At 40.8% G+C, this 144,179-nt stretch overlaps 2 protein-coding genes across 2 annotated transcripts; both read left to right on the top strand.

Annotated features, from left to right (window-relative positions):
• The first annotated feature begins 13,934 nt into the window (after nt 1-13,934).
• On the top strand, nt 13,935-39,482 carry OSTM1 (osteoclastogenesis associated transmembrane protein 1). Its single transcript, XM_061623530.1, has 6 exons — nt 13,935-14,541; nt 20,243-20,357; nt 24,020-24,117; nt 30,720-30,881; nt 32,187-32,352; nt 33,609-39,482. Exons 1-6 carry the CDS (start codon nt 14,158-14,160, stop codon nt 33,662-33,664), a joined length of 981 nt encoding a protein of 326 aa, XP_061479514.1. The 5' UTR covers nt 13,935-14,157; the 3' UTR covers nt 33,665-39,482.
• A 48,636-nt stretch (nt 39,483-88,118) lies between these two features.
• Nucleotides 88,119-137,504, top strand: SEC63 (SEC63 homolog, protein translocation regulator). Its single transcript, XM_061623528.1, has 21 exons — nt 88,119-88,514; nt 100,067-100,166; nt 101,342-101,456; nt 107,035-107,147; nt 110,510-110,571; nt 111,874-111,932; nt 113,445-113,495; nt 113,731-113,839; nt 114,410-114,504; nt 114,587-114,719; nt 116,159-116,251; nt 116,965-117,119; nt 119,326-119,473; nt 121,666-121,748; nt 124,785-124,844; nt 125,380-125,550; nt 126,121-126,276; nt 127,234-127,335; nt 129,552-129,650; nt 135,554-135,658; nt 137,093-137,504. The coding sequence occupies exons 1-21, from the start codon at nt 88,391-88,393 to the stop codon at nt 137,237-137,239; spliced, it is 2,280 nt and encodes a 759-aa protein (XP_061479512.1). The 5' UTR covers nt 88,119-88,390; the 3' UTR covers nt 137,240-137,504.
• The last annotated feature ends 6,675 nt before the right edge of the window (nt 137,505-144,179 follow it).

The following is a 144,179-nucleotide window of genomic DNA, read 5'->3' as shown; positions in this document are numbered from 1 at the left end:
CCACAGATACAGTCTCTATGTTGAAATCATTTCCATCTTGTTTTTGTTCATCTACTTCCCTAATTTGAGTAATACCTGAGAAGTCTGCAGAAAGACCTTACCCGTTTTGAAAAACAAAAACAAAACAGAACTGGGGGATTGGTATCCTTCCGCTTCTTTAGTTCTATTTGTTTAATCTCTTTACATTTCTGGCTTCCTGATTTGTATATAAAACCAGATATGACAGCATAGTATGTGTATACTTAACAGTTTTCTACATATATTTTGGGCCTTTAGATCCTGCTAGCAGCTCTGGCTGCCACCATCCCTGGGATCAATATCTTTACTTATTATGGTGATTTATTTCTCCCACCAGCTATCCCTCCCTCTCATGTATATACAAGAACTTCTGTGACTGGTAGTTCTTGAGAGAGGATGTTACATAGGGAAGCACAAATCTTTTCTCTCTCAGACTAGAAGTTCTAGTTTAATGCACAAGCATAATTTCTCTGTTGCTTGTTCTAACACTGCTTCCAATTGGCTCCAACAAATCTCACAAGATCTAGGCAACAAGTAAATAGATACAGGGAAATAAGTTTCCATAAATATTCTCAAGCATGATCTACAACTTAGGTTCTATTTTTGTCCTTAATGTCCTTAATGGGGTTGCAGCTTGGGCAGGGTCTCACCTGGATTTCTGGGTCCCAGGACAGTGTACTCTGCACACAACTGTTCAATAGCTTTTTTTGGCTGGACATGGTCTGTATTGATAGCTCTAGTCAGGCCTATAGCCAGGGAGGGGCAAATGGGGACACCACCCCTCCCCTAGAGCTGTGATTTGCTCCCCCCAGGGTTTTTTGGGGGGGAAATTGACTTCTTTTTAATTTGTGAAATGACAGACCATCACATTTAAAGAAAGTTTGTTTTAAGAACAGGAGCAATTTAAAAACAGGACCATCTGAAAAATTCAGTGAATAAGGCAGGGTGAGTGCACAACAAAAGCCTCATCTGGAAGAACCCCTAAAAGTCTGCTCACTCAAGACTTTCCCTGACTGAGGGTGGATTTTTCATGAACACAATCATTCTATAATTACTTAAGTGATCCTGAAAAAATAGCCTGTATTGTAACATGACCCTCAAATAGTTAAATATTAGAACTTTGTATTATGGGCTACAGTTAGACTCCACTCCTTAGACATTCCTTTGCTCTGCTTTTCATTTTCATTTTCAGCTGTGCTATCTACCCAGCCAGCAATAAAGAAGCATGTTTGTTTGTTTGAAGAGCAGGAATGTGTGCTTATTGCTAAGGGTGCAATAAAGAGATAACTTAAAGTTGGATTCCAGCATTGAGCAGGGAGTTGGCCCCTTCCAACTCTACCATTCGATGATTCTAGGATCTGAAAAAATGGCTACCCTTTACTCTTTTAAAGCAGTCACTATAACTCACAATCATAGTGGCTATTTCTTTTTTTTTTCTTGATTACTTGATGGCAAAGGATGAAAACAGCCCTAGAGGAATAGAAATATTTCCATGTACACTACAGTTAGTTAGTGTTATGTCTCCATCAGATGAGTCCTCAGAGGAGGAGTGGAGTGCCACAGCAGACCCCAGAGAGGGAACAAGCAGAATCTCCAAAGACACAGCTCCAGACCTCCTGCCACTGGAAAATGTTCAGGACACAGCTAGAGCCCCTCTGTCCCACTCAAAGAGTGAGCAGGAGGCTCCTCTGCTCCCTGCAAAGCAAAGACCCCAGCAAGTAACAGAGCACTGCAGGCATTCTGACTGTTTAAGGCTGCAAGCTCCTGGGAGCTGGATACAAAAGACAAAAAAAAATACAGAGAAGTACAAAAAAGTGCTAATAATATTGTGCAATGGAGGGAAAACAAAACACAGCACATATGTCAAGCATTCCATATCACAAGAGAAGCCACTGGAAAATATTGCTGGAGGTCATTGTCACTACCATAAACAATAAATTGCCACCATATATCGTAAAGCGAGAGCTCTTTGCTTGAACTAGTTTCTTATGATAAGTAACCTTTCCAAAATAGCAAGGTTACAAGCATTTTTATACCATATTGCCTGTGTGAGATCATTCAGGGTTCAACTGAATCAAATCAGATTGCCCAGCTGACTCTTTCAGTCAGCACACATAGAGATTCTAACAATGCCAGCGGTTCTCCTGATTGTCCAGTCAGGTTTGCAATTCCCTCTGGCTACAAAGCAGAACCATTATACAGTCAGAATACCTAGTGCCCAGCTCCAGAGCCTCATTAGCCGATTTTTCAGTTTCATCAACCCGAGAGGAAAGGGTAGTCGATTTATCTTCCAAGGCTTTAAAACTGTCATCTCAGCATTTAATTAAAGCCTCGTGTAGGTTAGAAATCTTCGAGGATACAGTTAGCAACAGATCCTCGTGTTGTGAACTGGGTTCTGCTTTAGGCACCTTGGAAGCCTTGGTCACCATTTTGTCTCCTTGGGCCTCCTGAGTACCATTATCTGAAAGGTTGGATAATGGTTTTAAAAAATTGGTCAAGTCGCTGTCTTTGCTTCCCAAAGTACTGGGAAGCACATTGCATTCCTCCTGAAATGGGACAACACAGAATCAAGGATCTTTTTTAGCATAAAGGGGTTGTTCAAGACTGGGAAGACAGCAGAGCAATGGACTCACCCTTCTATCTCATTGGTCGTGTGCAAGTGCCCCCACAGTGCTTGATTTTGTTTCATTTTCTGTATGGATTGTTCTTATGTATACCACTTAGAAATGCAAATGATTAAGTGGTATATTAAATCTCTTAAATAAGTACAGTGAAAGCTCATTATAATGTGGGGATCGGGGGACAAAGGATGAACCCGTGTTACAGGGCTTCCGTGTTATAATGAAAACTGCATTGAAAGGTGCTTAGAATGATTTTTTGAAATAAAATGGATGAGAGGATTGGGGCACAAGTAGAAGCAACCAAAAAAAGTAATAAAAACAGTAACCAGGAGCAGAAAGAGAAAACCAGGAACAGATATAGGACAGTGGAAGAAAAAAAGAGGGGGGAAATGCTTGCAAAAGGCAAACTGCCTTTTTTGTTACATTTTTCATTAGATTGTAAACTTTTAGGAAGCGTCTTTTTTAAAAAATGTAGAGCTCCTTGTTACAGCATAACTGCAACAAGAGAATAATAATGTGTGTAGAAAGTATTGCACTGAAGGCAGATTTCACACAACATTGCACTTCTCAATGGAAAAGAGTTAATTGCTGCTTTCCTATAGTACCTTAGAAATGAAAGTAATGGGTATGGACAGGAGCAATAAAAGGTACCATGTAGTCTAATGCACATGACATCAATAAAGCAATTGTTAACATAATGGGCTATGTTCGTATGACCAATGTCTTGTTTGCTAAGCAACAAGTGATTATTGTAAGTTGTATATCTGAGGGGGGGAGATCCTTTTCTGTTGTATTGTGATTGTTCACATAACTACTGAAAGATACTGGATGAGCCAGTATGACTGTTTTTCAAAAAGAGTTCAGAAGTGTATATGGTTTTTGAGCATATATTATTTTAAAGTGTGCATCTTAAACTTACATCAATCAAAGAGTAGTATTCCTTACTATAATTTTTGCTTTCAAGAGTCACTCTCATATGCTTCTTTTCCTTTTTTCAATTCTATTTTGTTCTTTTTGGAAGGATCATCCTGTTCTCTTGTCACAAAAGATATCCAGTATAACAGCTTTTCTTTCATTTTACAACGAATGGCACAATTATGGTTTAATTAGAAGCATATGAGTAAAGCAACTGGGAGCTTGTCAGAATCCTTAGAAATGACATACCACTAAATTGCTCAGACGTCAAATCTTTTTCCTTTAAAACCGTGTAAACTTGTTATGAGAGGAATCTTTTCAAAATAGTATGATTGCTTATTAAAACTGAACTCTTTCCTTGTTATGCTTTCACTACCAACAAAAAATACCCTTTTTGAGAAAAAGAAGCCAACAGGTGCGTTAAAACAGCATTTTTATTGTGTTTAGTTCACAAAGAACATTATATGTAAATATTTCAAGGCAAGAAGCAGCTTCTACAGTTGCCTTTTCCGTTAGAACTTGCAACCCCCCCAACCCCACACCAGCTAATATCTCCTTCCCCAATTTATAATGTGAGTCAAATATTGCTATTCTATAACATTTGAATCCTGTTCGAAAAACTCATATCAAAATCCACTATGTTTTTGGCAAGTCAGACCCATCATGTTCATTCTGGAACAGATGTTTTCATTGTTGCCAAACTTAAACTTACATCAAAAGGTATTCTTGTAACATCTGCATATTTTTTATATTTTAACACAGTCATATTATAACATACACATTTGGGAAGAAACTTTAAGTCAAGTGTCTTTGCACATTCTCACAAATCCAATGATATCAGCTGACCTAAGAGAGAAATACACATGTATACGAATGGTGGCATGTTTACACAACGTTGTTGTGGCCAGTGAATAAAGAATAAAGCTTTAGTCCAGCTAAAGTTAGTTATGCCTAAGACTCCATATGGGAGCAAACATCACTGAAGTAAGCAGGACTCTTTTTTTCGTTATAAACTTTATATTCTACTTTACTATGCAAGTGCAACCTGGCTGCTTCTGAGTCAGCCCTGTAGAGGGGAATGGGAATGGGAGGGGAATGGGAACATTGCCCCCTAGAACTATGCTTCTCCCCCTCCAGGGTTTTTTTTGGGAGGGATTGTCTCCTTTTTAATTTATGACATGACAGACAATGGCAACCTCCATTTAAAGAATGATAGCTTGTGTTAAGGAGCCATTTAAGAATAGAACCCTCTGAAAAATTCAGTGAATAAGGCAGGACAAGTGCATAAGAAAAAACCTCATTTGGAAGAGCTGCCAAAAGTCTGCTCTTTCCCTGACTGAGGGTGGATTTTTCATGATCACAATCACACTATAATTACTTAAGTGATCCTGACACAAACAGCCAGTATAGTAACATAACCCCTGAAGAGTTAATTATTAGAACTTTGTAGTATGGGCTAGAGTTAGACTCCAACCCTTGGACTTTCCTTTGCTTTTCAATTTCACTTGTGTTCGCTACCCAGCCAGCAACAAAGAAGCATGTTTGGTTGCCTGCAGCAAGAAATAAGAGTTTGTTTATTCTGCAGTTATTATAATGAATAGAGCAGGATTGGGTGCTTATTAATAAAGAGTTAAATTAAAATATAACTTAAAGTGATAAAAAATGGCTGCCCTAAGTTACTCTTTACTCTTTTAAAGCACTCATTATATTCACAATCATAATGGCTATTTTTTCAGAAAGACCTCAATGGATGACCAACAAAACTCTTTAAAAGAGAGAAGGAAAGCAAAAGCAAAAGGAGATAGAAATACGGTCAGAACCCTAAATGCAACAATACAGCGACTAGTACATAGGGACAAAGAGAACTATTACAATAGTTATTGTATAGAAATAGAAGAGGACAACAAGAAGGGAAGAACAAGAGCCCTATTCCAAAAGATTAAAGAAATGAAAGGGAAATATAAACCAAGAGTAGGGATGTTGAATAATCAACAGGGAACACTCTGACTGACCGAGGTGAAATAAAAGGAAGATGGAAGCAATACACTGAAGAACTCTATAAAAGAGATGCCAGGATGACAGACTCATTCATGGAGGAACCGTATGATGAAGAACCAGAAATTCTAGAATGTGAGATGAGAGCTGCTCTTAAAGTACTTGGAAGAAACAAAGCATCAGGAACAGATGGCATACCAATAGAGACATGGGTGTATTCTGTCACCCTATTTATTTAATCTATACACAGATCATACAGAAAGCGGGATTGGACCAAGATGAAGGAGGTGTGAAAATTGGAGGAAGAAATATTAATAATTTAAGATATGCAGACAATACCATACTACTAGCAGAAACCAGTAATGATTTAAAACGAATGCTGATGAAAGTTAGAGGAAAGCACAAAACCAGGACTACAGCTGAACGTCAAAAAGACTAAAGTAATGACAACAGAAGATTTATGTAACTTTAAAGTTGACAATGAAGACATTGAACTTGTCAAGGATCATCAGTATCAAGGATTATCAAGGATTATCAATACCAAACGTTTTCTGAAATAAAGATTTCTCCATTTTGTTCAGATTTAATGAATGGCATGCTTAAGAGATCACACTCATATGATCTTGTAATGTTTGAGAAGGCACTGCGGATGAGATTATCTCAGATCCTTTGTGTGCCTAGAAAGCTCTCTCCTGCTCACCCACAACAAAAATCCTTACATATTCTAGAAAATAATTCTTATAGTGAAAGTGTCTGACAGCCCAATCCTATCTACGTTTTTTCAGAAGTAAGTTTCGCTGAGTTCCACAGATTTGCTGCTGGATATGTTCTTATTTGTTTATTTTAAAACTATGACTGTGTACACACCATACATTTAAAGCACATTTTTCTCACAAAGAATTCTAGCAAATATAGCTTGTTAACTCTAGTTTCCAGGATTCTTTGAGTAGGAAATGTGCTTTAAATGTATGGTGGGTATGCAGCCTTATATGCTCCCACTGCATTGCCACACTCTGTTGCATGTCAGAACATGCTGCATTTTGTACTGATGGCAAAACTCTCCACAAAGGCTAAAACAAGTTTCAAAAGGACGATACCATACTACTAGCAGAAACCAGTAATGATTTGAAATGAATGCTGATGAAAGTTAAAGAGGAAAGCATAAAAGCAGGACTACAGCTGAACGTCAAAAAGACTAAAGTAACGACAACAGAGGATTTATGTAACTTTAAAGTTGACAATGAGGACATTGAACTTGTCAAGGATTATCAATACCTCAGCACAGTCATTAACCAAAACGGAGACAATAGTCAAGAAATCAGAAGAAGTCTAGGACTGGGGAAGGCAGCTGTTAGAGAACTAGAAAAGGTCCTCAAATGCAAAGATGTATAACTGAACACTAAAGACAGGATCATTCAGACCGTGGTATTCCTGATCTTTGTGTATGGATGTGAAAGTTGGACAGTGAAAAAAGCGGATAAGAGAAAAATCAACTCATTTGAAATGTGGTGTTGGAGGAGAGGTTTGCGCATACTGTGGACTGCGAAAAAGACAAATAATTGAGTGTTAGAACAAATTAAACCAGAGCTATCACTAGAAGTTAAAATGATGAAACTGAGGTTATCATACTTTGGACACATAATGAGAATTCACTAGAAAAGACAATAATGCTAGGAAAAAGAGAAGGGAGTAGAAAAAGAGGAAGGCCAAACAAGAGATGGATTGATTCCATAAAGGAAGCCACAGACCTGAACTTACAAGACCTGAACAGGGTGGTTCACAACAGTTGCTCTTGGAGGTCGCTGACTCATAGGGTCGCCATAAGTTGTAGTCGACTTGAAGGCACATAACAACAACAACAACAACTTGATGGCAAAAAATGAAAACAGCCCGAGAGGAATAAAAACACCGCTGTACACACTAGAGTTAGCTAGTTGGCTGGCTGTCCACCTAAGCTGTAACTTAGGCCTAATGTATGGTTTTCCCAATGTGTGCAGCTCAGCATGAGGCCTTTTCAGGGTTTTGGGGCAGAAAAATCAACTCAGCAACCAGTACAAAAAAATTCCACTTGGCTTCCATAATTAGTTTCCAGTCACTTAGTTAATCCTTTATATAGCAGCCAGTTAAAAAGGTTTCCCTTGATTGTCCAACAGGAAGGAAAATCTAAAGGTCAGGAGCAAGACTAGAAGGAGGGACCTTCAAGAAGGAGTTAACATCTTTTGGTATCCTCTTGTTCATGGTATCCTCAACATCCTATTTCTTATGAAACACAAAATATGCCAGTCATTCAATTTCTGTTGTTCATACTAAATTGTCTGTTAACTTGATCTTTACACATTCGATTATGTAAGTTAACACACTCTCTGGATGGAAGGGTGAGGGGAAAGTTCATTGCCTTTCCCTTTCCCTGGCCCTCATGTCCTCTCCACTGCGGGATGGGACTGGCTGGCGCTATGCATCTTCCCCCCCCAGATGACCACCTAGAAATGTGGCTGCCCCACCTAACAAGGAAGGCTGGCTACAGGGCTGTGCTGAGTAAACAACACACACAGAGCATGGCTTAGTGCAGATGTGTGAGTGTGCAGGCTCCTAGAGAGATCATGACCACTTTGCTCCTCCTCTTGTCCTGCTGCTGTAAGCTAAATGATGGTTTCACTTAGTATGCATCCAAACCTGAGCTTGTGGTTTGTTTTGCTCCAGACAGACTAGGGGTTGTAACCAAAGTTTGTTCTTGGTTCACAGTTCATGCTTTGTCTGGAGGCCACAAACCATAAGCCTGGGTTTGAACAAACCATGGCTTAGTTTACAAGTGGCAGGACAAGAGGAGCAGCAAAGTGGCTGCAATGTCTTCTCTGGAAGCCCACATGCTCATGCATTTGCACTAAACTATGGTTTAGCTTAGTTTTACATGCAAACTGATCCTTCACATTGGACTAGAAATTCCATTTTAATTAATGGATCAGATGGTTGTGCAACTCCAATCCTAGTTTTTCAATGAGACTTAGGTCACAATCCCATGCACACTTATGTGGCAGTAAATTGGGACTCATTTGTGAGTCAATATGCAAAGGATTGTGCTGTTAGACATAACTAACTTTAGCTGGATGAGGGCCTAAAGTTCCATGTACTTATCACAGTTTTAAGACTCAAAAATTAGGATATGTGTGATCTTGCATATTGTTAGAAGTGTAACAAGAGCAACTCCCATTTGGTCCTATTTGCGTGGGGAGAGAGAGAGACAGTCCTCATAGCTAGCTAGACTGCCACTGACCTGTGCTCATCTTTTATGTCTGTCTTCCTTCCATGTAAACTGATATGTTTCAGTTTACACCTGTGACTCACCTTCTTGTTTCTCTCTTCTCTGCTGACCACCTGAGGAGAAGGAACCATTGTACCCTCCAACTTAGTTAGTTAAATAAAAGTAGCACTTTTCCCATTCAATACGTATTTCTATTAATAAAGTAGTCTTTTCTTATTTTGAAACCATGTCTAAGTCTGAGTGATTTAAAGCAAGGTAAAAGCTCACTTTCTCTCAGGTAAAATCACACCCATGCAGCACAGAGCACTGAGTAAGCTACAATAGCTAAACTCTACTAATTTACTAAAACACTAATTGGTCTATCAGCCTTTGGAGAACCCAATCCATATGATATTAACAGTTTATGCAGCTTTAAGACTACAGTTTCCATGAAGTTTTATGTCTACAGAAAAACATCTACAAAAACACCCGGAGGCTTTAATTAAAGTGAGCAACTGACAATACAAAATGAATTAAGTGTGAAACTGCAGATGGATTTTGCATGGAAATCTGCTTCTTGGCAATGGAGATAATGGATTTGAAATTCTTCCTGCAGATTTACAGGTTTTCATTAGATTATCTGTTAACATTTTGAATCAAATGTAGATTCATTGTGAAGGAGAATCAAGTGTAGGTGACTTTATATCATATTGTTTCACATCAAGGTAAGGCTGGCAAAAGAGTAAAGTAACATTAAGCACTGCAATATTCCACTGTTGTTGTTATGTGCCTTCAAGTCGATTACGACTTATGGCAACCCTATGAGTCAGCAACCTCCAAGAGCAACTGTTGTGAACCACCCTGTTCAGGTCTTGTAAGTTCAGGTCTGTGGCTTCTTTTATGGAATCAATCCATCTCTTGTTTGGCCTTCCTCTTTTTCTACTCCCTTCTCTTTTTCCTAGCATTATTGTCTTTTCTAGTGAATTCTCATTATGTGTCCAAAGTATGATAACCTCAGTTTCATCATTTTAACTTCTAGTGATAGCTCTGGTTTAATTTGTTCTAACACCCAATTATTTGTCTTTTTCGCAGTCCACAGTATGCGCAAACCTCTCCTCCAACACCACATTTCAAATGAGTTGATTTTTCTCTTATCCGCTTTTTTCACTGTCCAACTTTCACATCCGTACACAGAGATCAGGAATACCATGGTCTGAATGATCCTGTCTTTAGTGTTCAGTGATACATCTTTGCATTTGAGGACCTTTTCTAGTTCTCTCACAGCTGCCCTCCCCAGTCCTAGACTTCTTCTGATTTCTTGACTATTGTCTCCATTTTGGTTAATGACTGTGCTGAGGTATTGATAATCCTTGACAAGTTCAATGTCCTCATTGTCAACTTTAAAGTTACATAAATCCTCTGTTGTCGTTACTTTAGTCTTTTTGACGTTCAGCTGTAGTCCTGCTTTTATGCTTTCCTCTTTAACTTTCATCAGCATTCATTTCAAATCGTTACTGGTTTCTGCTAGTAGTATGGTATCGTCCTTTTGAAACTTGTTTTAGCCTTTGTGGAGAGTTTTGCCATCAGTACAAAATGCAGCATGTTCTGACATGCAACAGAGTGTGGCAATGCAGTGGGAGCATATAAGGCTGCATACCCACCATACATTTAAAGCACATTTCCTACTCAAAGAATCCTGGAAACTAGAGTTAACAAACTATATTTGCTAGAATTCTTTGTGAGAAAAATGTGCTTTAAATGTATGGTGTGTACACAGTCATAGTTTTAAAATAAACAAATAAGAACATATCCAGCAGCAAATCTGTGGAACTCAGCGAAACTTACTTCTGAAAAAACGTAGATAGGATTGGGCTGTCAGACACTTTCACTATAAGAATTATTTTCTAGAATATGTAAGGATTTTTGTTGTGGGTGAGCAGGAGAGAGCTTTCTAAGCACACAAAGGATCTGAGATAATCTCATCTGCAGTGCCTTCTCAAACATTACAAGATCATATGAGTGTGATCTCTTAAGCATGCCATTCATTAAATCTGAACAAAATGGAGACATCTTTATTTCAGAAAACGTTTGGTGTTTTTGAATGTGCAACTGTGGGATTTGTTTTACCGCCACCTCCTTGATTTTATTGTTGAGCATTGCTGCTTTACTGATAGCACTGAACATCAGAAGAGCCCTGCTGTATCAGACCAAAGATCTATCTACTCCACATTCAGTTCTCAAAGTGGCCAGTCAAATGGAAGCCCACAAGCTGAACATTAGCTCAGTAGCATTCTCCTGCTCTTAATTCCCAGTAACAGATAATTCAGAGGTGTACTATCTCGATCCTGGAGGTAATATAGCCATCCTTGCCAGTAGCCACTGGTAAGCAATTAAATCATGGAGGCTTAACTGTTATTGATTTTGATGGTTACTTTATGTTATGTTCCCTCTTGAGGACTTATAAAGCAGGATAAAAATAAACAAGCAGCAGCACTAACAACCATTCTTTCTAATACTGAACTCTCAGATTGCAGCTAAACAGTTTCACTCAAAATAAGACCTGGAGACTCCCCAGGCATGCAGAACTACATTAATTTGCAAATTAAAGCAAACCACTCTCTCCAGAGAAAGAAGAACATCTCAGTGGCTTTCAGGAGGAACAAAGTTCAAAGTTGGAAAAAAAGCGGGGGGGAGTAGGAAAATGTAGGATAAATGGGTCTGCTTCAGCACCTAACTATCATTAGTATCCTGGGGGAAGACATTAGGAAGTGTATGTATGTCTTTGTGTGTGTGTGTTCATGCAAAGAGGTTAAAAACTCTCCCCTTCCCACATTATACAGGGAGTTTCAGGACACAGGCAAAGGGAAAAAAGACAAATCCTTTCCCTTTTCCACACTCCAGAAAACTTCCACCCCCACCCACCTGCCTTATAGCAATTAAAGTGATCAGTTTCAGAATTGACAATAGGCTTGAGTACTACATCACAGAGGTTACCAACTTTTTTGGACCAGTGGGCACATTTCAAATTTTGAGAGACTGCTGAGGGTGCCAGTCACCAAATGGCTGTTATGGGGGCATGTTACAACACAAATGCCCATCATGGGGGGCATGGCATAACACAAAATTGGAAGGAATAGTGTCATTGCTGCTACTTCCCCACCCCCCACAAGCCTCATGTTTACCATGGGAAATTAGCTATGTCCTGCTGGTCTCAGTCGTGGAGATTCAGCTGTTAAAGGTACAAGAACCTTGTTTTTCCCAAGTCTGATCTTCAACCAAAGCTTGGCTGCCATCCTGTACTCACTTACCTGGGAGTAAGCTCTTATTAAACACAAAGAGACTTACTTTTGAAGTAGACATATTTTATACCATTGTACTGTAAGTTAACTATACAGTGAATTCTTAACGAGTGCCCAGACATCAGCTCTTGTACAACAGGAAACATGTTTACACGTCTTTGCAAAGTTTTTACATTTTACATTTCCCATTTGGGGAGAGAATTATTTAACAAGCTACGTTACTTGCCGCCATCTTCAACCGGAAGTCAAATTATTTAACATTGACCCACATTTGATGTACAGTAGCAATTGCTGAAAATAACTTCTAGGGACTACATGATCTCAGACAAACTCACCACAGGAAAGATGCTTCCTTATCCTTGTTGCTAGGATAAAAGGAAAGCCAAGGTATGGAGATTCTACTAGAACATAAGACAGAAGTAGGAAAAGTGCACTAAAAGGGAGGGAAAACAGCAGCCCTTTAAGACCACAGGGATTCCCGTTACCTGGTCCAAACAACTCACTTATCAATCAGAGCTTTGACTTCACTTATTGGCTAAAAACACTGACAGGCAGGAGCAGCCACACTGGCTCATTATACAGAAATTACTTAGAAGATTACCAGCACAATTTGCTTCATAATTTTCTTTCTAGGAGACCTAGAGATTTTTTTAAAAAAATAAAACCTCAGAGTCTGGGGTCCTGCCTTGGGGGTGCCAACAAAGGACTCTGCAGGTTAGCAACTTCTAATTCAAAACTTTACACAATAGCCATCTAAAGCCATGAGCACACTAGTCACCTACAGCAAAGCGTTTCCATTGGCTACACCTAGAGGGGGAACAGGCTGATCTGCCAATCAGTTGCAAAATCTCTTTGAAATGAATTTTAAAAAATACACTCAACTGATCCCACCAAGTTTTACAGTAAAGAGGGATGGGGTTTGTCTAGCGTTGCGTGCCCTTTTTCAGAAAAGAGAGGTGGAGACATATTGGAACCAGTAGAACAGTGTATGTATACCCTAAGACAATACACAGATAAAATAGCAGCAGTTACAGTTATAAATCAGCAGCCTTATTCAGTTAAAAGCAGATTGAAATGGCCTTTTTTTAGGACCAGTTTAAAAACAGCCAGATGGGACCTAATGGACATCCCACAGGAGGGAATTTCATAGAGATAAAAAAAAGCTGTCTCTTCTGCCTGCCACTCTTATAGATTTTAAATGTGAACCTGTAATCGGCCTCTGTGGTCAATGCTAGAACTCTGGAAGGTTCATTTAGGTGTGGGCAGTCCTTCAAAAAACGCGGTCTTAAATAGTTTAGTCTTTAAAGTTAACCAGCAGTAGTTTTAAACTGAGCCTGGAAACACACTGGCAAGCAGCGTACTGACTACAGAACAGGAGTTATATGATCTGGCTCCCATATGCAGCCAGGCAGCTGCATTCTGTACCAGCTGAAGTTGAACTGTTTTCAAAGCAACACCATGTAGCGCAGATTACAGGAGTTAATCCAAGCAGGCTCGAAAGGAAAACATTAAGGAGGCATGGATTTCTATTGTAATTAAGCAGAAAGGAAACTCTCCAGACAAATATTTCTGTAACGGGAATGAATTCATACTATCCTATTTTTTCTTATCTCCAGATAAGTAAAGGAAGCAATTTAGGAAAGTGCATCCTACACTGCATTCATTTATGTGCGCATGTTCTTGCTCTTAGTAGGCTGTCACCTTCCTAAACCCTTGTACAGAAGTTGGATTTCTAATACAACAGACTAATGCTGATCTCCCTTTGAAAATAAACAAGCAACCAGCCCTAGAACGTCGCCTCTGAGTTTCCACGCAAATTCCGCCGAACCAGCTGCCCATTTTGGCCCCGCCCCTTCTTGCGGCCGAAGCTCCTACCCTATGGCGCGTCGAATCTCCAGCAGCCAATGAAACGCCGCTATGGGCCTTGTTCCCGAATGTTAACAACGTTTCTCCCAGGTCCTCCCCAGGTCCTCGTGACCTCGTTTCGGTTCTAGCGGCGGCCGCATTTGGAACGCCCCCGGGGGCATTCCTCTTCTTTCTGATTCTATCCAGGCGCGGCGCGGTGTCCGCGATGGTCTCGGCCATGCTCCTCCTATTACTTGGAGTCTTATTGGGCCCGTGCGCCGGGGATAACCTTTTCCTTAGCCGGCACTTCTTCCTGCAAAGCGGCTGGGAAGAGATGACTTTGGGAGGCCGGCGCCACCCTCTCTCCTTGGAGCTACTGGAGGCGGTGGTGGAGGACCTAGCCTCGCTGAGGTCGGGGCTCCTGGGCGTTGGCGTGGACTTGCAGTTGGAGCTGGACTGCAGGGAACTCTTGACTGCCTTCGCCGAGGGCAGCATGAGGCTGACCGGTTGCTTAGTGCGGAGCGCCCGGCCTGTGAGGATCTGCCAGAACTGCTACCTCCAGTTCCGGGACGTCTCGGAGGAGCTGGAGAATATCACCAGGGTCGTAGGGGTGCGTGTGCGTCTTAGTCTGAATGCTTTCCGCTAGTGCTGGCTGGGGAAAAGGGGGCTGGGGCAAGTAGGCACGGTCGCCAAACCAAAGCTTCACAGTGGCTCCTGGTTTATCTTTACGTTTCTGATAAATCAGCTAAAAATCGTTTGTGGCATCTTAAAGGCTAACTCATTTAATGTGGAATAAGCTTTTGCGGGCTAGAATACACTTCCATCCCATGCACTGGACGAAGAAGACTCTTCTAGTCTATGACAGTTTATGTCAGGATAAATGTGTTAGCCTTTTAAGGTTTCAGACGACTGCTGCTTTTGGGTTTTCCTCTGGAAATTGTATTTTTGATGAGTTAGAACAAGGGACTCCTGTTGCCTTCTATGAAGCTGCCAGTGTCTTGCATTAAGACACAGGGCAGACTGGCAATCTACAGTTCCCAGTTCTCAGAAACTGTAATAATGAGGAAGTACCTACAGCACTGCACAATCCTAAACATGTCTATCTGGAGTAAGTCTTACTGAACTGAATTGAGCTTACTCCTAGGTGAGGGGTTAGGATTGTAGCCTTAGCAACAATCTCCTCCCTGATTCATGTGGGATAAAACTAGAGGCCTGCTTTGTACAGCTGGCAGGAAAGGACAGTGGGAACTGTGAGGTGAGGGCCACAGCAAGCTGCATGTTCTTCTCCTGCCTTGGAAGGCTAAAATTGGTGGGAGGGTATCTGGGTTTCATCCTGTTAAGCATACCTATATTTTCACTCTCATTTCTGCTCATGCTGACAGATGGTACCATGATGGAGTTGGATGATACGCCAGTTGCAGTATAGTGGGCTAGCTGGATTTGACAACCATAGCTGAGTAAGACAGACTGTATACAAACACCAAATATAAGGCAAATGTAGGCAAATCATGGATTTGTAGCTTTCCTTTTTCACATAAAAAGCTGAGGCAGGCCAGCAAAACCTGTGGCCCAACCAAGTTGAATATAGCTCACCAATCATATATTGTGACCTGCCAGGTGCTCAGTATTCTCTGTTTCGGCAGTCCTATGAAGGCACCAAAAACAAGTGAGTGAGTGGATCTTTGGTGGGCCATCATAGATGGCTGTTGAGCTGCATCCAGTGTGATGGGACTCAAGTTATGCAGGATCTGAAATTTTAAAAAGAGTCAAGAAAAATCTACTGATCTGGAAACTTGTCTGCATCTGGAAAATGTTTGTAATTTTGTTATATATGAGTAGACCAGTCACTGCTTTGGATCAGCAAGAACTTGAAAGAAAACAGGAAGCATCTTGTTGTAGCTGGAAAATAAGTATAGGTCTGAGTAATTCTGTCTCACTGAAATTCAGCCAGTCACATGTGCTTCACTTGGGATAGTAGCACATGGAAAATGTTGATTTGGGATTGAGTACTCTTGTGTATGCACAATCTGCATCTTCTGCTGTCAGGTGTATGCCCAAAAGGGCTTGAGGTAACTCTTGGTGATTCAAATTTAAAATGGGATATTGCTCTTGATATGTGGATGAGGCAAGAAAAGATCACAGTTGATTATAAGACCTTATTTACTTTTTTATTATTGCAAGATATGTGTATGTGGTTTAATCCTAGGAGGGCTGTACCACTGCAGAATGTTTATTTTTGTTTTATTTACTAAATTTATACTTCATCCTTCAGCTACAAGCATTCCCATAGCAGCTTATAAGTTTCATCATAAGGTGTATAATGTATATACTTTGGCTTTAAGTTTGGATGGTTTTTAAAGAGGATTAGACAAATTGCGGCTATCAATGACTACTAGCCATGATGGTTATGTTTTCTATCCACTGTTGGAGGCAGTATGCCTCCAAATGACAGTTGCTGGGAATTGCAAATGGGGAGAGTGCTGTTGCACTCAGGCCCTGATTTCAGGCTTCCCATAGGCATCTGGTTAGTTTCTCTGAGAATAGGATTCTGAACTAGACAGGCCACCTGCAGGACTCTTATGTTCTTACAGGAAGTCTAAAGCTTGCAAGGAAAAATAAAAATGAGCAGTAGCAAAGGATCTCCTGATAGAACTGGTACAAAACATATTTAAGTACTTAACGATAACTAAAATGCCTGGAAAAATAGTTTTCACTTGGCATCTATTTGACTGCACCATAGGCATGAGGTGAGTTTCCTTGGGGAAGGGCATTGAAGCCCTCACTGAGAAGGTTCTTTCTCTGGTTGCTAGCTGCTGCACCTCGGGAGATGAGGGCACCCAGAGGAGAGCCTCAGATGATGATGTCAGTTGCCAGGCAGACTGGTACAGGAGAAAGCTGTCCAACTAATGCAGATGGTAGTAGGGGCTTCACACCTTTGAATATTGTTCAAATTGAGAACCCTGTGCTTGTGAAAATACAGCATTCTAGGTACAGCCTCCTGTTTGAAAAATACCTTTACATCTTTTCTACTCTGATCCATTTGGGGCATGGGGAGAGATAGGAGGGAGTGCAACCCTGCTTGTTCTTCTTGACCTCTGTAGCTTTTGATACCATTGACCATGGTATCCATCTGGAGTGGCTCTGGGAGGTGGGGGTTGGGGAGGCTGTACATCAGTGGTTCTGCTCATATCTCCTGGGACATTTCCAGAAAGTAGTCATGGGAGGCTTCTGTTCAACATAATGGGAGCTTTCCTGTAGTTCCCCTCAAGGTTCCATCTTGTCACTCATTTAACATCTGTATGAAGCTGCTGGGAGAGGTTATCAGGGGGCCTTGGAGTGGAGTGTCACCAGTATGCAGAGAACACTCAGTTCTACCTCAGTGTGCTATCTGAATCAGGAGAAGCAGCTGAGGTGTTAGACAGATGTCTGGAGGCAGTGATGGGTTGGATGTGGGCCAGCAAACTGAAGCAGAATTGTGAAAAGACAGAAGTGTTGGGTCCCAAGTTCTCAAGTCCAGGAGATGGGAAGATGACCTGTTCAGGATGGGGTTGCACTCCCTTGGAAGGAGCAGGTGGCGTCAGGTGGCGTCGGTGGCTAGGAGTGCCTGTTTCCAGCTCCGGTTGGTTCGCCAGCTATGGTCCCTTTTGGACAGAGATGATTTGGCAACAGTACTCCATGCTCTGGTAACTTCCAGATTGGATTATTGCAGTGCACTCTAGGTAGGGCTGCCCTTGAAGATGACTTGGAAACTTCCACTGGTCCAAAATGCAGCAGCCAGATTACTGGCTGGGGTCCCTTTCAGAACTCATATAACCCCTGTTCTAAAACAGTTGCATTGATTGCCAGTTCATTTCCGGGCCCAATTCAGGGTGCTCACGTTAGTGTTTAAAGGCCTAAACAACGTAGGCCCCAAATATCTCAGAGACTTCTTCCCTACAGACTCTCTTGGCTGTTAAGATCAGCAGAGGAGGCCTTCTTGGTGTTTCCACCACCCTCAGACGTTTGGGGGATGGTGGCCCAGGAGAGGGCTTTTTCTGTGGCAGCCCCTAAGTTGTGGAATTCCCTCCCTACAGAGGTGCCTCTGGCACCTTCGCTATATAGTTTTCGGTGAATGCTGAAGACACACATCTTTACCCTGGCCTTCGCTTCCTGAGATGTTTGCTTTTAGAACCCACCCTATTCTTGTGACTGAAATGTAATTTTTTAATACTGTATTTTAGATTTTGTGACCTGCCCTAGGACCTATTAGTGAAGGGCAGACAATTAATTACAGCAACAACAACAATTTGAACCTGGGCAGTTTGTTTACTATATATTATTTACAAGATTTGGCCCTAAATGTGACTTACAAAGTAATTTTATATAAAGCATAATAAATAACATATAATGTAAAGATGTGGATACAAATGTCAAGAAAATGACAAAAGAGCAGCATCATTAAGAAATAAAATCAGTAAAAACATCTTAAATACCATGAAAAAAAAGCCCATGGGAATCTGACAGATTTTGCCGGGTGCCTGAAAAGTAGCAGTGAAGATGTAGACAAATGTATCTGGAGAGCAAATTCTGGAGTTGGGTGCCACCACAAAAGGAGCCGTCTGTAGTAATCACCTGCCAAACTTCTGAAAGCCAGAGTATATTCAGATTATCTTGGAAAGCCCTCTTCCATTGACAGGGATATCTTGTGTGTCTCTGACCCTTTTTTTTTTTAAAGATTCATGCTGCGATCCTACTTCTAATTACCTGGAAGTAAGTCCCAGTGAACTCAGAGGGACCTGCTTCTGAGTAGTCACGCATGGCATTGCACTGTCAGTATTGCTAGTAGTTAGGAGAGTGTTTCTTCTGCATCCAACATATAAATGACTTAAATTGTCCACTGTAGTCCTAGTGCTAATATTCACATATTCTTGTGTGTAAACATTTCTTCCTCTTAGGATTGTGCACTCAGTTTTCTTAAGTTTCTCCTGTTGGAGTGCTGAATTTGCATAACATCTCTCTTATACCCACCCATAATTGTTAAATAATGCTGACCTTCAAAGGGTGGGGTGGGAGGAATGCAAAAGAGCATTGTGAAGTGGATAGGGTTGTTTAAATAAGATAAAAAAGACCTCATGGAAAAAGGAGAAAATGAAATTGTAAGTAGAAATAGTAAATAACTGGATTTGTATAAAATAAATTTTAAAATGAAAGAGCTAGGAAGAGGGACTGTATGTGACATCTGGATTAGTTATGTGGAACTTAGTACTTTAACAAAGTGTGAGCTATTGTGCCAAGAAAAATCTAGGAAGCAGAGACGCATACATGCGCGTGCGCACACACACGAAGAGAGAAAGAGAACTGATGTGAACAGCCCTTAAGCTGAGGTCCGTATACCTTTTAAACTAACTTCAGGTAGATGTAATGAACCAAAATTAACAAGATTAAATCATTCTAAACCTAGCTCTCCAATTTTGCTGGTTTATAAATTGGGCTGTAAGCCAAGTTCAGTAGCTTAAGCTCCCATTTTTCTGCTTGTGCAGTGTTCATAAGGCTTTCTTGGAGGGCCTGCCATTCAGTGGCGGAGCACATGCATTGAATTAAGAAGGTCCAAGCTTCAGTCCCCAGTGAAAAGACAATCTCAAGTAGCATGTTTGGGAAAGAACTTTGTCTGAGATATCAGAGAGGCAGTGCCAGCATAGATACAATGCAGGGCTAGATGGATCAACGGTCTGGGTTGTTATAAGGCAGATTAATAAGTTCACTTTAAAATACAGTTACTCAAAAGCAACGTTCTAGCTCAGCCTTCCTCAACCTGGTACTCTACAGATGCGTGAGACTACAAATCCCATGAGCCCCAGGCCAACAGTCAAGCTTCCCCTCTTTTGCTTCTTCTTTTCCTGTAGTTAAAGGATTATGTGGAGTTCTTCTCTTTGTCTGCAACATGTAGTTTGTCTTACTTGTTTTGAGTCATCTCAAGCAACGTCCTCCACAGATGTTGACTCTCCGCTTATAAGGTACCATGGTCTGAATGACATGGATTGATCTCTGGGGGACTGTTGTGTAAAGTAACACTTTTGGCAGGTGTTTTGATTCGAAGATTCTCAGAATTCTTCCAAGTTTTATGATGCTGTATTTATTTTGGAATTTTTTTTTGTTTTGTTTTGTGGTGTTCCTGCAGTTCTGACAGCCTGTAAAGAAGTGGCCATATTTGTCATGCTGGGTGAAATAAATTTAAGCCTGATCTGTCACTGAGTTCTATGTACTGATGCTGCTGAAAGACTCGTTTTTACGCGAATGTATAACAATGTCTCTTCTCCCCATCTTCCTTTCAGAACACAACTGAGAGCAACCACTGTGCCAAAAGTCTCTTGATATCTGATAGACTACAGATAGTTGTGGTCCTATATAAGTTTTTTATTGACACATGGCAGAAAGCAAACTGTGCAAGTATGTACTCTGTTTGACTACTTTCTTGCTGAATAGTTTCATTATGCATATTAACCTAATTGCTTATTTTCAAGCTACTCGTGGTAGGAATAACCCAAATCCTTAATGTGATTCTTCACTGGTATTATTTTGTCTATGGGAGCTGATAGGCTCTATGAACAAATAAGATATTTTAATCTGTGCCCTTACCTTTTACAAATATTTCCTTACTCTGTGCTTGTGCTGATTCAGACCTTTAAAGACAGAATGTGGGGTCATGATAACTACTCCCATATGAGCCTGCCCAGCAGCTAGGATCATCACCGGAGGCCCTCCTCTAGATGCTCTTGCTTCAGAGGTCAGGCAGATGGTGGTCCCTGAAGAGAGGGCCTTCTCTTTGGTTGCACCCCAACCATTGAAGTTTCTCCCATGGAAGATCTGCCTGGTACCTTTACTTCTTTGGGTTCCAGATGTAGCCTGTCCAGTTTATTCAGTCATTTGGGTGGATATTTTAACTTACTAGTTTTAACTTTTTCTCTTTGTCTCTTACTGTTTTTTAATTACTTCCTTGGTGAGTTTTTCTCCCCCACCTGCCTTTTTTGTGTGCTGATCCTGTTAATTGTGCCTAATTTTTTAAAATATCTGCTTCTTAACTACTTTTATCTAACTTTGTGGGAGAAAGGTGATATATGAACTTTTTGAGTTAAATAACATAACCTCAGCTTTATTTTGCCATCTCTCTCATTGCTGCCCTGGGAAACAGGTCAAACCTGGTCTGATTTATTGTAATTTATGGTATTCAGTTCAGTTCTTTCAATGGCAAAAGAATTGTGTGCAATCAATATGTCTGGGTTTTGTTTTGTTGATTACTTCCTCAGTTAACAAAGAGTACTGGGGAATGTGGCTTGGGCAAAAAAAGCTGGGTAGGGAGAAAGGGATAGGATGTGCCTTAAAAGTTTAAAAGCAGCCTTGATAGTCTCTGTGAATAGACAGGCTTAATATGTGCCAACATCCAGTGGCAACTTACTTCCTTGTGGTACAGCTTCCCCTAACTTGGCACCCTCTACATGTTTTGGACTACCAACTCTCAACACAGCTGATGGGAGTTGTAGTCCAAAACATCTGGAGGGCACTAGGTTGGGGAATGCTGTTCTGTTCATATGTATGAAACTGATGGGCAACATTATGGCCTGTGGAAGCCTAATTATCTTAGGAATCTCAATTTTGGGGAGGAGGGCTGCAAAGTATTTGAAAGCTTTTGCTTGTCATGACATCCAAACCAGGACAAAACATGGATAATATTAACTATACACTGTACGTCTATAATTTGTTAGAACCAGTGAATTGGATTTTCTTGAAATTTTTGAATTGGAAATTTTCCTATGCAAATTAGCATTGGAAAATTTTCTGGTGCCCAAAAAAGTGATCTAATTCAGCATGTGCAGTTTATTGTATTCAGTGAACATTGAAAAAAAATTGGATAAAACATTGGGGAAAAAACATTTGATTTTTAAAAAATTATTATCATTAAAAATTGGAACTGCCAAGTTTGCCTGATACTGCATTTGTAACTGGTATCCATTCGTTGTTATGATAAACTTATGAAATGGATTTTTTTCTATGGAAAAATGAAGCACTGTAAAACTTGACGCTCCACATCACTGGTTTGAACATTGTGACAAGTGGAAGCTAACCCCAAATGGATTTGAACACTTCTGATTTCTTCCTCACAGCCACGTTGGAGTAAGAATGTGTATGTGCAAGCCTAGGGCTTGTTGTGGCTTTTCCTCTGTAACACTAAACTATTGCTTAGCGTTACATGCAAATACAGCCATTTTGTGGCGGTTTGTATTTGCAGAAATTATATGTGAAAGTTGTTTGCTAAACATGAAAGATAAGAATAATGCTAAAAATAAAGATACTTCTTGGAGATACCTTGGCTGAAGGGATAATTAGAGGAAGTTGCCTTAAAGAAAAAAGCTTGTACAGAACAGGCAAGTTTACGCCTTTCATTTTCATATTTTGAATTAATTCTATATTTATATTTCATATTCATATTTTGAATTCTATATTTATATGTACATTTTTATTTTTAATTTGTGTAATCCTCCTAGGAACCTGCACTCTGGGTGAAAAGCAGATAATAAAATCATTATTATCATTATTATCATTATTATTATTAAATGGGTGATATCGAACTATGTCATACTCAGAGTAGATCCATTGAAGTCAATGGACTTCAGTAGATTTAGGTAATTTAGGCTGCAATCCAGTGCACACTTACCTGGGAGTAAGTCCCATTGAACCCAATAGAACTTACTTCTGAGTAGACATGTATTGGATTGCAGCCCAAACGTCAGTGGGCCTGCTGTGAGTATGACTAATAATAATAATAATAATAAAATTTAATTTTTGTGTCGCCTATCTGGCCGAAGCCACTCTAGGCGACGTACAAACTAAAATTCAGTAAAATACAATACAATACAGATAAAATACAATGAAGTCATTATTATTATACTAGTGCTGGATATCATGCAAAACGTGCAGTGCGACTTTCTTAATTTTATTCTTTTTTGACCTACATTTTAAATCAATGTTTCTTCATAGTATGAGTGAAGCAGTCCTTTTGTTGCCTACAAACCCATAATTAACTCAAAAGCCTTTTGATTTATGAACTCTGTTTCTTATTTCATATGATTCACAGCCAGGTAATGCAGATGCTAACCATATCATCTCAAATGATACCAACGGCTGATCCACACTGGGTATTTACTGTGGATTAGCCACACTTTGTTCACTTACTTTTTAAGGGCATCTGCATGATGTCATGACCAGAACACCCCTCTCATGGTTTTCCTTGCTCCGTTTCCTCTGCCTTCCCCTCACTCATCTTGAGCTCACAAAACCTGAATTTAACTCAGTGGAATAGCATGCAATTTCCCCATGTACAGTAGGGCCCCACTCATACGGCGGGTTATGTTCCAGACCTCTGCCTAAAAGTGAAACCTACCAAAAAGCGGAACTCCATTAATAAAATGGCACCCAACGCCCGAAAAATGCCGTAAAAGCTGAACAAGCACCGTATGAGTGGGGCCTTACTCTAATTGAAAACCGCCATATTAGTGGAATGCTGAAAAGCGGGCCGCTGAAAAGCGGGGCCCTACTGTATAGGTGACCTGAGACTGTGCTATTGCAGCTTTTAGTGGGCTGCATAGATTGTTCTAATATTTCTTTCTCTCTGGTCTGTCTGTCTTCTCCAGGAGTCTATTGCTTTAACCATTTTATTTTGCAATAGCATTGCTGTTATATCAGTTCCTCTCCATCCACTTGGGGAGAGTATTTAACCGAGACACCCCGATATAATGGCCCCACTGCAAATTACCCCCTTCCCAACATTGTGGGCTGGGAAAAGGGGGCTACCCACTTGACTACAGTGTCAGAAGTCTAGAAGCAGATACACTTCACTTGCAGCTTAAAGTAGAACAGCAACGATTGGATGTTGCTAAATCATCCACATCCTTGGAGTATCAGTGAATTCAAGCATGAGCATCAAAATAAAAAAGTTTGCAGATGAAAAGAAAAGCAGAATGGGCATGATCTTCGATATGAATAACCTCTAGCCTGAAACAGCCTTTTAGAAGTAGATACTGGGAGTATATTGACATTTGTCTTTTCTTTCAAAGATTGTTTAAAGAACAAGAGTGAAGGCTTATCGAATAGTACAGAGATGTTCCTGGCCTTATTCAATGAATCATTGGCATGCTTTGAACACAACCTTCAGGTACTTACACTGTTTATGTAAGGATACAGTTGAGCCCTCTAATTGTGTAGTAAAAATGTTTTTGGTTTGTTTTTTTCAAAGCAAGATGCGGCGAATATAATTCGCAAACTCTTATGCAGTTTAGGCAGGTAGAACAATTATCTATAAAACGCAGGTGTTCACAACTGAGAGAACAAAATGCATTCTAATTAATGTTCACCTCCATTTCATATGCAATTATGGTGCTGTTTTGGTCTCACAATAGTTGGTAATTATATAGGAAGAGTCGTGTAATCTCTGCATATAGTAAATCACTTTCTTTCCTTATTCTGGGCCTTGTCACCTTAACTATATGGGTGTTCTGGTATTTTGTTATAGTATGAGTTTAGCCATAGATGAATACATTTAGCTGAATACATTTTTAAAAATTGGGTTTCAACATGTCTGCATATGAGTTATAAAATCTTTCTAAACTAGTATCCCTTTTTATGTTGGGAAGTTGCAACTGTCTTCTAGAAAATGATATTCTTAAAGTCCAGCACAATTGTGCATCCACGTTTTATATTGGTTATATTGGTTATATTGGTTTTACACCCTAAAGTTAATTTAAGATGGCACAAAATAAATAAATAGTTTGACAGCAGTGGAGTTGTTTACTTTCCAGAAGGATGACAATAAAATTAAGGCCGCAAGAATAAATAGTTTCACTGGATTTCAGTAGGGGTTCTTCCACAATAGGGGTGATATCTAATGTTAGTCATACTTAGAGTAGTCTCATTGAAATGGGTGGACTTGATTTCAATGGGTCTTTCTTGAGTATGGCTAACACCCTAGGCATTTAATGTGGAATTGCCATGTTTCATTCAGTCACTTCTTGCAGGGCATCCACACGATTCCATCATCCAATCATTATCCTACATTTTCCCTGTACTTCCATTTTTTTTGCAGACTGCAGACAGTTTAATTTTTTCAGAAGAGTAGGATAGTACAGTCTCCACATATGTGGCCTTGCTTTTTTAAAAGGCCTTGGTTTTGACAATAACTGTGATATATCAAGAAAGTGAGCCTATCGCAGATTAATTAAAATCTTTGTGATAGGTGTCATTTTATAAAAAAAACAACCCCATTTATTTTTTAAAATCAATCTTTTAATTATCACAAACACTTTTCTGGCTTTTGTAAATGAAAAGAGATAACAGTGCTGCAATACCATAATGCTATAGTAGTAGTGTAATAATACTGTTCAGAGTATAGCATCATAATTAACTAACATTATGCTAGTATGGTGTTACAGCTCTGTCTCATTTTTTAAAAAGACATCAAAGTGTTTTAACAATGATTAAAACATTGATTCATACGTGGGGTCATAAAATGGCACTCACAAAAGGATTATGTTGAATGTGTGCTGAGATTCAAATAGCTCCACCCACAGCAGCTATGTTTTGTCTACACCAGTGCACGTGATGTAGCAGGATGTACACATAAAAAGGCACAATATTCCCCATCCTCTGAAAGTCAATTGCAACTATGCTTGTCACTTTCAGCAGAAGAGCAATTATTGTTAGTGCTAGGAACCACCCATCTGGAAGCAGCCAGCGTCTGTTATGAAATCCCACCTTTGCTGAGGGTTTGCAAGGCTGTCATAGCTCAATTTCAGCTAGCCACTTGGAAGAATATTAACATACTTTGGTTTGGCTTGTTTTTATTTGAGAATGAAAGAGACAGCCGTGATAAACTGGAGAGGGGGTGACGAATGAGGTGACAAAATGTTGCTTTCTGTGGTCACTGGGGTAGGGTAAGATATGAAACTTAAGGTTAACAGGTTGATTCCAAAGAAGTTTAGGAGTCCAAGAGTTTGAGCATAACTAATGGCATAGGGTTTTTTTTCCTTTGAGAAGCTGACTTTCATGTCATGTAAAAAAGTGTTTTGGAAAGGCTCCTCCATTTTAAAAATGTTTTCCTATTTACTTTGGGGTGGGGAAAGATGTTGGACAGTTGCTTTCCCAAAGCCTCCTTAGATTTGCAGAGCTAACTTCATGGTACTTTGGTTCCTTTGTTCAATATGGTTTGAACAATTTAGACATGAAATGCGGCTGTCCTAATAGTGAAAATGATAGCGAAGCTCCAACTGACTTCAGTGGAGGTGGATTGCCTGCTACATGTAATTAAAATTACAAGTGTATGTCACTATTTCAGTTGATAGCTACATCTTAAAGCTAAACTCTTATTTGAAAATAAGTCCCATTTGCTTTCTTTAGAAAATACTGTCAGGAAAGTGTGCTTGGTGCCTCATGCCCTTGTAATACTGAATGTTGGTTGCCTGTTCAAGATTGTGTGCGTTTAAATAATCCTAGAAGCTACTCTGTGGAAATGGAATGGAATTTCCAGTAATGGAAAATGTAGATAATTTTCAGTGCATATATGTCTCTCTTTTCTCTCTCCTTTTTTATTGATGATCAAAATATCAAATGTTAAAATGTGCTGTTGTGATGGCTTCAACGATACCAAAACAGACCATCTATTGTTGATGTACAGTCATTAGCGTAACTGTTTTGCATTTATGTTGGAATAGTCAGTAGTTATATGAGTGTTGAGTGAATAATGAGTGTTGTCAGCAGGAGGTAAATGAAAAGAATAGCAGAAGTTGGACAAAAACGGATGAACTGACAGCTTGAAAATATACAAATGAAGTTCACCCGAAGCCCTGCAAATAAGCTTCTATTTAGTGCATTTTGAAGTACAACACATATCCTTCACTTGACTTGTCTGCCTAGCTTCGTCTTCACTTATATGCTTCCCTGATTTATGCTGACTCATTCTTTTCTCCTTGGACAGCACCATATGACAAGTGACGTTCTTGTACTTGTATAAAGTCTATAGCGTATACATTTTCTCCTTCATCTCCCTGTTTAAGAACGTGGGGCATCTGGGGAAAGGATTGGGTGTTTCGGTATGGAACCAGGCATCTGGCTGGTGCATTTTAAAAAGCAATAATTCCAATTCTTGCTGCTTACCAGATGGGCCAACAAAGTTACGTTTTGATATTTTCCCTTGAAGTATCATATTTGTAAAGGAATAGCAATATCTTTTTGTGTGTGTGTTGATATATATGTATACACATCCACCCATACATAAACTGTACATATAAACAGCAACATTTTAGTAGTTTTGTACCCCTTTCTCAATACCCTTCCATTTTTTTATTCTAAAAGTGTATGTAGTATCTGATTAGGAAACTGGTTAAGAAATCGGAAGTAGAAAGTAGAAATAAATGGGCACTTCTCCCAGTGGAGGGATGTAGAAAGAGGAATTCTCCGAGGATTGGTGTTGGGACCTCTGCTTTCTAACTTGTTCATAAATTATCTACAATTTGCAGTGAGTAGTGAGATGGCCAAGTTTGCTGCTGATACTAAATTGCTCAAGGTCATTAAAACAAAAAGCAATCGCAAAGAGCTCCAAAAGGACCTCTTGAAACTGAGTGAATAGGCAGTGAAATGGCAAGTGCAATGTAAACAAATGTAAAATGATGCATACTGAGGCAATTTTTTTTTAATTTCACACACATGCTCATGGGGTCTGAACTGGCAACGGCTGATCTAGAAAGAGACCTTGGGGTTGTAGTGGATAGCTCAGTGAAGATATCGACCCAGAGTGCAGCAGCTATGAAAAAGCAAATCCCGTGCTAGGGATCATTAGGAAAGGAATTAAAAATAAAACTGCCAATATCATAATGTCATTATACATATCTATGGTAAGAGTGCATTTGGACTGCTGTGTACAGTTCTGGTCATCTCAATTTTGTAGGGTTGGAAGGGGTTCAGAAAAGGGCAACCAAATGATCAAGGGAATGGAGCAATTGCCCTGTGAGGAAATATTGCAGCATTTGGTTTTTTTTAGTTTAGGGATAAGGTGAAATGACCAAAGTCTATGAAATTATGCATGGCATGGAGAAAATGGATAGAGAAGTTTTTCTCCCTCATAACACTGGAACTCGTGGACATCCAATGAAGCTGAATGCTGGAAGATTCAGGACAGATAAAAGAAAGTACTTCTTCACCCAGAGCATAGTTACACAGCAGATTATAAAACAGTCAGTCTGTAAGCATCTTGAAAACAATGCAATGATTACTAGAAGCCAACATGGATTTGTCAAGAACAAATCCTGCCAGACTAATCTTATCTTATTTTTTGATCGGGTAACCTCCCTGGTAGACATTGGGAATGTTGTGGACATAATATACCTTGATTTCAGGAAAGCTTTTGAGCAAGCTAGCTAAATGTGGGCTGGACTATAGAATTGTTGGCTATAGAATTGTAAAAGAGTGCTTATCAATGGTTCCTTTTCAAACTGTGGGAGGGACAGCTAATACCCTGGAACACAAACAAAATTCAAAGTTATCTTGATAGGCTGTAGTATTGGGCTGAAAACAACAGAATGAAGATTAACAGGGATGAGTGCAAAGTTCTACACCTGGGAAAAAGAAACTAAATGCACAGTTATGGTGGATATTTGGCTCGGCTATACTACATGTGAACAGCTGGTATAGCACAGTGGGGAGGAGAGCCTGGGTAGGAGTCCAGAGTCTGTGAGTTCAAATCCCTGCTCATGTCTCCTGGGTGTCAAGGGCCAGCTAAAGATCACCCCCACAGTGAGTGGTTCAGGGGTTACGTGCCCTGCCACCTGTGCAGCCGTGGGCAAGCTGCATAGTCCCAAGGAGCCCAGTTGCCCCCCAACAGGCAGTTGCCGACAAGGAATGGGCTGGCTTGTGCAGCTGTGGCAAGCTGAGCAGGTCCTCGCCAGCTGGGGAGGACTAGCCTGAGAGGGAGGCAATGGTAAACCTCCTCTGAATACCACTTACCATGAAAAACCTATTCATAGGGTCGCCATAACTCAGGATCGACTTGAAGGCAGTCCATTTCCATTTTCCATACTACATGTGAGAATGATTGTGGAATTGTTGTTGATCACAAGCTGAATATGGGCCAGCAGTGTGATGTGGCTGCAAAAAAGGCAAATGTTATTTTAGGCTGCATTAACAGAAGTATAGTTTCCAAATCGCGTGAAGTATTAGTTTCTTCTATTTGGCACTGGTGATGCCTCCTGTTTGGTACTGCATCCAGTTCTGGACACTGTATTTTCAGAATGATGCAGACAAACTGGAACAGGTTCAGAGGAGGGCAACAAGGACAATCAGGACTGGAAACAAAGCTCTGTGAGGAGAGACTGAAAGAATTGGGCATGTTTAGCCTTGAGAAGAGGAGACTGAGCGGAGATATGATAGCACTCTTCAAGTACATGAAAGGTTGCCACACAGAGGAGGGGCAGGATTTCTTCTTGATCATCCCAGAGTGCAGGACATGGAACAATGGGTTCAAGTTACAGGGAGCAGGATTTCGGCTAAATGTCAGGAAAAACTTCGTAACTGTTAGAGCAGTATGACAATGGAAGCAATTACCTAGGGACGTGGTGGGCTCTCCGATACTGGAGGCATTCAAGAGGCAGCTGGACAGCCACCTGTTGGGTATGCAGTAAGTTGGATTCTTGTATTGAGCATGGAGTTGGCCTTGATGGCCTTGTAGACCCCTTCCAACTCTACAGTTCTATAATTCTATGGAATTTTCTCCCACAAGAAGCCGTGATGGCTACCAACTTGGATGGTTTTAAAAGAGGATTAGACATATGCATGGCGAATAAGGCTATCAGTGCCTGCTAGCCATGATGGTTATGTTCTACCTCCACTGTTGGAGGCAGCATGGCTCTGAATACCAGTGCTGGAAACCACATGAGGGAAGAATGCTCTTGTGATCCGCTTGTGTGCTGGCCAAGGGCATCTGGTTAGTAACTGTGAGAACAGGAGGTTGGAGTAGATGGGTCATCAGCCTGATCCAGCAGGTTCTTCTCATGTTCTTACATCTGTCACAATTTTTAAAAAATAGGTATATAGGAAGCTGCTTCATTACCAAGTCAGGCTATTGATTCATCTAGCCAGTATCATCTACAATAACCGGCAACAACTCTCCAGGGGTTTTGTCAGGGTTCCTTCAGCCCTACCTGGACTGAGCTACACCTCCTTCCCCAGTACACACATGGACACATTCACTATTTGGATGAGATCCAGGCTGAATAATAAGAGCTCAGCTGGGATAGTCTGTTTTAGTTTTTGAAATCTAGAGTTTTAATTATGGTGTTTAGTTTTTAATAGCTTTAACTGTTTTTATATTGTGTTTTGTATTTTTTGGCTTGTCAGCCACTCTGACAACTTACATAGTTACCTCATAACATTTCAGTTAAATACATGAATAATACTGGTCGGATTTTCCTTTCAAAGAACTTAGGCTTTGATGAGGCCTGGTTGGTTTTGCAGGATCACTGAATTAGAGAGTTGAACAAACCCATCTGGGCAGCTGAAGCTTTATTTTACTTGACCCTTCTGATTCTGTGAATAGATATGGCTGTGGAAGAGTGGTTTCGGTGTATTTTGATTTGGAATCAACCTGGGAAACTTGAGTCTGAAAACTTGAGTCAATTTATTTATTTTTCTTGATTTGTGTGATGCTTCAGAATCTGCTGTAATCCATATCTGTCTTTGTTTAAAAAACTAATTTTCTGGTTTTATCTATAGAAGCAGGAGGACAATCTGATACCAGGTAACTTCACAGAAGTGTGCAAGAATTGCAGTACAACGTATAAAAAGCTAAATGCCATGTACAACATGATGCAGCAGGGTGAGCTGAATGATGAATCTGGAGAACAGTCCCATTTGTGTATTGATGTGGAAGATGCAGTAAGGTTTTTTCCTTTCCTTTCTCTCACTCCATACGCCCTACTCCCTCACGTTATCTGCCATCCTATCTGTAGTGTTTTAATATATTACATTTTAAATGTCATTGCCTTTCAAACTCAAGGTGCTTATTACAGTAATAGGAGGGCATTCCTAACCTCCAGTCTGCGCTGCTGGAAGGGGTTAGGATGAGGCAGAGAGGACCCTTGGCCAGCAGGAAGACTCTGCTGCTGTGGAGGGCCACACTGTGTCTGCCAGAGGCATGGCAGAGCATATGCTGTCACCAGTGGTGGTCCTGTCAGCAGACTCCCAAATGGAATGTTAATGGGTGGGGCGGAACAGGGCTGGCGATAGGTCCATTTGATTAAAAGCTTCATTTTAATCCTCCTCAATGGGATAATAGAGTCACAATTTGTTACATATCAGATCAGCACCAGCTTATTGTGGTGCAAAGCTGGCTTGACTAGATTTCTGTTAGCAGAAAGGATGGGAAGTATTTTAAAAACATGTATTCTTATTGCTAATCCATCTGTGCCACTTCAGGCTTGGTAACAACCATCATGAAATTGAGGCTGGTGTTTCTAAATGCTAAGGGTCCATTACCATGGCTGTATTTTTATTGCTCCATAAATTGACCTTAGTTTTGTATTCTGTTTGCCACCAACCTCTCTTCCTCTCCATGGCACTGTTGGATATGCTGTAATATCCTAGATTTCCTCTTGGCAAGGGTGTCCTTTTTGGTTGTTGTTGCTTTAGCCCATCCTTCCCCAATCTGGCACCCTTCAGAGGTTTTGGAGTACAACTTCCATTGTCCCTCACCGTTGCTACATGGGGCTGGTGGACCAAGTTGGGGAAGCTGCTGTGGCCACCCTTGTCACAATGATGACTGAATAGTTATGGATCACATTGCTAAGTGGGGGCTTGGGAGACCTTGGAATAGGAAATTTGTGAGCTTTCGAATGGCACTTCCTTGATGTGGATCAGATGGGTGTTTTTTTCAAAGCCTTGCAGAGCAAAGGCTTATGTCTGTAACACCTATTAGAACTTCTTATCCCAACCAATAGGTGCTTCCCCCCCCATATAAAGACCTCTCCCTTTAGTTATGGTTGGAATATGTGGCTAACCTCCAAGGGAAAGAAATTCCAGTGTCAGAGCCACTAAGAATACATCTGTACAGCCATTTAAGATGGCACATGGCTGTTATACTTAAATGGGAGGAGCTCTGGAACCTGTTGGTGTCTACACAAATACTGATGATTCTTCATGATGAATAAGACATTTTTTCCCTATGAATTTTCTTTTTGTTAGATGAATATTACACGAAGGCTTTGGAGCATGACTTTCAACTGTTCTGTTCCCTGCAGTGATACAGTGCCAGTGATTGCAGTTTCATCATTCATTCTCTTTTTACCAGTTGTTTTTTACCTGAGTACCTTACTCCACTCAAAGCAGAAAAAACGTATCCTGATCCTCCGTAAGTAAAACAGTCAAACCTTTACTGTTGGCTCTACTTTTTGTTCTTAAAAAAAGCACACAGTGGTGGGTAGTGGCCAGAGTTGCACTTTGGTAAGAAGGCTAGCGACCACAGATGCGAATAGCTGGACCTGAAGTGGCAATGTGTCCAGTATCCCTGTCACTCTGGCATCCTGATAGGCTCTCAGGAAACTCAGAAGACCTCCTCCAAGATGTCAGGGAAGGAGTGTGGGTGGAAGTGGAGGTGCACTGAGCCAGGAAAGCTGCTTAGAATCTGGCTGCCCTGCTTTCTCAAAAGAATGCTAGTGTGGGCAGTGTGGGGTTGCATCAAGCCCCTCCAAGCCAGGGACTCCAGTGGCTTGCCAGGTGGTAGTAACCAATGGCTGATAATAAGGTGAGCCTCTCCTGCTTTTCTAAGGCCACGGATGGTGAGGTTAAGGAACTTAATGCCTGCAGGTGAAGGTCGGGTCAGGGACTCTGCCGTCTGAGGACACGGTAGATGGTTGCTGTTGAGCAATCAGCACAGCAGTATGTTGACTACACACTAATAAAATTACGTTTAGCTTTTCAGTGAGCCATTTCCAAACATTGTTTTTGGACACAGTGAACCAATATTAATAAGTGTCCTGAGACTAGAATCTGGTGTAGTCAGGTTAACTTGTTTCCCAAAATAAGACCCAGTCAACTGATCAGCATGTGGAAGGTATGCTTTGAAAACCCATTGCACAAATATACTGCAGCATTGTAGGGTTTAACTCAAGGTTGCCCATGGACCTCGGAATCAAAGGTTTCCTGACTGCTCTTAAGTAACAGGTTGTATGCCTCAAGACTTGCAAGGCCCTCTGTGATACTAGTGTCTAGTAGCAATACTAGAGCAGCTGAGGCTGTCACATCACAGTCGCTTGAGCCAGAGAAGCCATGGCTTCTGGGGCTTAGATAAACTCAGATGCATCAAAGGGCTTTCTTTGTAATTAGCGGCTATTTTGAGGGCTGGTTAGGAAGCCAGAAATGTCCCCCATGCTACCCCCCCATCTTGATTATTTATCTCTATAGCATTGTTTGAAGTGGTGCAGTCCAAGAACAGCTATCGTGATTCTGCTGCAAGTGTAGGAGAATTGCATGTAAGAGTTCATAAGGAGCCTTTAGTCAGAAGGCTCTTGCATGCAGGGATTGTTTTGTTGTGTATTCTGGCTTGGATCTCGTGTGACTGCCCTGTGTTGACATGTGGGATTTTTAACTCTCTCCTTCTTTTTCTAGCTAAGCGGATTCAGTCAAACACCAGTTTTGTGAGCATCCAAGAAAAATGTAACTGAGCCTGCAGAATCCAAACCATAATACAATATTTATATACTGATTCCTCTGACAGTGATTAACTCTGGTTTAGCCTTGTACTGTGTGGTAACAAAGAAAATGGCCTGTAATTCTCAGGTCCATTCAGTGAAAACCCCTTGGAACATCGTTGTGACACTGTATGATCTTCACACAGGAAATTGATATATTTCTCTCTCCTTCTATACTTATGCTTTTGATTCATTTGCTTTCTGACTGGTAACTTTTGAACATGAATTTGTAACACATTCCTGTTCTTCGTTCTCACATGTAGATTGATAAGAATCTAATTTTACTTTCTATGTATGATGAGTTTACAAGTTTGCAACCTCCATTAAGATTTAGTAACATTATGTGTGTCTGTAAATTGAGTGTTGATTCTTTTTAAAGATGCTGTCAGAAAATGAAAGTAGAACTACTGCCTTAATGAATGATGATAGCCTGCAACTTTAGGTTATATATCTTGGGTCTTTACCCTCTAACCAAATAATTTCATAAAACGTTGCTTAGCTCATTTAAGTAGTTCCTACACATTGAAATATATTGCTGGCTACAGGCAGAACTACTGATAATCTGAAGTATATAACGTAACATTGGGTTGTATTCCACTAAGTCTTACTTAGAGTAGACCCACTGAACTTAATGAACCTAAGTTAGTAATGTCTGTTAACTTCAGTGAGTCTGGTCTGAGTAGGACTAGAAATATATACTGCCCTTTTTATCTCTGAAACTGCTATGGATGGGGTCCAAGCACCTCAATGGTGTGCTTCAGCAAGCTGTATTTATATGATTTGAGGTTTTACGACAGCAGCAGCTGTGGAGATCGTGCTAACTGTGGCGTTACTGCTTAACAGGGTTCTTTCCTTACCCTCCCCCTAAGCTAGTGTTTATAAAAAAGTGGCTGTATATTTAATGGTACATGGTATAAATACATTTCTTGGTACAACGGTATTTGCTATTTTTGTATATATTGCCACGGGGAGGTTAGTTAAAAAAAAGAAAATCACTGGAGATTCTGAATTGGTTAGCCTAGAACTCATTTGGGTCTACAATATGAGTTTACATATATTTAAGGGAAGTAGTGATTTTTTACATAGATATTTTATGAAATTGGTATTTTTGTAGCAAATGAGACACAACTATTTCTATCATTTTAACAAGTTCAGGCCTGGTTATGGGACTGAATCAGCTTGGTTGCCCTGATGGATGACCTTTATCGGGAGAAGGACAGGGGGACTGCAACCCTATTCTTCTTACTTGATCTCTTAGCGGCTTTTGATACCATTGACCATGGTATCCGTCTGGGCCGACTTGGTGAGCGGGTTTTGGAGGCACTGTTTTACAATGGTTCCAATCCTATCTCCAAGGTCGCTCTCAAAGTATTGCATTGGGTGACTGTCTTTCGGCCCCCTGGCAGTTGTGCTGTGGGGTGCTGCAGGGTACCATCTTGTCCCCCATGCTGTTTAACATCTATATGAAGCCCTTGGGAGCAGTCATCAGGAGATTTGCGGTGAGGTGTCAGCAGTATGCTGATGATACCCAGCTCTATTTCTCCGTAACATCTGAATCAGGAGAGGCTGTGCAAGCCCTGGACCGGTGCCTGTACTCGGTGGTGGGCTGGATGAGTCTGAATCCTAGCAAGACAGAGGCACTGTGGGTTGGTGGTTCCCGAGTTTGGATAATTGGTCAGTTGCCTGCTTTGGATGGGGTCGTACTCCCTCTGAAAGAGCAGGTCCATAGTCTGGGGGTGCTCCTGGATCCATCTTTGTCGCTAGAGGCCCAGGTGACCTCCATGGTTAGGAGTGCCTTTTACCAGCTTTGGCTGATAAGACAGCTGTGGCTGTTTCTGGACCGGGATAGCCTGACCACTGTTGTCCATACACTGGTAACCTCTAGGCTGGATTACAGTAATGCGCTCTATGTGGGGCTGCCCTTGAGGTTGGTCCGGAAGCTGCAGCTGGTGCAAAATGCAGCAGTGAGACTGCTCACTTGGGCAGGGTATTGTCAACATGTCACCCTGCTGCTGAAAGAACTGCACTGGCTGCCCATTTGCTACCAGGCCAAGTTCAAGGTTCTAGTTTTGGTGTACAAAGCCCTATACAGCTCACGACCAGGATACCTGAAAGACCGTCTTGCCTCTTATATACCCAGTTGATCACTGCGTTCCACTGGTGAGGGCCTCCTGCGGATACCGTCTTATCAGGTGGTTCGTTCTGTACAATATAGGAAACGGACCTTTAGTGTGGCGGCACCTACCCTGTGGAATTCCCTCCCCTAAAATATTAGTCAGACGCCATCTCTGCTATCTTTTTGGCACCTTTTGAAGACTTTCCTCTTTCAACCAGCGTTTTAAGTTGAGACCTATCCCAGTCTGCATCTGTGTTAGAATTGCTTTTAATATGTCTTTTAATATCTTTAACCCTTTTTAAAAAGATGTTTTTAAAGGTTTTTTTAAATGTTTTTAACATTGTTTTGTTTTAATTGTATTTTAAGGTCTTTTTATGATGTTTTAAAGTGTTTTTAATGTTTCTGTTTGCCGCCCTGGGCTCCTGCTGGAAGGAAGGGCGGGGTATGAATAAAAAAATAAATAAATAAGTTATAAGCAACTTAGGATTTCCAGTGTTCAGGATCTAAATTTGGGGCAGAACTTAGAGGCTTAAATATAAAAAAATGAGGTGCACTAGTAGATTAATCAAACATAAAATCAGTAGGAAGCCCAACAGCTTATCCCCCTCCCCTGGGTTTCTCATGGCTTTGAAGAAATTTAGGGCACAAGTGTGGTCTTGCACTATTGTTACAGTTTTTCTTTTCAACATTTCAGAGTTTTGGTGCAATTTGAAGGTGACAACTGGTGCTGGGGGCAGGGGAGAGGGGTGTTAACCCTTTCCCTGGTTTTTTCCCCCATTGTAAATGCCACTCCTGTTCTTTTCCTTTGCCCCAGCGGGGCTAAAAGCAGTTTAGAAGGCCAATTTTCTTCATGAGGGAAAGGATTCTTAAGTCCCTCCATTTCAGAAGTCCCCTTCAGACTGTAACCTGGGGAGGGGGGCTGAATTGTGTAAAAACAAAGGATCATGAGACAACACAACAAGTAGTTCTATCCTTAGATCAAATGCTAAGTACAGTAGGAAGTAAGTGGGACTGGCCTTCTGCTGCTTGTACCTAGAGTTGATACTCTTAAGTGCTGGGGGGAACATCACTGAAATCTAGGTCATCCTGTGTGTGTGAGAGAGAGAACCGGCCGGCATAATTCATGCTTATTGTCGGGACGAGATTGAAGATACCAATACTTGCAGCCAAAAGGCCATTCCACAGTCTGCATGGAACAGAGTGGTAGACCAAGGTGGTAGAATTCTGGACTGTACCAATTCAGTTTTCAGGAGCAGAGGGCATATTTATGAATGCTTTATTGTTATTGTTATTATTATTATCTTTATTTATACCCTGCCCTTTTTCCAAACTGGAACTCGGCGGCTTCCAGATAAAAATAAGTACATACCATTAAGAACCTATAAAAATATAAAACATATAAACATATGCTTTCCCTCTTCTCCTACAAGAAACCCCTTGTATGAAGAGAGGGTTACATTAATACCCCACCCCAAAGTGATAGCTTACTACACCTAGGAAACTTTATATGGAGGATCTTAAAAGTATCTCCTCCCATCATAGTCTGATGTGGGATAGGCAGAATGCTGCAACTTCATTCTGTGTAACTTGCAGTAGAGCTCATTTTGAAGGTTACTTCTTGCATGAAATGTTTTCTATACGGTAGTAATCTGTGAGTGAGCCAACAGCATGTACACTGATTGGCGAGAAGCTGCCAAATATGTTTATGCCAACAAAACTTGTGCATTGGTTCCAGGCATGTAGCCAAACCAATGCTTGTGCTGACTTTATCCAAGATGATGTCAGTGTTTTTTCTTTCAGAGTGGTTTCTGTTAGAAAAATGTCATAAGTGATGCAACTTTGAGGCTACTTTCTACCCACTAACATATTATTGGATTTCACTTTAGCTATTATTGGACTGGAAGTTTTAGGCAGTGATGTGGAGGTTAAAATGTTGCATGGGATACTCATATTCAAATATTCACTTGGTCACTAAGTTCACTGGTACAATCTGTCTCAGCCTTACCTACCTCACAGGGTTGTTGTGAGGATAAAATGGAGGGGGAACAAACTCTGTATCCTACCTTTAGCTGATAGGAGGGAAATTGGGATCAAAATTACAAAAACTAACTTGATTCCCCTCCCATTGTGACTGGGTTGTACTTGTAGGCCTGGTTATACTTGCAGGAATGAGTCCTAGAGCTGCATGGATCTCCCGACTGCATATAGTGTGATTGAGTTTGTAATGTGTATATCCTGCCTACATGATCTTTCTAAAGTGGACAGGTATTTTGGCAAGGTGGACACAGAGATTGTAAGTGCTTCAGAGTAGCAGCAGGAAACCTGGACCACAAACATTGTTAAGTGGATTGTACTGTAAATCATTTGGAAGCACAATGTGCCTGCTAAGTGCATGAAGCTAAATTATCCTGCTATGCATATGCAGCTACTTACCTTTTGTAAGCTGCCTTGGGAGAGCTTGGTCCTGAAAGGCAGCATATAAGTACTTTAAATAAATAAATCATTCTAACCAATTATTTTTGCCTGGAAGGACAGTATTGGTAACATTCTGTTCCTAAACAGCTTGGACTGTCTCTTTCAAGTAGTCCAGGGGAAAGGAAACTGTAATGAATTACTGTTAGGAAACTCCATGGTAATTAAACAACAAACTACTGCTAATAAAATGAAAAATGTACCTGAATGGAAACATACCCAGTTGTGAAATGCCACTGTATGCATCCACGCTAAAGCATTTGATATATATGTCAGTTTTAAATCAAAATTGTGTCTCAGTACTTAACTCAGTCCAGAATTAGAATAAATCAGGTGGTTAGGTACATACTTCCTTAATCAAATAAATTGCCCTTACTGATTTTGAGTTTCTCCAATCTGCTAATGAGATCCACAAATCACTGAAGTTTACCTGCTATTAGGTTAGTTCTGTTGGATTAGCAGGACTAAGGTGCTTTAAAATAAAAGCATGCTGCCTTAAGCAGCATGTTGAATTTCAGCCAGACTAAAGGAGGATTCCACTTTGGAGAACATGTCCTTTATGTAGGTAGGATAAAAGAATAAGAGTAATATCTTTAGGTATTAAGCTCTATCATTTTATTGGATTGTTACTTGTAGGGCAAACTACCTGTTACTTTAAAAAAAAACAATTTTTGTATCTATTGCATTCAGATTTCAAAATGCTTGAATTTAGCCAGCTACTGCCCTTCAATAGCATTACTTTGGTTTGAGGTATCATATGATGAGCAGCTCAGTGCAGTCTTTCATTCACGCTGAGAGAGCCTGTCTGTAAAGCTATGGAATGTCAGCTTTGCTCTCATAAGCAGTGGCTTTTTGAGCCCATTCACTTTAAGTAGGTCTGAATGTAATTACTCTTCAGAGTGGTGGTTAAACACTTAAAAAAAAAAAAGCTTTTATGATTTTTCTTGTTAAGCCAAATGAAACTGCTCATGTGATTTCTGTTCTTGTCTTTCATTCTCTTAAGTCGAAACAACTTCTTTCTAAACTTGTAAAGTTATCTTATGGTATAATGTCTTTTCCACATGGTTTCAAATCTTACATTTTGCTTTAAAATCTTCTTAAATTGGACTTTACTCTGCCTTGCAGTTTTTTCTACCTACTCTGTGAAAACCTCAGCACATAAGCAAAAAATGTTATTTATGTAGAATTATATTTTTAAGAATATCAGGTGCAATAAAGATTATTTCTTTAAAATAGCTGTGTGTAATTGGGTTACAGGGATTGCAAACTTTTGGGGACCCATGAGCAGATTTGGAATTGATAACTGAGCCAAAGGCACTGTCACAAAATGGCTGCCATTGCAGACATGGTTAGTCACAAAAGCACCCACTTCACCAAAGGCAAGATTGATCTCTCTTCCCCCCTCCTAGGACACACAAACCCAGCCTCAGAGAAGAGAAACATAGCTCCATCCTCAACATCTCAGAAAAATGAACACAAATTGGAGAGAAATAGGCCAAAATGGTTAAACCAAAACCATAGCCTTCTCTGCAAAATGTTGCACAGCAAAGTAGATAGAAAGTAGATTTGTCTGTCTTTCTTCTCCACTGTTAAAGTCATATGATTTTTGTTTTTGTTGTTTTCTAGAGGAGACAAGAAAAATGAACAGAGATGCAATTAGCTCCTAATTTTGCTTTTTAGTTGTGTGTTTTTTAAAATGAAAAAGATTGCTTCCTTTCATCAAGCTGTTTTATCTGAGAGATATGGACAAGTAACAGAGCAAGTGTTTAACATGGTTTATAATTGCCATTCCTTCTTAGTATTAAGAGCTCTGCAACCTTGTGAACAATGGAGGATTTAAAAGAAACCGCTTACGGTAAAGGACGTTCCTTAAAAAATAAATCATGCTTTAAAAAAAAAAGTTAATGAATTGACACTACTTGTATAGGGGAACTTATTTTGTCCTTCACATTTGATGACTAATTTATAACAAAATGGCTTTGGAACAGAGTGTTAATGGTATTATGTCTGGCTCTTATGGTCTGCTTAATCAAGTGCTCTGGTCCTTCGCTCCCCCCATCCCACTTCCTAAAGGGGGGGGGAGTGCCATTTTCATTTTGTAGCAATTATGTTCTTCACGCTGAGTATTGTGGTTTTATAGAAATTTTAAGGAGATTATTACAGATAAATGTAGTGATTTTAGTTTTTTTACGTATTGGAAATGGCTGACTCTTACACCCATTCTAGATGTTTAACTATCAGTTGACATCTTTAACCTTTACTTGTTTACTAGTTTAGATTTCACATGGACCATGTATTAAATCCTGATAGTTCAGTCATCCATCATCTCAAGGTAGGCATAGATTATATTTTTTTCCAGTAATACAGAAGTGGCATAATTGCTCACACTATGTTCACTTGTTTTCTGTTCTTTTTAACAAGTTGGGCATATTTTTGTCATGTTTAAAAATCTTATGATTCCAGCCTCATAGTGAACATTTAAATAGCTATCATAATGTTATCTGAAAATTTGTGACAGCTGTTTAAATGTTCACTTAGGGCTGGTGCCTCTGACTGTCTTGCTCATAATGGCCAGGTTTGGTGTCAGCATCTGCCATTCTGAGGCAGGGCAGCTGCCAGGCCCCAGCGCAAAGCTACCAGCATTGACAACTGCTCTGGAACCTGCCATGCTGAGTGTGAAAGTGGCCTGTTTCATTTACCATAATGTTCCTAACATAGCATCACCCCAGGACATTGTGGGAAATTTGCCGCTCCTGCTGCCAAGTTGTGCAAGGACCACAGCTCAGTGGTAGAGCACATGGTTTATATATATATATGTCCCATGTTCAGCCCATAGCAGCTCCAGCAAAAAAGAATCAGATAAGATGGTGGCCCATTTTATATTTATTTACAAAAACATTTTTATACAGCTTTTCAACTTTAACCAGAGCCTTTAAAGTGGAGTACATAAATGGGGAAAAAATCACCAAGTAATAAAAATCAAAATGAAAAAGTTCACATCAGAAGGATCAGAGTTAAAAACCTTCAGCCATATATTAACCATTAAAACCCATGTGGAATAAGAATTGTTGTTGATTTATTTCATTTGCTAGTCACCTCATACCAAGCAGTCTCTAGGTGACTTACAACATTTGAAAAATACAGAAATTTAAAACAAGAATTATAGATAAAAACACTTCAATACAATCTAAAATTTTAAACTTTTCATGGCTGCTCACCTAAAGATCATCAGGGACAGGGCTAGTCTCACCTTCGTTGGGAAGAATTCAGCTACTGGGGCAGGATGTCTGTGGCTGCCACTGAAAAGCAGCTGCCTCATGTTCCCATCCACTGAACCTCTTTGGGTGTGGTGGGATACCTAACAATATCCAAGCTTGTTGTCAAAGACCTCTTCATGAATTCTTGGAGAGCCACTGCCAGTCAGAAAAGGCAATACTATTCTGAGGGACCTTGGTAACCGTCTGCTGTACTCTGTGAGCACCTACCCGTTGCCTGACTGCCTATAGAATTGTGTCCACCTGCAGCTCTTAGAGGTGTGGCCCAGCAAGAAGATACTTACCTGGAGAAGCCCAAGGCAGTGCTGAGAGGAACCCTGTTATCCATCTGCTGCACCCTCTGCCTGCCTGCCTGCCAGCCAGCTGACAAATTTTTCTCTGCCTGCCGCTCTAAAGTGTGGCCCAGCAGGAAGATATTTAGCTGGAGTTGCCTTGGGCAGTGCCAGAGGGTATTGCCTGTCTGGTGCCAATTCAGTGCCAGTGAGGGCTTATGCTTATAAATGGGTTTCTCTGGGTGGCCACTATGAAACAAGACAGCTGCCATTGTGTGCTCATTAGAATGCCTGAAAGAATTCCTCCATCACTAGATGAGTGGCTACATCACTCTCTCCAGAAAAGGACGTGGAGAAGGGTCTTCTCTGTAGTGGTGCTCCAGTGTTAGAACTTTCTCCTCTTGGAGACATGGGTGGTTGTAACAATGATGGGGCTGTACTGTGCAATAAAATGTATTTGTTTTCTAGCTTTTGGAGACAAGGTTATGTTAAGATTGATCTGAGCCTGCTTTGTGATATTTTGTGGTGTTTATAGATACTGTTGGAAGTTAATTATTTTCTGAATGTTTTTTATATTGTGATCTTGTTATGGAAGCTGCTTTGAGGTTGCCTGGTGATGAAAAGCAACACACAGATATACTAAAAAAAAATAATAATAATACTGTGACAGATGGACAAATCCTCTGACAGCTTTTCTCCTCTTGGTGAATGGATCATTTGATAGATTTTATATAACTTTGGGACTAAGTTTATTTATTTATTTATTTATTCTTTATTTAAAATATTTCTATCCCGCCCTTCTACCCTACAATAGGGCACTCAGGGCGTCTACAATAAAAACGCATACATACATAATAAAATACACAATAAAAACACAAAACATTACAGTAGATTAAAATGCTTAAAATACTATTAAAATATATAAAATGCATTATGCACATACATACATAAAATGCAATCATGCATACACATACAAACATACATGTATATATGTGCATGCATGTATAAAAAAGTGAGACTAAAAGAATTTAAGATTTAAAAATGAAGAATAAAAAGCTTAAAACAGTATCAGGCTGCCCCGTTAGTCCCAACCAAAGGCTCTCCAGAACAAAATAGTTTTGACAAGTTTCCAGAAGGCCATCAGGGAGGGAGCAAAACGGGCTTCTCGGGGCAGGGAATTCCAAAGTCTGGGAGCCACAATTGAAAAGGCGCTCTCCCGTGTGCCTGTCAATCTAACTTCTTTCATTCCAGGCACACAGGGAAGACCGGAGGTAGATGATCTTAGATGCAGGCTAGGAACATATGGACGTAAGCGGTCTCTTAAGTAAACTGGTCCAAGGCCATTTAGGGCTTTAAAGGTCAAAACCAGCACTTTGAATTGGGCTTGAAAACAAACTGGGAGCCAGTGGAGTCGATAAAGCACAGGGGTGATATGCTCCCTGCGCCGTGCTCCAGTTAGCATTCTGGCTGCTGCATATTGGACCAACTGTAGTTTCCGAATCATTTTCAAAGGCAGCCCCATGTAGAGTGCGTTACAGCCTTGATGTCACCAATGTATGTGTCACCGTGGCCAAGTCAGATGCTTCCAGGAACAGATGCAGCTGGTAGACCATTTTGAGATGGCCAAAAGCACTTCTGGCTACTGCTGCCACCTGATATTCCAGCAGCAGGGCAGGATCCAGAAGAACTCCCAGACTGTGTACCTGCTCTTTCAAGGGGAGTGCAACCCTATCCAGAACAGGTTGCAACCCTATCCCTAGGGCAGTTTTTCCCTTGTCCAGCAACACTTCCATCTTGTCTGGATTAAGTTTCAGTTTGTTTGCCCACATCCAGCCCTTTACAGCCTCCAGGCACCTGTTCAGGACAAACAGTCCCATCTTGCCATCAGATGGAAGGGAGAGATAGAGTTGAGTGTCATCAGCGTATTGATGACATTGCACTCCAAATCTCCAGATGACTTCTCCCAGTGGTTTCATATAAATGTTAAAGAGCATGGGAGACAAAATGGAACCCTGAGGTACACCATAGGCCAACTGCCAGGGGGTTGAGCGGTAGTCTCCCAGCACCACCTTCTGGGTCCTGTCCATGAGGTAGGAACGGAGCCACTGTAACACAGTGCCTCCAAGACCCATCCCAGCAAGACAGCTCAGAAGGATACCATGATCGATGGTATCAAAGGCTGCTGAGAGGTCCAGCAGCACTAAAAGGGATGCACTCCCCCTGTCCGATGCCTGGCGTAGGTCATTAAGCAGGGCAACCAGGGCAGTCTCTGTCCCATGAACAGGCCTGAAGCTTGATTGAAAAGTGTCTAGGTAATCCTATTCATCCAGGAAAACTTGGAAAACCACCCTCTCAATCACCTTGCCAAGAAAGGGGAGATTAGAGACTGGCCGGAAGTTATTAAGATCTGCAGGATCTAATGAAGGCTTTTTAAACAGAGGTCTAATCACAGCCTCCTTCAGCAATGTTGGCATAGAGCCTTCCCTTAGGGAGGTGTTAATCAGATATGTCAACCAACCAGCTACTCCCAATCTCCCAATTTAATTAGCCAGGATGGGCAAGGATCAAGCGAGCATGTAGTGGCCCTCATTTCTCCAAGAATCCTGTCCACATCCTCAGGATTTACAAGCTGAAAAGTATCCATGGAAAAATGACCAGCGTAAGCCACGGGGACATCTGGCACAACTGTAATTAACGAGGAGTCCAGGTCAATCGGAATGCGAGCAATTTTATCTGCGAAGTGCCTTGCAAACATTTCACAGTGAGCAGCTGATGGTTCAGAGTCTGCTGTCAGGCCAGATCCCAAGAGACCCTGGCCCACCCGAAAAAGCATCGCTGGAAGGCACTGGGCAGATGCAATGGTGGCAGAGAAGTAAGCTTTTTTCACTGCCATCACCGCAACATGGTAGGCTCGAAAATGAGCTCTAACCAGTGTTTGGTCAGAGATAGATTGAGTTTTTCTCCATCGTCGTTCTAGCCCTCATCCCTGCTGTTTCATCAGGCCCAAGGTTTGAGTAAACCAAGGTGTATTACGGGCCGTCCCTGGTGGGAGAGGGCGCTTTGGAGCGATAATGTCCACTGCCCGGGTCACCTCTGTATTCGAGAGGTTGACCAGGGCTTCGGCAGTAACGCCAGCCATGCTGGGAACATCCCCTAGAGCGCTCAGGAAACCATCAGGATCCATAAGTCTCCGGGGGTGGACTGCCTCTTGTATATGAGCAGATGTCGTTTTCAAGGGGAGAGATGACCACAGATTATTCCATTTAATTTCTTCTATTCGGATGTTTAAGTCATCTTCGCAAGCCTGATGAAAGTTATCAGTGTTTCCCATTTTATCATCAACTAGTATCATATATAAAAGAGGCTGATCCTTTCAATGCAATGTTTGAGAAAGTGCAGTGGTGCTCGAATGAAGTGAGGGATAGAGGAAGTGCCCCACCCCTTAATAGCTTTTTGGTAAAAGTCATGACCTGTAGAATGGTAAACCAATCTATTCGGAGACCACATTGTTTATCTCTCAAAGAGGCTTCAGTTATTGGGCGACCCCTCTCCTCTACATCTCTGATCTTGAAGAAACCTCTCTCTTTCCAGTCTCAAAACTGTTGGTATTTTTCAGGAGAGGAGAATTCTGGGTGGTCAAGAAAGGGGATTAGGAAAGTCCCTTGGAGCTAATAATTTCTCCCATCTTTTCCAAATCACCAGGGTGGCAGGAGTAAAGGGATTTGCTATTTTATGGATGGCCACCCAAGACAAATGTAGAAAGGGACTGCTTGGAGAGAGGGGTGCCCTGGAGTTAATTCGATTTGGACCCATGGAATATTTACATTTCCATTAATGATACGTATCATTTGCTTTAATTGAAATGCATCATAGTATAGTTGTAGATTAGGAATAGCTAAGCCACCTCTATGTTTCAGTCTATAATGCAGACATAATGAGCCTGGTTCGCTTTTCCCTATGGTCAAATTCATTAAGTATCTTTTGCCAAGCATTCATATTTTTAGCTTTTAAGTGGATAGGTAGGGTTTGGAACAGAAATAAAATTTTTGGAAGAATAGACATCTTAACAGCCGCTATCCTTCCTAACCAGGAGAGATTAAGGTGTTTCCAAGAATGTAGCTCATTTAATAATAAATTGCGAAGGCTGCTGAAATTTCTTTTATGTAATTGGTTGAGATCTTTTGGGATAATTACTCCCAGATAGTGAAAGCCCCCATAGCATGGAGTCCCAATCGATGATCTAAAAATTTGATCTCTCTCCCATTTAGGCATATTTAGTGGAAAGACTAGCGACTTAGAATCATTAATTCCTTTGTGGAAATCTACTAGGACTGTCCTAAGGGGTGACCGCCTTCAGTGGGTCTCTCAGCATTAAAAGCATGTTGTCGGCAAATAGATTGATTCTGTGTTCTACTCTCCTGATGCTTACTCCATTTATTTCTGGATGAGATCTGATGTTATTTGCCAGTACTTCCATAGCAAGTGCAAACAGTTGACAATGCTTTGTGCCTCTGCAGAGCTTAATACTTGAGGAGTCAAGCCCATTAATGCCTATTGTCGCTTTTGACTCTGAATAGTGCTGGTGAATAAGATGTAAAAATTTCTCCCCAAAATTCATTTTATGTAGCAGACATTTTAGGAAGCTCCATTTGATTCTATCAAATGCCTTAAAGGCATCTGGTGATATCAGGGCTGCTTTCATTTTTTTTATTGGTAGTCTCATAGACTGTGTTTAGCACCCTTCAAATGGAGTCCGCTATGTTACGTTGTGGAATGAAATTCATCTGGACTGTGGAGATATATTTCCCAATGAACACATTTAAACTGGCTACCATAACTGCAGATAGTAGATTTACATCTATATTGATTAGGGCTATTGGCCTATACGAGCCTACTTCAGTGGGGTCTTTGCCCGGTGTCCTCCCCCCCCCGATAATATGTCACTGAACAATTTAGTGAGCCATGGTGTTAGCTCATTACTGAAGGCTTTGTAGAAGTCCCCTGAGAACCCATCAGGCCCTGCAGACTTCCTAGTTTTGAGTTTTTCTTATACCTCTCACTTCATCTTCAGAAACTGGGCCTTGCAAAACTCCCTGTGCTCCTCTTACAGTCGACCTATCTTAGTAGCATTTAAGTAGTTTTTTATAGCACTAATGTCAGGTCTATCGGAGGAGTACAGGGAGGTATAGAAATTTGTGAACTTGGAGCGCATGGGCCAGCAACTTAGAGGATCTATCCCCAAACTCATAGACTTACTTTTGGTGTAAGCCATTTGAGCATAGATTTTCCCTATCTCCAGGTGTTGTAAATCTGAGTTTTCACTACCAATTTACTATAGACTTTCTTAGATTTTTTTTTAAAAAGTCATCAAGAACGTCTTATCTTTTATTAACACTTCCCTTTCGCTTTCTTGTATTTTTCTCAATCTGACCCTCTCATTAATGCAATGACCACATGCCACTGACTTCATCGCGTCCCATAGTACATGTGTTCCCCTGCCTGGAATATCATTGTCCCGGAAGTAATGCTGAATGGGCTGTGTAATGTTGGTCCAAGATACCGCTTCAGCGACTATCTCTGTCGGGAAGTACTACCTTTAAGATCTCTTGGGACAATCTGCAAAGCAAAAGTCTAGCAGAACTGGCTCATGATCAGACACTGTGATGGTATCGATGGCCAAATGTGAGATCATGGGGTATAGGTCTGTTGTTGCAAATAGGTATTCGATGCATGAAAAAGACTGAAACCTGGAAGAGAAGAATGTGTAATCACACATTTATTTATTTATTTATTTATTACATTTTTATATCGCCCCACTAGCATAGCTCTCTGGGCGGTGTACAACAAAGCAATACAAATATATACAATAAAATCCAATAATAACATACAACAAAAATACAAAAAATACCAAAAGCTAAAAACAATTACAGCTCATTTAAAAACTGAATTAAATTAGATTAAAAAGCCTCAGAAAAGAGGAAGGTTTTAACTTGGTGCCGAAAGGATAACAATGTCAGCGCCAAGCGCACCTCATCGGGGAGACTGTTCCACAGTTCGGGGGCCACCACTGAGAAGGCCCTAGTTCTTGTTACCACCCTCCAAGCTTCTCTATGAGTCGGAACTCAGAGGAGGGCCTTCGATGTAGAACGCAGTGTACGGACAGGTTCATATCGGGAGAGGCGTTCCAACAGATATTGTGGTCCTGCGCCGTATAAGGCTTTATAGGTCAAAACCAGCACTTTGAATCTGGCCCGGAAGCAAATTGGAAGCCAGTGCAGGCGAGCCAGAACAGGTGTTATATGTTCGGACCGCTTGGTCCTTGTTATCAATCTGGCCGCCGCGTTTTGCACAAGCTGTAGCTTCCGAACTGTCTTCAGAGGCAGCCCTACGTAGAGCGCATTGCAGTAGTCCAAACGCGAGGTTACCAGAGCATGTACAACTGCTGTGAGGTCCTCCTTGGTCAAATAGGGACGTAGCTGGGCTACCAACCGAAGATGGTAGAACGCATTCCGTGCCACCAAGGCTACTTGAGCCTCCAGTGACAGGGAAGGATCTAAAGAACTCCCAGACTACAAAACCCCTCCTTTAGGGGGAGTGTAACCCCATCCAGGACGGTATATATCCACCATCTGATCAGAGAAACCCCGCACCAATAGCATCTCAGTCTTGTCTGGATTGAGCCTCAGTTTGTTAGCTCTCATCCAGTCCATTATCACGGCCAGGCAACGGTTCAGCACATTGACGGCCTCACCTGAAGAAGATGAAAAGGAGAAGTAGAGCTGCGTGTCATCAGCATACTGATGGCAGCGCACTCCAAATCTCCTGATGACCACACCCAACGGCTTCATGTAGATGTTAAAAAGCATGGGAGACAGAACTGACCCCTGCGGGACTCCACATTGGAGAACCCACGGAGTCGAGCAATGTTCCCCAAGCACTACCTTCTGGAGACGACCCGCCAAGTAAGAGCGGAACCACCGCCAAGCAGTACCACCAACTCCCAACTCCGCGAGCCTCTCCAGAAGGATACCATGGTTGGTGGTATCAAAAGCCGCTGAGAGATCAAGGAGAATCAACAGAGTTACACTCCCTCTGTCCCTCTCCTGACATAGGTCATCATACAGGGCGACCAAGGCTGTCTCAGTGCCGAAACCAGGCTTGAAACCCGATTGAAATGGGTCTAGATAATCGGTTTCATCCAAGAGCACCTGGAGCTGGCCAGCAACCACTTGTTCCAAGATCTTGCCCAGGAATGGTAGGCTCCATAAATCTATCAGGCCATAATTGTTGAAAAGTGTTTTTAGTCTTGATCCTTGTTTTGTAGATTCCGCTATGGAAGTGCTCCTATTGATGGTTTCATCTAAGCATGCATTCAAATCACCTCCTAAGATGATTGCTCCTTGACTAAAATGTTGCAAATGAGACGTGTCTTTTATAAACCATTCTTGTCCTGTGTTGAGGCCATAAATTGAACTTAACGTTAGTTGAAGCGAACTGAGTGAGCCTCTGACAAACATATAGCGCCCTTGTGGGTCTGCCAGAGTGTCAGATGCCACAAAAGGGCACGTCTTGGCCAGCAGTATAGCTATGCCCCGTGCCTTATTTTCTAGCTCTTGGTATTTCTGTACTTTTTAAATTGTTTTTATATTGTTTTAAATTTTAAAATTGTGTTTTAAATTGTTTTTAAATTGTTTTTAAAATGTGTTTTAAATTGTATATTTGTTTTAATGTTTTTGATTGCTGTAAACCGCCCAGAGAGCTTTGGCTATGGGGCGGTATACAAGTGCAATAAATAAATAAATAAATAAATAAATAATACTGGTCTCCTGTCCAGGAGGTCTTTAGCAATTTGGCTTTGGGCTTGTGATGTTGATAAGTTTCTTGCAATAGCACTATGTCTGGTCGTTTTTGTTTGAGCAGTGCTTCTATTGGGGCCCGTTTCATTACATTGCCGAGGCCATTGACATTAAGCGACAAGACTCTCACGTCCAGAGATTGTTGCCTAAAAATCACAATTCCTGCATCTGGTGAGCGCTTTTATTCAGAGTAGCAAGAAATGCTGTATCTCTCCACACTGCATCAAAAACAAAGATGAACCGAAGAACCGCTAAACTCGGTTCCGAACTAAACTTGCTATGCCTAGCAAGATGATACCTGCCTTCTGAGCAGGTATCACTGGCCCGGTTGGGAACTCGACCCACATCTCTAGGCCTCTCATAGAATGATGGGGGTTGCATGTTTACTTTTATTACTTTTATTTATTATTTATTTTTAAAAGAAAAGAATTTTTCCCAATTCTGGGATGGTTGGTATCAGCAGTTATAAATTGTCACATGAAGGAGGCTTTATGCAAAGCTTGGAAGATTACTTTTAAAAAGTAATAAATTACAGTTACAGTTGCATGACCCAAAAAAGTAGCAATTACCGTTACAATTACAATTGCTTTGAAAGTAACTGATTACTTTACTTTTCCTCCAAAGTAATCACTACAATTACATTTCAGTTACTTTAAAAAAACTGCCTACAAGGTGCTGGCCTTGGCTGCTGCACATCTAAGTAGCCTAAAACAACATTAAAAATAAACAAACACATACAGAGGCAGTAGAATAATTATTTTTATTCATAAGATAGCAAATGGTGGTCTGTCCACTGGTAAGGGTGGTGGGGAGGGAGGCTGAGGCCACTACTCAGATCTTTGCACGTCAAACCAAGTGCAACCCCCCCCCCTCAGCCAGCCACCATAATCTCTTTCACTTAACGACCTCCCGGACCCTGCCCTGCCATCAACTAAGGGACACTCACTCAAGCAAACATTTTCCCGAGATGCAAAAAAGTTTAAATACTGCAAATACTCAGTAGCCAGAGAGGGTGGTGGAGGCCACTTTGTGTGCCAAAACATGTTGTCATCTTTCATCTCCACAGTTCTTTATCTCCATTCTGCTGCTGCCTCCTTCTCCTCCTTTATCCATGTTCTTGACCTCCGGATCCTTTTTCCCTCCACTCCATTCTTCACCACCACTATCTGTTTTTTAAAATAATTGTTTTCTCCATTCCACTCCGTCTCACTCTCTGCCTCCTCCCTCGTTGCCTCCTACCCACCCACAGAGCATGAGGGAAGAGCGACACTGCACAGAAGCCCAGTTTGAGGCACATGATTTTCATCCACAAATCAGAGGAGCAGAAGACTTCCCCCTGCTCCCCCCCAAGTAATGCCCAAAAGTAATTCTGGAAATGTTACAATTACTCCACAAAAGTAGTAAAATTACTCCTAGTTCTATTACAATCAAAATGTAAAGGAATTACCCACTCGTTACTCAAAAAAGCAATGAATTACAAGTAATTCGTTACTTGTAACTAGTTACTTCCAAGCTCTGGCTTTATGATATAGATGCAATAGTCTTTCTTGCCTATGCTGGAAATAAAATGAATCAGTAAGGGCCGCTGTATATAGATGGGGCTATCAGTTCTTATTTTTTCCCCTCTTCGTTTCCTTTGAACCTGCCATGTAAGCCCGTTATCTCTGTTGTCCTCGCTTCCTGCTCTTGGATTAACCATTTCGGGTATAGCTACTTTTAGCTCCGTGAGCAAGCGCTTGGCTTGGGTGTTGTCTGAGGCTGATAGAAACTTTCCTTTGTGCTGGATGATCAATTTAAAGGGGAACCCCCATCTATAAGGGATTCCTGCCTCAGAGCTGCTGTGTATGGGTGGAAAACATTATGTCTTTTTAGGGTTTCTGGGCAAATGTCCTGGAATACTTCTATGGGAGTTTCTCCATATTTAACTTCCTTTAAATTCTGTAAGGCCTTAAATACTGCTTCTTTAATGTGGTGTCTCTCGAATCGTATTATGTCTCTATGGAGTTCGTCAGGCCTTGATCTTTGTCTAGTCACATGGTGAGCCCGTTCAATATCTTCTAGTGATATAGTAATTCCCAAGTCAATTGAGTCAATCCATTTTACTAACTAGGCACATCCACCCCTTTCTCTTTTTTTGGGATCCCACGTACCTGAAAATTCTTTCTACGCTCCCCATTTTCCTGTTCTTCCTGACGGAGCTCAATATCGGCCATCACCATTTTGACAGGTTGAAGTTTAGTATGGTTGTCAAGGCCCATTTGCATTGTTTCACTTGCCGTTTTAGCAGTGTCCAAATTCTATGCAGACATAGCTTGTATTTTAGTCTCTAATGGTCACAGAGCTGCCCCCCAATCCGCCATTAAAGCCTGTCTGAGTTTGCCGATCTGCTCATCAACATTGTTACTGTCTGTCAAAAAGCTTGTCAGTTTCGCACCTTTCTGTGTTTTAGTGCTGCCTTTCGCCAAGTTGTCCCTGTCCTTGTCTGGTGAGGAAGGCAAAAATTCAGTATTTTCCCCATTCGCGCTCAGCTTTGGCATTTTTGAATGCTGCCAAAGCATGCTCTGTAGCATTCTTTATATGTAGCTTACTTTTAAATGTTCGATCGCTCAATTCTGCTGCCTTTTATCACCTTTATCGTCCCATAGCTGTTGGAGCTAATCTATCTTGCTTCCAGTCAGCTCTAGGCCAAGGCATGCCATGCCCCCAAACACATTCTTGCATTGTGCTTTGTTGGGGTGCACTAAATGTAGGACCAAGATCACCTCCCTCCACTGGACAGAGAGATCCCTACAATTAGATAGTTGAAGGTCCTCACTTTATTTTTGTTCATTTTCTCCTTGTGTGCTACAGATGCTTAAAAGCTAGATCTGTAATATTAGGGATATTTTATGGATTTCTATACATTATTGGCATGCTATCTTATTTCAGCTTAAACCCTGACATTCCTTCATCAGCTATGGAGCTCTAATCAGGCAATTCAGGATATTCATACCTTCTTCACTTCTCTTTCAGCTGGGCATTCTTTTACTGAGTGTCAAATCTGTTTACACTTTTTACTAATCTGTATATTTGGCTTCATGCCCAGAACATTGAGTTTCTTCGAAGAGATGGGGGAGCAGCTTGATCAGCAAAGTAATGCTGTGCCTCATCTGAATCTGTGATTTATGTTACCAGTATAGTGCTGCTGCTTGCCGTATTTGGGATGTCTTAAAGATCAAGCTGATCTGTGCAATAATATATATTATATCATTATCTTCATAGTCCCTCAACCCCCAGGTTTCAAATACTGTGTGAGGGTTAGATAGAGGAAACTTCAGTTTTTTATCAGATGCTTTTTTGGAGATTGCAGGTCTTTCAACGTGTGTATGGGGTTGCAGAAGAGAAGCTGATGGGGCAGGTAGCTTCCATTGTGCAAAATAATTTAGATGTTTCACTTCTCTCAATAAATCCTAAGCTATAATCAGACATGTAAAGATGACGAATGTTTCAGAAGAAAATGATTTAAATGTAACTCGGGCACATGGTGTATGTTCCATTCTTTACCACATCCTCCTCTTTCAAAAGGTCAAGAATTTTATATTGAAGTGTCATCTGGGATGAGATGCTACAGAGGACAAGGATCCTGTACCTTTAACATTCGTGCAAGGGAGTGAACCCCCCCTTAAGTGACAAGCTGCATCTGCCAAACTTCCCTGTTCTGCAGAAAGGTCCAGGAATGTTGTCCTCCATCTGTGCGGCCTCTTAAGTAACCTTTGTAATTCTTTTGACTTTGTTCTATCCCATTGATTTATCTATTTGAAATGTTGAGGGATTGTGAAATATGAAGGGCACAATTGTGCAAAGTATAGACACTGGTGATGGTAGCAGCAGGATCACAGGGAGAACCAGGGAGAGGAAACAAAGGTATGGCATCATCTGCCTGCGTGTGGGAGTCATAGTATCCCAATGGTCAAATGATGGAAGACTGGCAGGCAATCCCTTTAAAATCTATAAGTCTAAGCCCCTGACTCCCTCCAGTTTTAGTCCAGCAACACCCCCCCCACAGCCTTCTGAAAAAGTTGCTAAGGGCACCACACAAAACTTAAGGGGTAGGCAGATCCCTTTTCCTCTCTACCATTCACACACGGCTGTATCCCATTCATGGATTTTCTATTCATACAGATTTTTGATGTGTGGCAAGTTATAACGTGCCACACATCAAATATCCATATCAGGAGGTATGAGTCCCTCCAGTCCATATCCCAGGAGGTATGAGTCTTTGGTGTGGCTGCTGACCAAGGAGTCAAATGTGTGTGATGCATCTCAGCTATGCAATCCAGTCATGTTCATTCAGTGTGCTGAAGAAATTCTTAGTCACTGGCTTTGTCTGTGATGCTGTTTCCCCTTTCCATAGTCCTTGTAAACTGCAGATAATGTATCTTAGGCAGTTCTCAGGGTGAGCCCCCAAGTGTCTCTTTAAACTCAAGGGAGTTCAAAAAGCAATTTGGGAGTCAGTGAGCAAACCTCATAAGAAAATTCCCCAGATAAGGGGGATATTGTATAAAAGCCTTTGGGTAGATGATTTAAAAAAAAATCTGTTTAGGACGGTAAGTATTATTACCTAGCTGTTTTGAGTACCACGGCTTCTGAAATGTATCAGAGAGGGTATGGTGTAAAGGTAAGGTTTGGCATTTTCTTTGGAGATCCTGTAAACCTCCTCTGTACATGTTTTGACCATTGCTGAGCATGATAATGGATAGCATCCAAGCAAAGTCAGCTGGGGAGTATTGATCAGACGTTAATCCAAATGAGGCCACTGAGAAACAAAAGAGAAGTGCAGAAGGAATTTTTAGGAACAAACAGCCCAAGAAGGACTGAGCATGCTCAGTAGCCAGACGGTGTATGCTTGGAGGGAAGGAAAACTGGAGGATGATGGTGGAATGGAGTGCATTGGAAGAGGGTGCTGAGGACATGGGATGGGGTATGTGTGAGAGAGGAACAGAACGCTATATAATCCTGTAATGTTGCAAAGCTTGCCCATACCCACCATTGGCTGTGGCCCCTGATTGACTTTCAGTGGATCAATAGCCCTCCATAGGGGAAGGAAAAGGTTCCTCACTCCTGTTTCACAAGGGAGGAAAGGAAAAATGTCACCTTTCCCCTTAACCGCTCCCTCTAGCCCCTTGCTATATAGATGAATGGCTCAGGTTATAGGCTGTAAGCACTCTAATGCGATATATAGCACAACATGGGACGACTGGGGTGGGGGAGAGAAAAAGGTGTCCTTTTGTGCTCTTTCCCATCTGACCTGAATCCTGTGTATGGATGCCCGCATTATACAGCCACGTATACTATAGTCAGCATGGATTTTTCGCATTCTGCAATGTTAAATTGGAAATATGCCCATGGCATTCTGATGCTTCCCATATACTCCTGAACTCCGAAACGCTTGCTTAACAACCCTCTAAATTTTCATGGCGATACACAAAACTGAGAGAGAGTAGAGAGTTCAAAGTGTAAAAAGAGAGGGGAAAAACACCCCTTTTGGACTTTTTCTGTCAGTTCTCATAATCTGCTGAAATTCATTAAAAATCAGCCATGTTCACAGAGTACCTGTAATCCTATTACTCACCTTATTGCCCCATACTCTGACCTTCATCTTCTGTAGTTTAAAAGTTTAAAAAAGCTGCCTGGCTGATTTTTAATTAATTTAAGAAATTTAGCATTGAACTCAATGATAATGTTGGGCATGCTCAGTAAGAACCAACTGTCATTGTTCTAAAAGCCATACTCACAGCTGCTGGGCTTGCCTAATTGGGGCCACACCCACACCAGACTTTGATGTCACTTGAGACAGTCATGGCTTCCCCCCAAAAATCCTGGGAAGTATAGTTTGTGAAGGGTGCTGAGAGGAGACTCAGTATTCCTCTGACAGAGCTCCAGTGGCCAGACTGGTTTAAGTCAGCAGCTCTGATTGAAGGTCTGTGAAGGAAACAGGGCGTCTCCTAGCAACTCTCACTAAGGGGCTAGCACCAGAAGCATCATGGATTGCTGCAATTAAATTCAGTATCTTAATTTATTCCTAATAATCTTTCTGGGTGACTTTTCTACCCACTTAAGCTTCACTCCACACAATTTATTAGACCTGGCTGTTGTTCAGTATCAGGTTATGATGGACATTTGTAAAAAAATCCTAAATAGCGTTAATATGTTCCCTTCAGTATTACTACTACCACCACTACCACTACTACTAAATTTATTACCTGCCCTTCACCCAGAGGTTCCAGGGCAGGTTACCACAGTTTTAAGACACATAATTAAAAACAGTTAAATATCCTACACAACATCACAGAAAATAGGGTGAGCCCTAAAAATACACATCTGAGGTGTGGAAGGCTAGGGTAAAAGAGCTGTGTCTTCAGCATTCACCGAAAGTTTTACAGTGAAGTTGGCAGACAAACCTTGATTGAGAGGAAGTTCCATAACTTAGGGGTTGCCACAGAGAATGCCATCTCCCGGGCTACCACCCTGCTAGCTTCTGAGGGTGGTGGAACTATTCCTTCTGCTGATCTCAACACCCAAGAAGGGGACAGTCTCTGAGATATTTGGGACCTAAGTAGTTTAGTGCTTTGAACACTAACATGAGCACTTGAACCGGGCTCAGAAATGAAATAATCCCACACATCTGTTTTGTCTACCATAATGAACAATGTCTTTCCAATGAAGCAAGTGTGGTGTAATGGTTAAAGTGCTGGACTATGAACTGGGAGACCAGGACTCGAATCCCCACCCAGCCATGAAACTCACTGGGTGACCTTGGGCTAGTCGCTGCCTCTCAGCCCAATTTACAGGGTTTTTGTGAGGATAAAATAGGGTGGGTAGAACCATATACACCACCTTGACCTCCTTGGAGGAAAGATGGCATATAAATGTAAGAAAAACCTAGCATTAAGCAAAGAGCAACTTTAATGGTTCTATTATGTTCTCTTCCGTAGTTGAATTATACAGTATAGCTGTGACTATTTTCGTCAGAGGCTGAAACTTTCTGGCAGCTCTAAGTTATTCTGAATGTTAGATCCTGGATGAAGTAAACAAAGATTACTGTACATACATACAGTACCCTTGAAGCTATAATAGTAATGTTTGCCTCTAAAGTCAACTAGTACTAGCTGCAGAGTATACCCACCACTTGTATACACTGCAATAGTTTCTCAATTTCCCTTGCCCAATAGCTCCTTCACAGAAGGGGCTGAGATCCAGAGGAGGATACCACGGGAGGAAAGGAAGAGGTGAATTTTCTCCAATTCCCCTTTTCCTTTGCAGCCTTCATGCCATCTCCCACACCGCTTGGGAGGTTGACCTCTGGAGTAGCTTCAGGGGGCTGAAGGAAGAATCAGCAAAAATGGTCTCCTCTCTTTCCTCCGGTGAGGACATGCCATGAGGGATGAATTCCATTCATGAGAATTCTGGACCTAACCCATATGCATTTGGCAAATACGCCTTTCAAAATCTTATGAATGACTCTGGCATTTCTGTCTGAGTAATCACTGCCATTCCGTACACATTGGCAATTGGAAGAGACGGTGTTCACAGATGAAGGGAAATTTCTCTTTGTGAAAAGGAATTGTCTTTACAAGTAGGAAAAAAGAAACTGCAAGCAAGCTGCAATCTAGTTTTGACAGTTTTAAAATAGTTCTCTCTGTGTGTACCTATTGGTGCCTATTTCTGTGGTTTTACAAGAACAGCCCCTATTTTCACAGAAGAAAATTTTGTTCTGTTTGAGGGAAAGGAAATTTTGATGAAGGAAATCTGCCAACTCTGAAGATGCTATTCAGGTCTGAGGGTGGGACTTGTAGGTGAATCTGAGTCCTGACATCTCTCGTTTTAGAAATTAAGCTGGATGAGATTTTTGGTAACCTTGTTACCAAAGCTAGGCAGGTGGAAAAGTTGCCCAGGATTGATAATAAATGGAGATGGGACGAATGATTCTGGTCTGTGCTGAACATGAAAGAATATGTAGAAAAGTCGAATTCTGCTTTGCTTTTTGGCACCAATAGGTAATCCAATCTGACCCTGACCTCAGTTGCATTTCTGCAAAGATTAAACATGTTTCTTTGCTGAACAATTTAGCTATGCTTGTTGTAATGAACGAAAGACATTTCATTGCTATGCTTGCTAATACTGGCAGCGTGCACATTCCCTCCTTGTGTTTCTATTGCAGCATCAGTTTAACAACAGTGCATAGGTTGACCTATGCAAATAAGATTTCCTTGCCTAGCTTAATAATATCTGTGTAATTGCTTTCATATCTAAGCATGCAGAAAACTTTTGACACTGCTGTCTTTCCACTGCCAGTTTATTAAGCACAATTTTGACAAAGATTTGTGATCGTGTTTTAAGTGTTTACCTAGCAGAACAGGAATATAACTGGTTAAAGGTATTCCGACTGAAGGACCACTCTGCTATCCTTCTGTTTTCAGTATTTGGCACCCCTTAAATATCTCAATGCTTGAAAATGGGGATACATGCAATAATATAATTGCTTGTGGGAAGACTTTTGGAATGGATTTCTGGATTTTGTAAGACTATTAATGAGGCAAAAGATACTATACTTGGCTTTACTGGCATTAATGTAGAAGAAGCATTCCATCCTATAGGAGAGAAAAGGGGGGGATTCTGCATTTTAAATGGTGCTTGCCATTTGTAGTTTTTATAAATACATTGTTTTTTAAAGTGTGCTAACCAATTAATTGGGGGTAGTCTTAAAATCAATTACAGATTTTAAAATGGATTAATCATATGAATTAAAATAAATGTTAAACATTATGGTTGGACTAAAATGATGTTGCAACATCATGGTTGTTCTAGAGCAGTTTGGAGAAAACAAAATGTTGACTCAATCAAGGAGGCTGCAGGGACCCCAGTTAGTGTTGCTCCCCAGCCCCCTAAAATATGCTTCCCACCCCCCTGAAAAAAATAAAAGGCAAATGTGTTTTGCCACCCTCTCCTGCCTCAAAGCTCCTCTGATATACAGGCTGGATGTTTGATTTTCAAAAGTTTGGCCCATCGCTAGACTGAGACTTAACCTGGCCTTAGGAAGGTTATCAGAACCCCACTTAGGTAGTCTTCTTCCTGCCTGCAAACTCTGTAATATGATTACTCTAACAACGATATTTCATAATGGGCATATACACAGATGAAGCTCAAGAGAAGCATCAGGCTTGGGGGGGGGGAGAAGCAGAGCATGTACACAACAATTAGTTATTTTTCAAACTGCTATGCTTGAACACCTGCAGGGTTATTTTTAAAAGTGTTTATTCCATACAATGGAAAACATGGAAGGGATTAACTGTAAAGGGAACCTTTTGATCTCATCTACTAAATAACCATATCAATGGCTCTTTTCAGTGCCTTTTCAGTGAAACACATAAAAGTCATGGACTGTGAAGAACACGTATCACAGGACCAAATTGTCCCATTTATAATAAGCAGGTGCTACTACATTTATGTCAAGGAAGTGTAAGCTAGATCTGAATTTGCCTTCCAAATTTAAAAGAGGCTTCTAGTAACATTGTAAATATAGGCACTAACATGAAAATGGATGAACATGCTGGAAAAACTGGGAGGCCAACTACACTGCAGCCCGGCTCAGTATCTCTCCCCTTGCAAAGCTCCCCTTGGAGTGATTTGCATCAGAGAAGTGCTTAACCCTTCCTTTGTCTGTTGTTTCCCTCTTGAAACTTTCCCTTCACTTGCATGTACTACCATAGTGAGCTATGTTTTTAATGTAAACACAGATCCAGAACACTAGTTTGGGGTGGGGGGTGAGTTTTGGGGAGTAAGGGGCTGGTAGGGGAAGGGTTAATGAGCACTTCATTCCCATCCATCCATCCATCCATCCATCCATCTCTATCTCCTGCCCTTCCAGAAGAAGCTCAGAGTGGCAAGCAAAAACACTAAAAACACTCTAAAACATCTTAAAAACAGACTTTAAAATATATCAAACAAAACATATGAAAAACATCTTACAAAAGCAATTCCAACTCAGACGCAGACTGGGAGAAGGTCTCTACTTAAAAGGCTTGTTGAAAGTAGAAAGTCTTTAGTAGGCACCAAAAAGATAAGATGGCACCTGTCTAATATTTAAGGGGAGGGAATTTCCAAGGCCACAACGTTAAAGGTCTGCTTCCTGTGTTGTGTGGAACGGACCTCCTGATAAGATGGTATCTGCAGGAGGCCCTCACCTGCACAGCGTAGTGATCAACTGGGTATATAAAGGGTAAGACTATCTTCCACAGTAGTTGTTCCAATAGGCATTAATAAGCACAAATCCTATCATTTCTGTATACAATTACACAAAATCTGCTCAACAGTATTAAAGGAGTAACTTTGTTGTTTCGTTCTGGAAGTATGCAAACTGTGCAAACTTCAGAGTAACACACATTTCTGTTGTACACAATTGTCTTTGCTATGCTGTCTAAAGTTACTTGTTAACACAGCTATTTTCAGTCACATCCACTATACAGTGGCTTAATTACCAAAATTACTATCCTGCCAAAGTTAAACACTTTTAGATTCTATTTACTTCAATGGGAGAGATTTAGGCTGCAATCGTACATAGACTTACCTGGCAGTAGGCCCCACTGAATTCAATGGGGATTACTTATGAGTATGTGATTACACTCTGTAAAGCACTTATTTAACGCTTCCATTGAAATCAATGGAGATTGTGCTTAACATTGTATGCCATGCTCTGGGGGGCAGGCAGGGGGGTTGAACAGGAGACTGTTAATGGAGCCATGATGTAGTGCTGGAGTCTCTCTTAAAAGTCCTGGCAACATTGGCAGGTACATTATTGGTTAAGGAGATTGCCAGGTGATTGGTCTCAAAACATTGATCTTCCGAGTCTTCTGAATTTCTAGTTCCTAGGAAATACCTGAAAGGGAAATGCTCTTTATGGAGGCTGCTTCTTGCTGGAGTTCTGTTGTGGGGCAGAAGATTTGGCCGGTTGTCAAAATGTTTAAGCTGTGGCTCCACCTATGCTTAATCAACATATTTATAAATAAACTGTAATATTACAAAATGCCACAAGGACCACCTGCCATAAGACCACCTGCCAAAGGAAGCCAAACCCAGCTTAGCACTGCAACTCTGGGACTTCTCAGCAGTCAAAAAAGTAAGTGTGTTGAATTCATACAATACAGTACATGAACTGGAATGGATATTGTTGTGAAGATAGATGAAGCCAACGGGGGCCTGTTGGAACAAGCTGTTAAATAGTCCGTAATTCCTTCTGATCCATGTATTTTCTTACATTTGGCAGACTTTTTTTTGTCCCAAATGTAACATGGATAAGCCTACAGAAAGAAAGAGTGTAAGAGTGAAGCTGGGTGTGCAGTTTTTTAAAAAAATACATCTTGAAGACTGTATTGCTGCAGGTTGTATTTGCCAGTTAATAAAATGCTGTGGAATAATTTCCACACAAAATATGTAAACCTAGATTATATAACTACATACTGGACCTCAGGTGGTAGGTCCTGACCTAAAATTGAAGTCCAACAAAAACGTGGCAAGACCACCCAGCACCAAACAGTAGCTCCATGTTAATTTTCTTTTAATGTATGTGTTTTTAAGACACATACCTTATACAGTAAAATGTTAAAAGTGGGTGGTGAATATGAAAAAGCTGAGCACTGAACTAGCACGTGCCATTCATTGTATAATGGTTTGTATCTTGTTATGCTCTTTTCTTTTTTTAAAATCTCTCTCTAAACTAATGAATACACAGAAGGTGATTGTGGCAGCCACTGTTTTGTAGCTTGTTATCTTGAGTGATTTGTTGTATGAGAAAGGTCAGATGGAGCATGAATGCTGTCCTTTTTCCTTTTTTGTTAATTGCCCGTGGATTTCAAACTGGTTCTAGCTCTTAAAAAATATGGCTCTGCAACAAGTAGCACTTGAGGATTGTTGGGGAAGATGGTTGTCAGTATCAAAGCCATCAGCTGCACACTGAAAGGTTCTGACATGTGATCTGACTGAGATGATGATGCCATCAACACCTGACCTATCACAAGACCTTAGAGGGGGAAAAGTCAAAGGGAGCCTTATTTGATCATTTCTAGTGCACAGCTTCCTTCTAGCTGATGCTTGAAAACAGATTGACTAACATAATAGAATGATTTTGTAAACTGTCGTAATACCATAAGCCCATAGACTTTGACCCCTCACAGGTATATATAAGCTCTTTTATTCAGCTGCACATCAAGGGGACCTTTTTCTAATTATATATCCAGAGCATATGTTTTGCCCAGAAACAAAGCACCATATTCATTAGGGAAATCCTATAAGCTGGTTTCTTTTTAGGAGCCAGTTAACTAATTGTCAGTTAAGAAGTTGTATTAATATAATGCTGCAACCATTCAGTTACCTAATCTGACAGCTTTATTAAAATTATAGCAGTGCCCCCTCGATGCAGCTCATGCTAAGGATTTTGTGAGGATTTTCATTAGATACCAGTTTCTGCTCAGGGTCTTTAGAATTCAGCTGCAAAAATGCATTATTTAATATATGCTTGTAGTACATCTCGGACCCTGAGTGAGTTATTTAATCTTTTAGAGGATAGAAAAGAGAGAGAATGGTTTTTACCTCCTTAGCAAATCCATCATTTTCAGTGATTTCTTTGGAATTTGATGTGCAGTTAGTTACAGTCAATACAATCTGACAAAACCCAAGTATTATAAATGTGTTGGAATAGAGACCTCAAGACACATCTCCTTTTTGTGCATGCTTTAAAACAGCACAGTGGTGTCACACTCACTAAAGAATAACTTAATAATAGTGAACATTTTTGTAAATTTGTACACTTCTGCTTTACCTGACAGCTTTTAAAAAGCATGTGGAGATGTAGTCAGAAAAGGGCAGCCTCCATCATCATCATCATCATCTCCGCCTCCTGTTTAGCAGCATATATTGGATAGCGATCAGATGATTTCTCAAATCATATTGCTGTTGGTCCCCCCTTTTTTAAACAAACTAATTCCCCCACTTTTAAATAAACTATCAAGATGTAGGGATAGTTGAATCTGCCAATTTTGGTTTCTCTCATTTTTCCAGTTTTAAGTGACCAATTTCTGCATTAGTTTGTGATTTTTTTAAAAAGGTCAGCACAAAAATCCATGTGCATTTGATGCACATTTCTTCATATACGTACATTTTTGTGAGCAATTTCCCCTAACATATATTTGCATATTATTTTCATGAATATATGCTTTTTTGTGTTTGTGTGCAGGTTACCCTAATACACATATTTTTGTGTGTATTCTTTTGGTTGGAGAACTATATCACAGAATTCAGAGGAGGATAGATTTCTAAGGATAGCTAACCAAACAAATTTATCCCTCATCCCTTTCCAGGTATTCAAGGAATTTCCATCTAGCGAGGTGACATGCCTGAAGCACAGCAACTTTTTAACATTGAGGTGTATCACATTATGTGCTTCAATGATTTAGATGTCACTTCAGCAGCTGGTAGAACAATATTGAACTATCTCTGTGCTGGAAAGTTTCAATTAAAAATTTATTACAAGTGTTTACTATGTGGTTCTTAGTGTTTTTGGCTTCAGGTGTTTTCCTATTTATGTAAGAGACGCTGATATATCTATTATTGTTGCTTGCTCTTTTCTTCATTCCTTTCTTTCTAACATTACTTGGCACCATACAAACATTTAAAAAATAAACTTGCAGGATTACTGTCTTTCATCGTTTTGGAAGAATCAGCCACTGGTGCGAGGTCTGTATCTTACAAAGCTCTACTTCACATTCTACTTCTGTTCCTTACTACTTACTCCAGACGTTGCTGGACTCCATCAGCCCCAGCCAGCATGGCCAATGGTCAAGGATGGTGGGAGCTGTACCTGGGGTAGTGCAGTGGTTAGAGTATTGACTAGGACTTAGGAGACAAGGGTTCAGATCCCCACTCAGCCATGAAGCTCATTGAGTGACCATGGACCAATCACAATCTCTCAGCCTAACCTACCTCACAGGATTGTTGTGAGGACAAGGATTGGGAGAACCATGTATGCCACCTTGAGTTCCTTGGTGGAAAGGTGGGAAATTAATGTAATAAATGAATAATATATAGTCCAATAACATCTGGAGGGCCACAGGTTTCCCATCCTTTATTAAACTCAGTGGTAAAGTCCTTGCATTGAATATATGAAGTCCTAGGTTCAATTCCTGGCACCTCCAACTAAAAGGATCTTGGGGAGAAATCCAGGAGAGTCCTTGGCTAGAGATCACTCTGAGCTGCTGCCAGTCCAAGGCAGACATTACGAGCTAGATGACCAATTGGTTTGAATCAGTATATCTGGTTTATACCTGCTGAGCCTGGTTTTATAGTGTTTGGTTTTATACTGTAGTTTTATTATGCACAGTGGTATTTTGATTGCTGCAAGCTGTACTGAGTAACACAAATGAATTAGAATTGTATGCAAGTAAGTCATACTCGGGTTTTTCAGGGTAGACCCCCTGAAATCAAAGGACTTAAGTCAGTTTTGACTAATGCAAGCCCACTGATTTCCACTCTCCTTAGCTGAATACAGCAACCCAAATATTTGAAAGAACAAATGACCAAATAAGGCTGGTGCTTATATGTCTTTCCCTACAGTACTGGGAATGGCATTAAGTGGCGCTTTCAGATTGCTTTCCACGTTTTTCTTTCTACAGATTCAGCACATTTTGCACAAGTAAAAAAAACCCAGAACAAGAACAGAACAACATCATTATACAAGAGAGAAATTAATTTGGTGTGGTGTCCCTTACTGCAAAGGTTGTCTTTTGAAGCTACATTTCTTTAAAAAGGACCTTAATGTGTGCTGCTGCCATCTGCTGGCTAGTTGCAATTAATATTTATGAAAGTATTCATAGGCTCCAGGGCTGGTAAATTTAAGGCCTTCTCAGGCTCCTTAAGGTCCCCAACGCAGCCTATGAATTTCCTGCAGCAAACCATAGTAATGGTTTAAACCATTTTCAGGGCTAGGCTGTGAATGCATTTAGTAAATCAAATAGGCTGACAAACCAATGACTGATGCCACAAGCCTCAGTCTTTCCCTATAAATTAGCTGTGGAAATGTCATGGAGTACAGAAAGTTCAGGAGAATGGAATGAAGTACATTGGGGTGAAGCAAAGCAGAATTTGGACCTTCCATTGTGACCATATTTGCAGGAAGGAATGGTAGGCGCTTGGCCTGTGGCCACCAGTGGAGAGAAGGAAACCTGGCAACTATGTCGTTTAGGGTGGTAGAAGATGGATAGGAGGTGTTTTGGCAAGTGAGAGGACCGCGGATGCATGTAGGAACAAGGCTTAGATTGTGGGCAGTTGGAAACTGCAGGGAGATGCTTATGCCAAAGAAGGGAGGCAGCTGGCTATCAGGGCAGCAGTAATACTAATGAAAGGATTTTGTTAGAAGAGGCCCCACTGTGATCGGAGGATATTAAGTTCTAAGATCAGAAGATGCATAATTTCATATCTATGAAACACAATAGTTTCCTATCTACACTTCACTACCAATCACAGTGCATCCGTATCTAAGCGGTTGTAATAACCCATTGAGGTGTATTTGTTTGTTTTAAAGTTAATCTCTTAACTTTTGTAGCTTTCTTGTTCCCTTCTTTCTTTTGGTAGTGGTGAAAACATGGCAGATTGCTTCCAGGGCCCTTTTTGGAACAACCACAGAGATCATAAAGAAATTTGCACAATATTTAAGCCATATGGTCAGGTTTGCTGAAGCATTAGTGGGGGGGGGGAGGGATTAGTGGTTCCAAAAAATAGCCACAATGACTAGACTACAATGTGAACAAGTCTAAAATTATGCATATTGGAGCAAAACAAAAAAACTTAATTTCACATATGTGCTCATGGGATCTGAACTGGCAGTGACTGACCAGGAACCAGACTCCGGAATCATACTGGATAGCTTGATGAAGATGCCGAACCAGTGTGCAGCAGTTGTGAAAAAGACAAATTCCATGCTGGGGATCATTAGGAAAGGTGCTGAAAATAAAACTGCTGATATCATAATGCCATTATACAAATTGATGGTGTGGCTGCATTTGGAATATGTGTACAGTTCTGGTCACTTGTCTCAAAAAGGATATTGTAGAGCTGGAAAAGGTCCAGAAAAGAGCAACCAAAATGATCAAGGGGATGGAGACACTCCCCTTTGAGGAAAGGTTGCAGCATTTGAGGATTTTTAGTTTAGAGAAAAGGCAAGTAAGAAGTGTATGATTGAAGTTTATAACATTATACATGGTGTGGAAAAAGTGGATAGAGAAATGTTTCTCCCTCTGTCATAACACTAGAACATATAACACTTGCGGACATCCAATGAAGCTAAATGTTGGAATATTCAGGACAGACAAAAGAAAGTATTTCTTTGCACAGCACGCAGCTCCTATAGCTACCCACTTGGATGGCTTTAAAGGAGAATTAGATAAATTCATGGAGGATAAGACTATCAATGGAAACTAGCCATGATGGCTATGCTCTGCCTCCATAGTCAGAGGTGATATGCTTCCAAATACCAGTTGCTGGAAACTGCAGGAGGGAAGAGTTTCTTGTGGGTTTCCCATAGGCAGCTGGTTGGCTGCTGTGAGAACAGGATGCTGGACTGGATGGGCCACTGGCCTGATTGAGCAGGCTGTTCTTCTGAAATGGAATTGCAAACACAAATTTGTTCCATCTTAACTACTATATATTTGGTCTGGTCGAGCCATGAAGCTCTGGTAGCAGAGGTGGGAAAGACCTCTGCCTGAGATCCAGGAAAGCTGCTGCCAGTCAGTAGACAATACTAGGCTAGATGGACTAATGAAACAGCTTCGTATGTTCATATATGTTAAGAATAAAAATGGAAAGGGAGGAAGAGGCCATCATCTAACCCAAATCACCTGCTCAAAAGCAAGACTATCCATCACTCCTCACAGATTACTGGACAGCAAACCAGAACACAGTGTGCCCTAAGCTGAGGAAAGGTGTATCCAAAGCATGGGCAAACTTCAATCTTGCCAGATCTATTTGGGCTGATTTTTTTTTTTAACAGAAATGGAGGTCTACCAAACAGAGCCAGGTGCAAAGTGCTGGTTTAGGGTTTGACAGAACAGGATGCAAAATGGTGGCTCATGGGGTGGAATCAGTTTACCTATCTTACCTCATGAACCACACAATGGCTTTGAGATACAAATTTAAGAAATTAATATCTGATTTACTGCAGAATGTGGTCCAATTGTGTTGAGGGCTTTTTATTGTTGCTAATGTTACAGCTGGAAATCAGAAACCCTTCAGGAGATACTTTACATTGTCCTGCAGTCTACCAGCAGACCCTATCTAACTTTTGCCCATCCCATGTGTATATCACAGCAAATATGTCTGCAGAACAAATCACTCAGGATGGCTCCACCATCTTGAGTAGCCAGTGGGGGGGGGATGGTTTTGCTATCGGAACAGGAAGACCGGTTGGTGAGAATAAGTTTGCTCGCTCTTCTCCAGTATAAATTTTAATATTTTTCTGCTTTGAAAAACCAACTGCTCTTTCCCATGCAAAGTTCACTCTTCCACAGCAAGTGTTTTATTTTTAGTCCCCCCAAATTACTGGTAACAGTCATATGCCGAGAAAAATGAGGGGGAAAAAGAGGTTGTGAGACAGGAGTCACAATCCCTTCTACAACTTTATAGCTGCTGTTCCTGTAACCGGTCCTCACCCTGAAACATCCCCCCCTGAAAATCAGTTCCTAGTTTAGGGAAGCAGTATTGGAACTAAACCTAGAAGAATGAGCAGTAAGATATAGAAAAAGATATTAACTCTTGTCACATGTGGGAAATCCTACCAATCGATATAAATAATAATCTGATACATGGAGGTACTGGTAAACCCTGTGCGTTTATATCCCAACCCTGGAGTCAATGGTGGCTGATGCCCATTGGGACTGGTGGGGCAGAAAGCAGGGAGACTAACAGTAAGCGGAGCCAGGGTCAAGAAGAGGCAGAGCCAGAGCCAATGACAGGCAGTGCCACCCCAATTGGTTGTAATTATAAAACAGACTGAGGCTGGTGGGGCACAGCCTTATTTGCCCTTATGAACCAGCTTTCACTCTCTGGAGTCCCTATAAAAATGGAAACTGGTGTCTTTTGGCCATCCTGATTCAAGACTGAACTATTAGCCATATTAAATGAAAAATTACATGTGACAAAATATACTTTGGTATTTATTTATTTATTTTACTAGGGGCTTTGCTCTGCGTGCTTTGAGCGCCAACCCGGAGGGATGGGAATGGAAACAAACACACACACAGCACTTCTGAACACATGTACAGGGACTCCCAAACACACAACACCCCAAATTTCCCCCCTCAGCTCCCAAAATGTCCCCCCCCCAGGCAACTCACCAACACTGGCTCTACACTCACTTGCCTTCTCATCCTCGATGCTCGCTCACTTGCCTGCCTGCCATCCTTGCTTTGCTCACTCTCTCACCCAGGCACCCCCAGTCCCCACCCCACCCGCCTTGGTTGTTGCTTTGTTGCCGCTACCCTCAACACCCTGCACCCAGTCAGCCATTTTTGTGTCTTGCCACCCTGCTGCTCAACCCCAACATCATGCTGCATGATGTCACAACAGTGTAATGTTTTACCTTTTTATTATATAGTAAGATACTGCCTTAACTGAAATTAAAATATACAAGTGGTATTTAAAATTAGAATAGTTATTCCAAACGATTGGAATAACAAAGAGATATAAGCAATTTTTGACGGTAAATTAGGAGGGAAAAGACATTGGGTAAGTCTGAGCTGCTGGCTTGTAATCATCTTGGGAAACATCTGACCAATTGTGATACTCTAGTGGAGCGTTCTCTTCCCCAATGTAAAAGGTCAAATTTCAACATCAGTGCTGTTACGAGGCTCTGAATGCCCATTGTTTGACTTGCAGCATTACTCTCCTTTGAAGGATAATTCTCTATGCCCCCACCATGTGACATTAATGATGATGATGATGATGCTAGGCCACTTTTAAGATGTTGTCTTAAAATTTCTAATTTAAACAAACAAGGAGAATGGGGGGGGGGAGGCTTTTCAGATAATCCACTTACTACATCTTTGTTGTGCCTGTCCTCATAATTCTTGGGGCCCCAGCTGCTAGAAATAATCCCAACCCTTTTTAATTTCCAAAGATGCAACAGTGGCCTCTCCAGCTTTCTTTGTACTTATTTACAATATTGCTGCTCTGTTCTAATTTCTTTGAAACAAAGCAGTAAATCCTGCACCTCTCAAAGTGCACAACCTTATTGAAATATTAAACTCATTCTCTGTGGGGAGCTGCTCTTTTTGTGGATGAGATGGGAAAGGGTGGGGGTGGAGAGAAGAATTGGAGCCCCTGCCCTCTACTCCAAATAGCCTTATGAAGACGGAGAGAGATCTCTTGCGTGGTGGAACAATATGAAGGACAAATGCACTGTAAGTTCCTAGGGGTATCCACAAAGCTCCAGGATTGCTCAACCAGTACCAAGAGAAGCCAGTTTAATTAAAAGAAAAATGAGTTATATGCAGCAAAGTTCATGCAAGGACTTCCACTTGCACAATGGAGCTTCCCCTCCCTCTCCCCCTGTGCCCACTATGACCCCCCAGATCTGCTCCAGGGGGTGGTGGGAATCCCTAGAACAGATTTGGGGAGTGCATGGGGGGAGCAAAGGAAAGGGAAGTTCTGCCACACAAGTGGAAGTCCTTGCACAAATGGGATGACTTTGTTGGATACATCCCAGAATACCTGATCCTTCCTGTTCCACTAAAGAAGTTGCTGGTTCCAATTAAAGTGGTCAGGACAACAAACTGACAAATTCAAGACAATAGAAACTAGAGCTGTGCTCAAACGGCTTCTCAAAAATCACCCTGTTTGCGGTGTCAGAAACGGACATTTCACCAAATTTCTCAAGGAAGAAGAGAAATTCTCTAATAATTTCAAGGGAGGTGGGACTTGCCATTAGCAGTGGGAGTAAGGGAGTTTTTCCCCACCTAATTTTATTTACTTTTAGCACAGTGGAGAGGAGAGCCTGGCTGGGAGTCCAGAGTCTGTGAGTTCAGATCCCCGCTTGTGTCTCCTGGGTGTAAAGGGCCAGCTAAAGATCACCCCACAGTGAGTGGCTCAGGAGTTATGTGCCCTGCCACCTGCGCAGCCGTGGGCAGACTGCATTAGTCCCAAGGAGCCCAGTTACCCCATAGCTGGCAGTTATGGACAAGGAAGGGGCTGGCTTGTGCAGCTGTAGCAAGCTGAGCAGGCCCTAGCCAGCTGGGGAGGACTAGCCTCAGAGGGAGGTGTGATGTCCCTGTATATAGATATTACTGTAAACATGGTAAGTGCAGGTTTATTAAAATATATATGGTAAGTGGACTGAGTGAGGGGGGACTACATGGGCTAGAATGCTGGAGAATGCTGTATGATGATTGGCTGAACGTTTGAGTGGCTGAAGGTATAAATGAGAGGATGACAGTTGAGAGAGGGGAGTGGTTGTTTTGGGTTGTGAGGAGTTGTGGGTTGGATTGCATTAGGCTGGTATTGAGGCAGATTATATATGACTAGAAACATAAAGAGTAACACAATATATGAAACCATATGCTTGTTAAATATACCTTAAGTAACCTTGTTATTTCCTGGTGTTTATAAATAAATATTTTCTTGGTTTACCAAAAGCCTGATCCTTGGCTGGGGCTTTCACAGACCAGAAGGGTGGGCAGGGTATTTACCAAGGTGGAGAAACAGTATCAAATGGTGGCAGCGGTGAAGAGATAGTGTAACATCATCAAGTATTCAGAGCAACCCAGGGCTGTATGCTTTATAGACACAAAGATAAAGGGGGGTTGTGGCCTGCAAGTGCACCCAGACACAAAGTAACAATAAGCCAGAAGGAAACTCAGGCAAAGTCTCAAGGCAATATTGTGAAATAGGGAGTGGCTGGTGGTACTGGCTAGCAGTGGGATCTTGCGAGATCTGTGCTAGAGCCAGTGAGAGAACAAATAAAAACCAGGATCCTGACTGGTGGTGACCAGAGCTGGGGCACACAAGGTGGGACCTGACAGGTGGTGGCAGCAGGAGGGATCCTGACAGGAGGCAATGGTAACCCCCCTCTGAATACCGCTTACCATGAAATCCCTATTCATAGGGTCGCCATAAGTCGGGATCGACTTGAAGGCAGTCCATTTCCATTTTTATTTTTCCTTTGCTGCAAGCGGCAGCAGCAACTGGGCTAGTAGTTTGGCTAACATTTTGCATCTTTCGCAGTGCTCTACTGAGGTAGAAATGGCAGCTGCCAGAAAGAAAATGGTGGAGAATATTTCTAGGCAGGTGAGAAAAAATAGTCTGATTTTCTTTCTTATTTTCTTTTTAAAGGTTTTTTGAAAGTTTCAAGTCAGCTTTAGCTGAAACTCACACGAGGGTATCTGTATTCTCCAGAGGATTGCAGCTTTAAATATAATGAAAACTATCCAAAATGATAGGCTATCATAAAACAGAACATATGTAACATTATTAAGAGTTATTAATAAGACTTGAACCCAGTTTAAACAAGCAACAGACTCAAGTGATATTTCCTTTCCAGGACTGTACCACCTCAGGCTGCTAGGGAGCTGCATGTTTGATTACTCTTCGGAAATAAAAGTCCCTGTACACCAGGGGTGGGGAATCTCTGGTTTGCTGGCCAATTTTGGGCCACAAGGCCATTTTTCAAAAACCATACCCACCTGCCAATCAGGTGATGTCACTCTGATGGGCAGGGTTTGATTCTGCATATGTTGTGTGCTGGCACACACAGCCAAAGCAGTAGGATTTCCTCTGCTGGGAACTGGTGTTTGCAGCCAAAGCAGCAAGATTTAACCTCTGATCATTAGCTGAGTTAGGCTGCGTGCACTAATTCCCTCGCTTGGAACAGGCATGGAGGTTCAAAGAGCAGCACAAGGCTGTTTGCAAAAGGGCTTTCAAACAGTTCTGCACTGCAATTACAAGTCCCAACATTTGGGGCTTCAAAGCACAGCACCACCTGATATTATAGTGATGTCAGGTGATTGACAGGTGGGTGGCCCTGCCCACCTGTCCAATTTGGCCCACCACAGGTGGGGAGATAAAAATCTAGCCTGCCGGCCAGAACAATCATTTAAGAGGATTCATCCTAGTTTACTCCAAGATATGCTAGTTTTATATTTGCTAAAGCCTCCAATCTGGACTATTAAAATGCATCCACCACCACTACCACCCAGCAGCCTGAAGTGGTAGAGTCCTGCAAAAGCTTCCTCATATGAGTCTACTGACTGCATAGACTGGCTCTCCAATGAGAATATACAAAGATGGAGAGGAGGAAATTACCAGATCTGCCTACTTCTGGATTTTGAAATTATTGGCTCTTCTTGCAGATAAAAATTGGGTGGGATGATCCACAAATGGGAAGGCAGAGAGGGGGTGGAATCTTCTTGGACCACTTGCAGCTTGAGGCTTCGGTTTAGACATGTACTGCCTTCTGCAGCACCACCATTTAAATTCCCAAATGATAGTGTGAAAACACACATGCAGAAAACATTGTGAGTCAATTTAGAACAATTTTAAAAAGACTTTTTGTTGATCATTCATCAATGACACTCAGGATTTGCAACCCAATTTCAATTTAAGTAGAACTTCACCTATCCCAACACAGCCCCTTGATATGTAGAAGTTAGCAGGTTAAGTTTTTCATGCATGGAGCTAAACATGATCTCCTGCTAATCACTGCCAAAAAATGTCCATTTAAGGCCCACCTACAATGGCCACCTGAAAAGATGGCAACCCAAGATACACTTGGCATGGCAAAACAATTTGTAAAATTAGTTTTCACTCATATATCCTCAAACTATTTCTATGGGGCAACTGAACATCCCCTGAGGAGGAGAGGATGGATTTGGAAAAAATACAAGGAATCATACATATTGCTATGTGGATGCATATGGTAAAAAAAAAGTGAAAGGAAGGTATATAAGAAAGCCAGCCTTCTACATCAGGGATGAAAATCTTGCTCAGGGCAGATACTTAATATGCCAAAAGGTCTGAGCAATGTTTCCATTGACGATATTTCACCTAGTTACAGGTGCTTCTGAAGGGCTCACAAAGAACTAGTCTCTCTCTTCCTTTTATGTCAATAAAATGTCATCGAAACCTGTTTGTGTGGAATCTCTTGCTCTTCTCCTAAATGCATTGGAAGAGAAAATATTCTTCCCTGCACAATCTAGATGTAGTAGAGTTGGGCAGCATGCAAAAAGAACTACACTATTATTTCATTTCGTGGAACACAAATACTTAAAGTGTTCACTGCTAATTTGAGGGGTGGGATGGGGAACCTTCTTTGACCTAGCTTAACAATAACAACATAAGCTTTAGGTTTAGCATAGTTAGAGTGCCACCTGCTGATCACATGCAGTTTCTGAAAACTCTACACAACTAACAGCTTTGAAGGTTTTTGTTTAGCAGTAGTCCTGAAATCAAGCAGACTTAATCCGAAATCACACATGAATTTTCATTCATTTGAGTGATTGCTCAAAAAGCTTATCCCACTTCAGTAGACTCACATCACAACAGTACACAAGTTATGTTCTTTTCGCTTTAAATGTCTCTCTCACACACACAGAAACATACACATGCATCCCTCTAGCTATGTGGGAGAAAACATTCCTGACTCACCCACCCTGGAGATAGACTCATATAGGCACAGAGGCAGATGCAATTCCATCATGCTGTGGTTGGAGACAGTTTTAACAATGCCTAGCTCCCTTTCCTTCTCCACTGCATGCCCCACTGCCATCCCCTTCATCCGCCCCTACTGTGAAGGTGACAAGGTCAAGGGAAAGCCTTGTCAATTTTACTGACGCCAATTTCCTTCTCTCTCTTTCTGTACTTTGGAGACATTGAAAAAAGGTCAGGAAATTTTCACTGAAGCAAATTAAATAATGCAGAATGTCTTTCCATAGATAACACACATTTTCTCCCTAAGCTAGTATGCATGTCACCTGTCTTGTCCTTTTCACACTCCCTCTGGATTTTATCAGAACATGACGAACAGAACAATCTCAAGTAGGTTACATGGTGAGTGTACTGACACATCCAAAGACCCACTGGCTGGTGCTGGCCAGAGCACAACACTGGGGTGCAGTTTCTTTGTGCTTTTTAGCTCACCAGTTTTATAATCCCCTCCAGCAGATCCTAACCAGTTCTGTCCTGCCCCCAGAACCCTCCATTTTGGGCCCTATACATGCTATTGTTTGTAGAAACATTGCCTACAATGGCTTTCAGCCAGCCAACTTTGTAGCAGTGGGGGCTTCTGTGGTGGGATAGACTCCCTTACCAGCAGAGGTGGGGGGAGGGGCACCACCAAATCCTATCCCTTTCCAGCAAGCAACATCAGGGAGCTCCTCTCCCCATATTGTTAGCAACCCTCCTCGGTTCATATGTGTTTCACATATACATTTTCTAGGAGTCTTGTGAATTAGAATTGTTGGATAGCAGCAATAGTGCATCTTGGCAGATTTACCCAGTAACATACCCTCACACAGGTCAAGAAGGGGTATTGTTCATTCAACACACACACACAGAGTGAAGAAATCCTGTTTATTTGAATTACATGTTAATGGGTATTGTGTAATGTGTTCTGACATTTGTACTGTAATGTACATTGCAATATTTTTGATTTTGGAAACTTTGAGTCTGGTCTGGTGAACGTTAGTTTAACTGTTGTGTGTGGCCTGACAGCTGTGAGTTACAGTTCTCAGCATGCAAGAGGATAGAAGGTGTGCATGTTTCAATTGGTGGGTGCAGGTTAAGAATGATTGGGTGGGCTGGACTAGAGGAGCCAAAAGAAGTATATATATGGCTGGGCGCTGGTCAGCAGGAGTTAGTTATTTGGTTGGAGAGCTGGAGTTGTTGGTACTTGGTGTTTGTGGAGTCAGCCAGAAGATGGTGATAACTGGGGAAGAAGGAAGATGTGAGAGGCAGGTGAAGTGGTTTGGTAACTGAAGATTTGCTGGGGATAACTAAATGACGTGGCTTATGCTGAAGAGACAAGGAGAGAACCTGCCTCCAGTGCTAAGGGGAGAAGTGAGAAGTAACTTGGTATCTTGGTCTCTAATGACTGGTAGGCGTACGAGAGGGAAGATTTCCAGGGCCGTACAGCAAGACAAACCTGCTCTTCAATAGGCCAGCAAAGTCCTCAGTTATAGTGTTGGTGAGGCTTAACTAGGGTGGAAAAATAAAAGAGCAATTTAGCTAAAGAGTTTTAATAGGTAACTTAAAGCTGTCTTAGTATAACATTAATAGCTGAATATAAACGGTTGTTATTTATAGTGACAACAAAGGTTATAGTCATTTAACGATACAGTCGTGTTTTAAAGTAACCAGACTTTAATAAAGTAACACATTCACTCAATTAACTTGTAATAAATAAATGCAAATACCTTTGCTAAATACAATATCTGCATCTGACTGGCTTTGTATTACACCTGTACCCCACAGTTACCAGGTTACTAGTAAGTTAAGGGTTTAAAGTGAGTAAGTGAGATTGAATGGTGGCTGTGGCACAGTTTAGGAGGACCACTGGAGTGGGAGTTGGGTTTTGTTGTTATAGAGTAAGTAAGCAAACACCTCCTTTCCTCCACACACGATTAAAATATACACATTTAACACTTCACTGAGGAGTAGCTCAGCAACAATATACATATTTCTTTGGCTTGGGAGAAGTAGCTTATTAATTCTAGCCACAACTAAAAAAAGGGTCTTTCTAGGGACAAACTATTCGTTCCTGAACTTGCCATGTTACCACCAGGCATCATAAATGTGTACAAGTTTCCAAGTTCAGCAGACTGATAACTCAGACCTCCTGCCAGACCTAGTTTCAAATCCCTGCTCAGCCATGAGGCTTGCTGGGTAGCCTTGGGCCAGTAATGGTCTCTCAGTATAACCTAACTCCTGCTGGGAGGAAGGGTGGGATATAAATCAAATAATAAATAAATAAATAATAACCTACCTCACAGGGGTGTTGAGAGGATAAAATGGGGAGGGGAAGAATCATCTTTGAGCTCCTTATAGAAAAAGCAGGATATCAATCAAAATAATAATAGGAGCTTCCCACCTACAACTGGGGTGGTAGGGAGAAGAGATAGGGAATTCGTATACAAAAGCCCCAGGACAGACCTGAACAATGGAAGTTTGCCTGTAACAGGAGAGGGAAGCTCTTAATGAGTGGGGCAAAGGGAACGAGGGGGTGGGGAGGCAATAATTATGTAATTAAGGCTGCAATCCAATGCATTTTCCTGGGAGTAAGTCTCATTGAACCCAATGGAGCTTACTTCTGAGTAGACATTATTGGACTGCAGCCTAAGAAAACCAGAAAAGCCTTCTTACCTTCCTTCCAAGCTCCACAGCCCACTCTTAGGCTGCAATTGTAACTACATTTACCTGGGAGGAAGCCCTTCTGAACTCAACAGGGCTTACTTCTGAGCAATTAGAACAAACATAGTTAGGCTCTTTTCAAGCCTCTTCCTCCCCTCAACATCACCTCCGTTCTGCTGGTACAGGCCAGTAAGCTCTGCCCCTCCTCCTAGGCCTGAAACTCAGGACAGGCTGGGCAGCTCCTTAGCAACCGTCCTGGCGCTACTCTTCCCCAGCAGTGGCCCAGCTGAGCAGGACAGACTCTGCTGCTGTATTGCTGGCGGGGCTTGCCTGTGCCACTGCCCACTGATTTCCTCCTCTGCTGCTGGCCTGTGCTTATCCCAGGAGGGGCCCCTGGGGCCAGTGCCCTACCTGGCCATGTGCTAGCACCCAGCTTTGCTGCCAGTCCCCAGCAAAATTCTTATCTTCCAAAGGCCTTGCAAAAATGTTTCTTCTACCTCCTGCAATGATCCTTCCTGTTTCCTAAGCACGACCATTCTGCTAGCAATGATGTTACACAAGAGGAAGAGGCACCTTCGTGAGGTATTTTCTTCCCTATCAAAGCATTGGGCTGGGCAGAAAGAAACCCCTCTTCCCAGCCCAGTGCTGTGATGTGGAGGATTCCCCCCCCGCAAGTTGGCAGAGCAGGATGGGGAGGGGCTGCATCTTCCTGTATGTGTGTACTGTCTTGAGTATATGTCTGTTCCCATGTGTATGTGCTGAGTATGAGATGGTAATGCCCACATTTGTTTTGGCCCTTGGAGAATTAGCCAATGTGGCCCTCAGTCAGAAAAATGTGAGTCACCTCTGCCATGCATTTATTTAGTAGATTTATAAACCACTTCACAGCCAGAAGCTATTGAAGCGGTGCACAACAAGATGACACAACAGCTTGCGGATTTATAAAAAAAGGAAAAGCCCAACAGTTTAAATTCCATCTATCATCTGCTGTCATTTCTTCCCTTTCACCTTAGCATATATTACTTGAACAAGGTGGCAGTGAGACATTCTGAAGTTAGGACTGTGCTTGTGTTTGTTCATGTAAGTTCTCATGCCCTAGCTTCTGTTATGAAAACCTATACCCATGGTTCACAGAAAACCCGTTTCTAGGACTGTGTTTGGACATAACATGAAACCATGGTTTAGCATTACAAAAATGAGCCTAGCCTGTTTTGTGGCTTCTACACTCTGCTCCAATATGTCCATAATGGAGTAATTATACATTAACTGCAGTTTAGTGTGTCATCTGAACCTTAAATTGGGGTTAATCATAATTATGGTTAGTGAAAACAAGTCAGCTTCACGGTTAACCACAGTTTGGCAAGGCTTGGATGACACAGCTAGCTGTGTTTAATCAAAAATCTAACTGAAAGCTCCCAAACTCATCCTTGTGGCAGCACAGGGGGAAGAAGGGCTGCAATGCGTGAATCTGGGGGGAGGCTAGGCTCATTCTTATGCTAAACTATGGTTCAAATGACTACTCTTGTTCATGCAAGACCCCTAAAAGGAGACATAAAACTGTGCGCAATGCAGTTATGTAGCCTGGCTTGAATCTTCCTTCTCTTTTAGTTCACAGTTCCTGTTCCTACCTGTTCTAGCTCCAGATTTTGCTGTAACCAGACAGGTGTGACCTGGATTCTGTACGATCCTCACAACCTAGCCTCCCACTTTCCATCTTTTTTTTTTATGTCTCCACAACGGGAGGTTGGCAAATACAGATACTCATTTTACGTGATCCTTTGTAAATGTCTTTGTGGCTAGATAATCCTTTTGTGCTATATCTGGTGCTGAATCTCATCTGTTTATCAAAACACTTTGCTTGCTCACCTTTCATTGTTCTGTTGGCAGCTTTGCGTTCCAGTGCCTATGAGCAAATGTCACCAGCTAGGTCTCTCAAATGTCCAACAAGATGCACTTTACTTTTCAGAAGATCACTGGCCAAATTCACTGAGTTTCAATTGTTCAGAAATATTAAATCATGCTAACTGTAGAAATATCCTTGATTGGTTTGATATTTAATTTTTTGGATAATATAGACCAGGGTTGGGGAATAAGGGGGTCGTCCAGATGTTGCTCGACTACAACTCCTGTAATCCCTGACCATCAACCATACTGGCTGAGGCTGAAGGATATCATAGGAGCAATTATACATAGACACTATGACAGGAGTAAGAAGAGTCCCTGGTTCAAATCTCACATCTTCTATGAACTCAAAAACCAGCATTAAGATGAGGGTGGGGGAAAGAGACAGCTTTAATTGATGATCAAATGTACTAATGTATTATTACACTCCAATTGCCCAGCATGGCTCAATAACAATCTTCTCCCTATGCTTGCAGCACATTATAATCTTGAGGACTGTAGCTAAGTTACTATAGGTTAGTTTCCCATATCTTAGTTTGTGGACTGTTTAACTGACACACCAGAAAAAGCTGCAATGCCTATCACACTTACTAGGGAATAAGCCTACTCAACACACTAAAAATGAATACGATTGCACTGCATGATAAATAAACATCCTTTGCCCTTAAGGAAGATTGTTACTGAAATATACAGCCAATAGACTTGTACTAAAGTATTTGGAGTTCCAGTTTTGAGATCAGTTTTTGTTGCTCATTAGCGCTGCTCCTCATTTTCTCTTACTTAGGATTTGGCCACCTATTATCTGTCCTTCCACCGCTGGATCTAACTTACAAGGCTGTTATAGTAATTGCTTTAACAGTTTAACAGTGCAAACTTATACATGTCTACTCAAAGTAATTACCATTGACTTCAATGGGGCTTACTCCCAGATTAATGGACAAATTATTACAGCTAAGATTGTATCTCCATGAACATTTACCTGGGAATAAACCACACTGAACACAACAGGGCTTTCTTCTACCCAAACATGCACAGGATTGAACTGTAAAGTACTATGGGCAACATCCAGCTATGCCATACTCAGAGGAGACCCAATGAAATCAGTGGACTTAAGTCCACTGATTTCAATGGGTCTGTTTGGAGAATGTATAATTGCTATTATTATGTTCTTTACAGGGGGATTTTGTTAACATGACATGCAAAGTTTAACAAAGACTTAATATATGTTCTTAAAAAGTGGAATTATGGCTGTGAAAAAGTGGAATTATGTAGTGAAAGCGGGGAGCTCTTAAACACCTGAGCCTCTCAGGACCAGAGTCTAGATACACTCCTGGCCCCTTCTGAAGTCTTAGGTAAAAACATTTCTCTGTTACACGGTAGTTGTGGTCAAATGGCAAGGACTGAATTTAGGAACTGACCCCTTTCTCTGGAATAAACACACGTTGGTTTAAAGTAACTAAAGTTTATTAAAAAGAAAATAAGAAAAGCATAAAAAGGTTACAAAAAGCAAAAAGGTACACACAAATAATTTGTAGCAGCAAATTGAATCCTAAAACCATACACCCAAACGGGTAAGGTGTTTAGTAACAAAGGTAAAGGAAAGTTTCTTGGCACAAATCAAAGTAACAAAGCTGTTTGCCTAGTTATACTTACAAGACCATAGGATCTCTCAATGAATAGTCTTCTTCCCCTCAGGGAGTTGCAAGTCAAGATGTAAATTAAGTCCAAAGTGGTGATGTACTTAGCAGCTCCAATCTCTCAATCAGATGGTCCATCCTGGGCAAAGGATATGGATCCACTTGGGTTATTAAATTTAATTTCCTGTAATCCACACAAAAACGAATTTCATTAACATCCTTCTTGGCCACTAACACAATTGGAGATGACCAGGGACTAACAGAAGGTTCAATAACCCCCAGATCTAACATAGCTTGAATTTCTCTTTCCACCACCTTAGCATGCAGTCTAGTTACTCTGTAAGGTGGAGACTGCATAGGTGGATGGTCACCTGTTAGGATTGAGTGTTTTGCCAGATGGGTTTTACCTGGCTTACCTGAAAACAAAGACTGAAAATCTGTCAAAACCTGACGTAGCTGTGTGCGTTGTTCATAATCCAAACTGTCAGGCAAAAAAGCCTCATCAATGCCACTCTCTTGTTGACTCTCAGCAACCAAGTCCACAATTTTTTCTTCATGCTCTCTAGCATTAGTACAGGGCAGAACCAATTTTGCTCTAGACCAAAACTGTTTAAGGGTATTGACATGATAGATTGTTGGCTTTTTATTGGAATTGAGGTAGGCCAGCAAATAATTAGTATCACTTAACTGTTCCTTGACTACCATTGGGCCAGTCCAGGCCACAGACAGTTTAGACCCTGGCTGAGGTTTTAACACCGGGACCTCAGAGCCAACTGCAAATTGATGTGCTTTGGTATGAGAATCATAATAAGCCTTTTGCTGTTGCTGGGCCTCTGCTAGATTCTCATGAGCAGTCTCTAATGCAAGTTTTGCAAATACGTAGTCACTGGTACAGAAGAAAATTCCATCTTCCCCTCCCAGTCTGCCTTCAATAAGGACAAAGAACCTGCAGTGTCTCTCCCAAACACCAACTGATTTGGAGAGTATTTCAAACTGGCTTGGGGGGTATCTCTGTACGCAAACATGAGAAAAGGCAAAGCCATATCCCAATTACCAGGGTGTTTTAAAGCATGAGCTTTTAGCATTTTTCCCAGAACCGCATTCAAACGTTCACAAAGCCCGTTGGATTCATGATGGTAAGCAACAGAAGTCACATGTTCTATCCCAGAAATCTCCCATAGCTTCTTAGTCAGTTTGGCTACAAAGCCTGGGCCTTGATCTGACAAGATAGTTTTAGGGCATCCCCAACGAGAAAATATGTCTAGTAAAGCCTTTGAGATAGCAGTTGCAGTAATGCTACTTAAAGCTACTGCTTCAGCAAAACGCGTTGCATAATCTATGTAAGTCAAAATAATTTTTTTTCCACTCGAAGCCACATTCAGTGGACCAAGAACGTCCACCGCTACTTTAGCAAATGGTTCTGTTACAATCTCAGAGACTTTCATTGGCATTTTGGGGTGATCACGGGCATACCCTACTAATTGACAGGTTAGACAACTTTTACAGAAATTTTGTACCCCTTTGGCAATCTGGGGCCAATAAAAATATCGGGTTACCTGGGCCAATGTTCTCTTTATTCCTAAATGACCCCCACTGATAGTATCATGTGCCAGTTGCAAAACTTCCAGCCTATGAGCCGATGGCACCACAAGCTGTTTGACAGGCTTCCAATCCACAGAAGCACCTTGGGGCACATGTTCTCTATACAGCAATCCGTTCTTCCATAGAATCTTACTGTCACCGACTTAGATAGTTCCAGGGGAGCATTTACTGCAGCATCCCTACAAACTTGTAGGCTATCATCTCGAAGAAGGGCTTCTTTAAAAGCAGTGGAACAAGCAGAGTCCAATTTTAGCTCTTCCATGCCCTCACTGTTAGGATCAGAAACATTCATATTTCCAACTTTGGTTGGCAGAGGCTGGTCTAAGTCACAGACTTCTTGCGCCACAGCACCATCTAGTGGCAAAAGTTCGATACTGGGTTCTTGTTCCATTTTGTTAGCTGTGCTACAGGTTATGGCATTCATATTAACATCCCCATTTTTCAAATTATGTAAATAACATGCGTAAGCAATATCATTTCCAAAGAGGAAATCAAAAAATTGGTCAGAATAGTCATGAATCAACACTCTATGTTTTCCTGACCAATTTCTGTATGAAATCCAGACATCAACCACATCACAAAGTTTGTTAGTCATCCCATAAACATGTACTGACGCTTTTACCCCTTGTAAAATTAATTCAGGCGGAATTAAATGACGAGATAATCTGGAAATTTCGCTTCCTGAATCTCTGAACGTGATTAGCTTAACATAATTCACAAAAATAGTCTCTTTGAACATTTTGTTGGACCAAGCAGCTTGACCAGGCAAACATGGATAGCTAGCACTGTCTTCAGGGAGTCGTTCTTTCTCTCCCTTCCCACCATGGGGCTCTTCAGGGGATGGCTTCACCTTTCCTCCCCCCTTCTCCTTTCCCAGTCCCGGTTGAATAACACTCACCGCAGGAGCTTTTAAAACGCTGCTTTTCGAGGTGACAGGGCTGTTTTCAGCACTAGGAGCCGAAAATTCCCAGTCATTCTCTGAACTGGAAGCTGAGGAAGACCAATGAGAAATTTCTGGAGACGACTGCCCTCCCGATTCTTCGAAGTCACGGGCTCTCTGGACCACAGCTACTTTAGTTCCCTTGTTGGTTCCAGAACTCGGCTTTTTAATTAGTTGGGGACACTGATCCTTTTTGTGCCCCGGCTGCTTGCATAAAAAACATAAATTCTCCAAAACTGCTTTACTCGGTTGGTAAGCTGTTGGATGCGCTGTTGAAGCAACGGCGGCAGCAGAAGCGGAGCTCTCTCGTCTCTCCCCGACTTGACTACAGGCGGCCACGGTTTTTTCTTCCATTCATTTCCTCCTCCTGCCTGCTGGCTACCTTTGAAGTTTCCCGGCTTTTTAACATAAGCCTTAGGCAATTCATCTTTATCCTGAAAGGAGTCAAGTTCGTCAGCATGATGTCCTGCTTCCTGGATGCTCTTTAGGTTTTTTCCTCTCACAACAGCCGCAAGCTCTTTCAGCAGCATCTTGTAAAATTTCTCAAGAGTATACACTGTCCTTAACTGCTCGAAAGTATTAGCTTTCGCAGCTGCAATCCACAAATCCATTGCTTGAGCAGTACGGGCGCTTAATGCTGAGAACGTTTCTTTTGGCTTTTCCTGCAAAGTCTCAAACTTTTGGTAACACGCTCTAGTAGATAGAGCAAATTGCGCGGTTGCCAACTTTACAATGTTCTCGTAATCATCGGCTAACTCTCGAGGGAGTTTGCACATTAAACTTCTTAATTCTCCCTTTCCTTGAGTGCGTAGGATTTTCATCCAGTATTTTTTATCTAATGACTGGTCCAAACACGCTTGCTCAAAGATTAAAAAGAATTCTGAAATATCCTCTCCCGCTTGGTAAAACGGAAAGTCTGCTGGATCAGCTCCACCCAAGCACACTCTTCCAGACCTCAGTTCTTGGCTTGGTGGGGCGTACGCCTGCTGTTGTTGCACAAGAGTAGCCATAAGCGCCATTTGTTTCGAGAAGAAGTTATGCATTTCAGCCCACATATCCATGGGTGGCACACCCCCACTCTGGCTGGCTTGACTCTCCATACTTCGTCGACTCCGTATGGGTGACGACGCCAGTTCTCCCTCCGGAGTAACTGTTTGTAATGGCGGCACCTCAGTGCTGCCTCCTGCTGCTTCGAAATCGCCTTGAGGTAACAAATCTATTTGTTCCTCCTCGCTATTTTCAGCAGTAATCTGATCTAATGCCTTCTTTTGCTTGGATCTTGTAGACATCCTGACTTTACAAAAATAATAAACCTTTGTGCCAGAAACCTTTAACTAAACAATTTCCAATTTTTCCAAAATGTACCTTTTTAAGAGTATGTTTACCCAGAGATAGGTTCAGTCCCTTTTGATCCCACCCCTGCCACCATGTAGTCAAAGCGGGGAGCTCTTCCCCGTCTGCTCTCACTGTCCTAGGAGTCAATCCCCGGCCTTGGGCAATTGATCCCAGCAAATCCTGGTTTGCCAAGGTTGTGCACGTCAACACCAACCCTGCAAGGTAGTACTGCCACCACCCTTCAACTGGTTAGCTACTCTGGGGCAAAGGGAACCCCAGAGCCCACTTAAACACCTGAGCCTCTCAGGACCAGAGTCTAGATACACTCCTGGCCCTTTCTGAAGTCTTAGGTAAAAACGTTTCTCTGTTACACGGTAGTTGTGGTCAAATGGCAAGGACTGAATTTAGGAACTGACCCCTTTTTCTGGAATAAACACACATTGGTTGAAAGTAACTAAAGTTTATTAAAAAGAAAATAAGAAAAGCATAAAAAGGTTACAAAAAGCAAAAAGGTACACACAAATAATTTGTAGCAGCAAATTGAATCCTAAAACCATACACCCAAACGGGTAAGGTGTTTAGTAACAAAGGTAAAGGAAAGTTTCTTGGCACAAATCAAAATAACAAAGCTGTTTGCCTAGCTATACTTACAAGGGCATAGGATCTCTCAGTGAATAGCCTTCTTCCCCTCAGAGAGTTGCAAGTCAAGATGTAAATGGAGCCACAACAGAACATCACCATAGGCAAGGTGGTGCTCTGAAGTGGGACACAAACCCAGAGTTCTGAGCCTCCTCTTATGGAGGAAAATTCCCTCCCAGCCGGAGACAATTAACCAATTAACATTTTCATCAAAGGGATGAAAAAACGATGTTCCCACAGCACCTGGCGCCTCCTCTTGGTTTCCCATAACAAAGCAAGGAGTTTTATGGCCTTGACGGAACCAGGCCCCTTCCACTGATAAGAAGGTGCAAAATTACTGTAAGCGGGTACAGCTGTGTTATAAAAATTACCAAGTCACAGTGATGAAAGAACATCAAAGATTTAACTGCTTGCTAGCAAGCTAACAAGGAAGATGTCAAGGGGAAGAATTCCCCATAAGGCTTTGGGAGTTAGCCATTTTAACTGCAGGCCAGGGTAAGGCTGGCAAGCTGGCATGACAAGAATCACATTAATTTTAAAGGTATGTTCCTTCTACAAGAACGGACATATTTCCCCTTGCAGCTTTAACACTGTAAATGCTATTGCAGCTATATTAGGACATACACAGAAAACTATATGCTTTTCCTTACCTAATCCTATATTCTGGCTCCCTCTGCTGTCACAGAGGTCACACAACCAAGGAGGGTTGCTACATTCCATCTTAGAAGTGGTGTAAAAACCCCACAACAAACAGAAAACAGTATTGCCTCTGCTACTTTTAAGGATCAGCACTAAACTATCTTCCTTCCATGCACAATGGAGCCATACCGAAAAACATATACAAACATGAAGTTGTCATTCTTGGATTTAAGGCAGTATCATAAAAGCCATTCCAAGGTGGCTAAACCACTGTGCTTTAAACCACTGTAAACCACTTTAAACCAAGTGGCTTGTAGATTGCACAATAACATCTTTTGCTCTTACATCTCTTGTGTTCTTCACCAGATGTTGTTTCACTGCTTCATGATTCTCTTTTCCAGCCAAAAACAGAACCTCTCACCTTAGGAACTAGGGTTATATCCAAGACTGCTGTTCTGCTCATGCAACAGACTTACACTTGTGCAATATTAACTCCCTCCTCCTTTCCCTTGCAGGGGGATCCCCTGAAGATATGGAGGGCAGGGAGAGGAGAGGAAGGGTAAATCTTGTTGTGTAAGTGGCATGCAGTCACATAGCATTGGATATAACCCCTAGTATTCAGAGACAGGCCAAAGTATTGTGGTACACACCCCATTCCAATTTCTCTCTTCAGAAACCTTTCCCTAAAGTCCAAAACCAACCAGACTATGTCCCTTACACATCAACCTCCTTCTGGAGATTTTGAGTGTTTCACTGTATTCTTCTGCAGTCACAAAGAGTACATTTCCCTTCCTTTGATAGACACGCAGACTCAACGTGTCTGTCCAAATAATAACTGTGTGCCTATTTCCACTTACTACCAGCGCTGCTGCATGCTGAAATCATGTTTGAAATGGACACAACCCAGTTTGGAGGAGCTGTCTCCACACAGTACATGTACGGGATTACAGTAATTGCAATCCATACATCAGACTTTTAAATTTTTTAAAAATACTGAGGTCATCCACAACTTTTTATTGCTGTTGTGCAAGCCTTATACAAGTCAGGTAAACATCACACTTGTGCAAGACCTCAGTATTTAAAAAAACAAAACAAAACCAGCAACAAATGGCATTGAATTTTTTTTTCTCATTCGTATTTCCCCAGACCCTGCCCCATCCTTTTGAAATTTTGCAGATTACCTTCTTAGGGACACCTCTAATGATGTAAACCATGCCCATTTCCATAATAAAATCATTGCCCACAAAACCACAAGGAGGGAAGCAAATCTCTTCAACTTTTCCCACATATGTTAATTTCACGTATACAGTAATGGGATCTGAACTGGTGGTGACTGATAAGAAATGAGACCTTGGGTTCATAGTGGATAGCTCAGTGCAGATGATGACCCAGTGTGTGGCAGATTGTGAAAAAGGCAAAATTCCATGTTAGGGATAATTATGAAAGAGACTGAAAATAAAACTGCCAATATCACAGTGCCATTATACAAATCTATGGTGCATCCACACTGTCTAATATTCTGCTAAGTTCTGGTCGCCTCATCACAGAAAGGGTATTGTAGAGCTGGAAAAGGTTCAAGAAAGGGCAACCAAAATGATCAGGAGGTTGAAGCAACTTCTCTGAGGAAAGGCTACATTTGGGGCTTTTTAGTTTAGAGAAAAGTTAAGTAAAAGGGGACATGATTGAAGTGTGTAAGATTATGCATGATGTGGAGAAATTGGAGAGAGATTCTCCCTCCTTCATAATATTAGAACCCAAGTCCAACCAATGAAGCTGAATATTAGAAGATTCTAGACAGAAAAAATAAAGTAGTTCTTCACATAGTGCATTCATTCCCACAAGATGCAATGATAACCACTAACTGGATGTAAGATAAAAACAAGGTTATCAATGACAACTAGCCATGATGGATATATTCTACCTCCACTGTTGGAGGTAGTATCCCTCTGAATACGAGTTCCTGGGAATCACAACTGGGGACAGTGCTGTTGTGCCCATGTTCTGTTTTGAGGGCTCCCATGGGCATCTGCTTTGGCTACTGTGAGAACGGAATGCTAAACTTGATGGGTCTTTCTTATATTCTATTAACCTCCCCCCTCCCCCGGCATCAACTTTAAAGGTGTCTGGATTTTTTTAAAAAACCCAAACCTCTGGCCTTGTTTGTTTGCAATCTGACAGGTTTCTTACCTAGCGGTACCTCTCTCCTGTGTATTACTCTCAAACATATTGCCCATAAAACAATAGTGGCAGTTAAGTTAGTCCTTTTTAACCACCCTACCCCCAACTATAAAGGCTGCCCTTGCAGGAAAATCACTGCAGCTATCCTGAAATTTGGCAATATTTATCCTCTCAGAATGGGCTAATATTTCATCCAATTTGCAAATTAAAATAGTTATAGATGGTTCCTTTTTGAAAAACAAAACAAAATTTAAAGGTTCCCAGCATAACAATAGCCTCAGCCTAATATGCCTGCAAATTCTATCAAATCCTATCACAAAGGAGGGAATTATAGGTCTTTAAAAATTTCCCCCCATAATACTGAATGCAGAAGGCATGGAATCTTATTTTTCTGAAGTAGGGTTTGGATCCCGAGCTGAATCAGAAGTGCTTTGGACTGAATCTTGGTTTTGGAAGTGCTGAAAAGGGGTACCAACTAAATCCTGACGTCAGTGCACATCTCTAGTTTGTTCTTGCACACTTCCTGGGATTTTTCTTTTAATTGTGCTTGTACAGGTAAAAACTATATGCAGGGGAGGGACAAAAAAACCAGCCCAGATACATTCTGTCAAGGTTCACCCGCTGGTGTGGTGCTGACATTTTTACAACAGTAATGAAAATCTTTCACTGAAAAAATTGGGAATGTGTGGAAGCTAGTCTGCCAAACCTGGACACAGAAACGTTGGATTTTAAAGTAGAAGCACCCTTAGAATCGAGAAAGAAAGATTGGGCTGTTATAATCTGTCCGTTGAAGTCCCTCAAATTACACTTTCCCGGCTTTGATCTGGTTTCTGAGATGACGAGGACTAGAAATGTCACCCTCCTTTTTTAAAGTCCTTAACAGGGGCCTCTGAAATTTAACAGCGACAGAGGGACGGAAAGTTTGCAAGCTGCTAGTGGAGCCATTTCAGAGAGGGAAAGAGAATTCACATGCTCAGAGACCCTCTTCCCCTCATACCATCCGTCGACCAGTGTAAAGTCAACACGAACCATTCCGCTCGCTCAGGAGGCTTTCACTCTCCTCCCCCGCTCCGAAACCGCCGGAGGGAGAAAAGATTCTCAGCGCAGCCAATCCGAGCCAGCCCCGGCCAAGGAACCGGAAGCATGCACACGACGTCACAATGGTTGTGATGGTGCCTGCGCAGTGACACGTTTCCCTCTGCTATAGCGCTGGCGCTGCTCGAGACCGAAGTGGAGGCTGGGACTGGAGAGAGAGGGAGAGAGAGACGCAGACAGACAGACAGACAGGCTAGTGGGTGGGACAGGCGCTGCTCCCGTTCTCGCGGGATCCCCGGAGCTGCCGCTGCCGGACTGGGGCTGGCTGGCTCGAGGCAAGGAGAGAGCGCGGGCCGAGAGGGGGGCGGGGCGTGTGAGCGGCCATGGCGGGCCAGCAGTTCCAGTACGATGACAGCGGCAACACCTTCTTCTACTTCCTCACCAGCTTCGTGGCCCTCATCGTCATCCCCGCCACCTACTACCTGTGGCCACGAGACCAGCACACCGGTGAGTGCGGGCGCCGTCCGCTGTTGGCCCTCCTTCCCTCAGGCCACTGTTGTGGGCCTGGCGCAGCGTGTGGCAAGCTTGTTTCGCTCCTCGGAGCCTGGGCCTCAAGAAGCTTACTTCTCCCTCTCGCATCCCCCTCCCCCCCGTTATTAAGAACATAAGAACACCTGCTGGATCAGGCCATTGGCCCATCTAGTTCAGCATCCGGTTCTCACAGTGGCCAACCAGGTGCCTGGGGGAAGCCCGCAAGCAGGACCCGAGTGCAAGAACACTCTCCCCTCCTGAGGCTTCTGGCAACTGGTTTTCAGAAGCATGCTGCCTCTGACTAGGGTGGCAGAGCACAGCCATCATGGCTAGTAGCCATTGATAGCCCTGTCCTCCATGAATTTGTCTAATCTTCTTTTAAAGCCATCCAAGCTGGTGGCCATTACTGCATCTTGTGGGAGCAAATTCCATAGTTTAACTATGCGGAGTAAAGAAGTGCTTCCTTTTGTCTGTCATAGAGGACTTTGAATTTTCCGGGCCTTCCCCTTCCTCCTGCTCCTACCACCGCCCTCCGTTTAATTTCGTGGAGGTGAGAGCCGGTCATCCTAGTCGAGTTGTTGTAAAGACGGCCCCAGTGTATAAGGCTGTTTTCATGCGTAGTATGACACTCCCAAAAGCGCCTTTGGAGGATGATAGTGGAGCAGTGGTTTGGTTTGGTTTTTAAGGGGGGGGGGATCTGTACTTCGTAATCAGTGTATGGTTTTGTTTTGTGTTTGCTTTCATATTGCAGAACCTGCAAATGCACATAAGGTTTTGGTGTCATACATGAAAAGAACCAAAGATTATGTGTGGACTGAAGGCTAAAAGCCTACCTAAACATAAAGCAGCCAGTCCGGTTAGACTTCACTGGACACACTGATGCGAGTTCATAGCCATGTATTCAGCACTTGATTAACCTGGAAAAAATACCACCAACTGCTCTGATTAGCAGATTTCATGTGCAAAGGAAGAGTTTTTCCACCCCTTTTTCTTAAGGATAGTGAGCATGACAGAGTTAAGGGCCTAGTAATCTTTATTATAAGACTTTGCATATGCACCATGAAGCTGTCTTGGGAGCAGAAGTAGTAGCTTGTCGCCTGATTGAGATGTGACGTAATGATCCTTGTCATTTCAATGAATATTTCAGAATAAGTAGGTTGTTCATATCAAGCTCTGCTTCAGTGGAGGCTTTAGCCTAAAAATAATGTTCATCTGAAAACTTGATAGTAAACTATATTCACCCCCATTTTCCTGTACAGTATTTTTACTCCCAGGTCCCTTGAAGACTTAATGAGGGATGTTTGTTGCTTCTCAATATTTAGAACATCTGTTGTTATAGACAGGGATGCAAGCATTGTTGCAAAGTTCAGGAGCCTGTGATATTTTCTAAGAGCCTGATAGGAGGCAAATCCTGTTTCTGGCCTTTGCAACAAACCAGTCAACAGGTGCAAATATTTATCTCTGCTAGTTACAAGGCATCTGGAGTTTTGCACCCTTAGTTTCAGAGGTAGTCAGGTCAGGGAGCTTTAAAAAAATGAACTAGCTAGCAAACCAGCTTTACTACTTGGTTCTAATACTGAATAGGCAGAAATAAACAGAGTATCTTCTTGTAATGCCTTACACTTCAGCAGCATATTATTCACCCAGATGAATATTTTTGTTAAACAGCTGCAATAAGTATTTTTAATGTCAGCCTTTAAAATAGCTGTTTACAGAGGCCAGCTGGCACTTATCTTTGAGCCACCAGCACACATCTTCATGCCATTTGTGCACACATTTTAAATATTAATTGTAACGTGATACTCTAACAGAATCAGCTAGGGCTTGTTGTTATGTGCCTTCAAGTTGATTTTGACTTATGGCAACCCTATGAATGAGCGACCTCCAAAAGCATCTGTTGTAAACCACCCTGTTCAGATCTTGTAAGTTCAGGTCTGTGACTTCCTTTATGGAATCAATCCATCTCTTGTTTGGCCTCCCACCTTTTCTACTCCCTTCTGTTTTTCCCAGCATTATTGTCTTTTCTGGTGAATCATGTCTTCTCATGATGTGTCCAAAGTATGATAACCTCAGTTTCATCATTTTAGCTTCTAGTGACAGTTCTGGTTTAATTTGTTCTAACACCCAATGATTTGTCTTTTTCGCAGTCCATGGTATGCACAAAGCTCTCTTCCATATCACATTTCAAATGAGTTGATTTTTCTCTTACCCGCTTTTTTTCACTGTCCAACTTTCACATCCATACACAGAGATCGGGAATGCCATGGTCTGAATCATCCTGACTTTAGTGTCAAGTGATACATCTTTGCATTTGAGGACCTTTGTACTTGTCTCATAGCTGCCCTGGCCAGTCCTAGCCTTCTTCTTATTTCTTGATTGTTGTCTCCGTTTTGGTTAATGACTGTGCCGAGGTAGTGATAATCCTTGACAAGTTCAATGTCCTCATTGTCAACTTTAAAGTTACATAAATCTTCTGTTGTCATTACTTTAGTCGTCTTGATGTTCAGCTGTAGTCCTGCTTTTGTGCTTTCCTCTTTAACTTTCACCAGCATTTGTTTCAAATCATTACTGGTTTCTGCTAGTAGTATGATATAGTCTGCATATCTTAAATTCTTGATATTTCTCCTTCCAGTTTTCACACCTCCTTCATCTTGGTCCAATCCCGCTTTCAGTATGATATATTGTGCATATCGATTAAACAAATAGGGTGATAAAATACACCCCCATCTTACTCTTTCCGATTGGGAACTGGTTTCTCCATCAGTTTCAGTTGGGATATATAAGGCCTGAAAGTATGTTTCATTTAGGGTATGGGTTGGTAACAGGGAGCAGTAGCAGAACTGGGCAGATAATTTCCATATGACTTTATGCATTATTGCAAGAAATCCCGAAATGAAGGAATTAGCAGCCTTCCCTGTCTCATGTGTCATCCTGCCATGCAATAAACCATTGTACTCTGGTAAGAAATACTGTACACTCTAAAAAGTACACTTTCTAAGTTCTGAATTTGTCTTCCTGGATATTATGGCTGTTTTTTTCCTTCATCCATTAGTATCGTCTGAAATTGTTAATGTAATGGGGTCTTGGAACTAGATTGAAGCTGTCCAGTTTCTTAGTAAGTGGCCACTGATCTGTATATCCATACATCTTTGCCAGATTCCTATCCATCGTTTTCCTGAAAAGAACGAGATACTGCCAAGGAAGACTGAAAAAAATTGTTTCTGAGTGGCTCTTCGAATTAGAGTCTGCTTCAACTTTAACATATCCCTTTTCATTTAATTTTCGTAGTCTTACTGGTGAAAATTACCAGTAATTTTCCCGTATCTCTAGTGTTCTCCTATATCATTCCCACAACTTTGCTCTCTTAACTTGCCTTCTAGATCCTTTTCCATCCTCAAAGCTTTGTACTGAATGTCTCCTATTTGTCAGCTTTCTTTTTGAAAAAGTAGCTTTCTTTAGTGTTTGAAATAAAACCATTTGCAGGCTTGAAAAAAAAACAAACTAGTAAATCATTGTTTGAGCGGTCTCCTTGCTCCTGGTCTTCTTGAAAATGGGTGTTAGTGATTGTAATTGGGGTTCAACATGAAGTGTAGAATTGTGTGCCCAGTATGTGTGCTGACTTCCATGATGATGTCCTAATATTTATGGAAACATTTCCCATCTTTTGAACTGACAGTGAGATGCTCAAGCTATCAGTTATATAACCAATCAGATAATGAGCTAGAATCAGCAAACCAAATAGCATTGTAGGTATTCAATATCAAGATTTAAGAATTGCCAACAAGTCTTTAGGGAATAGGCTAAGCTTTTATTCTGGGGCAGGGATGATGTAAAAAGCTCTTCTGTGCTCTTGTCAACTGTAATGTTCAGACTGTGATATCCAGACTCCGAACTGTGGATCTCTAATTGTGGTTTCATATCCTGGTTTGTTAACTAACTCAATTAAAAAAATGCAGTTGCTTAGGGAATGTTGTCCCTGTTTCAAAAGTGGGTTTGAAACTTTAGTATCCTTGTATCCTTAAAGGAAGAGAAAACACTGAGACAGAGACAAGTTAATTTTATTTATATATTTAGTACGTTAATACCCCACCTTCCTTTCATCATAGGACCCAAGGCAGCATACATGTGGTTCTTAGGCAGTCTCCCATCCAGGTAGTGGATGGTGAATCAGCTGAACTGGGCTGTAGTTTGACTCCCTTTTAAAGCAGGTTTGGTGGTGAATATGGAGTCTGTCCTTGGAAACACAGAATGTTCCCCTGAACGTGCACACCAACTTTAATACTGATAGCTCAATCTTCAAGGTAAATGGTGCATTTGAAAACAAGTTAAGAAGTTGAGTTGATATTTGAATTTGAAATATTAAATTGTGCCATGTACATCTGTGTGACTTTAGTCTGATATCTTAATGGAGTAATAATTGTATTACAAACGAACTGATACATTTCCCACTGAACAGCAAACAGGCAAGCCAAACTGAAAACCTCACTAAAGCTTCATTTTATTCACCTATAAATAATGATAAAAGTTATGCTTTACAAGATAGAACTTAGTCTATAGCCTCATTCAGAAGTAACAGTGTTATTAGGATTCCTCCTTCCCCTCTAGCACAGCTGCAAGGAGTAGGTTGGAAGCTTTTGGTTGTATTTTCAATTAACCACCATTTAACATTGTGTGTGATTAAGTCTTGTAGTCTATTAAAACAAACCAACTTCAAAACCTAGTTTATGGCTCGTTTCAATAAACTATTATTAACATTAACCACAGTTTAGAGTGGCTAATGTTAATGATAATTTATTGATACGAGCCATAAACTAGGTTTTGAAGTTGGTTTGTTTTAATAAACTACAAGATTTAATCACAGTTTGTCTGGATTCTGATGTAACACTACACCGTAGTCAGTTAAAGACTAAATTGAAAGTACGGGCTGTGCACAGCTCTCCTTGTCTGCCCTGTGGCCCCAATCTGTGTGCTCCTGGGAGGGCCGGTCCACCCTGTCCTGAAGAGCAGGCCATCTGCCCCATCCTGGATCCATCCCAAAAGCTATTTGGGGGTGGGGCTAAGGGCTTTTTAAAAACTAAAAAATATGGTCAGGAGCTGACTGAGAACAAGCAGCAGGACAGTTCTATCCTGTGTGTTGCTGGTCGCTGTTCCATCACAAGCAGCTTCTCTGCATGCAGGGAAGCCACCTGTGAACAAGCAACAACTGGCACCACACAGGATAAATCCCCCCACTTATCATGCAATAAGCAAGAGAATTCCCTACTGCGGGGTGTTGCTCCTTTGTGAGGGAAGCTGCTCACAAAGGGGATTTAGTGCGCATGGCTTGAAGAGGTCTCGTGGGAAGAAGAAGAGATTGGGTGAAAAAAGCACCTACCTTCTCCCGCAAAAAGGTGCCTCCCCTATTTCTCTTTTCCTTCCCGTGCACGCCTTCCTTTTCTTTCCGCCTTATCCCTGCCTCTTGATAGCCCTGGAACAGTCTGTTACACCATACCTGACCCATAGAGATTTGAGGCTATCTCAGTCCAACTCAGTCAAGGCCGAAATGCCTCCAGAGAGGCCTGATTTGGCTCAGGCTTCGGCCCAATACAGGGCATAGCCCTAGTGAAAGTTTTGACGTCTTCCTTTTTGCCAAGGAAAAAGGGGAGGTGAGAGTGCATGAGCCTGAGGTTTTTTTCACATAACACATAACCATTCTTTAGTGTTGCATCTGAATCGAGCCTATGTCTTAAATCTTCTTGCTTTAGCTACTTAAAATCCTATACATGGAAACAACCCTTAAACAGCATTGCTACTTGTAAATTAAAATTGGCAGTTGCAAGAAAAATTATACTCTGTTATGCCAACCATGGTGTTCCCGGTTTAGGCACTCTCTGGGAACTTGTCATACCACCTGATTCTGCTACTTGTACCAAGCTGTGTTTCCACCTCAGTGCCAATGCATGCTGGTATTAGGGCTTTTTTCTTTTTGTCCCAGTGCTTGTGAAGCCTATGTATGTGTTGCCAAAACCCTGAATGCTTGATTGGTGCAGTGCTGTGTACTGTTGAGCATAGCTATAGCCAGCCTGGGTAAACTTCTGTGTATAAGAAATTGTTTGTTGCACGTTTGGGTGTTTAAAGGATCATTTAAATTGGCCAGCATGCATAATTTATGATATTTTTATACTATGTGCAAATTGGGTTTAGCAGCAAATTTTCAAGAACCGTGATGGAGAAAGTTTCAAAGAAGTTACAGGGTAAGGCTTTCTGGCATCCTCTGAGTTTAGAAAGATGTTGCAATTTGTGCTGTTGTTGGAACTTGCTTTGCAGGTGCATCTTGTGCTTCAGCTTTTGGCCACATGCTGTGCAATCATGTTATCTAGAAAGGAACACTGTTTCCTTTAGACTGTTTTGACTGTTGTACAGAGGATACACTTCTGTGCTGTACTGTTCATCTATCCTATAAGAAGAATAATGAGCAGTGATACAATGCTTTCTTCATTCTTGTTTTGTGTATGAGAGTCCTCTTTCTCTATAGATTCTTAAATATGTACATTCCAACTATGCAAAAGCCACCATTTTCTCTATATAACTACACACCTCTTTCCAATCTCCATCCAGGCAAGTAAGATGCAGAATCACGATTCAAGGACACATTCCAGCCAGGCAAAAGCCTACAGAACAGGGACATTGAGGTGTGAATCTCAGGGGTAGGGGGCAAGGTCTGGGAAGGATGTGGCCTGGGAAGAGTTCTGAGAGCCCTGGAGGGGCAGCACTTGGATCTTGGGATTGAGGTTCCCCGTTCCTGTGTTACTGGATGGGCAGCATTGGATGTTACACATGAGTCACAGCCCACACCCTCAAGAAGGTGCAAGCTGTGGTTAAAAAAGAAATGAGTACACAAATCAAAACGTTATCACATTCAAGTATTATCCAAGGCCCCACCTCTACTGGTCACACTTACCTGTGAGTAAGGCCCATTGAACACAGTGGGTCCTATTTGTGAGTAAGTATGCATAGGATTGTGTTGTAAATCACATTTTGTTCATTTGTGAGCACTCACTTAGCCAATATGGTTGTGCATTTTCTATGCTGCAATACTGAACAGTAGCACCATAATAGTGATGAAAATTGCCAAGGGAGAGTTTGCCTGCCTGTTTCTCCGAAATGTTTGCTGGTGCTTGTGATATGGCAGAACATCGTTTCAGTACTTATAAACATTGGAGCTTCAGTGTGGGCCTCAACTACTTTTTTATCACTTGCTGATAATACTGTATTTGGTTACTTGGAAGTAATTCTTACTAATGGCAGTGGGACTTGCTTCCTTGTATGCATATTTCAAAATTGCAGCCTTAAAAGTCCTGCAAATATGCCTCTTGATTTCAACAAACTCCTTGAGAAAATCGCAAGTCCTGAGATTTCTACAAGTTAATTTGAATGGTTTCAACAAATCATATGAAGAAGGCTGAGTGAAGAGAAGGCTGAGTGAAGCCGAACATTCTTGAGTATATATAAAAAGATTGCATTCAGTATTTTAATTGTTGTTATGTGCCTTCAAGTCGATTACAACTTATGGCAACCCTATGAATTGGCAACCTCCAATAGCATCTGTCATGAACCACCCTTTTAATATTTGCCTCAAATTAGACTGTGTTTGAAAGAAAAGTGTAAATTATGTCACGTTTTTGTGGATTTGCTAACTTAAGAAATCTCTCAAACATGCTTGAACAAATCCACTGAGCACGTCACAAAATTAAAATGTTCTTGATCTGTGGAATGTGATCATGGTGCTACTTTCTTCAAGAATATGTACTTGATAATTGCAGGAAGCAATTGCTACAGTTAGCAACAAATTCTAAGAATGCACACATTTGGCTAGTGAAAAATCTAGACTGATCTCAGTGGATTAGCTTTGTGTTCCTCTGAACTGCAGCCTCTGCTATACTTGAACCAAATCATTAGTTCTAATGTCAAGTGCTCTTAATACATTAAAAACTGTGCATGTGCTACTTGGTTTGTTTGTGTTACTGATGTAGCCCACAATATTATGCAGTTGCAAAAACTACAATCTTGGTTCTGCTTTGTGAGTTCCATGGAAGCTAACCTACTTCCCATGAATTGGACTTCACTTAGTTGTGTATAGGGATGCGGGAGAAATTCAATTCAGTTGGCATTTAAAGACAAATCTACCTAATCTGCACTTTCCAAAACAATATGTGAATCAAAACAGTCATCCTTTGAAACTTGTACGTCTCCGAATTTTGCAATGCAGTTCTCTGGCTAAGGTAAAGTGTGCATAAAAATGTACATATTAGTAAAAATATTTTAAAAGTCATTATATTGGGATAATTTCTTTAAAAATGTGTATATAGGCAAAATTGCATAATATGCATATTAGAAGTATGCACTAAAATGCTAATTTTTATGAGGACTTTTTTGTAAGCTGATGTAGAGAACTCTATTTTAGACTGGAAAAAAATGAGAGAAACCAGAACTGACGGATTCACCAATCCCTAGTTGTGTATCCTGTGTTTTATTTAGAATCTCAGAGCAGCTCAAGGGGTTCACAGAACATCAACAGTTCAATAAAAAAATATTGCAACATAAACATTTATGATATTTGTTGTACTCTGGTGTTCCCTAAAGCTTTGCTCCATATTTGCATGATTACAACTGTGTTTTTGAAGTTTAGTTAAGTAAAGTATTTAGGAAATTCCATGTAGAAAGTAGACTAAAACTTCAAGATTCTAATGTCAAGTGCTCTTAGTACATTAAAAGATGCATATATGCTGCTTGCTTTGTTTGCATTATTGGCAACAGTGTAGCTCACAGTATTATGCAAGAGCAAAAACAACCTGTCATGTATTTAACTAGTGACGCACAGCAGTAATGAATGAGCTGGAAAGATAAACATATTTCTTCCTTGTTTAGTTCCCCAAATGTATTCGCATCTTGAAACAGTGATAAACAATAGTATGTTATGGCTCTTTAAATGATTAAAGGGGAATATGCCATTTAAGTAGACATTCTGAACTTGTCCACTGTGAGAGTTACCAAAGACACAATGTATAAAGTGCCTTGCAAAAGTACTCAGACCCCTGACCAATGCTGTCATATTACTTAATTTTAAATGGAACATTGTAATTTTGTTCTGTATGATATTTTATTTTGAAACACTGAAACTCAAAATCAATGATTGTAAGGTGACATTGGCTTTATCCCAGGAAACGTTTGTAAGAAACAAAAAGCTGGAACCTGTTTCTTGCATAAGTATTCAACCCCTGTGATGTGGAAGCTCCCAGTGTACACAGATGAAAGAAAGTGCCCCATCGAGGACACAATTACCTTACCATTGGCCTCCACTTGCGAACCATGAAAGTTGTTGTCACATTGTCAGGATAAAAACCCCACTGTTGAAGGATCATTGGTCAGGCTGTGGATCTGAAGGAATGAAGACCAAAGAGCATTCTACAGAAGTGAGAGATAATGTAATACAAATGCATAGATCAGGAAAAGAGTACAAAATAATATCCAAGTGTTTTGATATCCCAGTGAGCACAGTTGGATTAATAACATTTCCCAACATAAAACCAATGTCACCTTACAATAATTGATTTTGAGTGTCAGTGTTTCAAAATAAAATATCATTCACAACAAAATTACAGTGTACCATTTGTAATTCAGTAATATGAGAGCATTGGTCAGTGGTCTGAGTACTTTTGAAAGGCACTGCATATAGTGGCAAAATCACTAGAGATGGTCCCCCTTAACCTGCCTTAAAAGCAAAACTAATATTTTGTTTAATTATCTTTCCTTGGCCAGAAGAAGAGTAGAAACTAGAGTACCTTAGAGTACCCTACTCCCTCACCCTTAAATGAATGTAGTGCTCATTGCAGACAAAATGCCTTTCAAACATGTATGTTAAATGTCAGGTGTATAAAAATGAAGTCTAAAGCAGACTTCACTCTATATAAGTACAATTTATAACTACTTGCTGGATCCAAAGGCTAGTGTCAATGTTCAACATAATAGGGTCAGACAGGGTTAAAAAGGATCAGGCTGTAAGATTGTGCCCTTCAATGTCATGTCAAACTAGAATAAAAGGGGATAAGTTAAGATGGAAAGAAATATTCCTTGGCTCAGTTCTTCAACCTTTATTATTAGCAAGCTGGCATTATAGCTATATATTTCCTTGGTTCTAAGGCAACATACTTGGATGTTTCACGTATATTTAGAATTACAGTGCCAGTGTTAAATTAAAAATTGTACAAACAACAATTTTGTTGCAGTGGTCTGGAAAATTTAATTGTGTTAATGATCATGCAATATTTTCATGTTGTCAAGGATATTGTCTTACACAATATCAAATACTTCTGCATTTTATTATACAAGAAATACATTCTCTTGAATTTCTTTGCACAGAAAGTTACTGTTCACAGTGCTTTCTGTAAATTCATGAAGTTTGAGCTTTAAAATCAAATTTGAACTTTGCTGGTTCATGTATTTCTATTGTGATACCTAAGACCACCCTTTCTTGCACATAATTGTAAGGTTCATACTGAAACTGTGTTATGAGCTGGAGTGTCATATCAAATTGCACATCTTGCCTTAATTGATACGTTTAATAGAACTTAAGGAGATGATAATCTATTTGGACTTTTACAGAGAGAGGTATGTAAAAGCATTGACATATTGCAGGTGTCAACTTGAGCTGTCTTTTCTGCAAACCTGTTATCAAAGCTGACAAGACTCTTGAAAGATACCATGGCCCAGTTAATATGTAATAGTAAACCATAGCTAATGGTTTACTGTGACTGCTGAGATAGCTTCTGCTTCACTCTTCTATCAGCAAGAGTCAGAGCAACAAACTACAATGTTTGAGTGTTATGTCGATTTGCTCAAACCAAAGCATGGTTGGTAAAAAAGGTAAAGGTGTCCCTCACGTATAGTGCGAGTCATTTCCGACTCTTAGGGTGACGTCTTGTGACGTTTACAAGTTAGACCGTATATATAGGGTGGGATTGCCAGTTCCTTCCCCGGCCTTTCTTTACCCCCCAGTATATGCCGGGTACTAATTTTACCAACCACGGATGGATGGATGGAAGGCTGAGTGGACCTCGACCCCTTTTACCGGAGATTCGACTTCCTCCTTCTGTTGGAATCGAACTCTGACCGTGAGCAGAGCTTCGGCCGCGTTACCGCCGCTTACCACTCTGCGCCATGGAGGATCATATGGTTGGTAAGCCCAGAGCAAATCTTTGCTTCACTTAATGGTTTGTGTGAGCATCATACTTTGTGTGAGCAAACCATGACCCCTAGTCTGAATGTAATGCTTAGCGAGGTATCTTGGTTTGTTGCTCCCATTCATGCTAAGAGAAGAGTAAAGCGGAAGCCCTCTGTGCAATAATGATAAACCATTACTTAAGTTTTATCATGCTGTGTAAATGCTGCCTGTGAAAGAACTGAAATCTTGGTCTTAGGATTAGAAAGAAAGAATCTTATTCAGTAATTGTTTTACTGCTACCATAAATTAAAATATTATTTCTCCACAGAGCAAATACGCTTAAAGAATTTAAGAAAAGTGTACGGAAGATGCCTATGGTATCGATTAAGGTTATTAAAACCCCAGCAGAATATAATTCCAACTCTAAAGTAAGTATCCTCTATTATCTAGCATTTCTGTTCTATTTATTTGTAATAAATACAATATTACTTTCAAGTTGAAAATGTAAGTTAACTTTCAGTACTATAATGCCAAATGATTGTTACACCAATAGGTTCTAGTATACTTTTGTGGGTTAACTGCGGGATCATCACTGTAAAAAAGTTAATGACGCTTATACTTAGGCCGGGGTTGAGCTCTAAATCACAGAAGGTTTCTCTTTGGAATCCAAAGTGAAAGGCTTGGGATCTGCAGCTCTGATAAGCAGTTGTGTTCATGATCTATTTTTAAATGGAGGGGGGGTGTTCTTCAGTGGGAATATGTATGGCAGACAAGCTTCACTGAAAGACAGCTTACCCACTACTATTGATCTTGCCTTTAGAAGTCCATCCATAGGGAAGTGTTGGGTGTGTATGAAGTGAAAGTTCGAATCCCCACATAGCCATGAAGCTCATTGCGTGACCTTGGGCCAATCACTGCCTCTCAGCCACATGAAACCCTGTTAATAGGGTTGCCATAAGTCGGAATCAACTTGAAGGCAGTACATTATTATTAATAGATCTAATGCTGTATGTGAACTCAGAATGTTCTATAGAACACTCCCAGAATTTTTTGTGATACATGGGATTCCATAGACACCCAAGATTTCTTGACAGACAAGTATGTGTGGAGAGGGCTTCCTTAAGATAGGAAGCTTGCATTTGCTGATTTAAATGAATTGTAAACTTTGCCATTCTAATAAGGCATGTATTGAGAAATCCACATTGGTTTCACCTTCCTTGCAAGACAGCATGTGCATATGCTTCCACTTGATCATCTCCTTCAGTGCACTACACATACACCCCTTCCCTAGTTGTGGTGTTCTTTTATAGGATGCCCACAGACGAATAGCATACCCTGTGTTGGGGGTTCCTGCACAATTCAAGGAATAGGGATTAATAATTAGAACTAGAGAGATGCTTAAAATTTTGGGAACCATTATCAGTGAGGTTGTGTGATTTAGTTTTCACTAATCCTGAGAGGGCCTAGCTGTGGAGATTGCTTTAGGATTTTGCCTATGATATTAAGTGTTTTTCCAAAATTGACATATAAATTGGTTGCTTAAATGTTTGACATTCTGAAAATAAGTTTTAAAATATTTCATTGAATCTTTCAAATTCAACAGGAAAATAGTTCTGCTTGCTGGATGGGCACTGTTTTTGTTTCTTGCTTACAAAGTTTCGAAAACAGACAGGGAATATCAAGAATACAACCCATATGAAGTCTTACTTTTAGACCCAGTAAGTAATTTCTTCACTGTTTAATGTTTTAATTCAGTTTGATATGAATTTAAAAGTACGCTCATACAGAGTGGAGTAATGGGAAGGTTAAAGTTGATCTGAAGATGCATTCGTAGTGGAGAAGTCAAGTAGATTGAAGATAACACATTGAAGCTATAGCTGTATTTCATTTACATTAAGTGCCTTTAGGTTTTGGGGAGTGACCATGTTTCATACGTTTGGAGAAGTCTTTCACAACAGTAAAGAGTAATGGTAATTGGTATTATTCCATATGAAGTGAGGCAACTCAGCCATGTTGACAAGACAAGAACCTACTAAGCAATGTTACTTTTTGTGTAAACGCATTTCGGAACTATAGACTAGCATGTGTAAGACTATGGACACTTGTGCTAAAGCCTTGTGAATTGAATCTGTAGCAAAGCTTTTAAAAAGTAACAAATCCTTATTTCTTTGCCATAATTTATATGAAGCTATGGTGTTATCTCCCTCATCTTATGACTATGATACGATTGCATATGTTGAACAACAATTTAATAATGGAAAGAAAGCCCTATGTAACTCTTTTTAATAGCAGTATAGTTTCTTCAGTCTACATGCTTTTAAAAAGATACAGTTTGATTAAGTGTAATGCAGTGTTTCAGTTACCGTTAAATGGGGTGGAGATGGCCGAACTATGGCTTCTGAAAAGCTCAGGAAAAATGTGGTGCAAGAAATCACCTCAATCTGTTTACTGTATTGGGGCCAATTCAAATGTTCTCATATTCAGGTTCAGTTAAAGCCTGTACATTTTGGTGTACCTACTCAATTGGTTCAATCTGTGAATCTTGCACTTTTACAAAGTGCCATATAATATTTGTTCAACGTCTGTTAGATAATGATCTTTCAGTGTGGCAGCACCGTTGCTTTGGAACTCCCTATCTATTAACTCTAGGGAGGTACCCTTGTTAGACTGTGTTAGAAGCTGTTAAAAACTTGTCTTATTTAAGCAATTCTATTTAGTGTTTGCTTTTAAATTTTGCTGATTTGATCTGTGTTATTGATGGCTATTTTATATTTTATGTACACATTAGATTTCCCTGCCCCCGATTAAGCTGTTCATAAATTTTTCTAAATAAAAAAAATGGGACATAACTTTCAAACTTATTTATTTTTATTTAAAACATTTTTGCACATAGATGCTTGCAAACAAGATTCACTGTGCCTTGAACATTCAAAGTGCTCTATAAATTAAATTTATCGATAAACAATAAAATGAAAAAGATGATAGTAGCAACAGATTCGTAGAGTTATATCCTTGGGTCCTTTGCAGTCTGGGTTCGGGGCCACCTTTTGGACTGAAAAAGCTTTGGTGGGCAATCTATGTTGGGTCCTAGACAAGAGGAGTGCATCCTTCTTGATTCTGCTGGGCTTGACAGCAGTTTTTCATACCACCACACAACTTTATGGAGCTTCTTGCAGAAGTTGGACTTGTGGGGGGGGCACCCTTTTATGGTTGCTCCAGTCTCGTCTGGTGGATAAGCCCCAGAAGGTGGCGCTAGAGGACAGCTGTTCACCACCATGCCTTTTGGCTTATGGAGTTCCAAAGGGTTCTGTCGTGTTCCCTGTCTTTTGTAACTTCTACTTGAAACTGCTAAGGGTGGGGGAGAGGTTATTTGGAGATACTCAATTGGGTATCATCAGAATGCAGATGATACCCAGCTCTTCTAATGCAAAGGAAGCCATGCAGGCCCTGAACTATAGCGTCTGGGTTTAATGATGGATTAGATGTGGGCTAATTACCTGGGACCTAATCCAGACAAAAGAGACGTGCTCATAGTCAGTAGGAGTTGATATGGGCTTAGAGTTTTGGTCTGTGATGGATGAGGTTGCACTCCCTTAAAATATTGATTCACACATAATACTCGTTCTGCACTTGTAAGAAATTGGTCTTTTAGGCTGCAATTGAGTACATGTCTACTCAGAAGTAAACTCTATTGGGTTCAATGGAACTTACTCTCAGATAAGTGTGTATTAGATTGCAGCACCTACTCTTTGGAACTCCCTACCTATTGACATTAGGCAGACTCCTTCACTGTATTCCTTTCAATGGCTGCTTAAAGCTTTTCTGTTTAGGCAAGCCTTTCCAGATATATAGATGTTGATCTGCTTTAATCTTTTTAGTTAGTAGCCATTTTAATTGCATTAAATAATGTTTTAATTACTGTTTTTTATGAATAATTTTAATGTTTTTTGTAAACCACTTAGAGGTCTTTACACTCAAGTGGCATATAAATTTTGTTAAATTAAAAAAATAAAAAAGTTTTGGAGAGTTTTAGACAAAGCCACACAAATCCCGGTGTGGCTCTGTCCAGACATGCTTTTGTTTGGCTATTGCTTGTTCACCAGCTATGCCTCTTCCTTAATCATGTAGATCTGGTCAGAGTTACTTGCGCCTTGGTCGCATCTAGATTGGACTGCTGCAGTGTGTTGTGCATGGAGCTGCCCTTGAAGGGTGTTTGGGAACTCCAGTTTGTACGAAATGCACCAGTTAAAGTAGTTTCTGCTGTTTGCTTTTCAGTACATATTGCACCACCTCTTTTTCATTTGTATTGTTTTCTTATTCATTTTCAAGATCAATTCAAAGTTCTGGTTATTACTGAGAGAGTCCTATAAGGCTTTAAAGCCCTAAATGTTTTCAGGCCAGGTTATGTGAAAGGCCACCTCTCCCGCATGAGCCTATTCACGCACTGCGTTCAACATCAGAGGCTTTACCTTTGGAAGTGTGTTTGGTAGGAACATGAGAATGGGCTTCCTTGTTATTGGTGCCCAGATTATGAAACTCCCTCTTGAAAGAGGTTTGGTTTGTCTCCTCTCTTTTTGAACTTTAAGAAGTTAGTAAAGACTTCTTATTCCATCATGCCTTTGATCTATGCCAATCTTGGGGTGAGGCAATGCATTTTTAAACTGTTCCTTTATGCCCTTTCTTGTTGCTGTTTGAATGTTTTAACTGACGTATTTTATTTTTCTCATTTGTATTGTATTTTTACCTAGAACCCACTTTTAAGGCTGAAATGTGGGTTAGACACTTTCTAAAATGAATCCAATTAGGGAGGAGAGAAACCATGGCTAGAAATGGATGTGTAGACTAGAATGTTGAACTTTATTTATTTAATAAATAAAATATTTCATTTATTAATTGCTTCATATGAAGCATCTTGAGTGATTTCACAATACAATAAAAACAGTTAAAACAGCTGCATATATAAAAACAATTACATATATAAACATATACTTATTCCCTGGAGCACATGTTAGCAGGCCCTCGACAATAAAAAACATCAGACTTGTATACCACCCTTCAGCAAAGCTTCCAGTGTGGTTTTAAAAAACAAGGTGAAATATGAAATCAGTGTAAATCAAAATAAAATATTCATATGCGTGTCTAAGTTGGGGAAGCCGCAAAAGATGGAACAAGCGTCGCTCTACTTGAAGATACTACAAAGGAGAGAAGTGGCAATGGAAGCCAATATCGTTCTGCAGTTGCCTCAAGATTTGTCTATAGTTCTTGGGCTTAGGAAGTTTGATATGTTTTGCGTATAATAAGATTAAGTTTGTGACATGCACTTCAAAAGGTACAGTTGTATATATGATTGATTTCTCGTTGAACAGAGTGCTTTCAGCATCTAGCTCTGCACATGAACTCTATGATGGTACATCTTTTCCTTGGATTACTGTAATGCACTCTATGTGGGGCTGCCCTTGAGGTTGGTCTAGAAGCTGCATCTGGTGCAAAATGCAGCAGCACAACTGCTCACTGGGGCAGTGTATCGCCAACATGTCGCTCCACTGCTGAAAGAATTGCACTGGCTGCCCATTAGCTACCGAGCCAAGTTCAAGGTTCTGGTTTCGATGCACAAAGCCCTATATAGCTTGGGACCAGGATACCTGAAAGACCAGTCGATCATTGAGCTCTGCAGGAGAGGGCCTCCTGCGATACCATCTTATCAGGAGGTCTGTTCTGCACAACATAGGAAATGGACCTTTAGTGTGGTGGCACCTACCTTGTGGAATTCCCTCCCCTAAATGATAGACAGACACAATCTCTGTTATCTTTTCTGCGCCTACTGAAGACCTTCCTCTTTCAACAAGTCTTTTAAGTAGAGACCTTATCCCAGTCTGCATCTTGTTACGAAGGGACCTTGAACTTCCTCATGAGCAGAGCTCACTAGAAATGCAAGTTCCCTTATTAAGCGAGAGTAGCAGGATCTTTTGCTGGAGTTGCCCGCACGTCACCCCCCAGAGCATGTATAATTTTACCCTTATCCCAATGACACATACACAGAAAGTAAAATAAAGAGTGGTTTTATTAAGAGAAGAAACAAGGAAAAATATTGCAGTTTACAATTACAGTTAACAGTGAGCAGCTTTCTAACTATTATTCATTCATTCAGCAACACTGGATAGACTAAAGCAAAGAGACTAACCCTATGAACACTTTCACATTCAGCTCACCCACACAGAAAGAAGAGGGAAAGAAAAAGGCCCAGATAGCTGCATATGCCTTTCCTGGAGAGTTGCTGCAAGACTAAGGCTGAGAGAGAGAGACTTTCGTATCTAGCCCAATGAGCAAAAGCTCCGCCCTTTGTAACCAGCGCCAGATTTGAAAGTTCTCACCCAAATCCATAGCTCTGAAATTGTCCCAAAGATGCTAGCGTGCGTTGGTAAGAAAAGCAGCTGTTGGAGCCCTCCAGAAGAGGAACTGCCCTCCCCTTCTCACTCCTCATGTCTTCTATGTTTTCCTAACTAAACTGACCCCAATGTAAATGTCTCCAGGAGGATGTGGATGTGACAAAAAAGAACAATGAAAGAATGTAGGGTCATCAGTCAAGGAATGTGTTGTTTTTCCAGAAACCAGCAATCTCCTACCTGTGAACTCTTAATGTTCAGTCTCTTCCTTTAAGATTATCATAACGGTTATGCAGACCATTTCCTAGTTTGAAAGGAGCTATCCTGTCTCCTTCAAAGGCTTAGAAATGCATAACACCTCGTAGTTTGAAAGGAGCTATTCTGTTTCCTCCTGCAGGCCTAGACTATCATCCTTTGTTTGAAAGGAGCGCCTATTCTTACTGGGTGATATTCCCCAAATTTCCATAGGAGTCAGAAAGTCTATACCTTCAGGTTTGCAATATATGTACTCAGAGGTCACAGAGGGGCTGTCTCCCAGGAATCCTTGCTGTTGCCGGCTTTCCAAACTCTGGTTCACAGATGAATCAAAGATTTAAAATCCCCAGTATTTGATTCCTCTTTACAATCTGTGTTGGAATTGCTTTTTAAGATGTTTTTAAAGTGTTAATATGTTTTATTTAATATATCTTAAAGTCTGTTTCTAAGATGTTTTAGAGTGTTTTTAGTGTTTGCTGCCCTGGGCTCCTTCTGGGAGGAGGGCAGGATGTAAATTTAATAAATAAAAAAAATAAAATCTTTCTCTTTGCTACAATTATCTGAGTGGTGCTGAGCAGATGTCTCAAGTGCAAATATTGCCAGAAACATTCTTCTTAGTAAGTTTAATAAAAATAACATGAAACTTTTACCTTAATAGGGAGCAACTGTGTCAGAAATTAAAAAGCAGTACCGTTTGCTGTCGTTGAAATACCATCCAGATAAAGGAGGTGATGAAGCTATGTTTATGAGAATTGCAAAGGCTTATGCAGCGTAAGTTTCTTGAGTCCTGTTCATGGGATGGGAAGCTGATGCAGGCTAATATCTTTTGTTGCTAACATCCTGATCTAAATCTGAGTCAGCTGACCATATGACATTATCAGTTGTTGCAGCAGCCTAATGTTGTACCGATTTTTATGTTGTTCTAGGTAACTGGTATACCTCTGCCTAAACTAATGTATGCTAATGCAGTAAGTCTTAGGTCAAGGCTGCCAAAAACAGCTTATAAAGTATAATAGTATCATCTTCTAGTACTCAGTTTTATTGTCTCATGAAATCTTGTCTGATAGGTAAAGTCTTAATTTCACCTTTTTTTCCCCTCCAGTTTTTTAAATTTATTTGTAGTAGTGTGCAAATTATTGAGTTTCAGAAGCTTATTGTCACTCCCCTGCGTAACTGGCTGTTCATGCTTTGGGTAGTTTTATTCTGTTAAACAAATAGTCAGTCGTGCTTCGTTTGTGTGCATGAGGGAATCCCCCACAGGGACAGATGGCCCCACCCACCTGTCAAAGTTGGCCTGCTGGGTGGAATGTGATGAAGATCTGACCCACTGGGCCAAAAAGGTTCCCCATTCCTGCTCTAAGCCATGGTTACGATTTACCACAGATCCAAATAAGGACATGACATAAACTGTGGTCAGTTGAAAATGAAAGGGAAAGCAAGGAGGAGGGAAGGGGAGCTGAATGCTCATTCATGTAATGCTAAACCATGGTTTTCCATTGTGTGCAAATGAGGCCAGTAAGGAGATTTGGCTTTATGTCTGTGGGGCAAAACAAGATTCTCTCACTGTAAAAAGAAAAGTTTAAAAATGTTGGGGCAGAAACACCTTCCATGTCCTGCATGACATCTTTATTGTACTGATGCTTTGCTCATCTATCCCCTCCTTTACCCTTTAACACTGTAGTATAATAATACATTTTATAAAACTCCAGATACAAGGTGCAAACATGCATGATTTTCATAAACTGTAATTCATTGCTAACAAGTTTCTCTTTGTTTTTGTTAGAACAAACATCTAGGCATCCATTTAAGGGGTTATTTTTGAGGGCCTATTTATCTTAATAGAACTTATTTGCCCTTTCTGACTATAGTCACTGTCCAACAGAGGTCACTCTTTGCTTAAGCATAGTAATTGTTGCGATTTGATAACTGTTGCAACCTGATTCTGAATTTATGCTTTGCCCTATCTTCTTGCAATGCTGTTCCAATATCACACTCAGTTCTAAGGAATTATATTACACAGCCACAAGAGTGGCTGTATACTATAGTCAGCATGGATTTTTCGCATTCCACAATGTTAAATTGAAAATACCCCCCATGCCATTCGGATGCTTCCCATAAACTCATTTCAAAACAAAACGTTACAAAACTTATACTCCTGAACTCAGAAATGCTTGCTTAACAACCCTCAAAATTTTCATGGAAATACACAAAACAGTCAGAGAGATCGAGAGTTCAAAATATAAAAAGAGAGAAAAAACCCCGCCCTCTCCTCCTCCTCCCTCCTATCCCCTCCCTCTTGCCCCTTCCCTCCCCCTTCCTTCACCTATCCCATCCCCTTCCTCCTTTCCTCTACTGTCCCCGCCCCCTCTCCTTTGGTCAGTTTTACCTATCCTAGCCATGGTTGCATGGGAGTAAATCCCACTGAACTCAGTAAGCATGCAAATGATCAGACCTGTCTTTCCCCTCTTCCTCCTCCCCTCCCCTCTTCCTCCTCCCCTCCCCTCTTCCTCCTCCCCTGCCCACTCCAGGCTTCCCTTCCCACGGTCATTTTTACCAATCCTAAGCATGATTGCACAGGAGTAAATCCCACAGAACTCAATAAACATGCAAATGATCAAACCATTCTCAGCAAACTTGCACAGGGTCCCATTTCTTACCTCCTGGATTAAAAAGCAGAGAAATGCATTAATAGGCAAAAAACCTTGCCGCTTAAGAATATACCTATAGCCCACAGATATTTCTACCAAACTTTAAAAAGCAGGGACGTTGGGCAGCTATAGTGAATGCACCAGGGGAGCAGGAGACCTGACCTCCTCTCTGAGATATTATACTGCCCTACAAATTTGTCAAATGCAAACACAATTCTTTCGTAGTCCAATCCACTTCATGTGTAGCTTGGAAGAATTTGGTAACATGTGCCTTTGAGCATATGGTGAGTGGTGGCAACACCTGTAGTCAGCCCAAATAATAGAAACAAGATAGGTGCTGTGCTGATCTTGTTTTAGCAGGGAGGAAGCAACAATATTAAAACAGTTGATATAGTTCAGATAGTCACTTTAAATATGTTTGATTTACTTTGCAATTTTAGTGAAGTTTCCTATAGTAACTCATTTTCTTTTCCTTCTGTTTCTGTGAATATGTGAACTACAACAACACTTTGCAATACCGAAAAAAAGCTCCAAAAACAATTGTGGAATAATGGCATTGACTGTTCTGCAGAATAGTTTCCAATGGACATGAGGAGTGTCTCAGTTTGCACAAGATAAAACAGTGGGAGGTGAAATATATTCTAGCAAAATTCTAGGTGTGCTCTTATGTTTTTAATTGGCCATATCCACCTTTCCTTAAGTGGAGTAATTTAAGCATAGCAGGTTGAAAACATGCATCTTAGGCAAGCCACGTTTGTTTTTCCAACAACTAGAGTCATTGCTTAAGCAGCAACATATTGTAATCAGTCTGATTTTACATCAAACCACAGTTTCGGATTCAACTGTTAATGCACCCAAAATAGAAATAGATTATAACCTCCAATTTGAAACACAAAAGGCTGTCTTCACTGTCATATGAGATTGACCAATAAAAAAGCTTTGAAATTAATAAAAATAAATTTGACACAGATTTCTAGGGTGAATAATGAGAGAAATATAATTTTCTAGGTTAGATTCTCTGTAGAAATAGTAATAACACAGAAAAGGAGCAAAGTAAGAAGAGCACCAACGAACATACAAAAACGTAATTCTCCATCTTTGGAGATGGCAGGTGTTGCCACCACTCACCATATGCTCAGAGGCACATCTTACCAAATTCTTCTAAAATACACAGGAAGTGGATGGGACTGTGAAAGACCAACCCAAATTATGTTTGCATTTTGACAAATTTGTAGGGCAGTCCAATATCTCAGAGAGGAGTTCAGGTCTCCTGCTCCCCTGGTGCATTCACTATAGCTGTCCAATTTCACTGCTTTTTAAAGTTTGATGGAAATATCTGTGGGCTATAGGTACATTCTTAAACCACAAGGTTATTTTGCCTATTAGTGAATTTTTTATAAGCAAGCCTTTGGATCAGGCTGTTTCTTCACCATTCAAGGAAGCAATGAGGGGCTTTCTGACATGTTTTCCCCCTTCTTTTGTTAGTTTAACTGATGAAGAGTCTCGAAAAAATTGGGAAGAATTTGGCAATCCTGATGGGCCACAAGGTATTCCTGTAACTTAATGTATCTTCATCTAAACTTATTTAGTACCCAACTTCTGCCTTTTCTGGTGGTGGTTGGAGTTTTATTCATTTTGTTCACTGCAGATTTATGGTTATCTCAATATATCTTTACACCCACCCTTAAGTAAATTACAGTGAGAAGAAGCGATATGCTCCAAGGTAATTTGAGCTAATTGCACTGTCATACACCCAAATCTAGTATTCTTACTATTGCACCACATTGGGCTTTATGTTATCCAAAGAACCAGCCTGGTAAACTTTTGCTATTTTGCTTTGTTGATTGTTTTTGCAAAGTAAGAACTTCAAATACAGGGTTGTCCAAAATGTTCTAGTATGTTACATGAGAATGAATAACACTGACATAAATGCAAAGTGCAGGCTGAAATTGTAACTATAATATGGAAAACCTCAAATGTGCCATTTCCTTGTGGCTCCAATGCAGTCACACATGGGATTCAATGCCTGCAAAGAGCCAGCTTCTTCCAGAGTTTTAGCTAGGAAGCTGGTACTTGTGCCCCCACCCCTTGAGACATATAGCATCTATATGATGAGCAGCTTCTTGTCAGTTCTGATTGCCATGGTAGCAGCAGCACAGGGAACTTGCTCTGCAGGCATATCTCTTTAGTTGAGCTGTTCCGCTAGCTTGAAACCAGATTGAAATGGTTTCAGATAATCGGTCTCATTCACGTAAGCTTGCATGGCAACCACCTGATTGCACCTCGACCAAGAAGGTGATATTTGCAACTAGCCAATAGTTATTACAATTTTCCATGTCTAAGGAAAGTTTCTTTAAGAGCAGTCTTTCAGCCTCTTGTTTCAAGACAGCTAGAACAGGACCAGTCTCACAGAGAAGCATTCACCACTTCCTGGACCCATTTGGGATAGTTTTACATGTAGATAATTCCCCCCCCAAATAGTCATCTGTTGTTTTTTACACAAATCAGCCCAACCTTCCTCCTCGCTGCAAGTGCCTTTTATTTCTTGGTGGATGTGAAGGAGCTGAACAGAAAGGAGCTTAATCCCTCAAGGAAGATCTCCCTGAGGTTAAAGAACCTGAGTGCCAGCTCCCTGGCCAGAACTCCTGAATATCCCCATAGTTGGTTCTGCACAAATGCAGAACTCTATATGTGACTGCACAGATGGTCATTTCAAGAACTTCAGTTCCTGTTTTTCCAGCATAAAGGAATTACTAGGCTATTAAAAACCCACAATATATACAACTTATGTAAATGCATTAATTCATCTGAGCTTACTCTCTCCCTATTTAATGTGTTGTTCTTTGCAGCTACAAGCTTTGGGATTGCATTGCCAGCTTGGATTGTGGATCAGAAGAACTCTATTTTGGTAAGGTAACATTCTGTTCTGTGTCAAATTAACTGTGCCAAGCTGAAGGCCACAGTGCAGATTGCTTATGTGAGAATACAGAGTTTCCATAGTCTTTTACAGAAAGGTGAGAATCCATGCATGCAGAGTACTTGTAAAACTTGGCCTTTCTAGAACCAGCTATGAGGAAGTTTATGAACTTGCCCATTCATCAGAGTTGTGGATCAGTTTTGTAAAGAGTTAAAATGTGTCTAGTTGCATTAACCCTGGAATGGTGTAATAAAATCTGCCTGTGATTAGTTGAAGATGAGTCCCGTAGGTTCTTTAGTGTGCTGGGGGAGGCACGATGATGTAGTTGGGAGGCTTGTTGTAAATTTACCCTTTGCCTGTCATTCTGTTTTACCAATTAGTGCTTTAAATAGCCAATTAATTTTATTTATTTTAAATAACCTAGAGAGCCATTCTGCAAAGAAAACCAAAAAAAACTCACCTGCTTAGCTTAGACTAGGGAAAGTTCTTCCCAGGTATCTAGTTCAGCCTCTGTGCAGTGGAGAGGTTACTCATTCCCTGCAGCTAGAGCTTAACTATAACTACTTTATGCAGGCTTCCTCTGCCATGAACAGACTGCAAGAACAAATATGTTGTCCCATGCTGAAGACGGTTGCCTGTTTGAAGTAATAGTTAACATGACTATTTGGCTTTATGCTTTCATTCGCATCACATCTGACAGTTTTAAATAGTGAGCTTAACAAACAGGTTTGATTTTTCAAGTTGCTGAAGTGGAATGACAAGTGTTTTGATCCGCATTTCCTGTTTTTAGATATGCTTTGAACTGCAAATGCAAGAAGGGTGTACTCTTTGTGTGGTATCCAGAAAGTAGTTCCATTAGCGCACAGGGGTCTGGCTGCACAATGGAACTTCCTCTCCTTCACCACTCCCTGTACGCACCCCCTAAATCTGTTCTGGGGGTTCCCTCAACCCTCTGGAGCAGATTTAGTGACGGAGTATTGAGGGGTGGGAGTTCTGTTGCACAAAGGGAAATCCTTGCCCTAACAGAACTGCTTAGCTGGAAACCACCTCTCCCCCAATTGATACTATTTTTTAAAAAAGAAATCAGTATAGGAATCAAATGTGCTACATTGGCAACTGGTTACAGGTTGTGATGTGATGTTAAACCGACAGTTGCAGAGTTCTTACTGTTCTAACTGCTTTGGGGTGGTAATCATTCCCTGTTATAAAGGAACAGAGTAGCTGTTCTTTATTTGAACGATATATACTGATTTCTTAATCTTTTGGATAATTGAAAATGGTTTAGCAAGAAAAACATATTGTGGCTTTCAGTACATGTCTTATAATATCCTACTTGATTGCTAGTAAGTTTGAGATTTTTGCTTCCAGTGCTTAGTGGTTGTGCCCTTCAAACATCTTAACAGATGGCTGTAATAGCAAAGACTCTGTGATCCCTCCATCTGTGCAATTATTTATGACTTCATCAAAATTTCTGATCTTTCCTCTCCCATGATATACTTCTAGGTCCTGCTTGTTTATGGATTGGCATTTATGGTGGTTCTTCCGGTGGTTGTAGTAAGTATTACTTTAAATGAAAGGGAAAGGGTGCATTTTGATGAACACTGGGATTGCAAGAGCCTGGGGCTTGCAACTATTTCCCCCACCCCACCCCCAGTAATCTGTTGGCCGTGCAAGCACATGTTTGCTTAATGCAGAGTGTCAGAACTGGAAGATATCTTAATCCTACCTTGCTTTGGCTGTAGGTGTATGACATTAATAGCTCTCAGTTTTTCTATCTTAAATGTTTTAGGGTTCCTGGTGGTATCGATCAATACGTTACAGTGGAGACCAGATTCTCATTCGCACAACCCAAATTTATACCTATTTTGTTTATAAAACAAGAAATATGGATATGAAAAGTAAGTTTGTAAGCACCAAGTAAAGCGATTAATTGTTGCATTCTAAACCTGTTTCACTGTCCTTTAGTGTTAAAAATTAACTCTCTGTGGCATGTCTTATGGATTACGGTTTTCATTAGGCATGTGGCCTATTAGCATGCTGCCCAATTCTGTATTGGTGCTACCACGTTAGAGCTCAGGTGGAGACTTGGATGACTGAATGCTCCTCCTCCTATAACCCCCTCCTATAAAAAAGCAACTTATATGAGTGAAGGCTTGGCTGAACTAGTTCTCCCTAAAATCTAGTTTTTAATGTAGAGGCATTTTTTAACAGTGATGTATGCTTCTACCTGCAGTCTGCAGTGGTACAGTTCAGATATGGCCTTGCCCACCTCAGTGAGAATAAGGCTTAGAGTGAGGACTACTGCTGCTTGCTTTTATTGTATCCCGACTTCCTTGTCTGGAAGCAGGGATGGGGACAACGGGGAGGCACTCTTAACACTTTTTGGGAGCTGGGCAGTCAGGGTAAAATAGTATTTTAAAATATTCTTGCATGCTTGCTTTGCGTTTATACTCTGGTTTTCTTTGCAGGACTTATAATGGTTTTAGCAGGAGCTTCTGAATTTGACCCTCAGTATAATAAAGATGCAACAAGTAGACCTGTAGACAACGTTCAAATACCACAGGTTTGCTGTTGTTGAACAAGTGGTTGCTATGTGTGCTGGTGCCAAAATGTCTTCTAGTAATCCATCTCCTCTCTTGTTTTAGCTCATCAGAGAAATTGGCAGCATTAATTTAAAGAAAAATGAACCTCCACTTACCTGTCCATATAGCTTGAAGGCCAGAGTGCTCTTATTGGCTCACCTTGCCAGAATGAAAGTGCCTGAGACACTTGAACAAGGTATCTTGCTTTAGAAACTACAATGGTTTAGGGGTGGAACTAGGTCTTGAAGTGGATCTCGTCAAATTCTACGTTTTAGTTCAGTCCCTTTCCTGGTTTTTATGGCGAGGTCTGTGTGTGAGATAGATAGATTTAAAAAATCATAAAGGTGTCCAAACTCCATGCCAAGAAAAGCAACATTTTGCAACTGGATAAATTTTTCAAATTAAATGCATTGACTAACTTATTTTTATTATGCTTAATTTATAGCATTACTTCTAGTCCTGGAAACCATACAGGGCATTTGAAGTCCTGTCTCTTTACCCCTGGGTACATTAAAATATCTCTGGCTTCTGAGGTTTGAGTCTGCAGCAAGCAAAATTGGCTTCCCCCCTGTTTCTGATAATAGAAGCCTCCACCGGATCTAAGTTTTCTGTGAGTGGAGGGACACAGTTGGATACAACTCCATTTGAATGCTTCAAGGTCTCCTGTGTATGGGAGTGTCATGAACCTCTTGAATCTGACTCCAGTTTGTTTGTTTGTTTGTTTTTATTTAGTTTTTGAGGATGGGGTTGAGAAGAGATAAGCATTGCAAATACATTGCCTCTTACAACCTTGACATTTTTTCAGAAAGGAAACAAGGAACACTTTCTCACTCCCACCTATGGAGTCCTGTTAGTGATTTGGTCCCTATTGTCACCACAGTATTCTTCTGAAGTGCAGCATTTTACCTTCCTGTATCTGATCACTTACTCAGGATAACATAAAGGGACGCACTCAGACTCCGTTGGCTAAAATGTCGCTCTGCTATTGATAACTCCAGCCATTAAAAATCAAAACTGTTCCTAACTGCATAATCTGGTCAGGCACGGTAGTCACAAAGGAGGACAGGGCTCCACATATTTCTAATCAAGTAAGGACTGAAGCTCAGTGGCAGAACATTTGCTTTGCATGTTGAAGGTCCCAGGTTCGAGTTCAATCATCTCTGGGCAGTGCTGGCAAAGGTTCCTGTTTAAAACCCCGGAGAGCTGCTACTAGTTAGTGTAGACAGTACTGACCTAGGTGGACCAGTAGCCAGATTTGGTATAAGGCAGCTTCCTGTTGCTTGAAAAAGGGAATTTCAGCACTTGCACCTTTGTATGCAAGCTGTACCTTCAACATTCCCTCTTTTGTATAGTCAGTCTAGACCAGGGGTGGCTAACCCGTGGCCCTCCAGATGTTTTTGAATTACAACTTCCATCAGTCCCAGCCAGCATTGGTGATGGTCAGGGGGATTGTAGCCCAACAACATCTGGAGGGCCACAGGTTAGCCACCCTTGCTGTAGAGGGAGGAGAGAAATGCACATACTGTAAAGCAATTGAAATTGCGTTCCATGTTAGTTTTAGGTAAAAAGGTTTAAGATTGTTAATGTGACAAAATATTGAATGAGTGGGATGAAGCACACGCTTGTGTCTTGCAGATCAGCAGTTTATCTTGAAAAAGTCCCCTGCTTTACTTCAAGAAATGGTTAATGTAATCTGCCAATTAATAATAATGGCGCGTAGCCGTGAAGGTAAGGAATAAGCTTTATTATATGCTAACATGCAAAATTATTCCTTTACATCTTCGTGAATTCTACAAAATATTTAGAGTTCTGTCTAGAAATATTGTTTCTGGGAGTAACAGATAATATATTAGGAAACGAGTATCTATTTCATGGTGTAAGGTTGCCATTTCATGTAATGTTTTAAAAAGTCTTTTGCTGACTTACATCAAATCAATAACTAAGTGAGGTATCCAGTGAGGTAGTACCACTAGCGAAAGGATGTGCACAATGGAACTTCACCTCCTTTTCTCCCCGTGTTCTCCCCAAACGTTCAGAGGGTTGGTGGGACCTCCCAGAACAGATTTAGTGGTGCATGGGAAGAGGAGAGGGATGGGAAGTTCTGTTGCACAGCAAGAAGTTCTTGTGCTGGCAGAACTACTTCATTGGATACCACCCTAAATATTTGAGTTTGAAAATAAATGCTCAAATAGAAAATAAATACTTAAATAGCAGTTAAATTGTGTTGTACACAAAATGTCTGAAACAGAACAGGATTTTTAAAAAGTCTTCCTATTTAAGTGAAACTAGAGAGTACATCCAAAGTATACAGTACCACTGTAGAGTGATCAGAGAGTTGATTTCTTCAGCAAAAGCTTTGCTATATTAATTCCTGAGTTACTGAAATTTCACACTAACAGTTTAGTATATTGTGTTTCTCTCCTCTTCTCCCATCCCTCCAGAAAGGGAGTTCCGTGCTCCATCATTGGGTTCTCTGGAAAACTGTATGAAGCTTTCACAAATGACTGTCCAAGGGCTTCAGCAGTTTAAGTCTCCACTCCTACAACTCCCACATATCGAAGAGGACAATCTCAGACGGGTTTCTAACCATAAAAAGGTAAGATGCTGTGGGTAATCATGTGCTATGTTCAAATTAACTTGCTCTATCTATGACTTTAAAAAGGTTTATTCTACAAGTTTTCGTTCAAAAGCATTGTATTTTATTTGTCTAAATAACCAGGGATATTTACTAAGATTTGAGTCTATTACATGGAAATGTGAGTATATGTTTTTCAGCCTGCTAAATCCAAGGCTGTCTATACCCAATCAATAAATTTTAATTTTGAGTTGAAAGTTAAATGGGTGGGAGCCAAGAAGACCGAAACCAACTCTTTACCAGCCTAAAAATGCTCTTGATGAAATTTGGAGGGCAGGTAATATTGGATCTCACATTTAGCCAAAAGTTTTTTTAGAAGTGTAGGTTAAAAAATATAATTGCAAAAATTGTAAACTGAAAGATACATTGGGCATGAATGTAAAATGAGTACAATGTTTTGAAACCAAGTGTGTTGGTTGTAGAGCATTAAATGACACAGTTTGATGTGTTAACCAGCCTCCTTTACTGCGGATATGGAAATTGCAAACATTCAAACTGGCTGCCAGACTGGCTATATTTCAGATAAAACTGAAATATATATGCATCATTTTAGAATTGGAACAATGAGGGGGTTATAACTACAGAAATAAAAAACTTGTGGCACCTTAGAAACTAACCAGTTTATTATTGCATAAAGTTTTATTGACTATTGTTCATTTCACCAGATGCATGAAGCATTATCCTGAGTTGCAGATGGGTGCATGTGTGTATGTATATACATACATAGATACATGTTGTTGTTGTTATGTGCCTCCAAGTCGACTACAACTTATGGCGCCCTATGAATCAGTGACCTCCAAGAGCATCTGTCGTGAATCACCCTGTTCAGATCTTGTAAGTTCAGGTCTGATAGATACATGAGAGAGAGGAATTTTAAATAGTGACATCAGAAGGAAAAGAAATGCAAAATAATCCAGATGGTAATTACATTATTAGCAGTGACCATTCACAAAAAAGTTGTGTTGATGATGCAGCTAATGTCATAATAAATTTGTAAGTCTTTAAAGTGCCACAGGATTTTTGTTTTTGTTGCAAGAGACTAATTTGGCTATCCTGGAAATAACTACAGAAATAGCATCTGATATTATTGTGGAACAAATCTTTACAATTGCTAGTTCTTGTATCTGCTTTTTATATCGACATGTTAAATATTTCTGTTGAAGACCTAGTAGAACCAAATAATAGGATTCCTGACCATCTAGGTTCCCACCTTTGGTTTAAGGGTCAAAGCTCAAATGTGTCATACAGGTACAAACTAAATTTAGCAGACAGAAAAACATAAACAAGCAAACAAATTCCCATCAAATAGTTTCAATGCTTGGTAAAAAATCTCTCTTACAAAAAGGTTAGAAGACAAGAGAGTATGCCATGACTACAGCTTTCGTAATCAGCTATATTTTCACCCCTCCTGGATAAGCCAGTCTGTACTAGGTGGTAGCAGCTGTAGCCATTACCACATTTTCATCACGTGGCTGCTAAACTCCAGATTACAGGAATTGCACAGACAATTACCTGCTCCTGCCACATCTGTTTGTAGCAGACATGAATGGCTGTTACTACCCCTATAACTGGCATTTCTCAGTCAGCAGAATAGATAGGGTGAAAGACATGCAAGGTTTATTGCTGGTGTGACTGGTTTGAGGTTAGCGACTGGCTTGGCTGCGAAAGAGGACCTTGAAATACAAGTGAGGTAATAGCCATTCTGCCATCTTCTTGTTTGCAAAAGCTGCTCTCCCTGTTTTGGTTCAGCTACATATAGAGGTGGTGCGCTATTGTAGCTTTATTGTTTTTGTAACAACATTTAATTTAAGGGGTCCCCCAACTCTCCAGAGCAGACTTTGGAGGTGTGTAGGGGCAAACGGGTGAAAAAAGGAAGATGAAGTTACATGGCGGGAGCAAAAGCCTGTTCTGCTTACGTGCTCACAGTTGGAATTTACCTTTAGCGGAAACAAGTGTAATGTTTTAAAACAAATATGCTAACTTCTATGAATCTTGAAAGCATTAATAGTGCTGTGCATAACACCTGATCTGGAATAGAACTCATCCATTTGATAACTGCATGTTTTCAACACTTTGGGCATACACAGCCTCATACATTAGCAGTGTTCATGTGATACTGATTTTTATTTTCGGAAAACACAGTATTTGGTTTTGGCTTTTAACGCAGTACAAAATTAAAACAATCCAAGACTTGGTGAGTTTAAAAGCATCAGATCGTCACAATTTACTGCACTTCCTTGAAGATGAAAAATATGAAGATGTTATGGCTGTCCTTGGCAGTTTTCCACACATCACCATGGATATAAAACCCCAGGGTAGGTGGTGGTCTAAGTGTCTGCTCTTTGTTATTTGGAACGCATTCATGGGGTTTTTAAGGGTGTCTTAAGGAATTACATTGTATAGCCTTCAGGAATTGCAATTTTCCTGCCTTGTCTCAGATTTAGAGTTTAAGTATATGATAATCTTCCATTATGTTGGGCCACCATTTGCTTTCTTAGGAGAACTGGTGCATGTTGCAGTCTTAAATATGAAATGCTTCAAGTGACTGGGGAAGGGGCCACAGCTTAGCAAATACATTGCATGCCAAATATTGCAGGTGTAATCCCTTGCATCAACATCCAAAAGGATTGCGGGTAGCTGATCTGGGAAAGACCTCTCCCTCAGCTGGTGCCAGAGTAGACAAAATTAGGCTTGGTGAACCAGTGGTCTGAAGTGGTATTAGCTTAATAAGAGGTTTAGCATTTCAAATCCTTCCTTGCTGTATATGTGCATAACTACCTACTCACACACCTATTGAAATAGAAACCTTGTATTATGACAGAATTCTACAGTGTCACTGCTACCACTTTCAGCTTGCATATATTTTCTTAAGTGACCTCATATTCTGAAGTTACATATTGATACTAAGAGGCTGTGTTCAGATCTCACAGTAAAACTACGGTTTAAAGTGACAGTCTTCCCCCTCTTTTCTCCTCATAAGTAGGAGTTTGGAAGCTTTCACTTGTGTTGTCACACCATCTGCACCTGACAAACTGTGGTTAATCTTAATTAGGTTTTGTTTTGGAACAAGTCAACTTCAAACCATGGTTTATGAAACTGGCTTGTTTCAGTAAATCATAGTGAAGTTCAACCACATTTTTAGAGTTCATATATAATGCTAAATAGCAGTTAATCATAACTGAAAGATTCAAATCTGCTTGTGACTGTGTCAGAGGGGAAGGAGTGAGCCCCAAACTAGTTTAGGTTCCCATCACAATAAACCATAGCTTATCGTGCTGTCTGAATGTGGCCAGAGGATTTTGCTCATGCTGCCATCTCAAGGGCAGGGCAGGGCAGGGAGAGTGTTGATTGCTTTCCTAGGACTAAGGCTGTGAAGTTCAATTGGCTAGATTAATCTATTAAAACCATTTTGATTACTATAAAGGTCAGCAGGTGATGTTGATTTCCCCCCCATTATTGTAAGTCCATATAAAAACTGCAAAGGGCATGCTCCATCTAAAGAGGTGTTCTCTCCTATTTGTGAGAGAAGTGGGAATATCTCTGACATAATTGCTGAATGTAGGCATTTATCATATAAAAAGTGCTTTTTTTCTTTAGGGCCACTGTTTTTTTCTTCAGCAAACTTAAGCAGATTTAATGAATTAATGAATTTAAGTACTGAAACTCATACATTTAATTGCCACCCTGGGCTCCTTCTGGAAGGAGAGGCAGGATATAAATCTAATAAATAAATAGGCTAGGATTTGTTTAATCAGATGACAGTTTACATAACATCTTTTGGGTTTTTAGTTAAATTAAAGCAAAGTTATTTTGAATGCCCTTATTCCTTCTATTAGTAAGTCCCCTGAGTTCAAAAAGGCATGCTTTTGGAGCAGGGACAGCTTGGAGAGTTTTTGAAGCAGAAATGGGGCACCTATGAGTTTGCCTTAATCAGTATCCCCCCAAGCTGCTTTTTATGAAACTTATTTAGAGAGCTGAGTGGAGAAATGTCCAAAACAACTTCGTTATGTACGTGCTTCTAGACTCTTCACATTAATCCAAAATAACTCAAGTGTATGTGCATCCCTCTGGATTGTAGCCTGTTTTACAGTTTGCTAGAGCTTATTCAAAAGAATATGGAAGAGTACATAGGAATGACCAGGGCTGCTGTAACGTATGCATGGCCTGTTGTTAATATTGCTAGGATTCAAAGAACATCTGCAGAAAATGCAAGGCTTTTCTGCTTTTGCACTTGGGCAGCCCCTTCTCCTCAACCTGCAAACACCCTGTACTACATCTAGAAGGTTTCTTGAGTTTCAACATTAAATGGAATGGATGGTTAAAGGTGCTGGTGAGGGCTTAAGTTACAAACATTTTCAGACTTCTCTTTTAAAAATATCCTCAAGCAGGACTGCAGTCATACACTTGACAGTTGTTTAAAGCTTGTTTGCAAGAAAGCTATGTAATTGAGCAACCGGTATAAATTGACATATCCTTTCTTTCCTCCCCCCCACCCCCACCCCCAAAGTTTTGGATGATGAAGACAGCAACAACATAACAGTTGGATCACTAGTCACAGTTTTGGTCACCCTAACAAGACAAACAATGGCAGTAAGTAGTGTAATGTATACACTTTTTTTGTTTTAGTCATTCAAAAATGTGTGAGCAAAAGAACCAGATTTTCATCCAACTGAACATTGGCTTCTTCAGAGATGCAATATCCAGAGCAAAAGTGAATTAAGTTCATTTGTTGTTTGCTTCTAGGGCTGTGTTCACCCAAGCAAAACAGAAAATCTGTACTAAGGCAACCTAGGTTCTGTGACAAGAAAAGCACATTTGCATACGTTTATATACGTTGCAGAATTCAGCTGTTTTAATGTCATCTGCTAATCATGAGAAGGAACAGAGATGCACTGAAGTTCCTCTTTGCCATGACTGAATACCTTAGAATTTCTACTTTATTTGTTGCATATTTCAGAAGGACTGAGCAAATGGGTAAATCGTAGACCATGAATGTCAGTTTCACTGTTTCATTAAGGGGTCTACGAATGCGCTCGCTTTTGGTGAGTGCTTGCTCTGCTGTGAGATTCTTTGCTCTTCTCTTGACTGAGAGAAGGTGGTGATTCTTTCTCTCATGCTGCTTGCTGATACTTTCTTTTTTTTTTTTTTTCAATAATTTTTATTCAGATTTTCATAAAACATACAAGACAAAATCATAAAACATTCAAAGACAAAAAACAAAATCAAAAATAGTTAAACAAAAAGAAAAAAAAAACAAAAATAAAAAATAAAGAGTAAAATATTGACTTCCCATTTGTCAAAGATCAAATCAGTTATAAGTCTATAATATATAACAATCCTGTCTCTTAAGTCATATTATAAAATCACTTTCCTCCAGTAGTTATCTTACTTAATCATCAAATCTCATAAACATTACTTTATTCTTTCCACAAAAAGTCAAAGAGAGGTTTCAATTCTTTAAGAAATATATCTATCAATTTTTTTTTCCAGATAAGCATATCGATTAATCCATCTCATTACTAATTATGATAATCTTATTGTCATAACCATAGTCAAAATAAACATTTCAATTAATCCATCACATCAGAATCTGTTAGGTTCAATAATTTCAGTAGCTGCTTGCTGATACTTTCTGAAATTGGTGTGAGGTCTGGGAGACTCCTCATCTTTTTCCAGCCATGGACGAAGGGTAGGTGAATCTTTTCTGACCTCGCACTGAGGACGTAGCGATGCTTGGAAAGAAGCCGCAAGGAACAAAACTGATTTCTATACTTCTCTGAAGCTGAACACAACAGGGTATTCCCCTAGTATAGCCCCTATAGTTTTGTTGGGCCCTGCACAAAGTACCTCCATATCTCAGCATGAGGTCCCAGTCAAAATATTGTCCCTCCTCTTTAGAGCTGATGGTTATAACAAATTTTTACAGGCTACCTGGTTTTATACTGCCCTCTTACAGCATTCCAAATGAATTTATTGCAATACCCAGTATAAGCTGAGGATACTGTGTATTTGTATCTTTCTCAGCAAATACAACTTTTCCTAAATAAAGGGGTGGGTGGTATGTAGAAATTGAGTTACCAATAAAAACAACCTGGATTGAATCAGGATTGCATATATCTACCACATCTGTATAGTACCATAGTTCCCAAACGTCTCCCCCCCCCACAGACCACTTGAATATTACTGAGAGTCATGGCAGACCACTTCATGCTGTTTCTGCCTGTTCAGCAACTATACTGTGCTGTGCTAGGTGCTGTATGATTTTTAATTGTATTTTTATTGCTGCTTTTATTTCTTACATGGTATTTTATTGTATTTCAATTTGCATTCTATAGAATTAAAATTGTAACAATAAAATACAATGGAGGAAATAAAAGAAGCAATAAAAATGCATATAAAATCGATATGAATGTTTCATGCCGACTTGCCATGGACCACCTGAATGAAGCTTCTGGACTACTGGTGGTCCACAGACTACAGTTTGGGAAGCTCCAAATACCTAGTAAACTGTTTAGAACTTTTTGTGTTACATATTTTTACATACTACTTACTAGTTTTAAAAAGGGCCTGCATTTTCCCCACCCATTTTCCTAAGCAAAGTGTTTCTGACTTGTAGACAGAATGAAAATGGAAATGGACTGCCTTCAAGTCGATTCTGACTTATGGGGACCCTGTGGATAGGGTTTTCATGGTAAACGGTATTCAGAGGTGGTTTACCATTGCCTCCCTCTGAGGCTGAGAGGCAGTGACTGGCCCAAGGTCACCCAGTGAGCTTCATGACTGTGTGGGGATTCGAACCCTGGTCTCCCAGGTTGTAATCCAGCACTTTAACCACTACACCACACTGGCTCTCGTAGACAGAATATTCATGGCGTGGGGGGGGGAGTGCCCTAAATGTCCTTATGCTGTTGGAACATTTTAGTTGGATACTGCCTACTGAAAGCAGTCATCTTGTTTGAAAGTCAGCAGCACTGTTTTTCCAGTTACTTAAAGAGTATTGTGTCTACAAACGGTTAAATTCTGCTCTCTTTAAGTAACTGGAAAAACAGTGCTGCTAACTTTCAGACAAGATGACTGCTTTCAGTAGGCAGTATCCAACTAAAATGTTCCAACAGCATAAGGACTTTTAGGGCACATTGGAACTCCCCCCCCCGCCCTGTACATCAGTTCAGAGGATTGGGGAAATCCCACAGAACAGATTTAGGGGGCACAAGGAGAGGGCAGGGAAGTTCCATTGTGCACCTAAAAGTCCTTGCAGTAGTGGAACTATTTAGTTGAATACCACCTAGTGTCTTTGGGTGTGCAATTAGTGTTTGAAGGTTATATTGCTCAGATGTAATATGGGAGACAGGAAAATTTCAGATCTCATTCACATAGTATTTTTCTGTGCGGTCACCTCACACATTCAGTGGCCAGTCATTAGGAAAGCAAGTGAGATACATGCATTTGTGAACAGCCCACAGTTTATTTCCTACTGGTTAACCAGTTTGATAATGAGTGTAGAATGAAAACCACACTGTTAATATCTAGTGTCTTCATACATAGAGGGGTGTGCCAGTGGCTTGCCCTAATATTCATGTTGGTGGTACAGAGAGACTAACAGACTTTGCTTGCCTCTTTATTCAGGAAGTGTTTGAAAAAGAGCAGTCGACTTGTTCAGCTGAAGAGCAGCCTGCAGAGGATGGTGTAAGTTCAGAACTAGTGATTTTGAGTGACTCTTTTGTAACTATATGAGCTTCTTTACAAAAGTGCGATTTAAAAATATATAGCAAACTAGATAAGTAAGAGGCATGCTCCTCTGCTGCCTGCATAAGTACACCACTGATCCCACCCCTCCCTAGGCCCTGCTGCCAGATTAGCATGGATGAACTCAAACCGGACCTGCACCTGCTAAATCCCACATAAGATCACAATTTTTGCTGATAGTCAAGGAGGCTCTTGTCTCATCTTGGCCTTCTTTCCTCAGTCCCATGGTTTGTCCCTCCACTACCTGGCATGTAGTGTGTGTTGGCCATTGGCACTGAGGAGGCTGGCTCTCAAACAACATGCTCTGAGAACCAAAGGTTACCTGGCTGGTGCCTTTCCCCACAGGTTTGCTACCTTGCCTCTTAAAAGGCTCTGAGGTTATCTGTTCTGACTCCTCGTAAAATGTTTGAAATGGTTGAAAGTAGCTTGATGTTGACGTGTCCACTTTTCACATTAAACCCTTGTTAACTTCCAGCAAGGTGATGCTAATAAAGTGAAGAGCAAAGGATGGCAACAAAAGAACAAAGGAACAAAGAAGGCTTCAAAATCAAAGAAGAAAAAACTTGTGAAAAAGAAACCTGCACCAGCACCTCTCCAGCAAACAAAACAGCAGAAGCAAAAGCAAGCAAATGGGGTAGCAGGGAGTGTATGTATCCGCTCAAATGGGGAGAGGGGAGCTTAGCTGTGAGACCTAATAACAAAGTTCAGGGAAAAGCACTGGCTAAAATCCTAGGAAAACGTGGAGCAGCATTTGAGTTTACCTTCTAAAATTATTATTATGGCAAAGGCAAGCCAATGACCTGCAAACTGTGGTAGGGTGTAATATATAAAATCACCTTACCCACTTTAGAAAAAATGCTTTTATTCAGGACTCACAGGCAGACCCCTGTATTGATTGACAGAAAGTTAAGAGTCTCTGGCATCCTCACATAGGAGTCATAGAATGATTTTGATAGTGAAATTTGGGACTTCCCCACTTATCTTTTTTATTACACACACATGTGCGTGTGCACGTATACATAACCTCCCCACCTGCTAAGGATCTGACCTACAGAGCCAAAAAGGTTCTCTACCACTGGGCTACAGTATCCATGAAGTAGAATTATTCAGTGCAGTGTATCTAAAAACAAATAATTTGGTTTCATCTCAAGCTATCACTGTTGGAGCTCTTGAGTACTGTCAGTAAAAAAATCACACGGTTGTCCTTTTTCTATAGGAAATTGTAAAGGAAGACGATGATGAAATTTCCGATAAAGTGAGTGAATCTGATGAAGACGACACTAACAGAGACTCCTTAAGTGACAAAGATGATGGAAGTGACAGAGACTCTGACAGAGAGCAAGATGAGAAACACAGCAAGGATGATGAAGCTGTAAGGCTCATTTCTCATTGTATGATGTCATTGCCATGGGGCTGCAGGAATGTAACACCGGAAACAGCATGATGGTCAGCTGATTATAACCATGTGCCTCAGGAAAATGTCTGTCATTAAGAGGGTCCCCTCAAGTTCTTATGTCCATAAAAGAGGGGAAGTACTGTTTCTCAGCAAAGAGCATCATAGAGAGCATAGATCAAAAGCGACTAGTCATGATTAGCACTCCAGCATCCGAGGCAGTATACCTCTGAATACCAGTTGCTGGAAATCAAGTGCAAAGAGTGCTATTGAGTTCATGTCCTTCTTGCAGGCTTCCCATAGACATCTGGTTGGTCACTATAACTATAGGTTTTTGGACTAGATGGGCCTTTGGTCCTATCCACCAGGACTGCTCTTATATTCTTACGTTGGAAATTGAAAAACCTTTTTAGGTCCATCTTGAAAATGGATGAGCTTGCTGTGTAATTCCCCATATAAAAGCTCAGCTTCTGTATTAGAAGCTAATAATTAGTACGTTAATTATTACCTTGTATAAGTTTGTGCACACTTGCTTCTAGAACTAAACTTCTGGAAGACTGGGCATCACCAACACAAGTTACTGCTTATAATATAATAGTGTAGAGAGGACTGATGGATGCAGTATAACAATTAGAATGTTGTTGACACAGAAAATCCATGTCTTGGTTGCAGAATATAAAGCTATGAAGCTGGTTATTTCTCACTGTAGTGTGGAAATATGTTAGGGGATTTATTGAAAGATGGCAGTGATAACTGGTAAGAATTGATTTCAAAAACTTCTCTTTCTGTCCTTTCATGAATGTCAGTAACATTAAGATGTTTGTATTTCCATGTTCATTCACCTACTTTTCCTACTGTGTTGTGAAATTACTTTCTAAAAGGAAACAAAAATGAGCAGAATTAACAATACTGAATACTTTTTTCTCTCTCCATCAGGAGTGGCAGGAATTACAGCAGAGTATACAGCGAAAGGAACGGGCTCTCTTGGAAACCAAATCAAAAATAACACATCCTGTTTACAGTCTCTATTTTCCTGAGGTCAGCAAATGGAGAATTAAATAACGTTGCATTGAAATAATTCTCATTTTTATAAAGTAATAAAACCACTTTAAGTATAAAACTTTATTTTGAAATTAATATTGTAAGCATTAAAAATGAAGCATTTCCTTAACATATCTTCAAAAAGTGAAGGGGACTGCAAGACTTTAAATCAGCTGCAGTGATTTGTGGGCTGTTCCCTTTATGCACAGCTGTGTCCTTATACTTGTCCCCTATTCATTCAGGAGAAGTTCTCTTAAGGTTGTATAGGAAACTGCAGTCTCTGAGTTGCTGCCAATCTTGGTGATAATGTTTTTAGATTCTGTTCTCCTTGCAGAATATTGATCTGCAGTTTGCAGAGATTGCATCTTCCTCATTATACTACTAAACAAGCTATTTCTTGACAAGTAGATCTAAGAATTGCACAGATTGCAGTGGAAATGTGCCCTCATGTTCAGCACCACATGCATACTGGTTCCCTGGCATGCTTAAGTTTGCCATCCATTTAAAAGGAGCATTGCTCACTCAACAGGTAGTGGGCCAGCTTAATCTAGACATGCACTCTATATTCCAGTGGTGATCTATTTAAAAAGCAAACCTTTACAACAGAAATTGACATCTTCCTTGTCAAGCAGTGCGAAATATAGGACCCCTCGCTTAGTTTTGTCTGACACCTGGGGCAGTTGTATGCATTTCTTCAAAACTGTCCTTATATCATTACTATTGGCTTGCTGTGAACAGTTTAGTTTTCATGGCTGTAGAACTGGCCATTGTGTTTAATATATTAATGACACAATAACTTTTATTTTTGTAAAAAATTGCCCTGCTTTCAATCCCTATTTAGAGAGTTTTTTGTACCATTAAGAGTGCAAATTAAAGACACGTTAGTTTTGGTTTGTGGAAATTAGAAACTCTTGAAGTTTAGACAAAACTGAGCAAAACAAAACTGAAACATGTAGGACCTTCTACAAAAGGGGGCAGTGTATCCTCAACCCCAAGCAGAGCCCTCATGGTCAGGATGCTAGCCAGCCAGCTGTATTCTCCTTCAGGATACTGTAAATATTATTTATTTATTATTTGATTTATATCCCCCCCCTCCTCCCAGAAGGAGCCCAGGGCAGCACAATTGTAAATTGTAATGGGCTGACGCAGGCCAGCTCAGTCTTTCCTCCCCCCTTTACTTTTGAGTTTTCCAACTGATAGTCAACATTCTAAAACACCTGAGTCCACTATTAGAGGGAGGAATGGGTACTGGGCAAGGATAGGCAGGACTGGCATGGTCATGGAGCTGACCCTACTAGGGACTTTTTACCTCTCTTTTAACTTCCATTTAATCCAGTTAATTTAGGCCTACTTCTAACAAGAAGCAGATGAGGTGATTACCAGTATGTCGAGTATATTTTTATTTTACTATTTTTATGGAGTCAGCTTACAGAATGCTTACTAGATACAAAATATCAGAAGAGATCACAAAAGGGAGTCAGACTCTAAAATGCATCAAAGAATCAAGGGCTCTATAGCTTCATATTGCATATTGTCGGCTGTCACATGATTGGACAGAAGATTCAGACACATAGAAAACAAGCATATCAAGGAGAAGGGTAGGCTTAGAACCTTCCTTTCCAGTATCTGACTTCTGTGCTTATAAAGGAACATTCCATATTGCATATTTCTACCTACAGTCTAAATGAAGTAGTACAATTGAGACCTAGACTTAGCACCTCATCTATGCTTTCCAGAAACTAAGTCTTATGAGTATGGGTCTCTTGAAGAATTTTTCTTCCTTTCCATGGAAAGGTGAAATAAAGTGAGGAAGAGAGATAAAAAACCCAGCATGTGTCAATAGAAATCTCATAGAGATATATTTAACTTTATTCAACTTGAGATTCTGTATAGAAGGATCTTGCTCATTTTTCTTGTACCTCTTCAGTAATACATCTTGATTTGGTACACAATTGAGGCTCGCCTTCCTTTTGTGCTTTTCACTGTCCAGACTAAAGGGTAATATTTTACTCCCTGGTGTATGTAAGAGGCATTGTGGTGCAGTATGAAGCCAAGCAAGCTGTTTTGTGGTCCTTTCTTGGATTGAACTAACTCAACCAAAGCATTTGCACCTCCCGCTAAATGCACAAGAATGCATAAAAGTTTTGAAATGACAAATCCAGTTTGCCTGATGATACTTGAGTAAAATACTCTCCCTATTTTTTCCTCAACAGGAAAAGCAAGAGTGGTGGTGGCTATATATAGCAGATAGGAAGGAACAAACACTAATATCTATGCCATATCATGTGTGCACACTCAAAGATCGAGAAGAGGTAAAGTATGTCATTTTCCAATATTCATAGGTGTGGCAGTGAGATGTTTGCCTTTTTTGAAATAGGGGTGTCAGCGGAAACCAACTCCAGTGAGTGTAAATATCTTCCACAGGCCAAACCAAAAGTGCCAAAGACACTTGGAAGAGAGACACTGCTTACAAGTGCCTGTACGCTAATGCTAGAAGCCTCCAAACCAAGATGGGAGAACTGGAGTGCTTGGTCTTAAAGGAGAGCATTGATATAGTGAGCATAACGGAGACCTGGTGGAATGGAGAAAACCAGTGGGATACAGTTATCCCTGGATATAAACTATATCGGAAGGACAGGGAAGGACGTATTGGCAGCGGTGTTGCTCTGTACGTGAAAGAAGGCATTGAATCCAGCAAGTTCGAAACCCCAAAAGAGGCGGACTCCTCCACAGAATCGTTGTGGGTGGTGATACCATGCCTCAGGAGGGATTTTATACTGGGAACGATCTATCGTCCCCCTGATCAAAATGCTCAGGGAGACCTTGAGATGAGATATGAAATTGAGGAAGCATCCAAACTAGGAAATGTGGTAGTAATGGGTGACTTCAACTACCCAGACATAGACTGGCCGCATATGTGTTCCAGTCACGACAAAGAAGCAAAATTTCTAGATATTCTAAATGACTATGCCCTAGACCAGTTGGTCATAAGAACATAAAAACCAACAACAAAAAATTCTATAAAAACATTCAAAGCCGGAGACCATCTAGGGAGGCGATTGGACCCTTGGATCATAAGGGAGTCAAAGGTGTACTAAAGAACGATAAGGAGATTGCAGAGAAGCTAAATGAATTTTTTGCATCTGTCTTCACAGTGGAAGATATAGGGCAGATCCCTGAACCTGAACTAACATTTGCAGAAAGGGATTCTGAGGAACTGAGACAAATAGTGGTAACGAGAGAGGAAGTTCTAGGCTTAATGGACAATATAAAAACTGACAAATCACTAGGCCCGGATGGCATCCACCCGAGAGTTCTCAAAGAACTCAAATGTGAAATTGCTGATCTGCTAACTAAAATATGTAACTTGTCCCTCAGGTCCTCCTCCGTGCCTGAGGACTGGAAAGTGGCAAATGTAACGCCAATATTCAAAAAGGGATCCAGAGGGGATCCCGGAAATTACAGGCCAGTTAGCTTAACTTCTGTCCCTGGAAAACTGGTAGAAAGTGTTATTAAAGCTAGATTAACTAAGCACATAGAAGAACAAGCTTTACTGAAGCAGAGCCAGCATGGCTTCTGCAAGGGAAAGTCCTGTCTCAGTAACCTATTAGAATTCTTTGAGAGTGTCAACAAGCATATAGATAGAGGTGATCCAGTGGACGTAGTGTACTTAGACTTTCAAAAAGCGTTTGACAAGGTACCCCACCAAAGACTTCTGAGGAAGCTTAGCAGTCATGGAATAAGAGGAGAGGTCCTCTTGTGGATAAGGAATTGGTTAAGAAGCAGAAAGCAGAGAGTAGGAATAAACGGACAGTTCTCCCAATGGAGGGCTGTAGAAAGTGGAGTCCCTCAAGGATCAGTATTGGGACCTGTACTTTTCAAGTTGTTCATTAATGACCTAGAATTAGGAGTGAGCAGTGAAGTGGCCAAGTTTGCTGACGACACTAAATTGTTCAGTGTTGTTAAAACAAAAAGGGATTGCAAAGAGCTCCAAAAAGACCTCTCCAAACTGAGTGAATGGGCGGAAAAATGGCAAATGCAATTCAATGTAAACAAGTGTAAAATTATGCATATTGGAGCAAAAAATCTGAATTTCACATATACGCTCATGGGGTCTGAACTGGCGGTGACCGACCAGGAGAGAGACCTCGGGGTTGTAGTGGACAGCACGATGAAAATGTTGACCCAGTGTGTGACAGCTGTGAAAAAGGCAAATTCCATGCTAGGGATAATTAGGAAAGGTATTGAAAATAAAACAGCCGATATCATGATGCCGTTGTATAAATCTATGGTGCGGCTGCATTTGGAATACTGTGTACAGTTCTGGTCGCCTCATCTCAAAAAGGATATAGAGTTGGAAAAGGTTCAGAAGAGGGCAACCAGAATGATCAAGGGGATGGAGCGACTCCCTTGCGAGGAAAGGTTGCAGCATTTGGGGCTTTTTAGTTTAGAGAAAAGGCGGGTCAGAGGAGACATGATAGCAGTGTATAAAATTATGCATGGCATTGAGAAAGTGGATAGAGAAAAGTTCTTCTCCCTCTCTCATAATACTAGAACTCGTGGACATTCAAAGAAGCTGAACGTTGGAAGATTCAGGACAGACAAAAGGAAGTACTACTTTACTCAGTGCATAGTTAAACTATGGAATTTGCTCCCACAAGATGCAGTAATGGCCACCAGCTTGGATGGCTTTAAAAGAAGATTAGACAAATTCATGGAGGACAGGGCTATCAATGGCTACTAGCCATGACGGCTGTGCTCTGCCACCCTAGTCAGAGGCAGCATGCTTCTGAAAAACAGTTGCCGGAGGCCTCAGGAGGGGAGAGTGTTCTTGCACTCTGGTCCTGCTTGCGGGCTTCCCCCAGGCACCTGGTTGGTCACTGTGAAAACAGGATGCTGGACTAGATGGGCCACTGGCCTGATTCAGCAGGCTTTTCTTATGTTCTTATGGAACTGACCAGAGGGACAGCAAACCTGGACTTAATCCTCAGTGGGGACCAGGACCTGGTGTGAGATGTGTTGTCGAACTGATTGGGAGCAGTGACCATAGTGCTATTAAATTAAACATACATGTAAATGGCCAATTGCCAAGAAAATCGAACACGGTCACATTTGACTTCAAAAGAGGAAACTTCACAAAAATGAGGAGATTGGTAAAAAGAAAGCTGAAAAACAGTCCAGAGGGTCACATCACTTGAAAATGCTTGGAAGTTGTTTAAAAACACTATATTAGAAGCTCAACTGGAGTGCATACTGCAAATCAGAAAAGGTACCGCCAGGGCCAAGAAGATGCCAGCATGGTTAACGAGCAAAGTCAAGGAAGCTCTTAGAGGCAAAAAGTCTTCCTTCAGAAAATGGAAGTCTTGTCTGAATGAAGAAAATAAAAAGGAACACAAACTCTGGCAAAAGAAATGCAAGAACACAATAAGGGATGCTAAAAAAGAATTTGAGGAGCACGTTGCTAAGAACATAAAAACCAACAACAAAAAATTCTATAAATACATTCAAAGCAGGGGACCATCTAGGGAGGCGATTGGACCCTTGGATGATAAGGGAGTCAAAGGTGTACTAAAGAACGATAAGGAGATTGCAGAGAAGCTAAATGAATTTTTTGCATCTGTCTTCACAGTGGAAGATATAGGACAGATCCCTGAACCTGAACTAACATTTGCAGAAAGGGATTCTGAGGAACTGAGACAAATAGTGGTAACGAGAGAGGAAGTTCTAGGCTTAATGGACAATATAAAAACTGACAAATCACTAGGCCCGGATGGCATCCACCCGAGAGTTCTCAAAGAACTCAAATGTGAAATTGCTGATCTGCTAACTAAAATATGTAACTTGTCCCTCAGGTCCTCCTCCGTGCCTGAGGACTGGAAAGTGGCAAATGTAACGCCAGTATTCAAAAAGGGATCCAGAGGGGATCCCGGAAATTACAGGCCAGTTAGCTTAACTTCTGTTGCTGGAAAACTGGTAGAAAGTGTTATTAAAGCTAGATTAACTAAGCACATAGAAGAACAAGCTTTACTGAAGCAGAGCCAGCATGGCTTCTGCAAGGGAAAGTCCTGTCTCAGTAACCGATTAGAATTCTTTGAGAGTGTCAACAAGCATATAGATAGAGGTGATCCAGTGGACGTAGTGTACTTAGACTTTCAAAAAGCGTTTGACAAGGTACCCCACCAAAGACTTCTGAGGAAGCTTAGCAGTCATGGAATAAGAGGAGAGGTCCTCTTCTGGATAAAGAATTGGTTAAGAAGCAGAAAGCAGAGAGTAGGAATAAACGGACAGTTCTCCCAATGGAGGGCTGTAGAAAGTGGAGTCCCTCAAGGATCGGTATTGGGACCTGTACTTTTCAAGTTGTTCATTAATGACCTAGAATTAGGAGTGAGCAGTGAAGTGGCCAAGTTTGCTGACAATACTAAATTGTTCAGGGTTGTTAAAACAAAAAGGGATTGCAAAGAGCTCCAAAAAGACCTCTCCAAACTGAGTGAATGGGCGGAAAAATGGCAAATGCAATTCAGTATAAACAAGTGTAAAATTATGCATATTGGAGCAAAAAATCTGAATTTCACATATACGCTCATGGGGTCTGAACTGGCGGTGGCCGACCAGGAGAGAGACCTCGGGGTTGTAGTGGACAGCACGATGAAAATGTTGACCCAGTGTGCGACAGCTGCAAAAAAGGCATATTCCATGCTAGGGATAATTAGGAAAGGTATTGAAAATAAAACAGCCGATATCATGATGCCGTTGTATAAATCTATGGTGCGGCCGCATTTGGAATACTGTGTACAGTTCTGGTCGCCTCATCTCAAAAAGGATATTATAGAGTTGGAAAAGGTTCAGAAGAGGGCAACCAGAATGATCAAGGGGATGGAGCGACTCCCTTACGAGGAAAGGTTGCAGCATTTGGGGCTTTTTAGTTTAGAGAAAAGGCGGGTCAGAGGAGACATGATAGAAGTGTATAAAATTATGCATGGCATTGAGAAAGTGGATAGAGAAAAGCTTTTCTCCCTCTCTCATAATACTAGAACTCGTGGACATTCAAAGAAGCTGAATGTTGGAAGATTCAGGACAGACAAAAGGAAGTACTTCTTTACTCAGCGCATAGTTGAACTATGGAATTTGCTCCCACAAGATGCAGTAATGGCCACCAGCTTGGATGGCTTTAAAAGATTAGACAAATTCATGGAGGACAGGGCTATCTATGGCTACTAGCCATGAAGGCTGTGCTGTGCCACCCTAGTCAGAGGCAGCATGCTTCTGAAAACCAGTTGCCGGAAGCCTCAGGAGGGGAGAGTGTTCTTGCACTCAGGTCCTGCTTGCGGGCTTCCCCCAGGCACCTGGGTGGCCACTGTGAGAACGGGATGCTGGACTAGATGGGCCACTGGCCTGATCCAGCAGGCTCTGATGTTCTTATGTTCATTTCTTCCAGAGGAAAGGAGCTACACCTCTTATAGGATTATACAAATCATTAATAAAAAAGAACTAATGTCTGCTGTTCCCTTGAAATATTCAGGTTGTTGAGGAAGCATGCGGAATCCATGCTTCTTATTTAGAAGAGCTTGTTCATTTCCTTGTACAAAAAGACATATTTTAGGATTAGGGTGGTAAAACCAGTATATATAAAATACACAGTGAAGTGCCACAATATTATCTTTCTACAACCACATCTCTCTCTTTGGTACTCCCTCATCCTTATAATCCATCCCTCTATCCCAGGGTTGCCAACCTTTTTGGACCAGCAGGCACATTTTGACTTTTGAGAGAGTGCTGTAGGTGCCAGTCACTTGTACTGTAAGTTAACTAAATAGTGAATTCTTAATGAGCACCTGGGCATCAGCTCCTACATATCATATCAAGAGACATGCCTTAAGCTTCTTTGCAAAGTTTTCACATTTTACATTTGCTATTTGGAGAGAGGATTTTTTAACATTCACTTATTGTGCAGTAGTATTTGCAGAAAATAACTTCTAGGGAGTACCTGATTTTACTTCATAACTTTCTTTCTAGGAGGGCTAGAGACTTAAAAAAAATCCGCCCTCAAAATTTTTTCTTTGATCACATTACTCAGTGACTATGGAGTATTACACACTAGAACTGAAATGGCTGGTAATTTCTAAGCTTTCTATGTTCATTTTACCCAAACTGTTTCATAGTTCTGCTTATAAATGTCTGTTTATAACTTGCTGTTGTGGATGAATTGTGTTTCTAGGTAGAACTAAAGTTTCCTGCACCAGGCAAACCTGGGAACTACCAATATATGGTTTATTTAAGATCAGATTCCTACATGGGCTTGGACCAGGTTAAACCATTGAAGGTAGGCTTTCTAACACTTGTGGGTTTGGGTGGGGATGGGGGTCCTGCAAATTCAATGCAGATATTGAAGATGACTTTAGCTATGTAGAATTACATTTACGTATAGTGTTGTACTACTCCAAAGCAATTGTTTCATTAATGTTGGGTTTTTCCTTTAATCAAATAATAACTTACATTTTGATCAACATTCTTCTTAAGCACAAGGACTTGGATCCAAATAATGTAATTTCATTTACTTTAAAAATGTGTAATTTGCTTTAGCCAACATTCAAGAAGGGTTTTCCATCCGCATATGTTCATATCAGTGCAATTACACACAAATAAAAAACAGCCATTTACAATCCAAAACTAAGATAAAAATGCATTTGAGGCACCAAAAACAGATTTAAAAGATTTGTGTTACACATTTTTTCTGATGAAACTCATTCCAAAGCGTTGAGGCCACCCATTCTGTATCTGCCCACCACTGATATCACTTCCATTAGAAGAAGGAGCTTGGAGTAGGGCCTTCTCACCAGTGGGTGAGGGTGGGGGAAGCGTTTGTATCGGCAGGTGCAGTCTTGTAAGAGATGAAGTTCCCAGTCTGAGTAGAGCTGTGCTCTTTATGGTAACTTCTTCCATGGAAGAAGAGCTTTTTCCAAAGATGTTTGTTCTACATATAAAAGTTCTACCTGATCAGAAGGGTTAGCTCTTACCTCGCATTACTCAGTTTCTTGTGGTAGCTCAAATCTGTGTGTATATCTTCAAGAGTAGTTATTTCTCTTCCTCTTTGGCTGGGACTCAAAGGATCACAATCATTAAGATATTGGTAGGAAATGCATTTCTCTTTTAAGCATTTAGAGAGTGGAGTGGAGCTGGGGGACCCTCACAAGAGGCTTTTTAGGAGTGCTGGGGAACACAGTGGGAAACTCAGGGCTGGTAATTCCCTTATACTTGTGTCCCGTCCACTCACACTAGCATTGGATGCAATCCAGGATTGGAAATATCATTTGTGGAGCCACCAAGCATGTATGTCATTCAGAGATACAAAACTCTGGAGTGTACTTTTCTCACTACTTGTATTCCAATTCTCAGGGTAGTAGTGTTTTTTATTGCACAATCCGTGAGCCACTTATGAGCTAAATTTTGTTGACTCCTCTTGTTGATACTGCCCCTTAAAACTCCTTGTGGGTCACTAAAGGGATGTTTGAGGATTGGGCTGTTAATTGAGCTTTGCTTTTTGGCTTCTCTAGTGCTACACTTTTCCTTGAAGTTAGTTGTTTATCCTGAGGCTTGTTGTGTATTCCAAGTACTGTACAATCGTTATTTGCCTTTACAACATCCTTCAGCTAATTCACAATTGTGTGGCACAAACATTGATAACTTCCTGAAAATAATCTCTGTGTTCTAACTTGCCTTCTTCCTTTTCTGGACAATCTTCCAACTCTATTTACAGCTGGAGGTTCATGAAGCTAAACCAGTGCCAGAAAATCATCCACAATGGGATATAGCGATAGAGGGAGATGAAGACCAGGAGGACAGTGAAGGTTTTGAAGACAGTTTTGAGGAAGAGGAAGAAGAGGAGGAGGAGGAGGATGACTAAACAATACTATAAACTAACCTGTGTTATATGGGGCATCTTTACAAACCTTTGACCTGGGAAAGGATAAAACAAAAACAGTGCAGAAGTACTGAAGACGGATTTTTTTTAGTTTCTCTTTACCAATTATGAATGCTTTATGTAACTTCCCAATGGAAGTCTGTCGATCACATGGTATAACCTGGAAGATGCTTATGGCTCTTTTACAGCCTTTAAGTACAGGATGGTGCATTTATTTCAACAGAAAATAAAAGCTTTTTTATTCTAAGTGTCCAGAAGCGTGGGCTACATTGTCTGATCAACTTTTGGTCCAATATATAAAGAGGTACTATTATTAAATAGAAGCAATCTTTAAATCAACTTTCCACACTAGAAAGTTTATTTTATAAGTTGTTCAAAGTCTCCAGTTTAAATGAACAACCCTTGATTTTCTCTCTTGGTAAAATCCAAAAGCAGTTTTGCAGTGCTACATGAACATTTCTGAAGCTGAGATTGATAGCTTTAAACTTTGTTTTGTTTTGGACTTCAGAAATTCACATCCTGACCTTAGTTGGGTACATTCCATATTGTCATGAGGGCTGGTTTTTTTAAGACATAATCTACCTTAAGTGGAGGGGAACTTTTGTCCCAGATTCTCATGCAGGTTATATGTGTTTCTGAAAATTTCAATGGCTTAAAACATATCTAAGCAACTAATATCAGCAAATCATGCAGGATTTATTTCTTTAGATAAAACTGTATGTGTAAAATGACTGTGGGACCATATGTTGCAGAAAGTGGTGGCTTAATATGTAATTCCTTTTTACAAAAAGGTAAAACTATCAAAGCTGACATAGTTGGCGTTCAATCTTCCTTAACCCTGTCAGAAGCCTTTTAAATCAGACACACAAGACACGCTAAAATGATAATGCTTTTGTATTTATTGAGAACAATTCAGAATAAATTGGCTAAATTTGATAAAACTTTGCATTGTAATAGTGCATTTTTCCTCTATACTGAGGGCTGAACAGGGATATTAGGATGGAGAACCAGGCTTCATTCTCAACATAAATAATTGCTTTTGATTTTTAAGTATGTACCTGGGTGGGTGGGGATTCGATGAAGGATAAGCAAAATCTTACTATAAATTTCATTCTTTCTTCCCACATGTAAAGGTAATTACTGATGTGGTTAGAAGCTATAGAAATACATCCAAATGTCAATCATGCAGTAAGATTTTTTATCACTAAATGTTGAGGAACTGCAAGACTGAAATATTGTAAAATATTGTGACAAACAAGTTTGTCATAACAGGAAAATTTCCATATAATGGAACCCACTCAAAAACCAAATGAGCTGCTCACTAAGTTGTGACCTTGTTTATGAAATAGAGGATTGTCACTTTAAACACAAACTTACATTGATATATTCCTTTGTAATTGCAATAGTTGCAAATAAAATTTGAAAAATGTCCTAAATGTGAAAATGGTTTCATTAAAAAAGAAAATCCTGTGGTAAGATGTTTGCAAATTAAATTCTAGTGAGTGGTTGCAATTCAGAAGTACATGTGAGCCACACAGTAATACATTTTGAGGATTTGGGGTCAATTTTCCTGTTCAGCAGCACATCAGATCCACAGTGTCAAACTATAATGCTTACTTTAAAAATAGTTTGGTTTTGAGAGCAGAACAACAAAAAGGTTTGATACAAAACAGTTTGACTTCAGATTAATCAAGCCTTGCCTTAAGTAAGAACAGGTTAGAACAGCCTTCCCCAACCTGGTGCCTTCCAGATGTTTTGAAATACAACTCCCATCAGCTCAAAACATCATAGTGAGGAATGATGGGGACTGTAGTCCAGCAACATCTGGAAGAAGATGTGTATTTTTATTTTGGGAAATTGCACTTGAGGTAATAAGGAGAGATCTCTGCTGATTATGCCACCACCTCACACATTTAGTTTTACAAAGTGATACTTGCAGTTGCCACTTGATTGCTATCATTTGTTGATGTCCCTAAACGTTAAAATTCTTTGCTTAGAAAAAGAATCCTGACAACATTTAATGCTTACCCAAAGGGGTGAACATTTGTGACCTCCTTTGGAATGGATTGAAACCCAAGCTGGCGAAGGACTTCACTTATCTAGCTGCAGCTCTGCTGCTGACTACCACTGTTCCATTAGTGAGAGTGGGAGGTGAGAGTATATCTCTTTTTCTCCCCTGCTTTTCTTTCTGCTTATGCCTCCAGAACACGGGGGAAATTGTTTTTCAGGGACATCTGGTAGTAGACAGTGCCCAGGCTATACACAGCAGTGCTAAGTAGCTGTGACGTTAACCTTATTCTTGTTAACTGTGTGTGATGAAATAGAATGTAGTAATTAACTGACTTGGAGAGCTTTTGTGGCTTAAGGATTTTTGCTTGACCTGCTTCTGTAAGGACAGTTTCACATATTATACAGCATACTTGGGTTTATCACAGCATGTAGCCTCTACAGGGAGCTTTAGCTAATCCTTCCTCTCCAACAAGTGTACCTATATGCTACAAGTGTGTTTAAACACCTGTTCGTCACATTCATGCTTACCATTGATAAGTGTGCATCCTTTAAGAGTACACTTAAAATGTACAAAGAGGCTCTATGCCAAGGGTAGCCAACAAATATTGCTAGACTACAATCCCTGAGCATTGACCATGCTGGCTAGGGCTGATGAGACTTGAAGTCCAACAGCATCTGGAGGGCATCATATTAGTTACACCTGCTCTATGTGAAACTTTAAATCTTGGGGAAAACTTTTCTCCATCCCAAGCCACGTAGCTGCTACCCTGTTCTGGTTTCTCTCCCACATCTTCCCTCTTTTGCGAATGGTGGAACTAATTGCTGTTTTGCCCTGCATTTCCAGCTGTTAAACTTTTCCCAACAGCATGCTTTTTATTCATGCACAACTTGGATTCAACTTATTTTTTGGTTAGCATGTTACTGTTCCAGCTACTAGCTCATAACAGGTATGGAAACCTAAAAACTCATTCTCGGTCGCAATAAGTCAGAATCGACGAAGGCAGTCCATTTCCATTTTTCTCTTTGCTAAAATTTTGTTGCAGTGCCTAATTCCTTTCCAGTAGGGGGAGACAAGTACATAATTTTATAGTAAGGAAAAACTAAAAAGTTGTTTGCTCAATATAGTAATGTGATTAAAGAATCCCAGCTCTTATTTTAAAAACAAAAGAGTGTTTGACTTCTGTTAACATTGAGTATAATAAGTTGAAAGTAACTATTTTGATCAGTTTTCTATGTAGCCATAATCCTATTTAATAGTCGTTGCTGCACTGTCAGTCTACATGGTACTTTACAAGAGGGCAGGGACCTTAGATTCTGAGGACCTTAGAATCTAAAATTCAGCATGGGAAACAGGAAGGAGAGGGAAATGGAGGCAGGGATAAATTGAAAGAGTGTGTTTCAATTACACAAATTGGACTTGGTTACAGCAGGGTGTGAGAACCAGTGAGTTGTGCCAAAGATGGGTTTTGCACATGGGAAAGATGGATTTTAAAACTTTTATTCATGATCATTGTTGTTTTAGGTACACTTGTGCAACCAGGTTCCGTGAAATAGTCAAAATAATCCTGCATTAATGATAATTAAAAATGCACAGAAAGGTAGAAATGTGGTTTAGCGAAGAATGTTTCAAGTTTAGTTTGAACTTTTTCAAAATGTTGGGTAATAAGATGCAACAACAAAGTGTAGGTGGTTCTAATGAGCTGTGTAACGAAAGTCCCTTGTAAAACCAGTTGGACCATTGAACATGATCCAACAGTAGGCTCAGCCAATACTTTTTTTAAAAAAAAAGTCTATGGAAGTATCAAAGACTGCAGCCTGTGTGTGTGTCTCAGATCTTGTACTTGTTTCAAGTTCCTTTCACTTGAAATTGGCAAAAATACCCACATTATTTTCCTGCAAGTGCCTATGTGCTGGGTTTGACATCTAAATCATATCTCCCTCTTCAGTGTGTTGTGAAACAACTAATGTTATATGACTGAGATGTAGAAAGATGAAAGGCATCCAGTGATAGCCTGCCATGGACAGCAGATGCAAGATGACATCACGGTAACCCAAGAGGCAGGACACCTTAAACTTGCAATGTTGTGCTGCTTTTTTCTTGTGCAACATCAACTTTATGGAATGCTGCAACATTTAGTAACATTGGTTTTGAATAGCATACTGAATTTGCATGAGGGAGGAGATGTTTGGTTTGTTTCTTTAAAATACCTATATTTTGCGTTTGCATAATCAGGCAGCTAATTATAAATATGCAATGTATGCAATTATAAATATGCAACATAAAATAAAACTCACTATAAACAAAATGCATGGCAATCTAAGAGAAAAAAGCAAAACTCTAACTTCCCAAAAGCTTGCCTAAATAAAATGAGTCTTTATAGTGCCACAAGACTGTTTTACTCTTCTCAAAAGTGTTACTAAAAATTACTGCCTATAAAGAAATAGAGAAGCTATGGCAGAATTGAGATGGATCAGACTAATGGACTATCTAGTCCAGCATTCACTTTCTTATAGTGGCCAACTGGATGGTGCTTGGGAAGCCCACTAGCAGGACATACGTGTTAATAGTTCTCTCCCACTGTTGTTCAGTAACTATTTTTCAGAGGCATACTTGCCTGTAACCTGAAGATAAAACAGTCACTAGTATCCACTGAAAGTTCTCCATGAATTTGTTTAGCCTCCCCTTTTTAAGCTATCGGAGCTAGTGACCATCACTACATCTGATAGCAGTGAATTCCATAGGTTAACGAAGTACTATATGAAGTTGATACTAGACATATTTGGGCCACATGTTTTTATATATGTCTGCAAACCATGTTCAGAAATAAGCCCTGGAACGCACAAACCTGGACATAGGAAAAACTTCCTGTTAGAGCAGTACGACAATGGAACCAATTACCTAGAGAGGTAGTCAGCTCTCCGACACTGGAAACATTCAAGAGGCAGCTGGACAGCCATCTGTCGGGAATGCTTTGATTTGGATTCCTGCATTGAGCAGGGGGTTGGATTTGATGGCCTTATAGGCCCCTTCCAACTTTACTATTCTATGATTCTATGACCTTAGCTCAAATGTGTAGGGAAACTGTTTTCTCTACAACCCTAGATCTGTTCTGAGCTATCTGTCCCATAAAACTCACCCAGAAACTAGCACATTTTCCAAATACGCAGGGACCAGCAAGTGTAGCTTCCAATTGTTTAGTCTCAAAGCAGCGGAGTGCTCTTGTTAAGATACTCTGGGAAGAGCAGCAGAGATGGAAAAGGAGCTTTTCCAGAGAGAGCATCAAAACAGCAATTTAATGGTTAAGTTGTACCAGATATAGGGGAAGAGGGGCAAGAAGTGGTGCTGCAGGGTGTGTGCTTTAAAGACGGAAAAGGAGGGGCAAATTGCTCAAGGAGAGAGTTAATCCTCCCCTTATGCTCTGCCTTAAACACTGACAGGTGTGGGAATCCTTGGCATCAAGATAAATCCAAAAAGGGTAAAAAGAAGAGAATGGAAACTCCAAAGCCAGGACTCAGCCAGGCCCAAGACCCATTTCTGAAATGGGGAGGGTCAGAGGTGAAAGAATGGGCATGCAGTTAGGAGTTTCAAAACTAATCACAGTCTCTGCAATAAAGCTGCTTCTGAAATCACACTGCTTCTGTGACCTTTCAGGACTGGGATGGGATCTCTGTGGCCCTCCACGTGTTATTGGAGTCCTTTTCCTCTCAGCCACAGTCTGCATGGCCAAAGACCCAGGATGATGTGAGCTGGAGTTCAGCAACATGGGGAGGGCCACAGGTTAAGCACCCCTGAAAAACTCGACAGGATTTTTGGTGCAAAAACCAGTACTACAGGCTTTGTAGTCAAAGACTCACAAAAGAGTAAGATAGTCCTTAAATGGTGGTAATCAAGTGTACAAAACAAACAATACTGTCTTTCTCTGTTTGGCCTTTAGCTGGAGTCTTCCTGTAAAGAAAACTTTAAATATCAACTGTCTCTTCAGCCAATCAATAGTTGATCAATGTTGCTTTGATTTAGGTTACAAATAGAGGAAAACTAAGCATTATGTCAGGAGAACCCACAGTAGTGCATCGAGGGTGTAGACACTCGCTTGCTCATTTCCAGAGAGGGGTTTTTGGTGGAAAAGTTTTTAAAGGGCCCTAACTTGCTAAATGAGGAGTGGCTATCCCACGGGCTGCATCTGGGCCTGCAACAGTTTTTTTATGACCCCCCAAACCAAAATGTATCCTTTTAAAGAAATTAAATTGACCACACCCACTTCTACACTTAGGAATAAGGAGCCAGTGGTAACACTGGTGTAATGTGACTATAACACTGATCCTGGTTAACAGCCTTGCAGCAGCATTTTGAACTAATTGTAGTTTCAGAAGTACCTTCAAAGGCACACACACATACAAAGTATTATAGTAGCCTAGTCTGGGTTATCAGGGCACGGGTTGCTGAAGCCAGTCGATCTCTGTATAGGTACGGTTGTAGCTGGCACACCAGTCTAAGCTGCCAGAAGGCACATCGTGCCATGGAGACAAACTTTGCCTTTGCTGACAAATCAGGGAGCATCCCCAGACTGCTGACTTGTTCATGCAGGGTATGTGTGCAAGACAGAACACTGCAGTCACATTCACAGAGTCATCCGGAGATATGAATAGCTTACCAACAGAGCCTCTGCCTTGTCTCCAGTGAGGTTTTATTGACCTTCATCCAGTCCATTACCACACCCAGGAACTAGTTTAGTACCATTACTGCCTCACCTGATAAAGAGAATTTGAGTTCCGTGTTATCTGCATATTGAAGCTTGCACTGGCAGCCCATATGTTACCAGACCAAGTTCAATGTTCTTGTATTAATTTACAAGACCCTTAATAGCTGGGGTCTAGCATATTTTAAAGACCACCTGACCCATTATATCCCTGC

Source organism: Rhineura floridana, chromosome 4, assembly GCF_030035675.1.
Source record: "Rhineura floridana isolate rRhiFlo1 chromosome 4, rRhiFlo1.hap2, whole genome shotgun sequence".
NCBI classification, from domain to species: Eukaryota; Metazoa; Chordata; class Lepidosauria; order Squamata; family Rhineuridae; genus Rhineura; species Rhineura floridana.
This window is presented reverse-complemented; position numbering and strand designations above follow the sequence as displayed.

Bases quoted from the DNA above. Each gene is read 5' to 3' on its own strand.
- OSTM1 (XM_061623530.1), top strand. From the start codon at position 14,158: ATGGTCTCGGCCATGCTCCTCCTATTACTTGGAGTCTTATTGGGCCCG. The intron at 24,118-30,719 runs GTACTTACACTG...TTTTATCTATAG, and splicing joins GCTTTGAACACAACCTTCAG to AAGCAGGAGGACAATCTGAT. The intron at 30,882-32,186 runs GTAAGGTTTTTT...TCTTTTTGTTAG, and splicing joins GTATTGATGTGGAAGATGCA to ATGAATATTACACGAAGGCT.
- SEC63 (XM_061623528.1), top strand. From the start codon at position 88,391: ATGGCGGGCCAGCAGTTCCAGTACGATGACAGCGGCAACACCTTCTTC. The intron at 107,148-110,509 runs GTAAGTTTCTTG...TTCTTTTGTTAG, and splicing joins ATTGCAAAGGCTTATGCAGC to TTTAACTGATGAAGAGTCTC. The intron at 113,840-114,409 runs GTAAGTTTGTAA...TTTTCTTTGCAG, and splicing joins AAGAAATATGGATATGAAAA to GACTTATAATGGTTTTAGCA.